Genomic DNA, 106,656 nt, shown 5'->3' with positions numbered 1-106,656 from the left:
AAACAAACTTCAAAAAAATTCTTTTAAATAGAACTTAAGTGTTTTCTTAACAAGAACCACATATTGATGCCACTTGATGCTAACAAAGCCAGATTCTTACAATGCATTGTATTCTGACTTTGTGACCCTACTATTTCTTATGCTTAGTACCGACCTAAGCAATGCTAACACCATCCAGCACTCCTGACTGGTTGATGGTATCTAAGTCTCAGGGGCAATCTAATAGCAGGCTCCAATACCCAGGACAAAAGAATACTTCACACTGAATGGCCACCGGCTAATTATTACCTCTATGGTGGAGCGAGCAAGTAGAAGTAGAAACCATAATTATACTATGGGAAATGGGGGCTGGAGAAAAGAAGTGTATCCTGAAAATGAAAACCTAAAGAATAATGGAGCCCAGAAATCACAAGCAAATCCTTTTGTTAGTAAGCTGGAGTTTCTACTCCATGAGCAGTCTAGAAATAATCCTTACAGCTATTTGCTAAGATGGAGGAATCCAGCTAAAATGTCTTCCATACATCTCCGTTGAGGAAGGGAGGACATTGGCTTTCACTGCTATTGTGTGTTAATTTTAAGTCATGGTTGCTCAACATCTGCACTGTTGACATTCGGGACTAGATCATTTGTTGTTGGGGGGGGGCTGTCCTGTGCATCGTAGGATGTTTAGCAGCATTCCTGGTTTCCACCACCCATTAGATGCCAACAGCATCTCCACAACCCCCCCACTCACAGCTCCATATACTACCAAATGTCCACTGGCGGCAAAGTCATCTTCAGTTGAGAACCATTGGTTTTAAGTTCTCCAAACACACCCATCTCTGCAGCCTCTCCTTCTCATCATCCTCCCACCCAACCAAAGCCACACTGATCAACCCGTTTATGAATTTTCTTTCCAATCTGTAAATTGACTTCAAGAAACCATAAGGAGAAGGGGTGACCTGCTTCCGGGAGTGCAAAGGAGAGGCACTCAAGAAATGTGGGTGGGGGGCGCCTGTGTGGCTCAGTCGGTTGAGTGTCTGCCTTCGGCTCAGGTCATGATCCCGGGATCCTGGGATCGAGCCCCATGTCCTCATCTGGCTCCCTGCTCAGTGGGGAGTCTGCTTCTCCCTTTCCCTCTGCCCCTCCCCCTGCTCGTGTTCCCTCCCTCCTTCTCTCTCTCTCTCTAATAAATAAATAAAATCTTAAAAAAAAGAATATGTAATGGAAGTCAGAATTTAAAAAAAAAAAAGAAATGTGGGTGGGTTCCCACTTTTTCTTTCTGCTGAAGAAGTCACAGCTCCTCAAGCAGATACCTGTCTCTTCCAGGAATCTGATTTTGAAGGTAAATGCACATATTTTGAATATGGCAATTACGTTCAAAATACTAGAACTGAAGATCGTGATTTCTTCTATCTTTTCTTTCTGTAGGAGGAATGCAAGTCTTTAATTTTTTAGGAAGAAGCCAGGAACCAAATAAATACTTAGCACTTTAAAGGAAATGCTTTATACACTTCAGTGAATTCTTGCCAGGAGGCATGGTCTTAAAAACACAGCACTTTGAACAGAGATGTCTGACAATAACAGCCTACAGTACTTACAGCCTCCCACCCATGTTTCTATGGTGATACTTGAACTCAAATGGTTTGAATTCAAACTACCGAGTAATCTAAAAGAAAAGCCCTTTCCTCATTCCATAAAGCATATTTTCTCATTTGCTGGGGGGGTGGGGAGGGAGGACAGATTCATACTTCATACTTTTTAGTAATAAATTTTTTGTTCAAAATTAAGAAATTAAAAATGTGCACATGAGCCCTTCTCAAATCTTCACGCGAACAGAGGATAGAAATCCCGGACTGATTTTCTGAGACTCTATCATTTTACAGTCAAGAAATACTAGGCATTGTTCAAGGAGAGGCAGAGCTTAAGCATGCCACAGAGTTGAAAACTCATCAGCAAAATATTAATCACAGCTGAAACCTGACATACACTCTCCCGAGTTCCTTAGGTACAATACATTCCAGTGATTAAAAATACATTCCATTTCCTCTAAGTGCACATTCAATCTGTCAAACTGGATGACAACAGCATAAAGCTGCTGAAATTCTGAAACCCAACCTGCTACACATCCTGAACAGCCCCTTCTACAAAGGAAAGTTACGAGAAATGTATGCAGACTTCTCAGATATGGACACGTCTTAAAATTCCCTGAGAAGGACGTCAAAATGACTCCCTCGCAAACTGCTGAACAGGAACAGCATTTCGGACTCTCCATCTAATTCTCAATTTCCATGTTTGTTGCAAAGGGTACTCAAATGAAATTTCTCCTTGGGCTCCTAAGGATCGGAAGGGGTTTAAGATCCCTCCAGCAGACACAGGCGTAAGCCCTTGAAAACCGTGGGTTGTATCTTTAAAAGGTGTCAAAGGAAAAGCAGATGAAATGCTGTAATCCCCGCCCACTGTCACTTAAGAGCTAACAGCCCACGCACTCTGCACGCCCAGCCAGCATCCTGCATCCACCCTTTCTTTCAAACCCACTGCATTAGACCATGGAAACTCAGGATGTGTGGCCACAGCGGCCCCTGCTCTGGCTCCAGCTGGCCCACCACGCAGCGTGGCCGTGACCTTAGTCACACTTCCCCCTGACATCCTGTGAGTGGGCTCAAGCTGGAGCCAGACCTTCCCACCGTGCTGCCCGCCCTGCTCCTGGAAATTACAACCCCCCCCCCCTAAAACATTCCATTCTCCTCTCACACCAACAGAGCTTCCTGCCCCCCCCCCCCCGCCCCTCCTGAACAACAGGTCTTTGAATACCATTCACCACCCTGGTGACACCTTTAACCATTTAGCTAAAGGGGAGGTACGTGGATTTTCATGGAAGCTGGCTCTCTCATTCTAACGAAACTCTTTTAAAGTCTTGTCCCAATAATCCCTCCTCCAGGAATTATAAGCACATACAACCTGTAGAATCTTTTTTTTTTAATTTTAAAGATTTTATTTATTTATTTGACAGAGAGAGACACAGCAATAGAGGGAATACAAGCAGGGGGAGTGGGAGAGGGAGAAGCAGGCTTCCCGCAGAGCAGGGAGCCCGATGCGGGGCTCGATCCCAGGACCCTGAGATCATGACCTCAGCTGAAGGCAGACACTTAACGACTGAGCCACCCAGGCGCCCCCAACCTGTAGAATCTAACACAGGGTACGGAAAAATGTGCACAACAAAGCTGTCGTCGTTGAAGAAATACTTCTTCCCTTACTAGAGAGGGTGCCTGTTGGGATTCAGATTTCCATAAGCCTTCTCTTCACGGTCCTTTTCTAGTTGGACCAGAAGGGTTTCAGAAATCTTTTGAGTTGCATGTATTAACGCTTGTCTTTGAAAAAGATCTTTCATTTAAATAAATAGGGTCATGAGAAAAATACTCCCCATTTACTTTTAGTCGTAGAGTCAAGAAAGAAGCAATTTTTTTGTTTCATCAGATGACTGGCAGTATTGATCCTGCCTTCCTCCTAAAAGATGCATGGGGGGTCCTAAGGATGGTTTCTCAAGCAAAGATGTCAAGCTGGGTAGAGTGACATTAAGAAGGCAGTTAATGCAGGCGCCTGGGTGGCTCAATCCGATAAGCGTCTGCCTTCGGCTCAGGTCATGGTCCCAGGGTCCTGGGATCGAGCCCCGCATCGGGCTCCCTGCTCAGCAGGGCGTCTGCATCTGCTTCTTCCTCTCCCTCTGCCTCTCCCCACCGTAGTGCAAATAAACAAAATCTTTTTTAAAAAGGCAGTTAATGTATTCATTGTTTAGACTCATACTATTCTACACATTCAAAAATGGACATAGAGGTTCAGGTTCTACATAAAATAGAGTGAGCACCCTCCACCCTGTTTTTCCCAGTGAACAAGATTATAAAACCTGGAGAGACTGCACAGAGCAGCGATTTGAGGATTCTGAAAAGTAAATAGTAGCAGGCAGATTAGGAAAGACAGGAATTCAAAATACCACCAACCTGCCAGTGAGTCTACCATGACTTTCTCCTCCAATATGCCCCAAGCCTGAGAGAGCTGACAGAGAGCAAGCCTGGAGATGCCCTGTAGCTCTGGCTCAGGGAGCAGGAAAGAACTCATGATGCTCAGAGAGTGGGGGAAATCCCCCACTTCTTTTCCTTTGCTCTGTTCTCTCGGGTCACAACCCCCAAGTGGCAATGGCAGCCTGCAGCAGCGGGAGCCTTGCAGGACCCAGAACTCTGAGGGACAAGAGCCTTCCTCTGGGTTCAGCGGAGCAGTGGCTACAAGAAGATGGGGTAAAACCATGCCAGTTTTTATTCTCTGTCCTCCTGTCACTTGAGGCCAGGGACACTTCCACAGCCGTGGAAGTACGTGGCAGAGTAATGAAATCCCATGCTAAATGACCAAAGGAAGCCCCATGGAACTGGAAAGTACTGAAAAAATTATATAGAGGGAGAAGCTCAGGAAAGGCACCATATAAATTGTTTATAAACTCCCGGGCTCACCCACAAGCTTGGCATGCATGGATCTCACCCTCAACAGCCTACCTGAGACTCTGAGAACATTCTAGAATGGCCTATGCCCCAGACGGGTCACTGCGGGGCGTACCCACCCGACACATCCAAATGGCGCTGACAAGGCATAGCCAACTGAAATGACATTGGGACCACAGCTCACAGAAGGTTGGGTTAGAACTCGATCTCTGAACATAACCAAATCGACTGCCTGCGACAACAAAAATATCAAATTCTCCATGGGATTTAAACAAGATCCAGAGCCTCATAACATAACATTCAAAATGGCCTGGATACAATCCAGAATTACTCAGCATGGGAAAAGACAATCAACAGATGCCAATGCTGAGATGACACAGATGCTTGAACTATCTGACAAAGACTTTAAAGCAACTATTACAGAACTGTTCCAGCAACCAATCATAAGCCATCGTGAAAGCAATGGAAAAACAGAAGTCTGAGCAGAGATACAGAAGCTATAAAGAACTGCTGGAAATTCTAGAACTGAAAAAATAACTGAAATAAAATCTTCCTGGATGGGCTCAACACAGCATGGAGCGAAGAGTCCGCGAACTTGAAGACAGAGCCATAGAAATTAGCCAATGTGAACAACAAAGAGAAAAAAAGATTTAAAACAAAACAACAGAACCCCCGGGGGTTTGGGGGACAATAACAGAAGGTCTGCCATTTGTGTCACGGAAGTCCCAAAAAGAGAGCAAGAGTGCATTGCAGAAACAAAATGTAACAAACTAGTGGCTGAAGACTTGCTAAATTTCCCAAGAGACACAAATCTACAAATTCAAAAAGCAGTGACCCTCCCCCTAGGATAAACCCAAAGAAAAATGTGCTGAAAACTAGACACAAAACAATCCTGAAAGCAGGGAGAGAAAAAATGACATATTACCTCTAAGCACAAAAACTCAAATGGCCATGGATTCCTTACTAGAAACCATGGAAGAGAGAGAGAAGTGGCCTGATATATTTTAAGCCCTCCTCAGGAAAGAACTGCCAACACAGAATTCTATATCCAGCGAACAGATCTTTCAGGAATGAAGGCAAAATACTGACATTCTCAGATGAAGGAAAACTAAGATCACTTACTAGCAGCTGACTTCCTCTAAGATAATAGCTAAAGAAAGCTCTTTAGACAAAAGGGAAATGATACCACAAGGAAACACGGAACATCAGGAATTAAGAAAGAGCAGCAGAAATGGGAAACATCTGGGTAAATATAAAACACTATACTTCTCCTCTTGAGCTCTTTGTTGAAAGCAAAAATTAGAACACTGTCTATGGGGTTTTCAGTGTATGTCACTGTAACCATAAGATAAATGTAACAAACAACAGTGGTAAGGTCTCCACAGTTCACTTAAAGTGGTAAAATGCTGATTCCAAATCCCCTGTAAAGTATGTACGTTGTAATCCTTACAGCAGGCACACATACACAATAAAAGATACAAGGAGACACACAGATCAATTAAAAATCAAACACTAGGAAATATTCACATAATTCAAAAGGCAGAACACAGAAAACAGGAATGAAAATCACTAATAAAATGGTAGGCATAAATCCAAGCATATCAATAATTATAGTCAACTAAAATGGTCTAAACAGGACAGAGACTGTGAGAATGAATAAAAAAATAGGAACCAACTAGATCTTAACAAAAACTCACTTGAGGGGCGCCTGGGTGGCTCAGTCAGTTAAGCATCTGCCTTCTGTTCAGGTCATCGGGCTCCTTGCTCAGCAGGGAGTCTGCTTCTCCCTCTCCCTCTCCCCCTCCCCCCTGCTTGCGCTCTCGAGCTCTCTCCCTCAAATAAATAAAATCTTTGAAAAAAACTCACTTGAAATATAGTATTAGTAGGTAGGTTAAAAGTAAAAGAAGGGGAAAGGTATAACATGCAAACAACCATTCCAAAGAAAGCTGGAGTTGGGGTGGGGGGGGAGGCCACCTGGCTGGTTCAGTCAGTGGGGCGTGCAACTTGGGGTTGTGGGTTTGAGCCCCAGGCTGGGTGTAGAGATTACTTAAAAAACATAAAAATCTCCTGGGGGGCCTGGGGGGCTCAGTCGTTAAGCGTCTGCCTTCGGCTCAGGTCATGATCCCAGGGTCCTGGGATCGAGCCCCGCATCGGGCTCCCTGCTCTGCGGGAAGCCTGCTTTCTCCCTCTCCCACTCCCCTGCTTGTGTTCCCTCTCTCGCTGTGTCTCTCTGTGTCAAATAAATAAGTAAAATATTTTTAAAAAACATAAAAATCTTATATATATATATATATATATATATATATATATATATATATAATAATATAAAATAAAATTGACTTCAAAACAAAGACAATTGCATTGCCAGGGACAAAGATATTACATAATGATAAAAGGGTCAATTTGATAAGACATGACAATCCTAAATACATTTGTACCCAGCAACAAACCTTCAAAATAAAGGAAGCCAAAACTGACAGAATTCAAAGGAGAAAGAGAGAAATCTAAAGTCATAGTTGAAAGCTTTGACATTCCGCTCTCAGTAATATATAGCAATAACAAACAGAAAATACCACCAACCAATTAAATCGAGTATTTACAAAACAGTAACAAAAACAGAATATGTATTCTTTTAAAGTACTCATAAAACATTCACCAAGACTAACCGCACCCTGAAGTATAAAACTTAAACAAATTTAAAAGAATTGAAATAATACGAAGTATGTCTTCTGATCATAATGAAATTAAGCTAGAAATCAAAAGAGAACAAAAAGAGAAACAAAAAACAGAGAAAAGGGAAATTTCTAAATACTTGGAAATTATACAACATACTTCTAAATAACGTATGCGTCAAAAAAAGTCTCAAGTGAAAAAAGATTTTTGTATTGAACAAAATAAAAATGCAACATAACAAAATGTGTGTGATGCGGTTAAAAATGGTGCTTCGAGGGAAACATATATTAAATGTTTATATTAGAAAAAAGAAGGGTCTCTAATCAATAATCTAAGTTTCCATCTGCATAAACTAGAAAATAAGCAGCAAAATACACCCAAAGCAAGAAGGTAGGGGAAATATTAAGGATAAGGGCAGAAATAAATGAAATTGAAAGTTAAAAAACAATAGGAAAAAAAAATCAATGAAAACAAAAGCTGGTTCTCTAACAATATCAAAATTATTAAGTCTCTAGCAAGACTGACAAAGAAAAAACTCATTTCTTAACTAATGAAAGAGGGGGTCCCACTGACATTAAAAGGATAGGGAAATAGAACAACTCTACACACATAAATTCAACAACTAATATTGCTTCCATCCTTTGAAGAATTTTTTTGGTCCATGTTCATGAGGATATTGGTCTGTGGGTTTGTCACTGTTGTAATTTGCTTTTTACCATCTTTGGTATCATTAATGCTGGCCTTGTGAAATAAACTGGCAAGTTTACCCTCTTGTTCTGAAAGACATGGTCTAAAACTGGTGTTATGTCTTCCTTAAATGCTTGTTAGAATTTACCGGCGAAACCTACTGGGACTGGAAATGTCTTTTCCAGAATTTTCTTTCTTAACCATGAATCCGGTTTTATTAATGATTATAGGACTACTGAGGTTATGGATTTCAACTCAGGTGGGTTTGGATAGGTTGCAGTTTTTTCAGGAATGGGTACAAGAGAGTCTTGTTGGATTGTCTGACTCTTCCTGGATCAGAGAAAAGACAATTTGATCCAGGATCTTTCAGACTGTCGCAGAGAGGTTTCCAATCTTCTTGGCAGTAATCAGATAGCAGTAGGGGGAGGTTATAGGGAGGCTCAGGGAAGGGTGCTGAGGGGCTAAATTGCAGACTCCTTGTTTCTGAGACTGGCCTGTCCCACACCGCCAGGCCAGTACAGTTAACTGCAGTCACCCAAATGCCTATCACCTGGCCAGGCTGGAATGTTGTTCCATGACGAGAGCTGGGAACCACAGGGGTAGAGGTGATACTGAGGGGTGGCAGGTAGGTATGGGAGGTGGGGTCAGGTCTAAGTGTAAAGCTGGCCAGGGAAGGCCACGGGGTCTCCCCACCCTCTGCACCAGAACAAGTACTCTCTGAACCACCTTCTGAGATTCTTCCCTCTGACATACAGCATATGCCCAGGGACAGGTTAAGCGCCAACATGGCTTCTACCCCACATATAATGCGCAGTCTTTTTAATTCTTTTATTATTATGAAGGGAAGGCAGCTGCTACAGAAAAAGTTTGGAAAACTCTGCCCTCAGATGTCCCAAAGGAGGTGACTCGGGTTCTGGCACGGGCTTCTTGAGAAGGCAGTGGGCCAGCCATTCCCAGCCCAAGGCAGGGCACTTCCATGGACTCAGCCTGGGTATGGAAACAAAGTCGTGGCATTCAACTGACTGGCTTCAATTCTTCCTCCATTTAGTCAGACACAAACCGAGACTCATAAAGCTGAGGGCGACCTCATGAATCTCCCTGCCCATGGCCTGATTTCACAAGATGAGGAGACTCTGTTCTAGACATGGGAAGTGACTGGCTCAAGGTCGTAGACTTGTTGAGGCAAAAATGGGACTGGAGGCCACGTTCCAAGGGTCCCAGCTCAGTGCTCTTTACACTACACATAAAAACAAGTGTTGACTGGACAGCTACTGTATTGTGAGGCAATATGATGACAGTTCCCGTTAGCATAGAATCTGACCTTCAGTAGGGAATATAGACATTAAACAATTACCCAGATAAACAGAAATGAGTGTGAAGTTACTAAGGAGAAATGCAGGGAGTGAGTGTAAATACATGGCCTTCAAAAGGCTTCTCAAGACACAACCCACCACCTCCAGCACTCGAGTCATAGTGGTCCCAGTGGAAAAATGTCACCTTGGTAAACTGAGGAATGATTATATGTGATCTTTTGGTGGTGAAATAAAATTTCCTGTTGGTGAAGTCTACAACCTAGGAAGTGCTTTAGTCCTATGACTATAACTGAGAAGCACGATCTCAGATAGGCACATGGAGAACGCCATATTAGTAGTAGACTAAGGAGTTAAGACAAAAAGGCAGACATTGAAAGAAATAATGATTCTAGCCCTGGGCATTTTGTTGAACCAAGATGAAGGAGCCATTGTGTGGTGACTCAAGCCAAGCATGACCCAGATACTGCAGGGGAAACAGCCCTGGAGCCACGAAGGCCCTGGAACAGGCTCCAGCAACCAGCATGACACACTCCAGAGAGCAGGAGTTCCCTGCTGAGTAAACCAGGTAGTTCTGCAGAGTAGGGACTGAATCTAGGATTCCGTGTTTCAAGACCCGACAGTGAAGAAAGGACAGAAAGAAACATGCACAGACAGACCTTCTAGCTTATCTCAGAACTTGATAAATATTAACACTTTTAATGGGAAACTTCTATAAACATTTGATCAAGTTATTCTTTTGGGAGAGGTTTCCCCTACAACTGGCCCTCTCCTGATGGAAGCATTTAAAGGGTCTCTAATTTCCCCCTATACTTTCAAGGCATAAATGCAATCACAAAGCCAGAGACCTGAGGTGAAAGTAGCTTTACAGATGTTAAATTCCCATGTGGGAGAGCTTGATAAAACAGACTGGAGTCTGATAATTCAATTGTAACAGGAGGTCAGGCTCTTTTCACCACAGCAATCAACAGAAGAACAAAAAAAGTAGGCATGTAATTCTATATGAAGCATAGAATGTTCTGGAAGAAAAAACAAAAGTCAAGTCACCTATGAGGTGGCTGAGATAACTACGAGAAGAGATGTTCCTAGAAGCTTCTAAACCACATTGCAAAGTTGGGCTAACTGACCACAAAGTTTGGGACAGAAAAACAGGAGTAACGTCAGAGACTGTCACCACAGTTCGTAGGAGGATTCAGACCACACCAGCACCAAACAGGTGTCTGACCACCTGCCGGGGCTCTCTTGTCAACTCAAAACCTCTGAAGGTGGTTATTTTGGTCAAAGGCATAGAATTTAAGGTTTTAAAACGTATTCAGAATGCACATTTATACCAGCCAACTCTGATGGGGCAGAAATCATTTATCATGATCACAGCAGGCTGTCTGAGTCTAAAGCAACAGCTATCTTAAAAGCTTAATGGAATCTCCCTCCTTAAAAATTATTAATAAGAGAATGATTTAGCTTGCATTTCCCCCAGACCCTCAGGAGCTGGCTAAGTAACCTCAAGAAGTACCCAATTAGTTCAGTAATTCTGTTGAGTCAATGGGAAATGACAACAATTAATCTTGGGCTCTTTGTTTCTACACCTTGAGAGTCAAGAAAGAACATGATGACGTATGCACAGATAAAGCTTCTAGTTTTATCTCAGGACTTGGTAAGAATACTACTTATTTTTCTATACATTCCCTGCTGTATCCGGAGCACCTAGCACAGAGCCTGACATACAGTGCAACTTCAAAAAAACTGTTTTTTAAATAAGCACACAGTTTAATTATCAGTTAAAAACTCTGCAAAACCAGAAATATATGCCTTGAAAGATTACTATCTTATCATTCACACTGATATACAAGTAAGAAAGGGAATATCAAACCAAACATTTATTTCGTTATTTTTCTTAGAATGGTTTGGTGAAAACAGACAAACAGAACTAACAAATACCCTCTACAGTTTGCTAACTGTGTGATCTTGGGCATGTGACTTGAACGCCTCTCTTAAGTATCTATGACCTCGTATCTAAATAAGGCCAATAATCTCCTCCTCACAGTGTCGCACTACAGACTTAAATATGGTCAGACTTTTTAGAGCCTGGCATACAACAGATGTTCAGCAAATGAAGACCCGTGAGAGTGTAGGGGGAAAAACTCCCATATTCTCCTTTGACCTCAAACATGGATTCCAACTGGAAGATTGTATTATCCATGTCACTTTCTGAGCTTCTTCCCAAAGAAAGGAGTCCTTTGCTCATTACAACAAGAATTCTCTCACCTGGTGGCAGATCAGAACCCCAGGGGAGCTTCCCAGGCAGGTGTCGTGCTCACTGTGACTCTCCAGTGGTGTGTGGGAGGAGGACAGGGCTGCCTGGTGGAGTCCTCCACCTGGCCCTGAGCCCCTGGGCCCTCCAGGAGCCCAGGTACATGGGGACAGAGGGACAGCAAAAAGGAAGCCATCAGGACACAGGGAGCGTGAGGCTTCAGAGGCAGGTGGAAGGGAGGCAAAGCACAGGGAGGCCCAGGGAAGGCTGGCCAGCCGATTAGGAGCACACGACCTCTTCCTCAGAGAAACATCTTTTTTTTAATTTTTTTTTTTTTAAAGTAATCTCTACACCCAGCGTGGGGCCCGAACTCACGACCCCGAGATCAAGAGTCGTGCGCTCCTCTGACTGAGCCAGCCAGGCGCCCTGAGGAGCATCCTTAATTTAACCAGTAAATGAAAGGCCGTTTGGAAATAGCTTCTACAAGCTGTGATTTGACAGAAACTTCGAGTGGATATACATCTAAGCTTTCCAAAAAAACAGATCTGAAATTGGCTGGTTAATCTGGCCTAAACCATAACATATGGATAGATCTAAATGCTACCGAAAGCCTCCATTTTAAAAGCAACATATGTATTTTTTCAATGTAAGTTTAACATATTTTTAAAAATCACAAGTGATGTAATCAGAAGGGCAAGACTCACCAAGCTGAGCAAAAGCATTTCTCTTCAAGAGGGTGCCAATCAAGTAGAAGCCGTTCTCATCTTTACCTTCTAGATGAGCCATATGCTACTTCAGTTCTCTGTGTAACTTCAAGGATGTCACGACCTTTCAGGACTCAGTTTCTCCACCTGTTTAAAAAAAGGAGGGATGGATCTAGCAAACTCTAAAACACTATGCCTCGCTTCTATAAGCAGCAATCGTTTCTGTCTATGCCAAGTATTTAATTACTAAACATGCCTATCTTTTAATATGTGGCTCCTGAGAAGGGGAAAAGGGACCAGGGTTTTAAAAAATGACACAAATGAGTAAATGCAGGCTTAAAGGAAAACTTCCTAGACACCTGGTTCACCCCAAAACAGGACAGACCACATCCCTCCCTCCCCTTTCTTTGAATCAAACTTCCCTAACTCTGTTCCCCAGATGCCATAAACCTCTCTCCTATTAGCCAAGGCCTGTCTTAAGACAGAATACATCTTCTTACAGGCTGGAAACTCTTTTTGCCAAGTATGGAGTTGTTACAGACTCATAAAATGAGCACAGTATCAAGTCAATAGCTTACCAAGCACCCAGGGCTGCATGCTAATCTCAACACCCTCGCTTAGCCCACAGCTAGGAGTGCGAGGTGTTGACAAAAGAAAATCCAAGGTTTAAAGAGTGCTCTGATTTAGTATTGATGATGAAAGAACAGCATATCCTTCTGTGATACATACAAATGACAATCAAGTGAACATACCAGCAAAGGCCTCATTTTGTAACCCTGTCAAATAATAATGAAGGAAAAGTCATGAAAACAAATGCAGCCCAAACCAGGCCTATTTTAAAAGCATACAGGATTTAGGGGCGCCTGGGTGGCTCAGTCGTTAAGCGTCTGCCTTCGGCTCAGGTCGTGATCCCAGAGTCCTGAGATCGAGCCCCGCATCAGGCTCCCTGCTCCGCGGGAAGCCTGCTTCTCCCTCTCCCACTCCCCCTGCTTGTGTTTCCTCTCTCACTGTGTCTCTCTCTGTCGATTAAATAAATAAAACCTATAAAAACATACAGCATTTAGAGTACATGAAGAAAAATGTATTTTTAATAAATTCCTATACAGAGAAAACCTGAGCATTCATTAAACACTGTACAGACTCTTTCATAGGCCTTCGACTTGGTATTACACGCTCTGCGAACCCAGTGTAGCTATAGAATATCCAACACTGATTATGTACTAAGAACTGTACAGAAACAGAGAGACCACTCACCCACAGAATATAAGGACTCAAGCATATAACAGTGACCAACCTAGGGGACAGCGTAACAGCCTGTTTGTTACAACAGCCTTATTCTATAACTGCTTGAAGTATTCTTGATTTGCAGTGATAAAAGTCCATTTTTAAAAACCGAATAACTATTACTGTAGTCAAAAGTTAACAAAGCACCTACATTGGGAGTCAGTTAAAGAAAATTCATTCGGAATAAGTGGGTTTATACTAACTACTGTACAAAGTGTCTGCCAAGTGACACTTGATCTCTCAATATTTCTAAGGGGAGCATGAACCCTCCTTCGTCACTCCAACTAGCTTCCTCGGACCTTAACGCTATGCATAAAATGTCTGACTTCCAGCATTTTAGGAAGTTCTCCTTAAAAAGCACAAAGAGGGGCGCCTGGGTGGCCTAGTCGGTAAAGCGTCCGACTCTTGATTTCAGACCAGACCCTGATCTCAGGGTCGTGAGTTCAAGCCACGCACAGGGCTCCAGCGTGGAGCCTACTTAAAAAAAAAAAAAGTACAAAGAAATGTTTACTTATTAACAACTGCAAGAAGAACCAATACAATTTTTCACACTGACTCTAAGAGAAAAAAATATGGAAAGGGAACCAAAATGTTATTAAAAATGCTTAATGACGGGGTGCCTGGCTGGCTCAGTCGATAGAGCACGTGACCCTTGATCTTGGGGTCGTGAGTTTAAGCCCCACATTGGGGCACAGAGCTTACTTAAGAAAATAAAAATAAAAACCGTGTGCACTTTAAGGAAAATGCTTAATGATAAACTCAAGCTGTCAAAATAAAATATGGAGGTACATGAAAAATAATCATAATCTTGCTAAACATTAACACAAAAATTATTTTTAATGTAAAAATTATTTAAGGCTCCAGTCTAGAATGAACATATAGATCTACAAATTTCTAGAAGCACGCAGCCAAATAGGCAAGTTCTTGATCTCTCCCATATCCTTCAGAATGTGGACACGTGGCTCTTAAGTTCAGTTCACAAGACAGAATACAACCGATCTAGTACGCTGTGTAAACGGCTTCATTCGGAAAAGCCTTCTTTCATTCACAGGCCTGACAAATGCTTGCTTCCTGTGTTCCAGAGGAAACCATATTTATAATAAGTAGTTTTTGTAAGATTTACTTTGCGTGCTTCTCATGTGATTAGACACTGGCAGGGCTGGCCCCCGTGTGGGTAGCAACCGAGGAACAGCAAAATGCTCACTTGCTCGAATGTTTGCAATCCTAAAATGGCAAGTCCTTGGCCTCAGTTATTACCTCTTCAAGGCTTTGGTTAAGTTTCAACTACTTTATCTGAAAGGAGTAATAGCTAACAGCTACATATATGAATAAATACTGCACACTAATTTATTTCTGTCAGCCAAGAGGTCACCAGGTGAGAAGAAACTGAAAGTGCCTCCCACCCCCACCCCCGTTGGGTTGCCTGGGGTCAAGGAAATGAGAGGAGGGTTCCTAATGGTAGGTAAGAAACCTGAAACACTGATTTCTCTGCTTCTCTAGGTTGCCTTAACAGCAGGCAATTCTGTTTTGTGTTTAACTCTCAAATAACTTGACCTGTGCACATACGGAAAGACAGGAATTAAAATGTACTGAGCAAGAAAACGTAGAAGGTCCAGTTACACAGTTCATGGAAAAACAACACCTTTGTCTTTCCCAGTCTAGTGAAGCATTCTGGGAAAGCAGACACTCTGGCTTCCCAAAGTCCCACAGCCTCTGCAAGCTTGACCGCTTTATGGGCAGACCACAGCTCAGAAGACCATTGGCGTCTTGGAATAACCCATCCTTCACTCATGCCAACATCAACCTGATGATGAGTTTTCTGAATAAGCTAGTCTTCTGTTGGCCAAGGGAGGCCTTCCATTCCTCTTGTTTAGAAGGCAGTTTCATTTCAAATGGCACCTCTACACCAGAGTTGATCTGAGAAAGGTGGGTGTGGGGCAGCACTAAAGGAAAATGTTATATCCTCTGTGGAAATTCTAGGCCTTTCCACTGCTTTCAGGTACACCAGAATTCACTGTGGTCATTAGATTCAGGGGATACTCACGCAGTGCAAAAGGCAGTATTCTGGGTAATGAAGCCACAAACCAATAAAATAAGCTTCACACTGTGTCCCTCAACTTGTCATTCTCATCTTTCCTACACAGCATCTTCTAACTTAATCATGATTCCTCAAACCATTATATTAATTTGAGAGCAAAATAACTGATGTTTAAGGACCAAAAAAAAAAAAATCACTTATATTTTTAAACTAACTTGTAATACAAGTATTTGTTTCTATATACAAAACAGCAAAAAGTTACTTTAAAACTCTTGAAATTGATAGTTCAAGTTATTGCTTCAAAAAACAAGATATATATGAGACAAATATTTTGAGAGCATTTGAAAGCACTGAAGATACCAACTTTTGAGGAATAAAACATTTGATTTATTCAACAGTATAAAATTTTAGAAGAGTTGTCTTTCATTTTAAATTTGTTACTGTCATAATAAAAAATGTTGGTGAAATGAGGTTTACTTTTCAATTGCTGTGTAATCTGTCATCCTTTTTTGTACCTTCCAATGTGCATGAAACTGCTGTTCAAGTGAAGGCAAAATATAAAACTCCCCTATGGCACCATTTTCTTTTAAGTAAAATGAGAAAATTGTCAAAGATTCGCTCCTGCCTCTCACTAATTTTCAGAACAAGTAAAACTTTCTAAAGCACTTGGCAAATATAAAAAGGGATTTTAAAAGATTTGGAGGGGTCTTTTTTAAAAAAAAAGAAAAAGGATGCCTGGCTGGCTCAGCTGGTACAGCATGCGACTTTTTTTTTTAAGATTTTTTTTATTTATTTATTTGACAGAGAGAGACAGCAAGAGAGGGAACACAAGCGGGGGAGTGGGAGAGGGAGAAGCAGGCTTCCCACCGAGCAGACAGCCGGATGCAGGGCTCGATCCCAGGACCCTGGGATCATGACCTGAGCCGAAGGCAGACGCTTAACGACTGAGCCACCCAGGCACCCCAGCATGCGACTCTTGATCTCAGGGTTGTGAGTTTGAGCCCCAGATTGGATGTAGAGATTACTTTAAAAATAAAATCTTTTTTTTTTTAACTTTTTTTTTTTTTTAATTTTCATTTATTTATTTGACAGAGAGAGACACAGTGAGAGAAGGAACACAAGCAGGAGAGGGAGAGGGAGAAGCAGGTTCCCCGCTGAGCAGGGAGCCCGATGCGGGGCTCGACCCAGGACCCTGGGATCATGACCTGAGCTGAAGGCAGACGCTTAACGACTGAGCCACCCAGGCGCCCCTTAAAAATAAAATCTTTAAAAAAAAAGATTGGGGGGAGTGAAATGCCCCTTCCCCTGCTCATGCTCTCTCTCAAATAAATAAAATCTTAAAAAATAACACTCTTTGAGAAAGAAAATCAATTGTTATAGGTTTTATGAAGAACCTGAATCTTCTAAGTGTTTAATGGAAAACACGCCACTAGTGAAATGGTTCCACTAGATGGCGCCCTATTTTTTTCAGTGACCAGAGACACCTCTTACCTACCCTCCATCATCACCTGATAGCAATTTTTCTTGAGCTTATTTTAAAGTGTCAGTGGGCACCATCTTTGTACAATGGATTCTATGACTTGACTCTCACTACATAAAACAATGTTTGCTTTATTTTCTTAAAATGTCTTCTTTCAGGATTCAAGCTTCATTAGCATTCCAGAATTTTAAGATCATGAATTCGGTCATTCAACACATTTCTTCAGCCCTTACTTTGTGCCACATGCTCTCTACAGTCTGAAGCAACCCATGCTCTTTAGTGGTGACCAATATTAAAGACTTCCCATCCTTGGGGCGCCTAGGTGGCTTAGTCAATTAAGCGTCCTGATTTCGACTGAGGTCATGATCTCAGGGATGTGAGATCGAGCCCTGCATAGGGCTCATGTGCTAGGTGGGGAGCCAGCTTGGGGTTCGCTCTCTCCTTCTCCCTCTGCCCCTTCCCCACTTTTTCTCTTAAAAAAACACATACACACACACACAAACTTCCCATCCTCCTGCAAATAACTAGGAGTCTACCAGTTCCAGTATGGTTTGGCTTTTGCACTTCAATCTTATTTATCTGCAGCATTTCCTGGCCCATTCAATAACTTCCTTGCAAAACATTTCTGTCACCTGTGTTCCTTGCCACTGCTCTCTGCAGAGAAGCAGAGTTCCATTCCATTCTGAAGTTTGACTTTAGGAAAGATATTTCAAGCATCGCTAATGTGAATTTTTTTAAAAAGGATTAAACCCCTTTGGGGGTGCTTATATGTCAAAATGAAAACGAGTCATGCTGTTCACTAACTTATTTCCAAAGTTCTGAACTTAGATAAGATTGGAAAGCATTCGATCTCAGAATGTTACAGAATAAACATTTATAGTACTTCAGAACGAACTGGAAATGGTGATTCTTCATAAAAGAGACAATACTTTTTAACACCTAGCCCCAGCCCAAACCAGAGGACATAAAAACAGGAGATGCTCTCAGTTTAGATTAAAGTGGCATGCAAAAGCCTGAGGCAACTCTTCAATCAAATGTCCATATAAATCCCTCTCTCTATTCGTTTCTCATTCTCATATAACCAACAAAATCTATAAAGGATAGAATACGATAACCAAATTGGATCTTACAAACTATTTCCTTGTAGAAACAATTCGTTCTAATTGTGAAAGCAAAATTTTTACATGAAATTTTCCTTAAAGACAAAACCAAGCTCTATAGTAGGTTTCTTCTGGTGCTCTAAAACTTCATATAAATTAACTACCGCTTTGGAGGGAATGGTACTTCGTGAGTCTGCTCTCAGCACCTCTAACTGAAAAATAAGCCTGCTAAATTTAAGACAAAATTACTTAAATTATCTCCAGCTTTACATGCAAGGATATGCTTTTTCATGTTGAAGAAATTAAACTGAGAGAAACTCATATGCTTTAATAAGAATTTCAATTCATTATTTCTAAACCATTAGATTTCTTTAAAAAAGCAAAACTGCTCATGAACTTGCCTATGGACTTGAATTTATTTAAATAAATAGCCCGTTCGATAAATTCTCAAAGACCTTCAGATAATACCTTCACCAAGGAAACTTGAAGTTTTGTCTTCCCTATTCATGCTGTTCAAATTCATGCGTTTTGAGATAATTTTCTTACTTATTTATCATACTAAAAGAGGAAAATACTTATCCATATATAATTTATAATATGTTTATATGTTATATATTATAATTTAAAATATATCTTATAAATTGTATATTATCTATATATACACATCTAAAATTTATGAGTGACCTAAGTGCCTGGAAGTCCCAAATACTGAAACAAAACAGAACAGAAAGAACAATGGAAGGGGCACCTGGTGGGTTGGCTCAGTTAGTAGAGCATGAGACTCTTCATCTCCAGGTCATGAGTTCAAGCCCCACACTGGGTGTAGAGATTACTAATGATAAATAATTAAACTTTTTTAAAAAAGAAAAAACAATGGGAAAATAAACTCATTTAAAGATTTTAGCTAAAAATTGAATATGCAGTCATGTCCTAGGTTTAGGGGAGTTTGAGATCTTTTTCAAGAAAAAATCCTATACAACATCATAATCCCCGAGACACTACCTAGATAAATCCATTTTTAATGTTATGATTCATGATTTTATTTCTTTGATCAACTAATAAGTGCCTACTACTATGTGCTAGGCACTGCGTTAGGTGGGTGTTGGTATTGTAATAATAACCCACATGGTCGCCTTGGCCTCAGGGATTTTAAGTCTAATGGGGACAAGAGACCAGTCAATAATCAGTATCAATAAAAATAAGACGGGGGGGGAGGGGGGGCACGCCTGGGTGGTTCAGTCACATTTGCCTTGGGCTCAGGTCATGATCCCAGAGTGAGTCCCTGTTCAGCGGGGAGCCTGCTTCTCCCTCTCCCTCTGCCTCTGCCTCTGCCCCTCCCCCTGCTCGTGCTCTCTCCTCTCTCACTCACTCTCTCTCTCAAATAAATAAATAAAATCTTTAAAAAAAAATAAAAAATAATAAAAATACAACCTATCACATACCTGCGTGACAGGAAATGACAGCCAGTCCCCTTATCTGTCTCAGGGTCAAGTGGAATTAGGAAAAAGGAGTTTCAAGGAAAATGAACATTTAAAAACATTTTCAACAAGGATGAAAAAAAAAAACCCCATTTTCTGGTTAACACTCTGGTAACTGGAAATCCCACAATGGACTTTCCCATCTTCGCACCTTTCAGTCAGTTGTATTGCTGCTCTATTTACATGCTATAATTTTCAACTTTAGAAATTGCGATTTTAAAAAATGTATAGTTATGAAAAGGATGGGTTGGTCAGTTCTTATATTTTTATACCACGATTAGAAACGGGAACTGAGAACATAAATTCCAGCAAACCTCTTGTTTCTAGTTCACAGGCACCACCAACAACCACCTTTTTTAATCAATTGGTTGTTCTTGCTTCTCAATGGACACCTCCAGCATTTCTTCAACGCAAAACCACAAGCAAGCTCATGTCCCCAGAATTCCCCCCCAGGAAGCCAAGTGGGAAAGGAGCCATACTTCGAAGAACCGGTATATAACTTCCTCAAGATGACTCGAGATAAAGGACAGACAGAACTTTGTAGGGGTGAACCGAATGAACTACTTCCAAATTTCCCAAAGGGAATCCTTAACTTGTGGGACCAACTCAGCTCTCTTTGGTATTAAAGTAACCTTTAAATAGCTCTCCTTCTACTTATATCCCTTCTAAATTCACTATTGTTACTCATTATGAGTCCACTGGTATTAGTCAGCACAAGCAATTAGTCACTGTATTTCCGAAATCACCAACTACCCCCCCTCCCCTTTTCTGGTTTTCCTATCCCTTCAGGGTTTTTTTTTTTTGCAACATTTAAGGAGATGAGTAACTATACTCAAGAAACGCTGCTGGGCCTTTTTGGTTGGTTTGTGGTTTCAACAGTGACCAGAGCCCCATTAATAAAAGGAGCACGACTCTACCGTCTTCTCGTGAAAACAGGACACTTACTTCAAAACCTTCAGATTGAAACTTTATGCCACGTAGGTTGCTGGGATCATCGTGTCTCATAACCTTATTTGGAAACAGCTCACACAAATTCTTTATTTATTCAAACAATCAATAGGGAAATGGATAATCATTCTTGACCAAAGGGGAAAAAAAAAAAGCCCTAGTACAGTATGATTTCTGTTACCCCAAGTGAGAAATGGGAACTAATCCAGGGAACTATAAACTGTCCTGGCCTCTTAAAATGATCTGTCAATTACGGCCCGACATAATCGTGACAATTTACCTTTTCAACATTATCTGTCAAGACTGCCTCAAACCTGCCATCAGTTCTATGGGATTGAAGGAAAAAGCATGCCTGCTCTGAGCGTTCCACAGGGACCCTGAAAGCCCTCTCCCCTTCTTCTCTCCATCCACACGGAACCACGTCAAAGCAGGTGCTCCTCCAGAACCCTTCGCTAACCACCACCTGCCAGTGAACTCCTACTACACACTGACTATCCTGATCCTTCATGACCCATCACATACCTACATCTTCTCTCCCCAAGTAAACCGAACAGTCTACTGGGACCTCATAGAATGGCTACACCGAATGGAGGGAGAGTTTTTGTCTGTTGTGAACTGTGTGGACAACAGTTTCTCCTTGAATTTCTTAAGAAAAGGAAAGGTGGAAGTGGTTGCCAACAGGCAAATGGCAAAAGCCAGAAGTCACTTCTTAGCTAGCCCTTCACCTTTGGACCTAAAAAAACATAATCTGCACCAATCAACTGCTTTACTTTCTTCTCTGTCCAATGTGTGTGGCGGGGGAAGGGAGGGTGGGAGGGGAAAAGAACTTAAAGAAGGACCAGGGGCGGTAAAGGAACAAACTTCATGTTACAGTGAACTTAATCTTTAGGATATGCTCCTCATATGCTCTCATTCCCAACTACTTTCAAAACTGTACTTCTTGGGGCGCCTGGGTGGCAAAGGCGGTTAAGGGTCTGACTCTTGGTTTGACTCTTGGTTTAGGCTCAGATCATGATCTCAGGGTTGTGGGATTGAGCCCCGCGTCAGGCTCTGTGCTCAGTGGGGAGTCTGCTTGAGATTCTCTCCCTCCACTCGTGTGTGTGCGTGTGTCTGTACGCGTGTGCGTGCATTCTTTTTCTCTCTAGAATGAATAAATCTTTAAAAAAAAAAAACTGCATGGGGACACCTGGGTGGCCCAGTCAGTTAAGTGTCTGCCTTTGGCTTAGGTCATGGTCATGGGGTCCTGGGATCGAGCCCCACGTCGGGCTCCCTGCTCAGTACGGAGCCTGCTTCTCCCTCTCCCTCTGCCTGCCACCCCCCTGCTTGTGCTCTGTCAATAAGTAAATAAAATCTATAAAAAACCTGTACTTCTTAAATAATTTCTAGAAATTCTGTGACTAGAACCAGAAGGTTAGTTCTATAAAATAGGACAAAATGACAGAAAACACTGCACTCTACACTTATGATTTGTGCATTTCATTGTATGCAAATTTTATCTAAAAAACAGTTAAAAACAAATACTGAACTTATAATGCAGAAGCATTTAGGGGTAAATATTTTTTTTTTTTTTAAAGATTTATTTATTTATTTGAGAGAGCGAGAGAGTACACGAGAAGGGATAGGGTTAGAGGGAGAAGCAGGCTCCTCGCGAGCAGGGAGCCCGATGCAGGACTCGATCCAGGGACTCCAGGATCATGACCTGAGCTGAAGGCAGTCGCTTAACCAACTGAGCCACCCAGGCGCCCAGGGGTAAATATTTTTTTTAGCACATCAGGAAATACGATGGGCTAATGGATGGCTAGATGAACAAGTAGATGGTTAGATATTTGATTGAGCAAGTATCTTAATCCAGGTGGTGCGCATATGTGTGTTCATGACAAAATTCTTTCAACTTTGTGGCAGACCTGGGAGATTTTCATAAAAAAATGTGAGGAGACGGAATCAACAGTGTAAACTTATTTTCACAGGCCATACGCTCGACTCGCTCAAACTCTTACTAAAATATTTCTTCACGTCTCCAAATTGTCATCCACAAAACAAAGTCCTTGACTTCCAGCTGCCTCTTAAAGAGATCCCTCACCGTGGGGGACAGATCCGTCAGGGCCTTCACCTGACTCACACCTGAAAATCCATCAGCTGACTGCCCTGCGTGTATACCTCCCTCCTCAGCATTCCACCTCCGGAGGCAGGCCAGAGCCGCCTGTCACTGCTACAGAGCTGCATGCCTGGCCCTTAGTCCTCCCTGTTCCCCGCCCCCCCATACCTGGCCGCCATGGCTGGCGTGCCCAAGGGGGTCTCCAGGGAGCCACATTCCAAGCACACAAGCATTTCTCCCAGACACCTCAGGTCTCTCCTTAAAGCTGCCGGGCATTTCCAGAAGCTTTTCTCCTGCTCTCACCTACCCAACAGCACCCTGCTGGGCATTCCTAGGAGGAGGGCAAAGAAGTTCCAGAGACAGGCAAGGCGCTCCCAGTCCCCTTAGTGTGGGCGGGGGCGGGGATGCATTTTCGGGGACGGAATGGAGAGCACTGGCTGTGAGTGTGTGGCTGGCAACCTGCAGGGAAAAGGAAAAGAGGGGCTCCCACCCTCTGTTGCTCCTCGGCCTTATCCAAGAATAATAAAGGGACAAGGAGTGGGGAAAGGCTCAGCCTCACAGCTCGTACCTGCCTAAGACAGGAAATTACTGCCGCTACAGCATCTGTGAGGACAGGGAGCCCAGCCACTACCCAAATCAGGCCTCCCCATCTGCCTCCTCCTTTTGCTCAGAGGAAGAACCAAAGTCAAGAAAAAGTGAAAGTAACACGACATGATTCAGTCTCCCGAACCATGTGTTCGCTCTTTCAAGTCAAACCTTTGTCTTCTGTGCTCTGGCAACATTTAGACTAAACCCAGACGGCAGAGCAGATTGCTTGTGTGGTTTCGCTCTAGCCAGAGCTGCTCCAGTTTTGAGTCGGGGCTGGAATCCACAGAGAAGCTGATGTGTGAGAAAGATCCAGAGTCCAGTGAGAGAGCCCATTACTAACCCTAATGAGCTCATAGGTCATCCATCCTTTCAGGGCTACAACAGCTGCTTTCCCACCCCGCCCCTTTCCCCTTATCTCTTTCCTCTAGAGGGTCAGTGAAGCACAACTTGAGGAGAAAATGCCACCGCTTATCACCCTCTCCTGGGGCCAGCCCTCGAGCACATGCTTCAGTCTGTGCAGGCGGGACCCCGGCTCTAGGGGCTCCCTCCCAGGCACATCATTCCCTAAGGCCAGTCTGAGGGCCTCTAATTCTAAGAGGGCGGTGTGTGGGGATCGGAAGGACGGGGGGTGGGGGCGGGGTGAACCTAAACCCCTTATACTAGAATTTCGGTTGAGGAAATTCCAAGTTTTGCCAGTATAAAAGTCTGGTATGAAGTATCACAGAAGTTCTATTACTCAGCATGAGGGACTCAGATTGGATTTTTCGATGTTCTCTGTGGTTCGGTAGCTTTAACTCCCAAGAAAAGCTTCAGTAAGAACCCCTTATGAAAGGACACACCACCTTCACAGACGAACAGATAAATAAAATGTGGTATACGCATGCAATGGAATATTATTCAGCCTTAGAAAAAGAAGGAAATCCTGTCACAGGCTACAACACGGGTGAACCGTGAGGGCCTCAGGCTAAGTGAGATAAGCCAGTCACAAAGAGGCAAATACTGCCTGGTTGCATTTATACAAGGTATCTAAAGTAGCCAGAATCCTAGAAACAGAAAGCTGAACGGTGGTTGCCAGGGGCTGGGGTGGGGAGGGGGAAGGAGGGGCTGGGGGTGGGGAGGGGGAGGGGGAGAGGGAGAGGGGAGACGTTGTTTAATGGGTACAGACTTACAGTTTTACAAGATGGAAAAGTTCTATAAGATGGAAAAGTTCTACAGGTCTGTGGCACAACCATGTGAATACAGTTAACACTACTGTACCGTGGACCCTTAAAAATGGCTGAAATGGCAAATTCTTTGTTATGCGGTGTTTTGTTTTTACCACAATAAAAAAAAACACACACACACACTGCCTTCGCTCTACGTTTTGGATATTCTGCATTTCCAATTCAATAATTTTGATGCTAGAAAACAAAACAAGTAATTCAATGGGTTTTCTTACTGAAAATGAAAACCCTTCCAATGAACTCGCTTGGAAGATTCAAGAAGAATTAAAAAGTACTGGCAGCCATGGCTTGTGACAAACTTTGTCATTTTAAGCATGCATGACATTTTCACAGCAGGCAGGATCCCCACATTCTTCTCGAATGGTATGCGTGGTATGCTGAATTGGCTTCGAAATCAAATGAGGCTGCTGCTGATCTGTAGCCTTTTAGCAAAAGAAGGATATATCACAAGACAGCCTTAGAGCCCGAACACTGTGGCTATTATCACGACGGCAGCAAAATGAATAATTCACGCGGAGCCGGAGGGTCCAAGTGTTTGTTCCGAACAACTGTGACTTCGTGAAAGGTTCCTGCACCGGCTCCCTCTCTTCCAAAACTCTCTTTACTTTCTCAGTACTCGAAAACCCCAATCCGGCATGCATTCCCCCCGAAACGGAAAAGTTACTCTACGGAGACAACACTTGTGAGAAGAACAATAACTCTTAAGTTGCCAGAGCAAAAAGGCAGGGCGAACTTTTATTGGGCCAGCCTTCCTTTCAGAAAGGGCTAACCTCGAAGGAAACTGCCCATTTTCGAAAGCTCCAGATTTCCACGTTCTGCTGGTTAGAAAGCAGACAGAAGGGAATGGACTCGGACATCCAGGGCTATTTCTCCTGTAAAGAAATGTAATGAACGGTTCTGTATCTTGGCCCTAGGCATTAAGAAGCAGGTACTAAGTGACCGCATTTCCCAGTCACTCAGGACCCAACTGGCTGTTGGGACCTAGGATTCCGAACACAGCCTCCTTTGAATTTCACCGCAGGCATTATTCAGGCACATGAAATCACAAACGAGATGAGAAAGATATTTGCACCGCTTCTAGGTGATTTGCATGCTCCTCCACAAAACTGCAGTCTATTTCGTAAAAAAGGGAAAGCTCGTTTTGGAAACCCATTTGGGCACCGCAGTTTTTCTTCCACCCGCCCCATCTCAGCGACTTCACTGCCACCAACCTGGAGCGCTGGCCCAGAGGTACAGATCAGAAAGCGGGGCGACCCGATCTGTGAGGCTTTACCCTGGGCGAGCCCTCAGCATACTGGGCTAGGAAAGGCCAGAAGTAGGCGCGTACATCCTGGTGAGGGTCTGAGGAACAAAGCAGAGACGCCACAGTGCAAAGAGTCACAGGGCAAGCGATCATCTGTGGCCCCGAGCTGAAATCGGCAAACCCTACCAAGTCCCCCAACTCACGTGCTGTGGAGAAGCCAAGGGGAGGCTTTTTTTTTTTTTTTTTTTTTTTTTTTTTTTTAAAGATTTTATTTCTTTATTTGAGAGAGAGAGCACATGAGAGGGGGGAGGGTCAGAGGGAGAAGCAGACTCCCCGCTGAGCAGGGAGCCCGATGCGGGACTCGATCCTGGGACTCCAGGATCATGACCTGAGCCGAAGGCAGTCGCTTAACCAACTGAGCCACCCAGGCGCCCTCAAGGGGAGGCTTAAACTGTGATGTAGGCAAGGCCTGATCCTGTCTTTCTCATCCCTCAACAGCCATCATGCCCAAATCTAGCCAAAGGAAATGCTAATTAATGACTCTCTGTACACGGTATGCATTCAAGGGAGTTTGTTAAGTTCTCTTCCTCTCAAAGAGGTTCATGTTTTAATAGGAAGCACTCAAGATCTTGGAGATACCAAAAAGAAAGCCCTAATGAGAGCACTGGGGACTCCCAGAAGCGAGAGAGGACATCTCCCAATGGCCAAAGCCTGTCTCTTCCCTTCGTGTGGGCAGCACCAGGCTCCCAACATCAACCCCAACACACCACGTATGAATTGCTTCTCTCTAATACAGCACAGAGGCCCCACGTGAGCATCATCCACCTCTCAAATCAGGCAGGGTGGGCTGCATGCAAGGTCATGAGAATGGGCATCTGGGATCCTCAGCCCAGGGTTCAAGCTCAGTACAAAAGTAGACAGCAGGGCCTCCTCAAACCAGCCCTCCCCCGTCCCTATCTAAAGAAAGAAACACAAGAGACACATTTAACAACTCTTAGAACTAGCTGGCCCCTCTGGCTTTCTAGTGACCCAACATCAACACGGGGCATCCCTATAAACAGTTCCAGAATTAGAACCAGCATCTGTACCTAGAAGCTGCAAAGAGAGAACAGAAGCTTTGATTGAGTGCCCTGTGGGATATTATTTCAATCTACGTGGTCTGAAAGAGGCACACGTGCACATGAAACCAACTGGGAGATTTAGGGACAATTCTTACCATTAATGGGCCACATTCCCTATGTTGTGGGGGGGAGTCGTGAGTCAAAAACAATTGTCCCTTATTGCATAAATAACACAAGTAACCTCAGGCTTTAGTTTTCTCGCTTGTAATTTGGAGAATTCACAGGTGATCTAGAGGGATGACCTAAGCTTCTCATGTGGGTGACTCACAGCTTACAGATCCAACCCCCAGGCCTAATTCTGAATTGTGGTAACCCACCACATCTATCTTCTCTTCCCTCCCCACCTACCCAAAAGAGAGCCAAATCCTACAGTGAAACAAAGGGAAAAGAAGCAGAGACAAAAGAAGGCCAAGGAGGATCGTGGTCAAGCTCAAGCCACACATGGGGAGTACAGATATTTTAAAGACGAATACATAGGGGAAAAGAGAAAGAAAGGAGGGAATAAAAGAACAGGAAGAAGGCCCACTATGGCAGAGACTTCACAAAGCACAGAGGATAGACATGGGCACACAAGGGGCCTTCTCATCAACCCAAAAGAAAAGAAGAGCTGCACTGTTTTATGGCCAACCCAGGTACCATCTACCCTTTCTCATCTTCTGCCGTGTGCAAAAGTGCTTTGTAAATTTAACCAAGGTCTACATGACCTGACTTTGACTTTTACTATGTCTCTCAGTCCTCAGTGTCAACTACCCTAAGAATATGTCTGAGGCTGATTAAAAGTCCTAAAAGGATATGCTACATAATCACTCATGTATGTATCTCCAACTCCCTTTCCGCCCTCTATCTTACTTGCTTGGCAAAATCCAATTCTTCCTTCAATCCAGTTCTTTGCCTACACCATGCCTGTGCCCACTCAGTCAACAGCAGTAACGAAAAACACACCCACACCAACTATTCATTTCCATCATGGCCACCAACCTCAAGTGGGCCCTGAGTGCTGCCTGATTGATAATCTGATACATTTTGCTGGTCCGATTACTCGAAGATCCTCCCTCATGACTATTTCATCCCCTTTGCTCTCTCCTCAAATCTCCAACGCCTCCCCCCCATCCTCACTCTCAGCTTGATGGCTTACTGTCCTCCTTCACTGCAACACCAGATACGATCATAACAGACTTTCCACATGCCCCCACCATCACGTACGTCCTCCTATCTACATCTGTGCCTACGTCACTCAGGACAGGCTAAGCTTATGCTCTAAGAACAACTACTTAAAACAACAGAGGACACTAATGTCCGTCATGGTCAGCTAGGGGCTCTGCTCTATGTTGTCCCTACTCAGGGATGTAGGTTGATGAGCAACCAGTTTTTGGAACATTGCTGGTGGCCACGGCACAGGGGAAAATAACTTCTGAGGATGTTTGCGCTGACAATCAAATGCTAAAGCAAAGAAATGACGGGTGTCGCTTAAAACAACTCACCGGTCACAAGCGGTTCCATGACCCCACCATGTCATAAGAGGCGGGCAAGCACAATCCTACCATGTGTCCAGAAGGTAGAGACTGGACCATATTTGACATTGGTGCTAATGACTTCCAACATGCCTACATACTCTACCTTCTCTCCCATGAATACACTAAACTCCTCTAAGTAAGGCCAACCCCCTCGTGTACTAGATCCTTCTTGCCTCATCCAAGACAACAGTTCTGTAACTGTCCCCAGTTTCTCTTGTTTCATAACTGTTTTTCCCTTTACTGGATCATCCTTATCAGCATATGAACATTACAATTACTTGGGTTCTCCCAACTCAGAAACAAAAATAAAAACCTTGACCTCATGCTCCCTCCCTTTCAGTGACAGCCCCACTTCTCTGTTCTCAAACTTGCTAATTCCCCTCCCCCCCTTAAAGTGTGTCCCCTCCATGCCATCCCTTCACCAAAAGGGTGCCTATCGAGATCCACCATGACCTCACATCGCTACAGCCAATGGTAAACTTTCTGTCCTTACCTTACCTAAACTAGCTGTTGCATTTAACACAACCCTCTTCTTGAAACACTTTTCTCATTTGACTCTCAAGACACTCCGTTTTCTTGGTTCTCCTCCTACTTGCCGGGCCACAGCTGTTTGATCTTTATTGGTTCCTTCTTTGTGCCTTTACCAGCAATAGTAGGACGTCCCAGGACTCAGTGCTCAGCTGGCCCCTCTTCTCTTCTACAGCTCCCTCCCTTGGTGGCCTCATGTGAGCTCATAATTTTGAATGCCATTTATAACTGATGGCTCCCAAATGTCTAGCTTCTGCCTGGATGCTTCTAAACTCAGAGATACTCAGCTATCCAAGTGAGTATGCAATACTGTTACGCAGATGCTCTCTTAGTCCATTCAGGCTGCTGTAACACAAACACCATAAACTGCATGGCTTATAAACACAGTCATTTATTTCTCACAGATCTGGAGGCTAAGAAGTCCAAGGTCATGGTACTGGCAGATTCGGTGTCTGGTGTGGGCCTGCTTCCTGACAGCCCTCTTTTTGCTGCAACCTCACATGGTGGAAGGCGGGCAATGGATCTCTCTGGAGTCTCTCCCATTCATGAGGGCACAGCCTTCATAACCTAATCACCTCCCAAAGGTTCCACCTCCTAATAGCATCACTTCAGGGGTTAGGATTTTAACATACGGGGGCGCCTGGCTGGCTCAGTCAGTAGAGCATGTGACTCTTGATCTTGAGGTTGTGAGTTTGAGCCCCATGTTGGGTATGGAGATTGCTTAAAAATAAAATCTTTTTTAAAAAAAGGATTTTAACATATGAATTTGGGGGGGGGGGTGAAAAAAGCATTCAGTCTATAGCAGATGCCTAATTTTAAGGATTTTGTTAAGAAATGGATAGCCCAAGTATAAACATCATCTAACCTGTCATTCTGGATGTGAAGACCCCAAGGCTCCCAGAAATAAACTAAGTCCCCAACGGTCAGAAAGAGGAAAGAACTCTGGTCACCTGATGCTTTTCTAGCCACCATTCCACCTCCGCTAAAGGAATACTATCGGATGGGCATCATAATGGTAAAGATAAAGAGGAGGGAAGGATAACAAACAATAAATCAAAACAGCAACCAAAAAATAAAACAGTAACAAGCTTAAGCAAGTTTCTAGTAAGGACAAAAATGGAAAACAACTAGAGTAACAAAGGAGCAATCCCCAAAACCTTAACAGACTCTTAACTTGACCCACCGGTTTGTGGAGATCTCAGGTAACTCTAAGATGGAGTCAACTTCACTCTCAAAAGACATTCCATCCACAGCCTGAATACCAGGAAAGGGTGTTGACAGAACAGGTGTTTTGGTCTCCGGAGCTGGCCAATTGGTAAGAAGGCTTGAGAGAGAATGCTTGCAGCTTTCCTAGGAGGAGGGCTGCCAAATGATCACCTCCCTCCTGAGATGGGTGGTTTCGCTTTGGCTTCACCGGTTTCACCTCCCCGCAACATGACAAGGTTAGTTTCATGGCAAGAAGCGCATCTCTTAGACCTCTACATACGCATTTCATTGTGCCAAATGTAACTGTATCTGAACAAATTAAGTCATAACTTCAAATTCAATGTACTAGTGATGCCTGGGTGGCTCAGTCGGTTAAGCAACCATCTTCAGCTCAGGTCATGATCCCGGGGTCCTGGGATTGAGTCCTGTATCGGGCTCCCCGCACAGCAGGGAGTCTGCTTCTCCCTCTCCCTCTGCCCCTCCCCTGTGCTCTCTCTCTCTCTCCCTCAAATAAATAAAATCTTTTAAAAAATAAATAAATTCAACGTACTTAACTGTTCTTGTTGTGTTTCCTTGTATGAAAACTGCAGTCATTGGACCAGATCATTTTTAATAACTTCCTCCCTGATAATTCTTATGCAGGAGGAACATAAGCCATATTGAAAAGCAATGGCTCACACAGTGCCTAGGATGCTCTTCTAATGGTCTAGGGTTGTAAAGAGTTTAAAGAGGAGGCAAATCACAGGAAGCCAACCCTGACCAGAACAAATATTAAACTAGGGGTATGACAAGTTACTGGTCCTCCAAGATTACCATTAATATGTATTACCTCGATGTATAAAGAATGCACATAAAACCTAAGGAATAAAGGCTAAAAAGCAAACCAATCCTAAAAATTGTATCAACTTTTACTGGACCAGATAATCACGGCCAATATACCCACTGAAGGTAACAGCTGAGCAAAGTAGAAGAAAATACCTTAACAGGTACCAAAGAGCTGTTAAAACTGTGAGAAACCAAAAAAAAAAAAAAAAAAACAAACTGTGAGAAACCACTGAGTACCAAGTCTCAAGGTGGGTGGGAGGACATAGATGGGGCTGTTTTGCTCAGATACAGTTACATTTGGGTTGGCACGATGAAATGCTACAGTATTGTAACTTGTGTGGACATGGGGACTTGCCCCTTAAAAAAATGATCCTTGGGGCGCCTGGGTGGCTCAGTCGTTAAGCGTCTGCCTTCAGCTCAGGTCAGGATCCCAGGGTCCTGGGATCGAGCCCCGCATCGGGCTCCCTGCTCAGCAAAAAGCCTGCTTCTCCCTCTCCCACTCCCCCTGCTTGTGCTCTCTCTCTCACTGTCTGTCAAAAAAATAAATAAAATCTTTAAAAAAAATGATCTGAGTTATGTGTGATAGCACTCCAGGTGACCTTTGCTGAGGCCTGTTAACCGAGCTTTTACTTTTCTGTCACCATGGGCTTCCAAATTCTTAATAAGTTGTCCGTTTGGATTTGAAAGAGATGCGCTTTCTTGCCTTGAAACTAACCTTGTCATGTTGCTGGGAAGTAAAAAAGATGAAACAAAAGTGAAAACATGGCTGTATCTGCTGATACCCTAGGAAAATGAGAGGATGAAGGTTATTTCTGATGGCCTCTGGGGGAGAAAAAAACAGAAGTTGGGGCCCGATGAGAGTAGACCACCTCATTTGGGGATTAAAACAAAACAAAAAAAGGACAGTGAACAGAAAGTCACCAACCCTCGTATGGACTTACAGCCAGGCTTCAAGTCATCTGGGTGGCTCAGATGACTCAGATTAATAAGAGGATTCCAGAAAGCGAGTACCTTCGGGCATCTGACAGCAGAAAACAAAAACATTCTCTAGAGGCGTAAGGCATCTTAGCTTTTCAAGCACAATATCCAAACACAATCAAACACAACCATTTATGCATGAAAAAAAGCAATCATGAGCAAGAAAAAGCAGAAATGAGACACAACAGAAAAAAAACAAAAACAAACAAACAAGACTCCAAATACTAAAACTGTCTGAATTGGGACTATAAAATACCTATGCTTAACATATTCAAGGGGCTAAAAGCCAAACTTAAAAATGTCAGTAGGGTTGGGATGCCTGGCTGGCTCAGTCGGAAGAGCATGCGACTCCTGATTCAGGATTGTGAGTTCAAGCCGCACGCGGGGTATAGAGAGTACTTAAAAATAAAATCTTTAAAAAAAAAATTCAGTAGGGAACTGGAAACTTTTTTTTTTTTAATGACATGGGTTTGAAAAAGAAGAAAATACTAGTTCTCCATGTGAAAACAATCTTTTTTAAATTAGAAACTCAACAGATGAAGGAAGCTGAAAGGTTAAGTTGGGGGGGGGAGTATTCAAAATAAATTACAGAGAGGCATAAGGATGGGCAAAACTGCAGGGATAAGAGGTATGGTAGCTAGTTTCTAAAGACAGGGCAGAGTGAACCATGCTTCCCAGTATTCATGAACTTGTGTCATCCCCTCCCACATTAAATCTGAGTTAGCTCTCAAGTTTTGGTTAGTTTTAACTAAAGGAATGGCGTCAAAGTGATACGGTACCAGTTCTGGGCTTATGTCTTAAGAAAGCCTGACCACTTCCATTTTTCTAGAAGCCCTTTTAGGAGCCCAGAGTCACCATGTAAGACGCCTAACTGTCCTGACACTAGGATTTCCTGTCATCCTTGTCAAGATCAGCCTTCCAGCTGTCCCCATCAAGGGCACCAGACATGTCTGTGAAGGCATTTTCAAGGTTTAAGCCCCAGATGCCTTCTGTCTGCAGTCTCATGACAGATCCTAAGCAAGAGCAGAAGAATCATCCAACTGAGCCCAGTCTACCCACAGAATCTTAAACAATGAAATGGCTGCTGTTCCAAGCCACTAATTATTAGTGACTTACGTGCAACAACAGATAACTGAAACAGAAGGACATACGGAGAACACACTAAAATAAGTAACACATATTTCATTGGAGATGGAGGAATGAGAAAATGGGCTAGAAACAATATAGAAAGATAACAACTGAGAATTTTCCAAAATGCACTAAAGATTCCACTCTCAGATTCAAGAAACCCTAATAAACCCAGAAAGGGTAAATGAAATCTATGCTTTTGGCACAATATAGTAAAAATGCAGAAAATTAAAGATGCAGATAAAATTTTAAAAGGAGCCAGAGAAAAGAGGAAGATTACATTCAAAGCAGCAATAATTAGGGGTGGGCGCCTGGCTGGCTTAGCCAGGGGAGCATGTAACTTTTGATCTCGGGGTTGTGAGTTCGAGCTGCACATTGGATGTAGAGCATAAAATCTTTAGGGGCTCCTGGGTGGCTCAGTCGGTGAAGTGTCTGCTTCTGCTCAGGTCATAATCTCGGGGGTCCTGGGATTGAACCCTGTGTGGGGCTCCCTGCTCAGCAGAGAGTCTGCTGATCTCCCTCTCCCTCTGCCCCTCCCCCCTGCTCGTGCTCGCTCCGACAAATAAATAAAATCTTTAAAAAAAAAGAGAATGAAGGTAAGGAAAAAAAAGAGTAACAAAAACTGAAAAAAATCATCACTAGCAGAACTACACTAAAGGAAATAGAAATGATGTTTTGTCAAACAGAACTAAATCAACCCCAATTTATTTGAAAATTAAATAACATCTAAGTAACTTTTAGGTCAAAGAAAAAAACAGTAAAAACTAGAAAATATTTTAAACTGTATAACAAATTTACTACATTTTAAAACTTGTGCGATGAAGCCAAAACTACTTAAAACAAGAAATATATATGTTAGAGGGGTACCTTGCTGGCTCAGTTGGTAGAGCATGTAACACTCTTGATCTCGGGGTCATGATTTCAAGCCCCACGTTGGGCATACAGGTTACTTAAAAAAAGAAATATATATGTTAGAAAATAAGAGCAGCTAAAAATTACAAAGCTAAGTATGCATCTCCAGACCAAAATAAAGCCAAAGAAAGCGCACAGAAGGAAATACTAATAAGAGCAGAAATTCAATAGAAAACAAGCATAAAATAGTGACAATCAGCAAAGGTGTGAGCTAGCCATTGGAGAATATTAATAAGCATGCCAAACCTTTGAATGAAGACTGAGGAACAGAACAGAGAAAAAAGACATTAGTTGCAGATAGTGAAGATAGTTAAAGAGCATATTTCAATCACCTTTATCCCAAAAAGTTTAACATTTTGGACAACTTGTGGGGCGCCTGGGTGGCTCAGTTGGTTAAGCAACTGCCTTCGGCTCAGGTCATGATCCTGGAGTCCCAGGATCAAGTCCCGCATCGGACTCGCTGCTCAGCAGGGAGTCTGCTTCTCCCTCTGATCCTCCCCCTCTCATGCTCTCTGTCTCCCATTCTCTCTCTCAGATAAATAAATAAAAAATCTTTAAAAAAAAAACAAAACATTTTGGACAACTTGGAAAAATTGTCAAAAAATCCAACCTACCAAAACAGTCCCAAGAAATGTAAAACCCGAACAGTCCTTTAAGAAGCTGAATGAGTAATTAAAAACCTTCCCACAGAAAAAAATAATAATAATAAACTGCAGACCTAGATGGCTTCACCATCACGTTCTACCAAAAAATTTAAGGAAGCAGTAACACTTAACACAAGATTTAAAGCTAAATTATACAAATCCTTCCGGAGAACAGGAGCAAGGGGCACTTTCCACAGCCTGGAGTTTAGATTGAGCCAAGTACAAAAACACAATTAGAGCTGTACAAGAGCTGAAAACTATAGGCCAGTCTCATTCCCGATCGCAGATTCAAAAATCTTAAAGAAAATATTAGGCACATCAAATCTGCATTATTTCAAAAGGATCATAACACCCTGATCGAACTGAATTTAAATCTGGACTCCACCCTTATTTTTTTTTTTTTAAAGCCGGTCAATATACAAAAACTAATGATGTACTATATGGTGGCTAATTGAATTTAAATTAAAAAAATAAAATAAAAGTCAATATAATTGACCATATTAACAGATTAAGAGAAAAAAAATCATATTCTCAGTGACATCTATTGATTAAAAAAATAACTTGAGCAACAGAAGGGAAATTCCTACTCTAAAAGAAGATACATGTCAAAAACCTATAATAAACATAATACTAACTGGTAAAATATCAAAAGCACTCCCAAAAAGGGAATGAGACAGGATGTCTACCACCATTTCTTCTACTCACCATTGTACTAGAGGTCTTGGCCATGATAATAAGGCAAGAAAAAGATATGAGTTAAAAAAGAAGGTAAAGGGGGTATTATTTACAGATGAGAAGACTATGTTCATAGAAAAAAAAAGGCCTCACTATTATTACAATTTAATTTTTTTTTAAAGATTTTATTTATTTATTTTTGGGGGGGGGAGAGCATGAGCAGGGGGGCGGGGCAGGGGCAAAGGGAGAAGCAGACTCCCTGCCGAGCAGGGAGCCCGATGCGGGACTCGATCCCAGGACCCCAGTACCATGACCCAAGCCGAAGGCACACGCCCAACCGACTGAGCCACCCAGGCGCCCCTATTATTACAATTTTAAAGGATTTTTATTACCAACATTGCTGACCATAACATCAAAGCTCAAAAAAATTAATTATTAATTTTATAAGAGCAATTGTTAAAAATAAAATTTTGACAAATATGCCATTTTGATCACATAAAAATATAACAAGTACATGGAAATAAGTCTAACAAAATATGTGCACGATCCTTATGCAGAAAATGGTATTACGGAATCTGCTGAGCAAGTAAAGCCAGATGCAAAAGTATCTACTTTATTAATCTATTCACATAAAGTTCAGAAACAGGCAAAACTACGTAATTTAGAGATAAATATCTAAGTAGTAAAATTAAAAAGCAAAACAAGGAAGAGATTTTCATGAAGTCAGGGTATCTCTGGAAGAAAGGGATAATGACTGGAGGAGGAAGAACAGGGCTTCCAGGTTCCATTTCTTGGCCTTGGTGGTGGTTAGATGGGTGCTTGTTTACAGTATCTCTTTCAGCCGCACACTGTTTCCAACACATTTCTGCACGTATATTGTATTTCATACACATGCATACATACATAAGAGGTTGTGAAAAATCCCCAAAGAACAAGCTACCAAACGGGGAAAGGGGAGATCCATATGGTAAACGGCTCTTTGAGACATAAGGATAAACTAATTTGGAACAATCACTTTGAAGAAACACTTTCAGTGAAATGTCTTTATTTAAAAAAAACAAAAAAACAAAAAAAAGAGGACTAACAGGAAGGAAGAGTCTCCCTACCAGGACAGCTCTTAAGCAAGGTTTTAGAGTCAGAAAAGTTAAGTTTCAATCTTAGCTCTACTACCTACTAGCACTGCAGTCTTGGGTTTTTTTTTAGCAAAGTCTAGTTTTCTGTACTGCAAAATAAGAATTCCACTTAACTCATGAGGATTAGAGAGAATACATCTGCAGTGTCTTGTCACGTAACAGAAGGTCAGTAAATGAAAATTGTTTTTGTAATTATCTTTGCTATAACTAGAAGGTGGGTACTTCCCCATTAATAAGTTTACACTCTTGACCTGACACGTAAAGTTCTGAGCAAAGGCATTACCAGTCATTCACTTAATAAAAATCGATCATCAGGAACTACCTCACATTATTAGATGACAAGTTTTACAGAACTCTCAATAAATTACATTTAATACATTCAATAAATATGGTTTTAGTAGGCTACTCCAACCGTTCTTCTCTGAAAAGGACTGTAAGAACCCCTTTTACATATATATGTTAGACGACCACAGTAGAACTTATACATAAAAACAATAAAAGAGTCTTCACAGTCTGCAAGCATTAAGGACATACATGTCACCCATCACTAATGAGCATTTGTTCACATTAGTCCAAACGCGTTCAAATACACGGGTATTCGCCATGGCAGCAAGGGCCGCTCACAAGCACTCAGTCCATCTTATTTCTACGCGCACCATAGCACAAGCAACCGAGGCCATGGAAGATCCACTCGACCTGTGAGAAACAGCGTGATAACGGGAAAAAGCATGTGTCCAAGAGACAAACCAATCCACTCGCAAATCCTAGCTCTGCCACCTCCTAATGAGATACTCTCTTTAAGCCTCAGTGTCCTGAGTTGTCCCAGTGAAATAAAACCAATCTCACAGGACTGTTTTACAGAAATCTCTCACTGCAGAATTGGGGGACCATCACTCTGAGTGAAGCCACCTCTTAAGTCAGGTATCCCACCCCACCAGATTGGGCCTTTTTCACAAAGGGGTTTCCTTACTAAGGGTCTCAAGTAAGTTGGCTAATAATTAGACATCACCTACAGGACATGGGACTAAAATTCCAGAAATTCAGAGCTGCAGGAGACTCCCAGACACTCTAGACATAACCTGGTGCCATCTACCTAAGCTTACAGTTTTTACGCCATTTTACAGATTATCAGTACAATGTAGTTAATTGTTAAGGATTTGTTAAGGGTCTAAAACAGTAATTCTCAGCCCTGGCCAAACATTAGAGCCACACGGGTAGTTTAAACACATACACATACGCGCGTGGGCGCGCACACACACATGCCCGTGTTCCATCTTGAATCAGAATTGAACCAGAAATTTGAGGTAGAACCCAGGTATCTATATTTTGTAAAACTTTCTCCTGGTGATTCTAATGAGCAGCAAGGGTTGAGACCACCACAGCAGAAGAAAAGACAGCAAAGAAACCTAATTGTCAATACTTCATAGTAAAAAAATTTGCTTTGATAATGGTGTGGCCCTTTTTCTATCCTACTAAAAATGAAAGAGTCAGATAAAGGGCAACCCAAGAGATCCAGCCTGTATTTAAAACATTTCATGATCAGGGCACCTGGGTAACACAGCCAGTTAAGCATTGACTCTTGGTTTCGGCTCAGGTCGCGATCTCAGGATTGTGAGATCGAGCCCCTCATCAGGCTCTGTGCTCAGCGCAGAGTCTGCTTGGGATTCTCTCTCCATTTCCCTCTGCCCCTCCTGCTCGTGTTCTCTCAGTCTTTTTCTCTCAAATAAATAAATCAATCTTAAAAAGAATTTCATGATCAAGAGTTATTTGATATAATGGAATTAAAGGAGACATACAATTAGCTTCTCTAGAACTCTGTATTTCATACGACAAGCGTATTTTGGTATTGTGTCATGCTAAAAAAAAAGAAAATGGAACACTATCCCTTTCTCTTGTGATTTTATCCATGCTCAACAGGGCATGAGAAAGTCACTGAAAACATAATGTTTTCAATTAGCCCATATCAAAAAGAAAAGTATTCTTTTTTTTAAATTTCTGATTTGATCTTTATTTCCTTCCTTCTGCTAACATTAGGATTAGTTCACTCTTCAAAGAACTAGAAAAAGAAGAAAATTGTTCATTTGAGGTCGTTCTTGTTTCTTTTTTATTTTTTTATTATGCTTTTGATACATTGCTGAAATTTTTATTTGAGGCCACTGAATTATATATTTTTTATATTTTTAAAATTTTTTTATTCTTAACGGAAGTGGAAGCCTGACTTTTGCTTTTCTGTACTGTCCATTTTGTGCAACATGCATTTCTACCCATGTTCCAGGGATTCTAGGTTTATTTTCCAAATTTCTCCTATAGAAATGAGTCGTTACTATAGTAATATTTACCCACCTTGATATCAGTTCCCATTTGCTTATTCTAGGGCTTTTGCACATAGCAACCACACAAATCTCTGCTGCAAGCTGCTCATAGCACTCGGATCCTTGGCAACACTCAGAAACGAATATAGCTTTAAACTATGGGAACACTTAGCTGAATACCATAGTTTCAAATGTCTCTAAAGTGTTATTTGCACTGAATCCACCCCAGATCTGTCAATTCTTGTAACGTCTCTCTCTTTATCTTCATGCAGGTGGACGAGTGAAAAGCTACAGCAGAATAAGCTGGCTCATATGTTTGCTCATTATTAATGTAGTTTGGAGTTGAAGACATTAACACCCGGCGTGTATAGCTAAACAACTGATTATTTAGGACACATGTATTTTTCTCCCCTGACAATAGTTGCAAATAAATGGTATCTTTATACAGATTTCAAAAACTGGTCCTACTCTTTAGATAAGAACTTACCAGTTACTATGGTAGCTATTTGAATTGATGGAATATTAGTGGACTACTATGCTTTGTCAACATATTTTCCCTAGAAATAACTTAAGTGGAAAGAAAATGGATGTGATTCTTTGCATAAAGGTTCTCCTGTTTGTGGACTCATAAATGAGTGATGGATTAACACCTACTTGAGTAAAATTTTCACAGGAGGGAGTCCAGATACCAAAAGGGCCCGTACAGGGTACAATCACAGCCTCTTCTCTTAACTTTCGGTAACAAGGCTTACCAGTAATGAGAATTAGTTATACATATACATGTACACACACTCAAAATACATGGAGATATAAACAGATTGATAGATATAAATGTGTGTGTATATATATAATTTTAAAATATTTAATTTTAAAATATATACACATAACCATACAGAACAAAGTAAAGTGTGAATAATACTGAATTAGCTAAAATCAAGATTGAATCCCCAAAAGACACTAATGAGTAACGTCCTTCTTCTTTTGTTAATGTTTACTCTAAGCCCATTTATAGTAAGAGGGGAAAGGGTTGAAAGATCACAATAGGGGAGTTTTTCCAAATCGTATCCACCAGCAGGTTGTCTCAGTCTAATGACTCATGATCTCTGAGGTGTATGATGGGGTTTGTTACTCTGAGCTGAGTTTGCAATGAGTCACACACTGGCTGACTCACTTTCCTCCATGACTAACCAGTGCGGGAGTTTGTCAGTGAGGGACCCACAACCCACCACAAAGCGGCACCCCAGGGAAGGAAGAGCCAAAGGTTACCGGGTTCCAAGAGAAAAAGATTCTTTGGGCTGCATGAGGGAAGTGGCAGATAGCCACGAAACATATAATATACAGCTCGCTGATGAACTATTGCATCTGTGTAGTCAAGTCAGCAGCTGATAACAGCATTATCTCCAGTACTTTGCGAAGGACTGGTTGAAAGACTTAAAAAAAGAAACAGGTCCAAAAGGTGGCAAAGTGAATTTAACCTGTGGTCAGGGCCCTAATATTAACATAATTTGGGGGTGCCTGGATGGTTCAGTCATTAAGCGTCTGCCTTCAGCTCAGGTCATGATCTCAGGGTCCTGGGATCGAGCCCCGCATCGGGCTCCCTGCTCGGTGGGAAGCCTGCTTCTCCCTCTCCCACTCACCCTGCTTGTGTTCCCTCTCTCGCTGTGTCTCTCTCTGTCAAATAAATAAATAAAATCTTTAAAAAAAAAAAACATACAATTTGGAAGAAGAAAAAGAAAAACCTATTAAATGTTAGGCTGACTCCTTTTTTTTCTATTTAAAAAGAAAAAAACAATCAAGAATCTTCAGACACAAGAATTTCACACACATACAAAAAGCTATCCTTCATTAATTGATACCAGAGGTCAACAAACTTTCTGCAGAGGGCCAGATAGTAAATCGTTTATAGGCTTTGTAGGCCATACGTGGTCTCTGTCACTCTGTCGTTGTATCCTGAGATCAGCCATAGATGATGAAGTAAATTAATGGGTATGGCTGTGTTCCAATAAAGCTTTATTTATAAACACAGGTACAGATATGGCCCCACAGGCTGTGGTTTGCCCTAAAACTAGGTGAACACCTTACACTGGTTGGGCATCTGAGAGTTTGTAAAGGACTTTTAAACAAACACCACTTCATTCAGTGTCTGCACCCTCCCTCCAGTGAGTTAGGTCCTTGGACATACAATCTACACCTAACAAAATTCAAGAACAAGATTACTATCAAATAACGGGGCCAGATAACAAAAGATTCTTTAATTTAAGAATTACCATTTTCTTCCAAAGACTCTAAACATTACTTGTTAGATTATTTCTAATACTGTTGGGAGTTTGATCCCTTAAAATCTAAGATTTCTAAAATTCAAATAAGCCAAACAAAACGTCATGGGCCAAAAGCTCGTAATCAAAATTAAACCTTCTAGGTAATAATAAATGTTTTTCTTAGAAGTTGGAAAAGAGAAAAACAATTCTAAATTCTTACTGTTCTAACTACGCCCATTTTAAATACTAGATACCCTAAAAGAAGGCTTTTAAAAAATCTTACCTAAATATTTTTGATTGTATTCACTATGATCAAACTGAAAGGCAAATAATAATTCAAAAAACTTGTTTTTCTTACTTTCTTCTTTTTTTTTTTTTAGAGAGGGAGGGGAGGAGGGGAAGAGGGAGATAGAGAATCTTAAGCAGGCTCCATGCCCAGCTTGGAGCCTAACACGGGGCTGGATCCCACAACCCTGAGACCATGACCTGAGCCAAAATCCAGAGTCAGATGCTTAACCACCTGAGCCACCCCAAGAAAATTTTTCTTTTAAAACAGCATTTCTGGGGCACCTGGGTGGGTCAGTCGTTAAGCATCTGCCTTCGGCCCAGGTCAGGATCCCATGGTCCCGGGATCGAGCCCCGCATCAGGCTCCCTGCTCCACGGGAAGCCTGCTTCTCCCTCTCCCACTCCCCCAGCTTGTGTTCCCTCTCTAGCTGTGTCTCTCTCTGTCAAATAAATAAATAAAATCTTAAAAAAAAAAAAAAAAAAGAGCCGGGGCGCCTGGGTGGCTCAGTCGTTGGGCATCTGCCTTAGGCTCAGGTCATGATCCCGGGGTCCTGGGATCGAGTCCCACATCGGGCTCCCTGCTCGGCGGGAGGCCTGCTTCTCCCTCTCCCACTCCCCCTGCTTGTGTTCCTGCTCTCGCTGTCTCTGTCTCTGTCAGATGAATAAATAAAATCTTTAAAAAAAAAAAAAAGAGCCATAAAGCTTTAAAAAAATAAATAAATAAAACAGCATTTCTGGGGCTCGGAGCCTGCTTAAGATTCTCTCCCTCTCCCTCTGCCCCTCCCCCCCATCCCTAGAACAGCATTTCTAAGGACAATCTATAGATCAGCGCTGTTCAGATTTTAATGTAAATATGAATCCCCTGGGGATGTTGTTGGAATACAGAATCCAATTCAGTTAAGTCAGAGGTGGGGCCCAAGATGGCAATTCTAACAAGCTCCTACCTTGGAAATGTTGATTTTGGCTGCTTGGGAAATGGGGTCAGGAATTTGACATTAGCTCCCCGGTGGTTGTGCACTTTTTAAAGGGACTTAAGGAGAATTATCCAGAAATTAGGCCCATCTTTTCTTTAATGACTAGAAAATCCACAGCACTGTGTGTATTTGAGTTAAAACCCAAGAAAGTCAAGTTCCATCCAAACAGACGCTAAAATAGCACATCCAGTCCCGTGGCAAAATTACACCGTCAAAGGGAACTCGTATTTGCTGGCAGCCTTTCACCTGTCAGGCGAGCACAGCATGCTTTGGAGACATCATTTCTTTTCATTTTTCCACATCACAGAGGAGGCGCCTGAAGACAGAGCCTCTGCTCAAGGTCGGAATCACAATCCACCTGCCTGTCTCTATCTGCTACTTTTATTTATTTCTATTTTTATGTTCTACTCTAATCATCTCATTCCCCTCCAGGTGGTAGATGGGATTGCTATTCCCAACTAGTTCTTCTTCTGTATAACAGGATTACTCATCCTTTTGATCATCATGGGGGAGAAGTACATGGCCCCCACTTACTTGACTTTGGGTTTGGCCCTAGGACACACACTGACTAATGGAAATGTGAGCAGATACGGCGCCGACCACCTCCAAGCCGAGGTTTTAACTGCGTTGCGTGGTTTGGATTGGGCTCCTGCTCTCCAGAGAACAGCATGTCCCAGCTGGAAACTGTTCCTTCAGCATTCCTTGTAACAATAAAAATTTGGACACCACCTATTGTCTATTAAAGATAATAATTATAAAGACACAGGATATGGAAGAATAGACCATGTAAAATTTAAAAAAAAAAAAAAACTAGGATTGCAGCTTTGGGAAACTGCAACATACATAAGCACGGGGCTGGGGGGAGGACAAAAGGGAAATATACCAAAATATAATCCAGATTTTGTTGGACTCCTGGTTAACTTTTAATCAACTTTCAGATTTCAAGGCAAAACTTTGTACAATATACCATCAGACTGGAGAAGCCAGGAGCATGCCTTGCAAAAGTGAGGATGCCACACCTCAGAATTTTTTCTTTTTATGTGCACTAAAAACTCAGGGTCGCCAAGTTACTAGCAATGTGACCTTGTGTAAGTTAACCACCCTGCCTGTGTCCTCATCCATAAATGGATTTAATAATATCAACTTCTTGGGTTATTTAGCACATTAAATAGGGTAATATATATATATAAAGCACCTGACTTATACATGCATTCAATGAAATACCTTTCTTTCACTACAGCTAGTAACACAGAAAACGGATGTTAATTAGATCTGTTATAGAAAGGAATTTATCAGTGAAGCATTAACCAAAGATAATATTCAAGGCAATTTAAGACCCTCAGCAGTCCAGGAACTTATTAGCTACAAGCTGATTCTACAGCACACACCCCTTTTAGGGACCCTTGATTACACTGAGCCCACCCAGGTAATCCAGGATAATCTTTTCTTTTCTTTTTTTTTTTTTTAGTAGGTTCCACACCCAACATGGGGCTCGAACTCACGAGCTCACGGCCCTAAGATCACATGCTCTACAGACTGAGCCAGCCAGGCGCCCCCAGGATAATCTATTTTAAAGTCACCTGAGTAGCAACCTAATTCCATGGGCAACTTTAATTCCCCTTTCCTACTGAACATGTTCACAGGTTCCAGGGATTAGGACATGGACATCTTTGGAGGACCATTATTTTACCCAGCACACTGTGGGATTTCACGTATAATAACTCAATATTTAACCAACTGGCTGATATCATAGATTCCCACAACAGAGCACAAGGTGAACCACTCTCTTCTGATCTTATACTCTGATGTTCCCTGTGGTTGATCAACATTCAGTCTCTTAAATCAGAAAAGCACATTTCTGTAAGAAGTGTCCTTGAATGAATGAATGCTCTGCATCTATTCAGCCCTGCCAAAGGGCCTAGTGTGAGGGCCAAGTCTGATGGAGAATCAGCCACAGTCCCTGCCCATGAAGCACTCACCAACTCGGGGGAGAGGGGAGACGAAGTGAAATCCCAGCAACACTGAAATCAGACTTCTGAAGTTCTGTGGAGCAGAAGCTAAGGTTGTGGGTGAAGGCTTTACTGAAAAAGGCATTTGGGTTAAATGTGTATGGAAGAAAAGAGAAGCAAGGGGCTGAAGGCATGGAGGCTCAGCATGGTGTGCCAAGGGTGTAAGGAAACAGCCCCCCTTGGCTGGTGAGCACAGAAAGGGGCAGAGCGGGCAGGTGCCTATGAGCTGCTTCTGATGGGCAGTGCAGAAGTGCGCCATTTACAAAATCAGGAGAGGATTGTTCCCAGGAGAAACCAGAAAATGCATTGCAACAAATGGGGGACAAGGAGGAGCAGAGGATAAGACAGAGGCAGGGGAAAGAGGCAGAGAACTTTTCTGGCCACCACCAAGTGCCAGTCACTGCATTTGTGCAAGACTATAGAAGGAATGCATGGAAAAACCATAAGGACCAAGAATGACGGTGGTTGCCAGGGGCTGGGAGCAGGGGGCTGTGGGAAGTCCGTGCTTCACGGGGACAGAGCTCCAGTTTGGAAGCCGAAAAGGGTCCTGGAGAGGATGGTGGTGATGGGTGCCCAACAACGTGAGGGTACTTAGTACTAATGAATTACATACATAAAAATGGTTAACACGGTAAATTTTACATTATGGGCGTGTCACCACAATTTTTTTTAAATTGAAGAAAAAGAATAGGAATGGATGGAACTTGAGAAAGGAGTGACTCTGCTTACCAATTTCTCCTTCTAGTAGCCAAATATTGAAAAGTGGTGTTGTAAGATAAAGTAAAAAAAAAAAAAAAAAAAAATCCTACAAGAAGCTTGGGCACCTTCGTAGGCCAAGGAGAAGAACCAACAGTAAGGGAAAGAAAGATAATATGGGACAGAGACAGTATAATTTTTAGAATAAATAAATGCCAGAAGAGGCAAGCGGAGTCAGAATCCAGAGAACACGTGGGTGGGGGGAGCAGCTTTGGGTAAGGGGTGGGGGACTCTCTTCTCCGGAGTGGGGTGAGTGGGGTGAGGTACCACAACCAGAAAGGGTTAGAAAGGGAGGGCTGGCTGTGAGACAGGAGAGAAGTCAAGGATGTCAGAAGGTTAGGGAGAAGAGAAATGGAGAACCCCAAAGTTTAAAAGCGAAAGAAATCTCTTTATCTGGGTCCCTGACCAAAATAGTAGAAGTCATTGCACAAGTCAAGGTTTAAACAGAGAATGGTTCGTCTTAGTTGCGGTTTTACCTCGAAGCGGCTCTGTTACCTTCGCTAAGTCAGTTCAACTTCTTAAAACGGCATCTTTCAAAGAAGGGGATTTGCTAAAATAATCCCACTGTCCCTTCCAGCTCTACATTTTAATGGTTTCAAGCAGAGAGTTTATCCTTCACAGTGTCAGCTTACCTACCCCAGCCCCCAGAAAAAAAACCAAAAAAAAACAAAAACGAAGTGGGAACAAAAGTCAAGGTGTATATCATTTAAATACCCTTGGGCTGATTTCACATCTCTCTTTTAATAGTGACAGCCACAACAAACAGATGGTTACTGCTGACAAGGGATGTGTCATTACAGTCCTAATGATAACTGATGTTTTTACAGCTCTTGACTGTTCATAGAGCACCTTCACGTATGAATCATTTGCGTTCTTCGGTGAAACTGGCGTGGCTATAGTCTTCTTCTATCCATTTTCCAGTTGAGGAAACTCAGCCTTACAGGTTGGTGAAATGCCCAGGGCCCCAGAGCAGATAAGTGACAAACCCAGGACTCGAATCCAGGGACTCAGGACTCAAGACACACGATTTAAAAAAACAAAAATTGTTTCTTAGGGGCGCCTGGGTGGCTCAGATGGTTAGGCGTCTGCCTTCGGCTCAGGTCATGATTCCAGGGTCCTGGGATCGAGCCCCGCATCGGGCTTTCTGCTCAGCAGGGAGCCTGCTTCTCCCTCTCCCTCTGTCTCCCCCCTGCTCATGCTCTCTCTCTCTCTCCGTATCTCTGTGTCTGAAATGAATAAATAAAATCTTTTAAAAAAAAATTGTTTCTTAGATGCTGAGACACAGGATCTAAGATTTCCCACTTGGTGTCACAAGCACAGAGAATGCAAGGGTCGAAAGAAATTTGCAGGGATTCATTCTTTCAATTGAGCCTGGCAAATAGTTCATTGAAATGCAAGTACAACCTTAATTTCCACATGATAAATGACAGGAATCCAAAGGGCAGAGATGGTCAAGGATTAGAATTCAGCTGTTCCAATGTCCTAACATTCTCAGGATGAGAACACGGAGGCCTCCCCTGGGACAAACGGCTTGCGGGAGGCCAAGCCAATACTAGAACTCAGAGCTCCCACCAGGCCTAGGGCTCTTGGCACTGGCCAGGTCTTACGCAGCTTCTAAGAAAAGTTAACAACAGAACTGCTCCTTAACACTGAAATGGTTCCAATTTAAATAATATGAGGGGCTCATTCTCTCCTTTTTACACGTGCAAACCATATGGATGCTGCCTATTAATGTCCTAGATTTCTCTGGAGCAAATTCTCCTCACAAATGGGAGGGTTTGTAATGAGTCATGCCTCCTTTTAGTACAAAAGAGAAGTAAATGTGTCCAGTAAGGAACCCATCTGAGAGAACTTTAAATCAACTGAAAGTGCCTCCATTACCATCTTCTACCTAAAAAGTGTTTTCTAGACAAATTAAAATTGAAAAACTAAAAAAAAATGAAATGCAAATATTTTGAAGAGGACCATATTGTCTAAGTAGTCCCATTTTCCTCCTTTGGCAATATTGTAATGAGTCAGCAGGTGCTTCACTACCAAAATTACTTTTATCATGAAGCTGAAATATACTGAATGTTTCAACAGAAGACTCCACGAGGAGAATAGATGAGGACATGAAAATGATGTATATTATGAAACTGCAGATCCCACCTTATACGTTTTATGCAGAAAAAAATAGTATGAGGCTTCCGTTAGACTATAAAGGATTCAAGGACAAGTATGTCAAAGGAAGGGGAGCCTGTCTGAGGTGAGCAGAAATCTCTGATTTTCTTCCTTCAGGGCCCTTGGGAGCATCATGGTAAGACATGCCAAGAGAAAGGATTTCTGAGGAAAATAAGTGAGCAAAACTTTTTGGTGAACACGCTAATGGAGGCTAATGTGACAAATGGGCAATACCCACATTTGTCCAGTTCTAGAGCTGTAAGAGGAAGACTGAGATATTAGGCCAAAGGCTATTAAAAGGCAGAGTGAGGTCTCCAGTTTCACAATGTTTCAGGGATGAAGTTTTTACTAAAGGAGGAGTGCTCCCCCAAATACATAGCCAGGTTTCTCCTCAAAACGGTCGCACGAATTTAAAATCAAGGGGACAGGAAGCTGAGGTCAAGACCCCCAAAGGGCAAAGTTTAATCTCCCACAGTGTTTCAGGGCCAAAAAGACAAAAGATCCTTTAGGGTTTCAATCAAAAGCCTGGAAGAACCAGGCCTGAGGAGCACAGGCAGCCATAGCTGGACTGAGTCTTCCTAAAACTGCAACCTGGCCTTGACTTAGCTCAACTCCCGATGGCGCGAAGGTGATCAGCTCCTCACTATATTTACCTAACAGAGGAAAAGGAGGAAATCCTCTCTGGAGGAAGATGTGGTGTAGAACTAGTAAGATTCTTTCACACAAAATTGCTTGTTATAAAATTAAATATTATGATAATATTATGGCATGAGAAAAATTGCAGGAAAATGTAACCAATATTCAAGAGAAAACAAAGACAACAGATGCAGACTCACAGATGATCCAGATAATGGGATTCAGTAGACAAAACCTTTGAAAGAATTAATTGGTCAAAGGAAATGAGAGGAAAAAAAGAGGAAACGGATGGAAAGGTGGAGAATTTCAAAAAGGAACTAGAATCTATGCAAAAAAATCAAATGGACATCATAGAAAAATAAAATACCTTAATTTAAGAAAAATATAATGTCTGAAATAACTCAGATGGGTCAATTAGCAGGGTTGGGTTTTATAGCAGACTAGACATAGTAAACTTGGAATATAAGTTAATGGAAAACACCCCTAGTAAAGCCCAAATAGAAAAGGGGAGGGGCACCTGGTTGGCTCAGTCCATAGAGCGGACTCCATCTCGGGGTTGTGAGTTTGAGCCCCATGCTGGCTGTAGAGATTACTTAAAAATAAATAAAAAATTAAAATTTTTTTAAAAAATAGAAAAGGGGAAAGAAAGGAAAAAAAAAAAAACATATCATAAGGAACATGAAGAAGTCTCCTGCCCATGTAATTGGAGAGCCAGAAGAAATTAGAGAGAGAACAGGGCAGTAGCAGTGTTTGAAGAGACAATGGCTCGGAATTTTTAAAAAAGATTTACTTATTTTTAGAGAGAGAGAGCATGCAAGTGGGGAGAGGGGCAGAGGGAAAGGGAGAATCTCCAGCAGACTCCCCACTGAGTGTGGAGCCTGACTTAGGGCTCAGTCTCAGGACCCTCAGATCATCACCTGAGCCGAAATCAAGAGTCCGATGCTTAACCGACTGAGCCACCCAGGTGCCCCGAGAATTTTCCAATACTGATGAAAGACATCAACCCTGGGTGGTTCAGTCAGTTAAGTGTCTGCCTTCGGCTCAGGTCATGATCTCAGGGTCCTGGGATGCAACCTGGCATGCGGTTCCCTGCTCAGCAGGGAGTCTGAATCTCCCTCTCCCTCTGTTCCTCCCCCTTGTTTGTGCTCTCTCTCTAAAATAAATAAAATCTTTTAAAAAAATGTTTTTAATACCAGTAATAGTTTTATGGTGGAGTTTACTGAAATCAGGGGGAAAAGCCACAATCTTGGCATTAAGACTGATGGAGTAGCAGAATAAGATGGGACTCTAGAGGTGAACAGTCCAACCCTCATGTTAGAGAGGCCAAAACTAAAGCCCAGAGCATTAAGAACGATGTGCCCTTGGGACGCCTGGGTGGCTCAGTCGGTTAAGAACGATGTGCCCAGCACCCACAGCTATTTAGAAGCTGACTAGAAACCTGAACAGCATCCTTCTAACTTCTAGTCCAGCCCTGTGATGCTCGCACCAGGCCGGTCCAAGGTCAAATCTAATAAAATGTGAAAACTCTCTGTGTAATGCTTTGATTTTAATGAATATATATTTTCACTGATAGTGATGGAAAATCACTGCTAGTGATGCAAAATACCACACACCAGGTGCTCATTCACTGACTACGTAGATATGGAGACCCAACATCATCACTGGGAAGAGCTCCTACACACACACACACACACACACACACACACACACACACACACACTGACCCTGGTCACTCTGTGAACCTGATGTTCACAGGCAGAGCAGAAAAACATGTCAGAGAGGTAGAGAAAGGTATGGCCAAGGGCTATCACTTAAACCCCAGCAGTCAGGCTATTTCTGTGTGTCTCAAGGCCTTTCTCCGTAACATGGGTAAGAACACGCATGGTGAACAAAGGAAAATATCCCACAGTGCCCTCCCTAGAGGTAAAGAAAAGACAACGGCTGACCCTCTGCATAGATTCTTTATCACCAAAGCACATGGTGTCCCCTCAGAACACGTGGCCTTTTAATTTCCCACAGATGTTTTGGGGGAAAATATCACCCGTCAAATCTGAGGCATTGTGATTAGCTAAAACAGCCATACCTCTTCCTCTTTAGGAAATTCATTAAGACTACATTGTTTTCCTCCATTACCTTTTCCTGGTCAAATACATGTCATGTTTTTGTTTACTTTCATTGTCAAAACACAGTCCAAGACCCTCCCCCCCCACACATACAGCTGGGCTGCCAGACAGGCAAAGCTGACCTCTGTGGTCCCAGATCCCAATCTCTGTACACAAGCCGCCCTTCAGAACACCCAAAATATTGACAGTGAGCATAACAACAAGAAAATTTTGCTATCATTAATCGGGAACAAAAATATAGTTATTTACAAAACCAGCAAATCAGTTCAAATATTTTCCAATGTGGGGATTAGTATTCAAAGGACAAGGGGGCCCCTAACACCATTCAGTGGGGCATCTGAGGCTCCTGCTAAACCTATCACCTTGAATTTGTTAGTCATTTTCCTATCATAACCTTCTTCAATGTAAATACTTCTTTACTAATAATCCCTGGTAAAACCCAAGTCACTGTTCTGTGTGGTTGTTCCAATAACTCAGCTCTATGCTTATTCATGATTTCCGTACAGCTCTTGCTAGTATTTTAACCTTATGCGGAGGATGTGTGTTCTCGCTCTCCCTCTGTCTCTCTCCCTCTCCCTCCCTCGCTCCTTCCCCAGAAATTATAGTACGTATAGGCTATGTATTTATACATCAGTACATATAACTTGGGAAGGAGAATTCACATTATGCAACATGTCAGGAATAGAGTATATAAAACTTTTTTTTTAAAGATTTTATTTATTTATTTGACAGAGAGAGACACAGCGAGAGAGGGAACACCAGCAGGGGGAGTGAGAGAGGGAGAAGTAGGATTCCCGCTGAGCAGGGAGCCCGATGCGGGGCTCAATCCCAGGACCCTGAGATCATGACCTGAGCTGAAGGCAGACGCTTAACGACTGAGCCACCCAGGCGCCCCTAGTATATAAAACATTTTACACTACTGTCTAGGCTATCAAACTAGCTCTTGGAAAAACAAAACCTGAATACCTGCCAATATCATCTCAATTAGTATCCTCTTTCAATCTGTTAAAATGCCTTGATTTGCTCAACTGGGAATAGTTAAAAATATTGATTTTTCTTTCTTTTAATTTAATTTTATTATATGTTAGTCACCATACCAAAATATTGATTTCTCTAACTCAAACTAGTCATGGCCTTCTAAAAATACTCAACTACGGCCATTTGAATTTACGTTATTTTAAGCCAGCAGCAAAGACAATACAGAGATTCAGTAAGAAACTGATCTATAAATAGAGTACAGTGAGATATGATCTACATCGTTCGTTCTCTACAAAATAAAAGGAAAAGCATGCCATAAGAAAAAATGCTAAGAAGATATTTGTTAACGTAAGTGAAAGTTCTCTTTTCACCCATAAATAGTAACACATCTGTTATTTTGACAGAGGATTAGTCGGCTTGTGGATGTTTCATGCCTCTAACTTGTATCAGTGGCCAATCTAGGAACGGCACAAGGCAGGAGGCAAACATGTGAGAGGGATAAGGGGTCTTTAGGCCCTTCAAGTGCCTCCTATTTTATGCGTTTTGGTCCCTTCACAGTTCACCTGTATTTCTAGGATCAGTAGAAATGGGCTTGAAGGAGGAAAAATTTAGATCTGTGTTCTTTACTTCTAACAGCTCTAGTAACACATACAAATTTGTACTAAAACAAAGTTCTGGAGAAACTCAAACGGACCCAAGGTTACTCTACTACCTCTGGAAGTCAGGGTCACTTCATGTATGTTTTTCTAAGAATATTTACCAGTATACACTTCATGTATATTTCAACCAAGCTCCTGCACATATATTGTAACCAAACTTCCTCTTAACGTACACTAGTCCTTAAAAAGAATCCTTGAATAGGTAGTACATCAGAAATATTTAAATTCAGGGGCGCCTGGGTGGCTCAGTTGGTTGAGCATCTGCCTTCGGCTCAGGTCATGATCCCGGGGTCCTGGGATCGAGCCCCGCATCAGGCTCCCTGCTCAGTGGGGAGCCTGCTTCTCCCTCTGCCTGCCGCTCCCCCTGCTTGTGCTCTCTCTGTCAAATAAATAAATAAAATCTTTAAAAAATAACCCAATACTTAAATTCAGGTTTCCACTCTGAATAGTTTGTAACAGCTGCAAAAGCGCACACACATTAAGATTGGGTAAACTACTACTGCTTCTCAGTACAAGATCTTCAATTTTCACCCATGGTGAGGAAGAACACAGATGAACAACCCCCATCAATCAGATCTCTCTTTTTTTTTTTAATCAGATCTCTTTTCATTTCCTGACATTCTCCTTCCCCCAAAATGCCTTTTAAATTGGGATGCTAGGGACAAATCAATGGCAAATACTAAAGCGTGTGTCATAACAGAAGGTCCCCAATGCTCAAGGGTATCCACGGCAGTTTCCAGAATGAGGAGGAAAGAGAGGTTTCCCCGTTCTCCAGCACATTACAGCAGCTTCCCCATCCTACAGCATCAATGGTATCTCATCAAGGCCAAAAAGAAACTGGGGCTGTCTTAAATATGCTTTGGATAAAAGGATAAGGACAGAGGACTCGGCAGGAGAATCAAAGGAGGATGCTAGGAGACATGGGACCATCTTAGCTGGACTCATCTTAGATGCAATTAGATGCACCTGGGGTCAAAACTGTCCTCCCTGCTGGTGACCCAAGTCATTAATCACATATCCCTGCTCCCAGGCAAATGCAGTATATTGCTTAAAAAAAAATGGCTGCAATTATCCTCCTCTATCTCTGCTCCTTCCAACATGACACAGCTCCTCCCTTCAAGAGATGGAAATCTATTTCGCCACCTCCTGGATCAGGGCTGGCTTTGTGACTTGTTTGGGCTAACAGAATTCAGAGGAAGTAACCTTGTGGCAGTTGCAAGCCAAGGCCTCAGGAGGCTTTGTGTGCGCCCCGCACTCTTAGGACCCTGCCACCCACGGTGTGAAGAACCCCGGGCAAGCCTGGTTAAAGAGTAAAAAAAAAAAAAAGTTGGGGCACCTGGCTGGCTCAGTCGGTAGAGCATGTGACTTTTGGATCTCAGGGTTGTCAGTCTGAGCCCCACGTTGGGCATAGAGATTACTTTAAAAAGGAAAATTTTTAAAAAACTATATGTAAAGAACTGAGGCCATCCTAGAAGAGCCAGCGCCCTCCCCCCCCAACTCACCCAGCAGACAACCTGCCCAGATCTAAAGAATTGCCCGGCTGAGTGCTGTCCAAATTGCCAACTCACAGAATCAAGAGCTAAACTAAATGCTGGTTGTTTTAAACCACTGACTGGGGCGCCTGCGTGGCACCTGCCTTCAGTTCAGGTCATGATCCCGGGGTCCTGCTTGGCAGGGAGTCCGCTTCTCCCTCTCCCTCTGTCCCTCCCCCCTGCTCGTGCTCTCTCTCAAATAACTAAATAATAAATAAAAATAAACCACTGATAAAATGATATTGTGGTGTTTTGTTAAGCAGCAAAAAGCTAACTGCTACAGTAAGGAATGGATTCACTCAGTGAACATGTAGTAAATGCCTTCATATGTGAAGTAGTACTCTCAATAATTACTGGGGGCACAAAGATTAATAATGCAATCATGCCGACACTTAGGCATCTCCTCCGATGACGTTAAAAGAAGGGTGAATAACAAGATCTACTCAGAGGATAGGAAGGCTCACTCAAAGAGGTCACTTTGGAGTTGGTTTTTAGAGAAAAAAAATAGGAAGTCACCAGTAGACAGGAATGGACATCAGAAGTAGACAAGAAACAGCCATGTGCAAAAGCACAGATGCAGGGAAGAACTCAAGGAATGTTCTAGGAATGGCAAATAGTTTAGGACAGATGGAGTGTGGGGAGGACATGGCAGATGACGGAACAGGAAAAGCAGGTTGAAGGCAAATAATGAAGGGTGTCACACTGTAAATCATGCTAAGGAATCTGAATGCCTCTTGTAGGCTATAGAGAGCTACAAATCACTTTTGAGTAGGAAATGACATGATTAAATCTGTGTTTTAGGAAAGGCAAGCTGATGACAAGTGAGGGATTAGAGGCAAGGGCAAGACTCAGGGAGATCGGTTGGAAGTCTATTACTACAAATCCCAAAGGGGACCTGAACCAAACTAAATATAGCTTCTGAGCGGGACAGGGGCCGTGTGGGAGGATGGAGACAGTGCCAAGATTTCTACTTCGGGATCCTGGATTAATGGTAAATACATTAATTAAGGCAGGAAAGCAGAGGAGCGGACTGAAAAGGAACAACACGTGTGTTTTATAAAGGCGCCTATGGGATATCCAGTGGGCGATGTCCAGGAGGCAGGTAAGGATACAGATCTAGACCTTCTGTTGAAGGACAGGTGGTGAGAGCAGGAGATAAAGACCTGGGGAGCCTTTTGAACACAGGGCAGAGGGAGAGGGACAACTCAAGACCTAAGAGTGAACATGAACGCAGGGCACCGAGGGGAAAAAATATAGGTGGAGAAGAGAAAAGGATAACAAATGGCAGAATACCAAGAGGCATTGATATTTCAGAGGCAAAGGAAAGAAGGAGCATCGACCAGTGGCAACCCTCCTTGGGAATGGAAGAGCGGAAGGATCATTCAGCAAGCATGGATTACGAATTAAGGAAAAATGGATACTCATCCATTTTGCCACATTCCTTCCTCTAGCCAAGTCATCACCAGGCTCTTCCCTAGGGTTCTTCCCACTCCAGAGGGGCCCTGAGGACATAATCAGTGTTAGGGGGAGACCAAAACAGGGGCCACTTTGAGTAACAGCACCTGTGTCCATGTATCTTATTGAAAAACACGCTTCTTCAAACCCCTTCTCTGGCACCTGCTGCAGCGAAGAACATTCCCAACTTTCATTCTTAGGGCACTTATTTGAAATGAGCTTATAATTAATATACCGCATTTTCCAAACAGATTGCCTTTACATATTTTCAATAACTAAAAGAGAGATTTTAAAAAAATAACCCCGAAGTAGGCAAAAGCTTTATAAACAGAACACAAAAAGCAAGAGCCATAAAAGAAAAGGAAAATCCACCATTGGACTTCATTAAAAATCATCAAAAGATTGCACGAAGATAGTGAAAAGGCAAGCCACACACTGGGAGAAAATATTTGTAATAATACGTGTATCTGACAAAGGACTCCTCTACAGAATAGAAAAGAACTCAAACAGAAAAAAAAAAAGCCAACTCAAAATCGGACAAAACATTTTAACAAAAATTTCACAAAAAGATATCAAAATGCCAGTAGGTATATGAAATGGCATTTAACATTAGTCACTAGGAAACATAAATTAAAACCATAAGGACCACCTCACACCCATTAGGATGACTACTATCAAAAGGGAGCAGAGAGGAGGACACAGAAAAGGAAAGAAAAGAGAAAAAAAGAAAAAACAGAACAGGGGCACCCGGGTGGCTCAATTGGTTGAGTGTCTGACTCGATTTCAGCCTAGGTCGTGATCTCAGGGTTGTGGGATTGAGCCCCGACTCTGTGCTGGATTTGGGGTGCAGGCTGCCTGGGGCCTAGGGTTCTCTCTTTCTCTCTCCCCCTCTCCCTCCCCAACTCACTCACGTGCATGTCTCTCTTAAAAAAAAAAAAGGAAGAAAAGAACAAGTGTTGGCAAGGATGTGGAAAAACCAGAACCCCCTCCACACTTTTGAGAATGAAACATGGTGCCATAGCTATGGAAAAGAGTATGGTGGTTTCTCAAGAAATTTAAATAGAATTACCATATGACCCAGCAGTTCCACTTCCAGGTATGTGCCCCAGAAAACTGAAAGCAGGGTCTCGAAATATCTGTACACCCCTGTTCAGAGCAGCACTATTCACAATAGGCAAAAGGTGGCAGCAACCTAAGTGTCCGACAGAAGGATAAGCAAAATTTGGTATATGCATACAGTGTAATATCATTCAGCCTGAAAAAAAATTCTGACACGTAACACAACACGAGTGAATCTTAAGGACATTGTGCTAAGTACAATAAGCTGATTACAAAAGAACAAGTACTCTGGGATTCTACCCATATGAGGTACTTCAAGTGGTCAAATTCAGAGACGGGGGCACCCGGGTGGCTCAGTGGTAAGCGTCTGCCTTCGGCTCAGGTCCTGATCCCAGGGTCCTGGGATCGAGCCCCACATCGGGCTCCCTGCTCAGCAGGAAGCCTGCTTCTCCCTCTCCCACTCCCCCTGCTTGTGTTCCCTCTCTCACTGTGTCTCTCTCTGTCAAATAAATAAATAAAATCTTTAAAAAAAAAATTCAGAGACAGAAAATAGAATGGTGGTTGCCAGGGGCTGGGGAAAGAGAGACCAGGGACTTATTGTTTCATGGGCACAGTTTCAGTTCTGCAAGATGAAAACCGTTCTGGAGATGGATGGTGCTGATGGTGGTTACCCAGCACAGTGAATGTGCTTAATGCCACGACCGTACATGCAAAAGTGATCACCGTGGTAAATCTTACGTTATGTGTATTTTACCACAACTAAATTTTTTTGAAATTTTAAAACCCACAGGGAGATACCCATTTGCCCCCCCCACCAAAAACGGCTGAAGCTAAAAAGACCCCCAAAACCAAGTGTTAGCGCAAGTACGGATCAAATGGAACTCCTTACACCACTGTGGAATTTAAATTGGTACAATCACCTTGGCAGGCTATTTGGCAATTATCTACTAAAGCTAAATAGAAGCCTCCTCTACTACCCTGCAACTCCATTCCTAGGTTATGTGCTCAAGAGAAATGAGTGGGCATGTGCACCAAAAAACGTAAGCAAGAATGTTCATAGCAAGAATGTTCGTAGCAAGAATGTTCAGGGTCACCTGCATGGCTCAGGTGGTTGAGCCTCCGACTCTTGGTTTCAGCTCAGGTCTGATCTCGGGGTCATGAGATCAAGCCCCGCGTCGTCCTCTTCTTCTTCAGCCTCCTAGTCGGCTGGAGATTCCTTCCCCTTCCTTCTCCCCTCCCTCTGCTCCTCTCCCCCACCCCCGCATGCTCTCTCTCTCTCTCTAATAAATAAAATCTTTAAAAATAAAAAAGAATGTTCATAGCTGCTTTATTCATATTAGCCACACACTGAAAACAACCAAAACTCCAACAGAATGGATAAACAAATGTACTATGTCCATATACTAAAACTGCAAATCAACAATAAACTAGAATGAATTACTACTACACACAATAACATGGGTGAATCTCCTAGATATTATGTTAATGTGAAAGACATACACAAGGATCCCTTCTGTAACATACTATTTATATATGGAGCTTAACAGGAGACAAAACTAATGGATGGAATTTTTTAAAATCACAATGTGAAAAAAAAAAATCGTAATATGGCTACCTTCATTCAGGTTAGAAGCAGGGTAAAAACTAACCAGAAGGGGAAAGAGGAGAAAATCGGGGGTGGTGGATGTGTTCTCTATCTTGACATGGGTGTGCGCACGTGTCAAAATTCACTGAGCAGGACACGTTGGAATAATGCATTTTACACTTTATTGTATGGATGCCATACCTCATAAAACAAAATATCTCTACAGCACCTCATGTCTCTACAATGAGATTGGTAGGATTCAAAAACAGAATAAAACCTCAACTTGTTGCTCTCTTCCTTTCTGCCCTAGAAGATTAGACCCTATTCCTATTAGAAGCGTTAGAGAGATGATTAGTTACTTCCCAGGCTCCGGAGTCAGATAAGGAATCTAAGTCCCACGCAGTGCAAACTTACGTGCTCCTAAATGTCCACGAGCTTTCCTGAAGCCACTCCCTATCCCTGGGGTCTTTACAGTAAGAACCTCTCAGTCCTTAGTGTAGCCTATACTTTCTGAGTCAGAGCTCCCAATTTGCCTTCTACTGGTTAAGTGTCCAATTTGGCCTTTTTAAGCTTCGGGAACAGCATCTGACTTTGTTTTACATCCTCACTGGCAGGGGCTAATTAAATCCCTCTTCGGCCGTAAAGGCAGAATGTCAAAAATCACAAGATATCACCACATTCCGGCATTATGATGAATGCATACACCCCTAGGAAAGAGAAGGCTTCATTCTCTTTAACAGCCATTTTGATGCCTGTCCCTTAACAGCCAATATAGTAATAACTTTAGCTTCCTTCTGAGAGCATCATGAGCCATGGCCCACCATTCTAAGAAGATAAAAATCCACAGAGATGGAACCCCCCTTCTTCTACCATTCATAACACTGTGCTACCCAGCTATTGGAAAAGGGCCTTAATAGGCAAAACTTTGTATTTCAATGATCCTCAAAGGCAAATTCTTTTAAACTGCGTCAAAATGAAAAATGGTCTCAATTTGACTGCCTTTGATCCCATATGAAACCTGCCATTAATTTAGTGAAATGGGTGAATTATGAAGGTACGTCGCGTATGTTCAGCTTGGTAGAAGAAAACGGAAAGATGGTTAAAAAAAAAAAAAAAAAGGCTGGTTTAAAAGCAGCAGCCTAATGCATCCATATTCTGATAAGTGGTATGCCAAGTCAACAGTGAGAGGTAGTTTTTGTCAAAAGCAGATGCGGTTATGTCGGCTCAACAGGGTGACTTGTTAAAAGTGTCCCAAATGAAATTATTCCCCCAAATTGGCCGTTTTATACAGTTTCGTTAAGTGTTTTTCAAAGCAAGTATCAAACAACAACTGGTTAAATGTTAAATGCAAAGCCACACGGTCACAACAGAAAAGCAATGCTTCTTTTAGGAGAGTAAAAAGTAATGCAATAGAACGACACGCAGGATTTTATTTAAATACATTGTCTAGAATAGAATAAGCCATTTTCTCCTTGCAGAATACCTCAAAATAGGTTTCACTTCATAAGAGTCTATATAAATGTCAAGATATTGGAATGCAATAATTATAAAGCCGCCTAGGTGTATTAATTGTTCTACATACCTGTGGTTTTTCTGATTCCTGTACTAGCTTACTCATGTATATTCACTCTTATTTTTCAGAAGCCACTTTGGAAAGCTCCCGTTTTTGGCTTCCACACTGCCACCTGTAGACATAAAAAAGAAATAAGCCTTATGTATTATTCATCAACCACGCATCTTTTCTAGGCAACTAACAGGGACAATTGGGAAACAAGTAGCAAAATATTTGCTCCAAGAGATAAAAGTGTTCTTTCTCCTCTGTGGAAAATTTCTAAGGAGTCCCTCTTCCCCAATGGTTTGGTAAATTACTCAGATATCGAAACATGCATTAAGTCTCAGATCAACACCACTCTCTCTGATCAGTTCATTAAAGAACGAGATGGAGTCACAGAACTCATCCACATGCCAACCTACAACCATTTCAAGATCTGCCATTTCAAATCAGAAGACAACCACTCTGTTAATTGGGTAATTAAGAATTCCATAAATTACCACAAAGAAGAAAAAAGAGGGAGAGATCCAGGCAAAGGGTACTTTCTCACACGGTCATAAAATGTAAAATGTCTCTTTAGAATAATAATATCAATTCTAAAATGAACTGGTGCTTTCTCCGTTCTAAACAGCAGTTAGGTGGGGTTATTTTCATCATAATGCCCTACTCCCATTTTGAATGTGAATGTAGAGTGCTGAAAGGTCTTTCAGACACCCCACAGATTTCAATACAGGTAGGTCTTTTTTTCTTTAAAAAAAAAAAAAGTCAGATGAATCAAAATCTATGAGCAGAACAAGCAATAAATAAAAATCCACAAACTATCAGTTAGTCAAAGGAGCCATGAGATGTGAGGGATATGTGTGTGCCCGCGCGTGTGATGAGAGTCAGAGACAGACACACAGATTCTAGAGTTAATTGAGAATAACAGACCAAACCAGGGTGTGTTTTGTGTAAGAGAGAGAGAACAGAGAGACAAAGATTATCTCGGGTTAATTGAGACTAACAGACCAAACCTGTGTGTGTGTGTGTGTGTATGTGTGTAAGAGAGAGAGACAGAGAGAGATACAGATTCTAGAGTTAATTGAGAATAACACACCGCGCCGCGTGTGTGTGTGTGTGTGTGTGTGTGTAAGAGAGAGAGACAGAGAGCGATACAGATTCTAGAGTTAATTGAGAATAACACACCGCGCCGCGCAGCTCTTTACCTCCTCGGAGTCCCACAGTCCACCGAGAACAAGTGCCCCAGCTCCAGCACCTTAAGCCAAAGACGCAAGCACCACCCCCACCCCCACCCCCAGCTCCACCCCCACCCGCTAGGCGAGCTAGCGCCAGGAGCCACCCAGCCAGCATGCCCGCCGAACCCGCAAATCCTGCGGACTTCTTTTTTTTTTGGCCCCATCAGAGATCCGTTCCCCACTTACCTGCAATTTACTTTAACGCCCCGAAAGTCTGGCTTGCTTGAAAGAATTGCAGCCAATCCAAGAAAATCAAGTCTCCTGGAGCCACTCTCCTCCTTCTCCCTAGGACGGACATTCACACACACTCACACTCCCTTCCTTCCCGACCCCGAACACGCGCTGGGCCATCCCAAGAGGCTCGTTGGGGGCCCGCCAGCGACCAATCCTGCTCCCACGTGCCTCCATTAAACCCTCGTCCAAACGTGCACAAGGCGCCAAGTGCATGTGCACCGTCCGCCTTCGGAGATAAGTTCGGCAAACCCCATCCCACCCTCCCCCCCACCCCACTCCGGCCCCCGAAAGCGCGAGCGAGCGCGCGGGCTCAGGCACCCGCCCGGCAGACAATACTCCAGCAACTCCTGCCTTCCCCGCACACGCCCCGGCTGGTCCTGCCACCACTCTCTCGTTTCCCCAGGTTTCTACAGTCCCGAGGGCCCCGAGCAGGGGGCCTCCGGATGGTTGCTGGGTGTAGACTGCGAAGAGAGGAGCGACCTGCGCGCACCACCGAGATGGGGGGGGGCGGTCGCAGTCCTCCGAAGCCACTCCGGGGCTCGGCTCTCGAGGAGGGGGTGGAGGTGGGGACTGTGAGACCCGAGGGGGAGAATCCCCAGGGAGGCAGCTTCTCCGCACCTCTTCCCCACCTAGCACAGCGCGCGCGCACAAGCGGGCACACCAAGGGGCCGTGCACCTTCCCGCTGCCCCCGGACCTGCCCGGTCCTCGTCCCCGAGCTTGGTGGCCTGGACGCCAAGGCGTCCGGCCTGCGGCGGCCCTGGAGGGGGCAAGAGCGCCGCGCTCAGGGGTGCCCACCTGCGCGCAGGGTAGCCGAGGCGGCCGGTGAGCCGCCCGCTGCGCCGTGTCCGCTGCAGGAGGAGGTGTAGGCGGCCTGAGCCCCGGACTCCAAACGTCTCCTCGCTGCCCAGCCGTGCGGTCCTCGCTTCCTTTCCTCCCTGAGGGTGAGCCTCCCACCTTAGCCCGCAGGTTCTGCCACCGTCCCTCTGCCCGCGGGAGCCTGAGCTGTCCTCCCCGCCCCTTTCCCGCCGCCCCGCGCAGCGCCGCGCTCCGCCCCCCGCCCGCCCCTCCCCGCCCGGGCCCAGCCGGGGGCTGCGGGCCCCGGGCCTCGTGTCGCAGCTTCCCACACCCGGGCGGTGGGGGGTGGAGGGGTTCCGCCTAGACCCCGCGCTCCTGACCCGCTCCCCTCTCCCGCGCCAGCGGCGGCCACCCGCGCTCACCCCGCGGTCAAGGGTGTGGGCACCGCGCGCGCTCTGCCCTCGCTCTTCCGGCGTCTCCACTCCCCGCAAGGCACCTTCCACGGGCCCGAAGGGTGCCTCGTTTCTTGGGGGGGAAGGGGGTTGGTGAAGCGGGGTGGAGTGAGCAAAAGAGAGAAGGCAAAGAAATTAGCATGTCAGCTGCCAGGGGATACAAGTTGCTGCCTGTGCCTTGTTTCTGTTACATTAAATACCTGGATGTGCTGCTTTCCTTGTTACGACCGCAGCAATATTCAGAGGAGGCATGAATATCAGATTTCCAAGCTAATTGGTTGTAGGGGCTTTTTAAAAATTTAATGATGCAGAAGACAACCGATTCACTCTTTTTAAAAAGTTACTTAATATATGTGGCCACATTTCTAATTTTAAGTAATAGCAAAATATAAATAACAGAACAGCTGTGTTTTACAGAAACAGATCCAGTTTGTATGTGTTATTTAAGCCCTCTGTAATTATATTAATTGGGTTCGTTTTAAAGTGTATTTTAGGTATTTCTTAAGAAAATGAGCTCAGAATTTAGGGATTAGGAATCCATAATTTATAATTTGGCTTTTTGCCATTATTCTAAAATGCCAATTTCATGGAAATTATTAAATGTGGTTATGTAGAAAAATGGATCCTTTTTCTCCCGAGTTGGCAACATTCTTAGATTTGGCAAAGGACGGATTTTTTTTTTTTAAACGAAGAAATAATAAAATTCTCATTCATTTTCTAGGGATGGGATATCTGGTTTAGCAGCTTTTTCTTTAGTGTTTCTCTCTTTGAGGCAAAGTTCCTTTCTGCTTCCTCTTATATTTGTTTTGTTCAAAATTTTCCCCCTAAATATAAATAAAGCTATAGATACCATGATTTTTGAGCCTTTGTTTTCCTGAAGGGATAGGGAAATGAATTATAATCAATTATCAAAGTCAACTCCAGGCTCCTGATACTAAGTTTCACACTGATTAACCCTGTTTTTCGACTGCTTTTAGTAATTTAACCTAACACTTGAGAACCAAGAGTGGTTTTTTTTTTTTAAATTCCATCCCTAGAAGAATGAAATGCACACTTTTTAATTAACATTTTGAACGAAAATTAAATTGACTAATGAAAAGCATATTCGTAGTGCATTTGTTGCTGGGTAAATGAGGACAACGTGGATGATAAACAGCATTCTGAAGAAGAGGCTCTGAAGCAAAGAAAACAGTCTTTAGAAAAACTGATGATCCCCTTTTCAAGGCAAGGATAACAAATACCAGTAATTATGCAAAGAAGGACTGCTGCCTCTCTTCTCTCTGCTTTGGTTTTGTGGCTGGGCCTGCATTTATCTCTTTTGATCATCATAATAAAAGTAAAGTAATTCAGCATTCCGGTGACATTGCTTAGTAAATTAGCAATTTGAAAATGCTTTTATTACCTAATTAATCCAAGTAAATGCCTCCGATAAATCCGATTTTACTCTTACATCTTTTTTTTTTTGGTGCCTCGGGAGAAACACTTTGTGTGAAATAAAAACAGCTAAGGCTAGCTCAAGAACAATGGCCAGCCAGACTCTTTTGGTGCATGTGTGTTGCAATAGAGTTGATATTACGTGACCTTTGGGTCTTCAATGATATATCAGATATTGGTTATGAATTGCTCATCGGCTACTTGTTTAATGAGTTCCAGTGTGTTTGCTCTGCCTTGCCCATTCCCCAGAAGCATATTTTATTTCTTTGTGTCTGCCTTACTGAATCTACCTTGGCCTAAACTATGTTCATTGAACTTCCACCAAAGAATCAGATCCTAATCCATAGCTCACTTGACAAGCATCTTTGTCCTTCAAGTGAAGTTTCCCTTGAGGTCTTCGGTAAAAATCCAGCATGATTAACCATCCAAAATTGGAAAGAATACTTCGTCAAGCACGGTTCTGACTAAGAGATAACAATCAGATTTCTCAAAACCAGGAGGGTGTGTCCCATTTGAATAAAAAGAAGAAACAAAACTGGCAAATCCGTTTTGTTCAGGTCAAAAACTAAGCCAACAAAATCACAATCCGGATCCTTTCTAAGCCTGAATTATGCTAAGAGATATATAAAAAGCACAATCCAAATAACTTCATCTGTATTTTCTTTCACCACTGCAAATCCCTTGCTCCACTGACCAAATACCATTACATTTCACGTTTCCCTTTTAGTTCCCGTGCTATTGAGAATTTTTCACTAATCTTTAAATAAGAAAGTTTAACCAGACACTCCTGCTGTCTCCAAGGCATCCTGTGTCACCCTCCATTTGTTTTCAAAAGTTTTTTTTGAAATGTCCATGCCATTGGTAGGGACAGATCTGAACATCCCATGTGGACCCATGGAGAGAGAGTTCTGATGACCAGTCCAAATTCAAAACAGTGAGCTTGAAACAAAACACGAGTTTGTTGTAACAGCTTAATCCTTTCTGATCCTTACCCCGGCACAGAGTTCTGGAACACACCAGCTTACCCCTCTTGAGCAATTTTCTCCTGATAATTATTTTAACAAATTTTTTGGTCATTTACTCTTTGGGCTGTGTTATAACTAACTCACAGGGAGCCGAACATATTATGCATAGTCTTCTCTCCTTTCTTTTCTGTGATAACTGAGGATTGGAGATCATTTATGGGGGTAAGGGTAGATGATAGGATAGCCGTTTTGCCAGAGTCTCCTTTTCTGGCTCTAAAAAAAGCATGAACTGAGTTTCTCCACCTTGGTTGATTGGGATTAGTGAGCAGCATCATTGATTCAAATTTGCAGAATACCAGACTATAATTGGTCTCCTGGTGCTAGGAAACTATGTCACCAATTATCACACAAGACAATGACAGAGACAATAGTACCCATATAATGCTCAGATTGAAATGTTGATGCTCTAAGCTAAGTTACTTAAAATGTGTGTGTGTGGGGGGGGTGTATATGTATAATTCAAAGCTAAATATAAACCTGAATACTTACAATAGATCCTTCAGTTATGAAACTCTTGGTAAGCTCTCTTATGGTTTTTGGGTATGTGATAAACTAAGGAGTACTTCAATATTTCCCTTACTCACAGGAAAATACCTTTTTTTGAAATTTTATTAATTTATTTTAAGTAATCTCTGCACCCAACATGGGGCTTAAAGTCATAACCCTGAGATCAAGAGTCCCATGTACTTCTGACTGAGCCAACCAGGTGCCCCCGAGAGTAACTTTTTCTGATCCAGATCTTCCCATAAATTTCCCAGCACTAAATATTTAACCATATCATTCCATGATGGATGGAAGGAAGGAAGGAAGGAAGGAAGGAAGGGTTAAGCCAGTGTGATAGATCTGGTAAATACATGTATGACTCAGTAGCACAACTGATAGGCACACCAGATTAGTCAGATCATAGTTTCCTCCTCCGAGGACCATTTTGTTTTGGTCTGTTTCATGGCTGCCGATCAAAACCTTATTCCTCGACATAGACAAACATTGTTGGCCACTAGATGTTGTGGGTGGAATTGTGTCCCCAAAAAAGATATGTTGAAGTCCTAACCCATGATACCTGTGAATGTGACCTTATTTTAAAATAAGGTCTTTACAGATGTATTTAAGATGTAAATTGAGATGAAGTCATACTGAAGTAGGGTGCGCCCTTATTCCGATATGACTGGTGTTTTTGCTGGAAGAGACACAGACACAGAGAGAAGTCAGCCATGTGAAGATGAAGGCAGAGGTGGGACGGAGTGAGGTTGTCACAAGCCGAGCAACACCTGGGACTACCCAAAATGGAAAGAGACAGAGAAAGGATCCTTCCTCAGAGGCCCAGCCGATGCTTTGATTGTGGACTTTTAGCCCCCAGGACCATGAAACAATAAATTTCGGTTGTTTCAGCCATCCATTGTGTGGTACTTTGTTACCACAGCCCTAGGAAACCAATATACCAGGGAATCATCAACTCCTGGTGATGCCAGCCCATAATCTCTCATATCCAGCACAGAGTAAATGTTTACTTGTAGAATGTTTAAGAATGATAGGCAGAGGGGCTCCTGGGTGGCTCAGTCAATGAAGCATCGGCCTTTGGCTCAGGTCATGATCTCAGGGTCCTGGGATCAGCCCCGCATCGGGCTCCCTGCTCGGCGGGAAGCCTGCTTCTCCCTCTGCCCCTCCCCCTGCTTGTGTTCCCTCTCTGGCTGTGTCTCTCTCTCTGTCAAATAAATAAATAAAATCTTTTAAAAAAAATGATAGGCGGAGTCATCTCTGTACATGAAAGACAACAGCGGGGTGGAATCATCCAGGAATTGGAAGGAATCTTGAGCATTTATCTAATCTCATGGTTCCCCCAAGATGGGACTTGGCCACAACTAAGAATCATAGTCACAGAATCTTAACGTGTCTAAAGACGGTTGGAGATTTTTCTCTTCCTCTGAGATTACGTGATACCTAGGTGGCATGACTTAAAAATGTGCAGGATGGGGTCCTCTGCACACATTGCACTCCCAACACCCCACAGGCCCCACTGATTCAATCCTACCTCCAGTTGTTGGGTTATAATAGCTTCCTCCCTTTGTGTTACAGCGTTTGGTCTTCAGTAATCCCAAATTAAAATGTAAATGAGTCTGGAAGACTTCCCAGCCTGAACTCATGTCGGTTCCCAACTTGTGTGTTTATCAGTTCATCATTCTATCCCCCCCACTTTGCCTAGTAGAATGCTGAGCTCATAGAGTATCCTCCATAAATATTTGCCAAGCTGAAGTGAGAAGCAGAGATTAGCAGGAGCTCGGTGAAGGTTAAAGCGGAGAAGAGGAGGCAAAGGAAAGCCCAAGGCAAACTTAATCTCAGAGCTCTATATAGAAGTCCTAGACTTGACTCCGATCGTGACACGGGACTGGAACATAGGAGTGACAGGTCAGCTAGGAGCTTTATTCTCTTTGCTCCTCCCAGACCGGGAAGCATTTGTGACCCTAAAGGGTAGTGTGGAGGCAGGGCGGGAGGCTTTGAGCCTCTCTAACACCCTCCACCAGCTCTCAACCCCTCTCCAGCCATTTCCCCTAAAATACCTAAACTGAAGAAAAATAATGTATTTGCAATGCAAATGAAACCTCGAGCAGGCCCCAGCAGGACTCCCTATGCCCGCCCCCACCTCCAAATTCCAATTAGATGCAGGCCCCTGTGTCCTTCCTTAATGGAAATGCTGGAGCTGCCCCTGCCTAGAGAGGAACTCATTTTGCAATGTATGCCGGGGACAGACCCCGAGATAGACCCATAGTCACCATCAGAAATCCTCCCACTTCATATACCATCGGTAAAAGAGAAACAAATACTTTTGAGAGAAGTCCGCACCAACTTGAACATAAATAGAGCGGTGCTTTAGCCAGAAGTGCCAGGAGAAATAAAAAGGAAAGCATCGTCATGGGGCGCCTGGGTGGCTCAGCCGTTAAGCGTCTGCCTTTGGCTCAGGTCATGATCCCAGGGTCCTGGGATCGGGCCCCGCATCGGGCTCCCTGCTAGTGGGAAGCCTGCTTCTCCCACTCCCACTCGCCCTGCTTGTGTTCCCTCTCTCACTCTGTCTCTCTCTGTCAAATAAATAAATAAAATATAAAAAAAAAAAAAAAAAAAGGAAAGCGTCGATTCTCTGAAGAAAGGAAAACTGGAATAATTCTCCCTGTGTGTCTGTTGTTGGATCTCGATACCTAGACTCTAAAAACTTCTGAAAATGTGTGAAGCAGTCAGGAGTTGCTTTGAGACCTCACTGGATGTATTCCCTCATGAAAATATGCGGGCGGAGCTCAACGGTAGCCCACAGATTGAATCAAAGCGTTACAGTAGAATGCAAACCAATTTTATATCCGATCTTTTTTTTTTTTTTTTTAATCTGAAATCGGGCCCCTGAAGAAAAGTCGACAACCCAAAATGTTAGTGGTCTACTCATGGTATTTTTGTTAGGATATTCGCAGTAAAGCGTCGCTCTTCTTTACAAGGCACATGAACTCCATCAACTGCTAGACCTACTCGATGGTCTCATTAGGGTGGGCTGATTTCGTGTCTGGAGATGCTACCCAGCAGGTGGGTCCCAGGGCACTAAACCTTCTGGGGCGCGGGGCTGGGGGGGGGTGGGTAGCAGGGTAACAGTAGCCAATCCCAGCCAAAAGTGAGGACAAAACTTCCCCACTGCCCAAGGCCAAAGTGATCATCTAAATATTCCCTGAATCCCCAACCCCCACGGACCTCCAACCTCCAGCAGCTCCATTTCCTGCTTTCTATTTCTCTGTAGCATCTGTTCCCATCAACATCCTTTATATTTTACTCATTTATTTTTATTGTCCAACTCTCCCCACTAGAATAACATGTTCCCTGAGGGCTGGGATTTTTTTTTTTTTTTGTCTATTCTGTTAACTGCTGAGGCCCAGGCCTCTGCAACAGTATCTGCCACATTGTAGGTGCTCGATAAATATGTGTTAAAACTTCATATATTTCCGGAACAGGACTGAAGAATGTTCAACGTGCTCACCTATTGAAGAGGATAAGCCAGTTCATTTTTTTTGGTCTAATTTTATTTTGTTGTAGCAAAGACTTGATAATAATGAGATAGTGTACAAAGTAAACAAGATTCACGATGAGCACTTTGTGTCCCTCCTCTTCATCAGCTCAATTTTTATTTCTGAATGTATTAACATAGATCTACCTGACAATTTTTGAACCATAGGATTTGTCCATTCAAGACCATTCTTTTGCATAATTTGGTCTCGCCTTGCTTTCTGTGCAGAAGTCCAAGTGTTCCAACCACAGAGATGACGAAGGGTGTCTCTGACTCAAAGAACACAAGATTCAGGTTCGGTCCCCCTCCAGAGAGCGAGGACAATAAAGAAAGGCACTCAGGGCTTTGGGTTTTCTGCCTTCTTTTCTCTCTAGTCTCTGTCCTGCCAAGGGTCAGGTCACTCCTTCTGGTGCCGAGGGGTCCGAGATTTCTAGCAGGAGAAGACTCGCAAAGTCTCTCACAGGGTTTCAAGACCTCTCCGCCTGTTCATTTCCAAAGCAGTGGACCAGGAGAAAGGCATCGCCCATCCTTGTTTGTCTCACCCTAGGTTCTCGGGCTGGATGTAGGAGATGTGGTAGACGCTTCTCACAAGGCTCACACCGCTTGGCCCCTAGCAAGTCTCCATTGAGACAGGGTAGGTGGGCGGGGTCAGGAGCCTCGGGAAGGGCCCAGCACAGCAGCCCCGGGGCGGGGCAACCGCCAGTCTTTTTGAGAGGCTTTGGCTCCGGGTTCTTTCATCAGCACAGAGTCCACTGTTTGCTGGCAAGCTGATCCAAGGCTTCTTTATTAGTGCACTTTATTCAGTGCTTCCTACACTGAAACCGCCTGGGAAGCTTTTAAAAAGATGCTAATGCCCGGACCCAGGGCTTGCTATATAATTTGCAGGGCCCCTCGTTCAAAAATTACTTAAGAGTTTTCAAGACGGCGGCAGAGCATTAAACCCCAGGCAGGGCCCTCGTCCGTGTAGGGCCCCGTGAAACTGCCACACATCGGGGGCCCATGAAGCCCACCGCCCGGACTCCACTCCCAAAATCCAGATTTCATTCTTGAGTGGGGTGTAAGCACTGGGGCATTTAAAAGCTCCCTAAGGGGTGCCTGGGTGTCTCAGTCGTTAAGCGTAAATGTTTACTTGTAGAATGTTTAAGAATGATAGGCAGAGGGGCGCCTGGGTGGCTCAGTCGGTGAAGCGTCTGCCTTTGGCTCAGGTCATGGTCCCAGGGTCCTGGGATTGAGCCCCTCATCGGGCTCCCTGCTCAGCAGGGAGCCTGCTTCTCCCTCTCCCTCTGTCTGCTGCTCCCTCTGCTTGTGTTTCCTCTCTCGCTGTGTCTCTCTCTGTCAAATAAATAAATAAAATCTTCAAAAAAAAAAAAGCTCCCTAAATATTTTTTATATGCACTTAGGATTATAAACCCTCATTCTAGCTCCGGGAACCGTTAAAGCCAAAAGATTCTTACCATTGCGATTGACACCTGCATACAAACTTATCTGTAATTCAATAACTCAAAACCCTCACTCAAACATTTTCAGCTTATCCTGGATGAAATCATCATGGCAACATTCTTTAGAAAATTTTTTGACTCATACATAAGTTAAAAGCTGGAGTCATGAATCACCTTTTGATTTCCCCTTTTCAAAAACAAAAATGTCACGAAAATGGCATATTTTCCTCATATAGAAAATTGATATAATTTGAAGTGTTATTACTCATCATCATTCACATTAGATTTGAACTGAAGCTAAACAAGAATACTGCTAAATGGAAATTTATTATCACATCAATAGAACTCAACAGTGACACACACAAAATTCAAATGCGTGTCAAACATCTTCCCCCCATGCCCTTCTCCCTGGAGAATAGGGAGCATGAAAGCACTATTGTGGGAATTTTATCCGGGAGAAACCTCCCAGGAAAGGTCCCTGGAGAGTTTCTGATCCTGAGCTAGCCCCACTCCTGTGATGCTCTCTGGAGAATTGCACCCTCTCCTATTCTGGGGAATGAGAGTCTTCCTCAGACATGCATCTTGAGAAGGGCACTCCCTGTGTCTGTCCTGGGTCATAAAAGCCATTGCTGTACCTGAAAGGCAGTCCGAAGTTGAAGCCCTCCCCCATCCTCTGCTGCAGCCCCCAGGCCCCTTGTTGAGACTCAGTTTCTTTCCAGATTTCCAGACTCTACATGCAGCTCTGGAGGGACACGTGGGTGCCTTGGACTCACCTCATGATCCCAGGGTCCTGGGATCAATAGAGCCCCGCATGGGCTCCCTGCTGAGCAGGGAGTCTGCTTCTCCCTCTGCCTGCATGTCCCCCTGCTTGTATTCTCTCTTGTTCACTCTCTTTTTCAAATAAATAAAATCTTTAAAAATAAATAAAATAAATGCAGCTCTGGAAACCACCAAGTGCTACATCAGGGGAGGTTCACTCACGGCTGGCTCTGCTTGGGTTAGATCTTCCGTAACACCACCAGAGAGGTCTTCCTTGAGTAGCATTTCAGATATAGGTAGGGTGACCCACCATCCTAGGTTACATCGGACTGTCTGGGTGTTAGCACTGAAAAATCCAGCATCCTGGGATACTGTTGGGCACCTTAGGTACAAGATATCACTCGTAATCTCTTCCAGAGTCTCCAGAACCTAAACATATGCATATGAGGAAAGTCGCGTTTGTTTGTTTTTCCCTTCCAGTTTGCTTCACTGTGTGTTAACCAGTTGCAGATGTGTCTCTGGAAAGGCTGTGTAGCAGATAATGCTGGTACTCTGGTCAGATCCCCTAGACCCTCCCTTATGGGTTCTGTGTATCCATCCCCTAGCTTCTGTGTGCTCTGCTTTGCTCCTAACTGCTCACGCCTGCAACTGTCTTCAGCGACCTACCCTTGGGCTACTGGATCCAGTTTGCTGGACCCGCTGGCAGGTTCATGTTCCTCCCGCCTCATCCTCCTACCCTGGGCAGCCCATAAGCCATAACTAACTGGTTCAGGCATATGAAAGATCCCCCTTCCCTTGTCACAAGGGCAACAAACTCTGAGGCGCAATTTACACTCCTGAGCTCCCGTTGGGACATCACCTGAACTCACACTCTTGGCTTTTTTCTCCTCCCCTGTCTTGCTTGCCCCACCCCCCTTACTGGTTTCTCCTGGGAGCACTTCCTTCAGAAATAGCTTCTACCTGAATCTTCCTCCCAGTCTCTGCTCTGGGGAACCTGGCCCAAGATAGACTTGATTCGGGAAGGTCTTATATGAAAAAGATATAACAAACACCAATAAGCAAGCTGAGTCTTTGCTTAGATGTCTGCCAAGGAGAGAGGGAGGTCTCTGTCTTTACAAAGTCAAGGGAAGATAATAGATCATCAATCCAGCAGTGATTCCTTCTTCGTGTTGCCAATGCAGAATTTTACTGAAAAGGCCAAGGGAACTTGGGTAAATCTTCCATTTGCCCATTATATTTAGCAGCACTATGGCAATTCCTTTGTGGTGTTATAATACTGTGTGTCAGTCTTGTCATCTTGGCGGACCAGAAGCCACTAAAAGGTAGGAACAAAGCATTTTCTTCCTGTATCACAAGTTACACGGAAAGGTGAGTTATAGCACAGAATACATGCTTACAGGGGCGCCTGGGTGGCTCAGTCCTTAAGCGGCAGCCTTCGGCTCAGGTCATGATCCTGGGGTCCTGGGATCGAGCCCCGCATCGGGCTCCCTGCTCCGCGGGGAGCCTGCTTCTCCCTCTCCCTCTGCCTGCCACTCTCCCTGCTTGTGCACTCGCTCTTTCTTTCTCTCTGTCAAATAAATAAATAAAATCTAAAAAAAAAAAATACAGGCTTACATAACAGATAGCAATGCCATTCAGAAATGTTTCGAATTTTTGCCAACTATAGTGAATATCCATTTCACTGACTCTTACTTTGTTAGAGTTTCAGCAACAGGAAAGAGAAAGCACATCCGAATGTAATAAGGGGAATATTTACGAAGATGAAGGCAGGGAAATGAGAACCAGCAAGGAATGGTGAAGCACCTTGAAGCTAGTAAGGGTGGGAAGCTATTATTATCCTTAGTAGCTCCTGTTCTAAGTCTTTGCTCCAGAATACTCTCCATTTACTATTTTCCACCATTTCTTTTTCTTTTATTTTTAAAAAAGATTTATTTATTTATTTATTTGAGAGAGAGAGAGAGAGAGAGAGAGAAAGAGAGAGAGTGTGAGCAAGAGGAGAGGTTGAGGGAGAGGGAGAGAGAATCTCAAGCAGACTCCCTGCTGAGTGGAGAGCCTGACTCGGGCGTGATCCTAGGACCCTGAGATCATGACCTGAGCTGAGATCAAGAGCCGGCCCCTCAACCGACTAAGCCACCCAGGCGCCCCTTTTCCACCCGTTTCTATTTCTTTCTATCTCTCTGTTTCTTAGGTTCCTAGCTCTGTACTTAAACCCGCTTCTAGCTCTGACATTTGGGACACCCTTTGGATTTTTCTAGTTTTGTAGATTTTAGCTTTCTCATAGATTCTTGGCTTTCTGTTAAAGACTCCCATTTCTGCATCTCCTGAAGTTTCCAGTGAGAAACATCAGCCCAGGGGAACCTTGCTGGGCATAGCCATTGCCTGACTCGTTGAAAATTCAGTGTTCAGGGGCGCCTGGGTGGCTCAGTCATTAAGCGTCTGCCTTCGGCTCAGGGCATGGTCCCGGGGTCCTGGGATCCAGCCCCACATGGGGCTCTCTGCTCCACGGGAAGCCTGCTTCTCCCTCTCCCACTCTCCCTGCTTGTGTTCCCTCTCTCGCTGTGTCTCTCTCTCTGTCAAATAAATAAATAAAATATTTTTTAAAAAAGTTAAAAAAAAAAGAAAAGAAAATCTATGAAATACCTACAGCTAAGATCATGCTTAATGATCCTCCTAAGATCTGCAAGAAGGGAAAGATATCTGCTCTCATCACTTTGATTCAACACTGTTGAAAGATTCCTAGCCAGTGAAATAAGGCAAGAAAAAGAAATAAAAGGCATTGGGGCACCTGGGTGGCTCAGTTGGTTGGGCGACTACCTTAGGCTCAGGTCATGATCCTAGAGTCCAGGGACTGAGTCCCACATCGGGCTCCCTGCTCAGCAGGGAGTCTGCTTCTCCCTCTGACCCTCCCCCCTCTCATGCTCTCTCTATCTCATTCTCTCTCTAAAATAAATAAACAAAATCTTAAAAAAAAAGAAATAAAAGGCATAAAAATTGGAAAGGAAAAATAAGACTCATTATTTACAGATGAGATGAGTGTTCACATAGGAAACAATAAGGTATCTACAAAACAAACCTAGTAGAATAAGTGGGTATAGCAAGATTGCATGGTACAAGGTCACTATACAAAAATAAATCATACTTCTCTATATTTACAATAGACAATTAGAAAATAAAATTTGAAAACAATATTACTACAATAGCCTTGGGTACCACTGTATGTGTAAGAATAAATCTAAGTCTATGGATGCCTATAGTACCTTGCAATTTATGATGCTATAAATTTTGACAATTTCACTAATAGAATAGCTGCTCCAACCCAGTAATTTCCCATCTACTCTGTGCTTCCAGTCGCACTTTGCTATCTACTAAATGCCTTCAATTAACCACAAAATTTGCATCTTTTTTGTGCAAAGTAGAATGAAATTTGTTCAGTAAGAACATATTTTATTTTGTTGAACATTTTAAAACTACATTTTGTCATTTAAAATAATTATTTTTAAATTGTGGCAACAGGGGAAATAGAATTTATTAAATCCTCACACAACCAAAACATGGGCAATGTCAACTTTTCATGGCTTCTGCTAATTTTGATGGCTAAGTTAACTCAAGTGAAGCTAAAGAATAGATAAATGGTATTAAAATGAATTTTATATGTCCAGATAAGTATGGAATAAAGGAAATAATATATTAAGGGTTTGAGCTGAAAGTAGGGATGCTGGGGTACCTGGCTGGTTCAGTCAGTAGTACGGGCATCTCTTGATCTTGGGGTTGTAAGTTCAAGCCCCATGCTGGGCATAGAGATTCTTAAAAATAGAATCTTGAGGGACACCTAGGTGGCTCAGTAGGTTAAGTGTCTGCCTTCAGGTCAGGTCATGATCCCAGTATGGATCATGGTATGAAGCCATGGTATGGAGCTCCTGGTATGGAGCCCCATGGCTGGCTCCTTGCTCAGTGGGGAGTCTGCTTCTCCCTCTTCCTCTGCCTGCCACTCCCCCTGCTTGTGCTCTCTTTCTCTCTCTCTGTCTGTCAAATAAAAAAATAAAATCTTTTAAAAAAAAGGAAGTAGGGATGCTATAATAAATTAGAAATGAGGCACTGTTTTCCTGGAAGGTGATAGTTAGATCTGCTACTCAAAAGCTTGGACAAGCATGATGTACCATGAAGTGTATTTTTCCAAAGTCCAGAAAAAAATAAATTTTATAGAGATCTGCCTAAAGTGAAAATTGCATCACTAAATAAAAGCGGCAGTCTCCTAATTTTTGTGCAGATAGAACAAAGATCCAAGTCCAGTTTAGGACCATCTGGGATCACACTTTCAGAAAAATCTAGAAAGACTTAATCAGACCTTCCTTTTAGTCTTGAATTCAGAAGTCCTCTCCTCTCCCTTCTCCCTGACCCAGGATTTACAGGAACAAAAGGAATTTAGGATGAAATATGTATATGTGAAATAGGAAAGGGAGGACTTTTCCACCCTCAGAAGCTACCAGTATAAAAAGCACACAACACCTATAGGTTTGACCTGATTATAAAAATGTGTTCTGGGGCACCTGGCTGGCTCAGTTGGTAGAACGTGGGACTCTTGATCTCTGGGTTGTGAGTTCGAGCCCCATGTTGGGTGTAGAGATTACTTAAAAATAAAATCTTAAAAAAAAAAAGTGTTCTAACCGAAATGTCCTTTGAAAGACATTTTGAATTTTCAGTGGAAATGGGTATTTAAAAACTGTTCAAATCATTGACAGTTGTATTGTGGTTATGTAAGAGAATGTCCTTCTTTTTGGAAATATGCTCTGAAAAACTGAGGAACAAAGGGACCTGATTATCATCAACTCGTTCTTAAATGGCTCAGAAAAAAATACACACACAGACATGCACAATGACGATAAAGCAAATGGCGCCGAAGGTAAACCATTAGTGAATCTGGGTGAACGTCATATGAGAGATTCTCAGGTTTGAAATTATATCAAAATAAAAAATTTCCAAAAGTCTTCTGAATCATGTACCTTTCATCGTCACTGATGTGAGCTACCTGTAAAAATCACATTTTAGTGGTGCCCAACCTGAATTGGAACTCTATAGATGGGGCTGCAAGTGATTGTTCGAATATAGAACCACCATCTAATATGTCTTCAGAAAGAACCCATTAATACTCACTGAGGCTCCCAGCAAAGTTCATCTCTTTAAATAAGCAAAGCTGAACTAACATTTTATCAGAAATAGTTTTGGAGCTGCCTGTAGATGTGGCCAAGCGTCCCCAAGAAAAAAATGATTGCTTCCCTGAGCTAGAAAGGAATTGGGTGGAGAAGAGCATTTTTGTTTAAATAAGTGCTGTTAGAGGATGAATATTTAATTTGATCAATATTTGAAAGGTGATAAAGTAGAGGAGGGAGGTCTAAGAAGGGTCACAGGAAAGACTGGGAGGTGAGAACATACGAAAATAGTAGGAATTACTGGTGCAGTAAAAATCATCATTGCTGGTGCCAGCCCCGAGTTCCAGACCGGAGAGTAGAGACTGTTTTTCTCCCTTTGGTGCAGCAAATAAAGGAAGTGGCATTCGGAATAATTCCTGTTACATAAAAATGGCAAAACACAGGGTGAAAAATGGAATCTGGCCAAACCTGGTGAGAAAATGAGCCCAAAGACTGGTACAATGCCTTTTAAAGAAAAAAAAAAAAAAAAAAGCAGAGGGAAATTGCCCATAATTTGTTTGAATTGGAATCTTACAAAGTGTGGCTTAATTTCTTTCTTTGATGAAATGTGTTTATTCTTTCTGGTATTTTCTTTAAGAGATGTGATCATTTATCAAATTTTAGTTTCACAGAGTGAAAAAGAACATTAAGAGTAGTCATGTTTCTCACTGGGAACTGCATGGCTTTCTGTGACCTGGCCCCAAATGTCATATGGTGGCATTTCTGCATTGTAGTGGTCAAAGCAGACCCAAAGGGAACCCGGGTTCAAGGGTAGGGGGACATAGGCTCTACCTCTCCAGGGGAGGTCTGTCAAAGAATGAGTGATAATTTTTTTTACAATTGCCCCACTGCCTGACCAATGCTTGTGCCTCAGTGCTTCCTTCTAGCCCATTCAGATTTCTACAAAGGTAAGGTCACTGTCATTTCCCACGAACGTTCCTCCATCAGCCACAGTATTCGAGTCTGCGGCAGTGGCCTAAAAGAATACAGACTTACTCGACTGCAATTCTGGAAGTCAGAAGTGCAAAATGGGTCTTACAGAGCTAAAATCAAGGTATCCATTGCCAGAGCTGCTTTCCTTCTGGAGTCTTCCAGGGGAGAATATATTTCCTTGTGTTTTCCCGTTTCTAGTGGTCGGGGCTATTCCTCCATTTGTGACCCCTTCCATCATCTTCAAAATTAGCTGCGTTTCCTCTTCAAACCTCTCTCCCCAGCCCCCTCTCTGACCTTGGCTTCTGTCCTTCTGTCCTCACAGCTCCTAATTCGGACCCTCCTCCCTCTCTCTTGTAAGAACCTTTGTGATTACAGTGAGCCCACCTGGATAATCCGGGATAATCTCCCCACCTCAGGATCCTTAATTTATTTGCATCTACAAAGTACCTTTTGCCTTGTAAAAGAATACATTCAAAGGTTCTGGGGATTAGAAGGTGGACACCTTTAGGGGGTCATTATTTTGCCAGCCATAGCCAGGTTGCCGGAAGCAAGTGGTGGATGCTTGCCTTTAGAACACCCGTGGTTACTCTGTAAAATGTGGATTTTATGATATGTTGGCCAAAGTAAAACTCTTTTTTGGGGGGAGGGGCAACGTAAAACTCTTAAAGAAACCAGATGCGGTATCTGTTTCTTTTACCTTCTGAAACGGTTATGAAAAGTTGGATGTTATCATCCATCCCATGACTATCAGCTTAATCTTGCCTTTACAGTAGCATGGTACAGCTTCTAATTGTCAGGCTTTTGTGAAAGATTCCCGATCTGATTTTCTAATTCTTCACTGCAAAATTCTATGACAATTCTTTCCAGACTTTAGCCCACGGCCAGTCACAGAGTAAATTTTCAAATAATGTGTGCCTAATGAATTGAATCTTTGCATTGCTGATAAAAATATAGGGTATGAATTCGCTCTTTATCAGGTGGTGCCTTCAAATTGTAAATAATAATCCATAAAACGTTTTCTTGAGAGAGTGTTTTTTTTCTGAGCACAATCATTTGCTTAGTGAAGCTGCTGGATGATGTTTGTTATGCTGGCAAGTGTTAAAATAAAAGAGATTTCTGGACAACTGGAGCAAGCTGACATTGACCTCCTTCTGAAGTAAGACTTTCTACACTTCTGTATCACACATGATAAAACTCGCCACATACAAAGGGACTTTTCCCAATAATGTGTTTATTAAAGGAAAAGAGATGTAAATATCTCGGCTAATTAGTTACAGCAGAGTTCTGATGTTTACCTTCAATTTCTTCTCACTATAACCCTTGGCCAGGTCTGGCTAGAGTAAACGCCCGTATTTTGATTTTGTCAGTATCTTCATCTTCTGTCTACTAATTGGCCAGGGTGACCAATTGTCATCTCAACCCATGCTGACCCACATTGCAGTACTCACTGTTTTATATTAGGACTGATACCTGGATTGGGCAGGGAATTTTTCTGTTACTTTACTTTAATTTTTTTAAAGTTTTTAATTTATTCATTTGAGAGAGAGCGAGAGAGTGAGAGAGAGAGGGAGCAGGGGGAGGGTCAGAGGGAGAGGGAGAAGCAGACTCCCCACTGAGCAGGGAGCCTGACGCGGGGCTCAATCCCAGGACCCCGGGATCATGACCTGAGCCGAAGGCAGACACTTAACCGACTGAGCCACCCAGGCGATCCTTAATTTAATTTTTAATTAAGGTTTTAATTTTAATTCCAGTATAGTTAACATACAGTGTTCTATTAGCTTCAGGTGTACAATGAAGTGATTCCACAGTTCTATACATGACTCAGTGCTCATCACGACCAGTGCCCTTCTGAATCCCCATCACCTACTTCACCCACCTCCTCATCCCTCTCCCCTCTGGAAGCCATTAGTTTGTTCTCTATAGTTAAGAGTCTGTTTCTTGGTTTTGTTTTCTGTCTGCCAGTACTCAGAGTTAAGAATTCACGTCACAATGTCTACATCACCAATTCCATAGCTATTTCCACTTGCTAATGGAGAGATACGTGGAAAAATGGAAACTTAAGGAGGATGGCTCCACGTTACTTTTCCTTTTGGAAAAGGTATGCCCGTTCCCTGCCTGTGCAGAAAGGTGTCACACATCAACCTCAGGTTTAGCAGAAACAAATAACTTTCAGGCTGAGTTATTTCTGGTAAATGATCCTCCCAAAGCTAGGAATCTTTAAAACGTGTGCACATACCCCGTGTCAAAGTCACCATCTTATGTTGGTCTCTAAGTGGCCATAAAAGCTACGTTTCCTTGAACACTGAATTTTCTTTTTTTTTTAAAGATTTTATTTTATTTTATTTTATTTTGACAGAGAGAGACCCAGCGAGAGAGGGAGCACAAGCAGGGGGAGTGGGAGAAACAGGCTTCCCGCGGAGCAAGGAATGTGTTAGGTGGAGGGTTTTCTAAGCAAGCTAAGAATAGGAAAAAAATCTTTTTCAATGTGATTATGAAAATCTAGGGGCACCTGGCCAACTCAGTCGATAGAGCATGCAACTCTTAACCTTGCGGTTGTGAGTTTGAGCCCCATGTTGGGTGTAGAGATCACTTAAAAATAAAATCTTATGGGGCGCCTGTGTGGCTCAGTCGTTGAGCATCTGCCTTCAGCTCAGGTCATGATCCCAGGGTCCTGGGATCAAGCCCCGCATTGGGCTCTCTGCTCCACGGGAAGCCTGCTTCTCCCTCTCCCACTCTCCCTGCTTGTGTTCCCTCTCTCGCTGTGTCTCTCTCTGTCAAATAAATAAATAAAATATTTTTTAAAAAACTTAAAAAAAAAGAAAAGAAAATCTATGAAATACCTACAGCTAAGATCATGCTTAATGATCCTCCTAAGATCTGCAAGAAGGGAAAAATTTGGAGGATGTGAAGTTGCTATATCTCTACCTTTTACCTTTGAGTCTCATGCAAATGCTTCCTATCCTCTGAACCTTGTCCTGGTACCCTCAGTCCTTTGGAACTAAAGACATCTCCTAAGCAGAAGGTAATCCCCGGTCCTAAATGTGCCTCCGTGCAAAAAGGTCCCATATACTCTGTTAAAATCCCAGAAAAATACCACCCTCAATCTAGTGCAGGAAAAGAGAATGGGAAAAACAAAAGGAGAGAGTTCTCTTGACTCCTCTGCTCCCAGGTGCCTCTGTGGGTAAGGTTCTTTTAAGGAAGTCTGAAGGGCACTAAGAATGGGTAGTGAGGATGCAAGCTGAAAGAGTCTGGACTGACAGTAAGAAGACTTGGGTTCTGTTCTGTGCTCCATTCCTTTCTAGCCATTTGACCTTGGAGAAGGCTCCCCTGGCAACTTCCCTGGCCTCAGTGTCCTCATCTCTAAAAGGCATGCATTGAACCAACATATGAACTCCAAGTGCCCTCTGATATTCTGGACCACTTGATTCTAGATTAGAACAACTGAACATACAGAAAGACTGATGGTTACAAAATGACGAATCTGCTAGATAACAAATGCAAATACTCTGCGCAACTGTTTACTAGATTACTGGAGCCACATTCACCGCAAGGTTATCAACCTGGGTTGTGACCTTAGATATCGATTATTCTGCTCCACAGTTGTCTCCTCAGCTGGATCCCAGCTTCCTAAGCCAGTTAAGAATTTTATGAGGTAAGGCTTACTAATTTCTCACACAGGAAACAGGAAATGTCCCCCTTCAGCCGTGACAGGAAAGTAGGTAGAAAATCTCAAGGTATATCACTGCCTAGGAAGGGGTGAGGAAACAAAATAGAAGCTATCAGCTGAAAGGTCCCCTCACTCTAACGGTGGAAAAGCAAAGGTGACCCACCCACATTAATGGGAGTGCTTAATTTAAAGACTTTCCTGGAGATCCAAGATGTCCGATGGGTACAAAATAAAGTTAGTTGGGCACCAGAGTATTACAGTTCAAAGTCCCAAATCACCAGTTTCAAGTTCCATCATTGTTCTACTGAAGCCAACTTGGTCTTGGCTTTCTTGGGACCGTGCAGATGTTATGCAATTCAATAAAAGTCATGAGTGAATGACTATCTGTGGTGATATTGGAACATGGCCGCAAGTTCTTCTGATACTTCCATCGACAGGTGGGGATCTACATCCCCTATCTCCCTCTTTGAATCTTGCCAAGCTTGTGACTGCTTTAACCAATAGAGTCCACTAAAAGTGGTACTTTGTGACTTCTGAGGCTAGATCAAAAAAGGTGATGCAAGCTTCTACCTCGTTTGCTAGAACATTCTTTCTTGGAGCCCTGAGCTACCATGTGAAATGTCAGACTATTTTGAGATGCCAGGATGTGAGGAAGCCCAAGTCAAACGGAGGGACCATGTATAGGTGCTCCAGTTATCAGTTTTGGCCTTCAAGTCATTCCAGACCAAATGCCGGACATAGGAGTAAAGAAGCCTCTACCTGATTCCAGTCCTTGGCAGCCATTCAAGCCACTCACAGCCATCTGAACCTTCACCGTTGAGGCCTCAGACATTATGGAAGAAAAATAAGCCACACTTGCTGTCCCCTGCCTGAATTCTGGACCCGCAGAATTTGAGAGCATAATGGAAGAGCTGTTGCTCCCTGCTACTAAGTTTGGGTGATTGGTTACACAGCAATAGATAACCAGAATAATAGTGAACACATGTCATTTAATCATTATACCATATGCTTTTTATATTCAAAAATTTAAAAACTAAATCTTTACTCAGAGAATATCTCCTAATTTTTCAGTAGGGAAGTAGGATCACTGTTATCAATATATTTTTTTAAGATTTTATTTATTTATTTGAAAAAGAGAGTGAGAGAGCACAAGAGGGGGGAGGGTCAGAGGGAGAAGCACATTCCCCTGCTGAGCAGGGAGCCTGGTGCAGGACTCGATTGATCCTGGGACTCCGGGATCATGACCTGAGCCGAAGGCAGTCCGCCCAACCAACCGAGCCACCCAGGCACCCACTGCTATCTAGTATTCATCATGTGTTCCGTGCCCCCAAATGAAAACCTGTTGGAGGATTCAATGAATATATTATAGCTGATAATTACTCAGCACCCACTAAATACAGAATTCAGAGTAAGTTTAAAAATATTAATATGGGAGGGGGTACCTGAGTGCCTCAGTCAGTTAAGTGCCCAACTCTTGATTGCGGCTCAGGTCATGAATCGAGCCCCACGTTGGGCTCTGCACTGGGTATGGAGCCTGCCCAAAATTCTCTGTCTCCCTCTCCCTCTGCCCACCCCTCCTTCTCCCTCTTGAAGAAGAAGAAGAAGGAGGAGGAGGAGGAGGAGGAGGAGGAGGAGGAGGAGAAGAAGAATTAGAAGAAGAAGAAGAAGAAGAAGAAGAAGAAGAAGAAGAAGAAGGAGAAGGAGAAGGAGAAGGAGAAGGAGAAGGAGAAGGAGAAGGAGAAGGAGAAGGAGAAGGAGGAGAAGGAGAAGGAGAAGAAGAAAGATAAGACACATTCTGTCCTTTAGGAATTTGTATGTGAATTAGATGGTTGGGTCAAAATACAGGGCAAGAGCAAATTTGCTTATAGAAGGAGCAATGCATATAAAGCATTAGAATGGTGCCTGGCACATAGTTGGTTCTCAATAAATGTTAGGTGTCAACATTGGAAGAATATTGAGAGGACGCTTAAGACATAGCCCACACAGAGGAATGCAGCCTAAAGCTAAGCTCCACTAAAAAGTCACTTAAATAATCCAGGGGCTAATGGCTCAGGTGTGCCCCACAAACGTCGGGCTTCATGCTGGAATCAGAGTGCAAATCCTGCTTCGGTCTTTTTCTTCGCCCCAGTCGCTGATTTCCTCTGGTCTACCCTTCTCACCTGGCTGTGGGTATGATGACAGGGCTTGAATTTCCGAGTCAGACAGATGCCAAGTCCTAACCCTGCCACTTACTATTATAACCTTGGGCAAATCAGCCAGCATTCCTCAGTTTCCCCAACTGTACACTGGAGAAGACAATACTTAGATTCAAGAGGTGTGAGGACAAAAATGATAAAGCAGCCAGTGCATACTAGGAACTTAGTAATAATTCCTTTCATAATGGGGCAGGGGGAGGAGGTTAGGAAAGATACCCCAACCACATTTTTATGAATGTCTGTTTACACCCAATTCTGATTACACTGCCCTAGAACAGCCTTCTAAAGCAGCTACCTTGTGACAGGTAGGATTTCTTACGTCCTAAACGCACGGTGCTGCTGGCCTTTAGTGTGCGGGGTCCCGTAAATATGTCTTACCTTATCAGGGCAAACAGAATCTAGACATTCAAGCTTTGAGGCATAAAACCTTCTTACAGGTCAGGAAAAGAAAAAAAAAAGTTTTCTGGTTTTGTTTTATAAAACTTGAGGGCATTTAAAAGTTACCCTGGAGGGGCACCTGGGTGGCTCAGTTGGTTAAGCGGCCAGCTCTTGATTTCGACTCAGGTCATGATCTCAGGGTCGTGAGATCGAGTCCTGCATCGGGCTCCTCGCTCAGCAGGGAGTCTGCTTGGGGTTCTCTCTCCCTCTGCCCCTCCCCTTCCCGTGCTCCCTCTCTCTCAAAGAAATAAATAAATCTCAGGGAAAAAAAAGTTATGCTGGAGCAGCAATAAAAAAGGACAACACATGACTAACACAGACATAATGTTGAGTGAGGAAAAAAAAGACACAAAGAGAGTACACACTATATTTCTATGAGATTTAGGGAAAGGCAAGATGACTCTATGGGACTGAGGGCAGAATTGTGATTCCCTTTGTTGGGGTGCTGCCTGGGTGAAAGAATGGGGAAGGCTTTAGGGGTTCTGGAAACGTTCTACACCTTGATCTGGGCCATAATGCGAGTGAGTACCTATCTAAAAATTCTATCAAGCTGTATGCTTAAGATTCATGCACTTTACTGCTCGTGTGTGAGACCTCATTAAAAAATGTCCTGGGAAGGGGCTGGCATTACTACTGCCCTTGAATTTCCCAGCGGTGGGGACAAGGAAGAGGAGGGTAGTGTGGGGGCTCTTACGTATGTCTTTGGCTGGAGACCAAAGCCTTCATTTTGATAATTACTTTTAATTTAGCAGGAAAGGCCTGATGCCGAACCAACAGTGTGATTCAGCTCCCTGCTTTCCCACAGCACTCTGCGAAATGAAGGCACGGCAGGGGGGATATATGTATTTCTTTTCTTCATATATAAAGGGCTTATAAATAGTAATACCAACTTCAGTGCCAGGCATTTCCTGGGGAATTAATAGCCAGCTGGGGTTAACGGTCCTTGGTTTGACTTTGGGCCATCAACCCTTCTTGCTTCTCATTAATTCCCAGAAAGTACCCTGTGCCTTGATGGTTATTGCTTAAATACATTAAAATCAAGTTAAGGGTCTGACTTTATGTTGAGCTGTGATAATGTAAAACACAAGGAAGTACTCCCAGTGGACACATTCACTGTTGTGTGTTTTTATTTAACTCATTTTCTTTTATATTTTTGAGTAGCACAATGGAATGATGCACATGGACGTTTTTGCAGATGTTGTTGCTGGTGCGTGTGCGCGTGTGCATGTGTGCGTTCGTGTGTGTGTGTGTGCATATGTGTGTGTGTGTGTGTTCAATGCTCATAACTCATCAAACAAGACCTGCACGGAAACCTCACTCCAAAGCTTTACATTTCTACTTCAACATTTCAGGGAAATTTTTCTACTTGGCTCCAAGTGTTTTATGAGAAAATACTTTAGGAAAATATGGGTAAGTAAATTATCTGTTCTACATGAGTTTGTAGTTGGGGTGAGCCCAAGGGAGGCCTGAACCATGGGGAGGAGCCCTTTAAAACAATATTTTCCGCGTGCCTCTTTGGAGGGTGGGAAGAACCCTTCCTAAGGCTTTCTGCTCACTGCTACCCAGGAAATAATTATCTTAAGGCAATTCTGAGCAGTTCTTGGAAGAGGAAAGCATATGCATTTTTTATTTTTAAAATCCTGTCCATTTAAGTCAATCAAATGAGTATTTGTCGCAAACCTCTTATGTGCAAGGCGGGACAGCGGGGAGGCTGTTAACAGTGAAGCCTTTGCCTTTGGTAGCTCACTGTCAAGTGAGAGAAAGAGGCAGACCCACACCAGAACACAGGGTACAATACGTTCATCTCTATAATCAAGGTGCTTCAAGAAAACAGAATGTTCACTGTAAACAGAGAGTGATTCACAAGGATCACCCACCTTATGAGAATTCCAAGCATTTGGACTCTCAATTTGTTCTATGAATCAGCTTCTGAAGAAAGGGTACATGGAGATGTGCAAGATGTACTTTGTTGGAAGACGTTCTGAGGGCTACTTGAGTCTCTTGATCCCATTTAATTGAATTCTTGGGGTTGGGGGGTTGTCAAAAATTCAAATTCACTGACCCTACTGAGAAATTGAGTTGTAGTATCTGAGTGTGGGGCCCAGGCATCTCATTTTTTAAAACAGATTCTATTTTTAAGTAACCTCTACACCCAATGTGGGGCTCAAACACACAACCCTGAGATCAAGAGTCACATGCTCCACCAATTGAGCCAGACAGGCACCGCCCCCCCAAGCATCTCACTTTAAACAAGTTCCCCTGGGGAATTTTTAGTGCATTGAAGTTCAAAATGACTGAATTAGGGTCTTTCAAAACTATAAAAATTGGGGCACCTGGGTGGCTCAGTCTTTAAGCGACTGCCTTCAGCTCAGGTCATGATCTCAGGGTCCTGGGATTGAGCCCTGCATTGGGCTCCCTGCTCAGCGGAGAGCCTGCTTCTCCCTCTCCCCCACCCCTGCTCATGCTCTCTCTCTCTCTCTCTCTCTCAAGTAAATAAATAAATAAATATATAAATAAAATCTTTAAAAAGAGAGAGAAAATAACGTGTAACACCTATATCAGCAAAATTAAGAAAACTTGTCTGTGGCAGTTAAGAAGGATACAACTGGGGTTTATGTTAAACTGAAATTTAAGTGTTTACATGGTTCATTAAAAATATAATCCTATTATTGATTCATTCTCTCCTTCTCTTTCTCTCTCTGTATCCATCCATCCATCCATCCATCCATCCATCTATCCATCCATCCTCCACCCATCTGTAAGCAAGGGGTAATAATTACATATGCTTTTCCTACCTCCCAAAGTTGGGGAGCACATATGCAAAATTTATAAATTGTATAGTGCTATATAAATACCAATTAATTATTATCACTTCTACTTTCTATCGGTAAATATTTCTGTGGTAAATATTTCATTTGAGGTGGGTCTTCCCCACCACGGCACACTTCAAGGAGCCTGTACGCCTTACCACCAGACTGAGATGTGCCCCTTGGGCAACATAAAATGATTTTAATAGTTGTTTAAGAAAAACGCAGCAGGAAGATACATGTTCAGTGAAACAGAAGTCTCAAAATATTATCCTCTTTTGGATCATTTATGCACCTCATTTTTTTAAATAATCAGGAATTAACTGCCAACACACACTATGTTCAATGTATCATGATAATTTCGAGAGATTTTTACCCAAAAACAAAGTGCCATTTAACTGATACACTTGACTCTTCCCCATTGCCCAAGTGGGTTCTTTTTTCCAGCTAGCCAAGTTATTTTCATCATATTCCTTTTTATCTTAAGTTCACATAACCCCTAGAACCTGAATCTAGGGCAAAAGAAAAGAGCAGACCTAACACTATCGATTCATTGATGTGGCACCGTTGGTTTTGATTTTAGAAGGTCAGTGCCCTATGGGCCAAATTTGTTCAAAGGATAAACACACGATAATGATACAGTGCTTCCTCTTTTTAAAAATCCAACCACCACTGTTTAAAATACAGCTAAGTATCAGTGGGAAAATGTAATGTATACTTTTAAAAGTAAGTCTCTGTGTGGTTTAGAGTCATTCCATAATTACGTTTCAAATAAATGATGACCTTTTAAAATATATAATAATGATATTGTTGATATTTCAGCTAAATGGTTCCTGTTTCATTTTTAATATGTCATTAACTTACCATTACTAAAAATTTAGCCACGCTTTAAAGAATTTCCAGATGGAAATGAGATTATATTAGTAATTTACAATAGAGCAATACATTTCTATTATGCTTATTTAAGAGTGCATTTATATCATGCAAATTCTTTTGAATATAAAATTGTCATCTGGTTCTCCTGGGCAGTAGGTAGAAAATGAGAAAAAAAAATCCAAATAGGAGATTTGGGGAAAGATAAGAAATATGCAACGCGGTTTTTTTCTTTTTTTTTTTTTAAGATTTTATTTATTTATTTGACAGAGAGAGACACAGCGAGAGAGGGAACACAAGTGAGGGAGAGGGAGAAGCAGGCTTCCCGCTGAGCAGGGAGCCCGATGTGGGGCTCGATCCCAGGACCCCGGGATCATGACCTGAGCTGAAGGCAGACGCTTAAAGACTGAGCCACCCAGGCGCCCCAGTTTTTTTCCCCGTACACAGGACAGTACCTCAAGGAAGAAATTTTAAAATATATTTTGGAACGAACAGGGACTAAATGAAGTGTGTGTGTGTGTGTTTAAAATAAAAATAACTCCCACTAGCCTAAAATTATTCTTCAATGTTCAGAGTACTCATTTATAAAAAGAATTACTCGAGGCTATTACGTTACTGACCAGTTAAATTCACTTTAACGTCACTCCTTACAAGTATATACTGCTTTAGGGCCCTATAGTATAGAGAGGGTGCCATACACAGCTACCACCGATGACAGCTGCAGGTGCAGCAAACAGATGTCATCGGGTAGATGATGCTGTGTCCCTGTTTTCAGCATTGGCTAGCTAACAACCAACTGTAGGAGTGTGTGGACGTCTGAAATTGTTCTGGGTCTCATCCGCTCTCCAAAGCCCACCGCCTGCTGTATGACTTAGCGCCATCTTTTGACATCCATGCTGATTACCTACTTGTCAACTTCCTTCGCTGAAGTTGTTTCTGTCTCCTTAAGGTGATTCCTTGCAACCATTTTATCACTTGATTTATAACGAGAAGTGGACCACAAGTGCACCTATTCTAGAAGCTCTTAACCTGGGAAGCTTCAGGCATCATCAACTCCCGGAAGTTGTACGCTCAATTTGCACATCTGTGCTCTATCCCAGGGAGAGGGCTCCTAGCTTTTGTCAGAGGCTTAGGAGATGAGAAAAATGAGAGGTTTTCAGATCCATTGCAAGATGGGGCCAATGACAGGCCCAAAGGCAGAGTGAGGAAAGGGGACAAAGCGTGAGGTGCAAAAAAGTAGGAGGAACAAGGGAAAGAAGAGAAAGGAATGGTAGAAGGGAGGAGAAGAAGAGAGGACAAGGGGTTAAGAACAAAAGAAAATAAATGCAAGTCAGAGAACAGGAAGGGAAGAGGGGAAGAAAGAAAAGAAGGACAAGAAGGCTCATCCCACAACCTTTCCTGAGACTTGGGGCACCAGGAAATTTCTCCCTTCCGTCCAGCTTTCATCCAGCTGTGTCACATAGCCCTTACTCTTTCCTATTGCACCCCATGATGGTTGACTCAAGCACAGGTTTATACTCAGGCAAAGGTCCCATAACAGGGAACTGAACAATGATTCCAGAAGTGCATCAGAAGGATGAGGATTGCTCTGCTTCACATTTGGGTGCAGTCAAATAGGCTAGGCTACATGAACAGTCTTGAGTAGCAACTTGGGCTCTAATGGACCCTGGACAATCCTACTGACACAGACCTACTAAGGAAAGAAATCAGCTGTCTAGAGTGAAAAACGCATAGGTAAATGCAGGTTCTTCAGGTTTTCAAGTAAAAATAAACTTTTCTTTTCAAAATCAAGTTCGTTTATTTTAAAAATTAAGTTTGGGGGCACCTGGGTGGGTCAGTCGGTGAAGCATCTGCCTTCAGGTTGGGTCGTGATCTCGGGGGCCTGGGATCCAGACCGGAGTGGGGCTCCCTGCTCAGCGGGGAGTCTGCTTCTCCCTCTCCCTCTGCCCCTCCCCCTGCTTGTGCTCCCTCTCTCTTGCTCTCTCTCTCTCAAATAAATAAATAAAATCGTTAAAAAATAAAAAATAAAAAAATTAAGTTTGAAGGATAGATGTCCCAAGTTTACATTAAAATAATGTTAAAAAAACTTCGGGTTCTAGGAATAGATCTTTGGAGCAAAATTTGAAAGTTCCTGAGATTGGAATATTTAATATCAAATATATAGAAATTTCCAGTAGTCCTTGAAATGGCATGGTGGAGACTACTCCAAAAAGGACCTCCTTTTCAGATGTTTACCTTGGAGCCCAGAAACATCTATGCTGGAATTCGAATCTGGTCTCAGAAAAGCACAGAGGAGCACGGTGGAAACCTTTACCATTTACCCATGAGACTAAATTAACATTAATCTGTTCCAAATGGCCCCTATTTATAGGGTGAACACATGATTTATCATCTCTACTGGGATGCTTTTGAGAATGAAAAAAGGGGTCATTAACAAATTAAGTCAAGGCGATCGTCATAAATGGAGACTGTCCCAGGCAAATTGGGACATATGAACACCTTATCTCTACAGAACTTCTCACAGCTTGGCCATGAGATAAAACGAAACAGACAAATAAAGAAACAAAACCAAAGTAACAACCAGGAATGATTATTAAAACCGTAATGAAATCTGTTTCCAAATGGAACCCAAAGGAATTCAGGAATTTTAATGACCAAAACTCATCATGCTTGTGGCTATCAGTTGGCCTGTGTTTGTGTAAAGGAGGTGTAAAATAAGGCATAAGGCATCTGGATACTGTCTCAACATAAATGGAAGATTCCAACTAATATGTCATTTAAGCATTGACAGGCAGGAACTTCCTGGTGAATGATGGTGGTCATTTTCCAGCAACAGCTGCAGGTTGAAGGAGGAGAGGTGGAAGCTAGGGGGAAAGAGGACCAAGGGGTGGTATATCAGGAAATCAGGCCCAATTGGGGGGAAAACTTTTTATTAAAAACTTGTAATATTGCGGACGCCTGGGTGGCTCAGTCGGTTAAGCGTCTGCCTTCAGCTCAGGTGATGAGCCCAGGGTCCTGGGATCGAGCCCCGCGTCGGGCTCCCTGCTCAGTGGGGAGCCTGCTTTTCCCTCTGCCTGCCACTTACCCTGCTTGTGCTCTCTCTTTCTCTAACAAATAAATAAAATCTTTAAAAAAAAAAAAAACCTGTGGGGCGCCTGGGTGGCTCAGATGGTTGGGCGTCTGCCTTCGGCTCGGGTCGTGATCCCAGGGTCCTGGGATCAAGCCCCGCATCGGGCTCCTGCTCGGCGGGGGGCCTGCTTCTCCCCCTCCCTCTGCTTCTCCCCCTGCTCATGTTCTCTCTCTCTCTCTCTGTATCTCTGTGTCTCGAATGAATAAATTAAAAAAAATCTTTAAAAAAAGACCTTGTAATATTGAATACACAAGAGTGAGCTGTACTGTATTAGATGATGCTCATCTTTTTCTAAGCCCATTCTTTCTCCCACTCTTCTGGGGAGTCTAAAAAGTCATGGGTTCTGCCCTAATTTACAAGGTTTTCCAGGGATCAGAAGGCACAGGAGCAGAAATAAAGGCTTTTCGTTAGTCTTCTGGACCATTGCAACATTACTGTTAATACATACATACAGATATACATACATACATACATACAAAATAACATCTCATCATTCTCCTTTATTCCTGAACTGCAGAAGCGTGGGACAGACATTCTGGTTGGTGGGTGGGGGGTGGAGAGTCCTCCCAGAATAGCTCTTAGAAAGTGGGTACCACTCACTATAGGGATAATCTGAGTGATATGCTTAACTTAACGGCAGCTTGACCGGGCCATGGGGTGCCCAGACATTTGATCAAATATTATTCTGGGTGTGTCTCTGGATGAGGTTAACATTTGTTTTGTTTTGTTTTAAAGATTTTATTTATTTATTTGACAGAGAGAGACACAGTGAGAGAGGGAACACAAGCAGGGGGAGTGGGAGAGGGAGAAGCAGGCTTCCCGCGGAGGAGAGAGCCCGATGTGGGGCTCGATCCCAGGACCCTGGGATCATGACCTGAGCCGAAGGCAGATGCTTAATGACTGAGCCACCCAGGCACCCCTGAGGTTAACATTTGAATCTGCAGACTGAGTACAAAAGATTGCCCTCCCTAACGTGAGTGGACCTCATTCAATCAGTTGAAGACCTGAATTGAACAAAAATGCCCAGTGAGAGGAAAGTCCGCCTGCCTGACCCCTGAGCTGGGACATCAGTCTTCTCTTGCTCTCAGGGTGGAACTCAGACCATCAGCTCTCCTGGGTCTCTAGCTTACCAACTGCGGATCGTAGGACTTCTCAGCTTTTATGAGCATGTGAGCCAATTCCTTATAATAAATCTCTCAAGATATTTATGTATTCTATCATTCTCTATAGAAAGATATATACAAGAAATAGATATACAAAGATATAGATCTTTCGATAGAGAAAGAGATCTAGAGATCTAGATATCTATATAGAGAGATATAGACCTATAGATATCTATATAGAAATAGAAATATACAGACAGGGGCTCCTGGGTGGCTCAGTCGTTAAGCGTCTGCCTTCGGCTCAGGTCATGATCTCAGGGTCCTGGGATCGAGCCCCACTCGAGCTCTCTGCTCAGCGGGAAGCCTGCTTCTCCCTCTCCCACTCCCCCTGCTTGTGTTCCCTCTCTCACTGTCTCTCTCTCTGTCAAATAAATAAATCTTTAAAAATAAAAAAAAAAGAAATACAAATTCTTTATAAAAAAAAGAAATATACAGACATATAGACATAGATATAGATCTTCTATTGATTCTGTTACTCTGGAGAACCCTGACTAATGCACTTACTTTAGAGCAATCTGGGTTCAACAGTGCCTTAAGATACAGCAAAGAACAGGCGTGTGACCCACTGGAAGTCAAGAAAATGTCTCGCAGTGCACAGCCCATAAAGGATAATCGTAAGGGACACTGACCTGCTCTGGCCCCAATCATAGCTATAACCACAAAGCAGGCTAGGCCCAAACCCATGCATGGGTCCCCTGACTTTCAAGTCACTGCTCTGCTTTGGAAGTTGGAAGGGCCCCCCCTGGTCCCCATGAACCCTGAAACATCCTGTTGGCTATTTGGTACTCTTCCTGTTTGGAGTCCAACCCTCAGGAACAAATCCGGAATTGACGATTGTGAGGATTCTGAGGCTCTCTGCTTGGCGGAAGCCACAGAAATGGTCAAGGGGCCGAGCGGAAAAGTTCACCAGATACACCATCTAACTAAGCACTTCAGAGAAAAAGCCACAAGCCATGAAACAAAGAAAGAATGTATGTGGTTGGGAGCTAACCTAGTGAAAAGATCAGGGCCTTAAATGGAAAGCAAGAGATGGAGGGAAGACAAAATCCTCCAATATTGCTACTCCTGCCCATATGATCCTTGGGCCCAGTTATTTTTGTTTCTGTTGGGACCAGGCAGGTTGGTCCTCAAAGTACCTGGGCCTTGCTGGATACCTCAGGGGGCATTAGACTCACAATTGTACTTCATAGGTATTCTATCCCCATGATTTTTGTCTCATTCTCACCTTTAGATGCATCGATGAGATTTTATATCAGTTGGACAAATCCTCCCTGTTTCCAGTCAAGGCCCATATTTCTTAGCCTCTTATTTTTAAGGATGAAAGCATTTTTCCCCATCTACATCCTCGTTCATTTCTGAGGTGAAAAAGGCATCTGTAAATTTTGTCTGATAAATTTTCCATTCATTCTCCTCCTCTCCTTCAATATGCCAATCAAGCTGTCAGCTTGCTTTCTCTGCAGATTCATAACACTTCACCTCAGCCTCATTAACTGATTTGCCTTTTGTTTCACATGAAGAAAACTCATCTCAACACTTAAAACCCTGGGAGTTACAATTCAGAACTTTTTCAGCTGTCTTTCGGATTTTTAGCTCCCACTGCTTGTTCTTTATTTTCTGCCTTTCAGAGAGAAAATTTTCCTTTTTCTTGCCACCACCTTTCGTTGACCTCATCTTGAAACATGGAGTATGATTTTCACTCATATTTTAGCTTTTGTATGTGTCAACTTTTATAAATTTCAAAACGCAGTCAAACTTCACTCATTTGGACTCCATTTGGATTTCCGTGAGGATTAGGATGAAACCTAGCCCTTCTCCATTAAGGTAACAAATACACCCTAATAATGTTTTATTTATCTTTTTAAAAGATTTTATTTATTGATTTGGGAGAGAGAGCGAGAGAGAGAGAGAACATGAGCAGGGTGAGGGGCAGAGGAAGAAGCAGACTCCTCCCTGAGCAGGGAGCCCGATGCGGGGCTCGATCCTGGGACTCCAGGATCATGACCTGAGCCGAAGGCAGAAGCTTAACCGACTGAGCCACCAGGGCGCCCCTCTAATAATGTTTTATACACAAGCAATTGAAGATGTAATCCGTATCTTGAAGTTCTGCCTGAGCCCAGATTGCCCTAAAGTAGGACTGGCCTTAGAAGTAAACAGAATGAGGGCAAATCATTCTGAGAGCATTCATGCCTGCACATGACCTTTGTTGATGGTACTTGGTGAGCTCAGTTTAAGTTAATGTAGCCCCCTGATGGCTGTTTCTAAAACATAAAACTTTAGGTTGTAGCTAAGGATGCAGTTTTAGAGTCAGGCTGTCTAATTTGGAATCCTGGCTTCACCATGAACTTGCTCTATGATCTAAGCCCAGTTACTTCTCGGGACCTCAATTTCTTATCTGTAAGACATGGGAAAATACAATAAATACATCTTAAAGTTGTCTGAAGATTAAGTGAGATACGGCATGTCAAAGACTCAGCACGTTGCCAGGAAGATGGCGCTCCCTTATAGGCAGCCGACTGAGGTTGTGTTCTCCTTGAAGTTGATCCTGGGACGAGGATTTGAGTGCAAGTAGTTTATCCGGGAGATGAGCCCAGGAAACACTGGCAAAGCAGTGTGGAAGTGAGATAAGGAAGGGAAGGGAAGGGAGCCAGTAAAGAGTGTAGTATCAAGTGGGTTATCACTATGGACAGCTGGGCTTCAGCCCCACTGGAGAACTCTGAAAGACTGTTGAGTACACATCTCAGACCTATGTCCATAGCCCCTGCCAAGGGGGTGGGGAAGCTGGGGTCTTTATAGGTGAATTCTTTTTTTTTTTTTTAAGATTTTATTTATTTATTTGAGAGAGAGAAAGCATGAGAGGGGGGAGGATCAGAGGGAGAAGCAGACTCCCTGCCGAGCAGGGAGCCCGATACGGGACTCGATCCTGGGACTCCAGGATCATGACCTGTGCTGAAGGCAGTCGCTTAACCAACTGAGCCACCCAGGCGCCCTTTATAGGTGAATTCTTGATGACTGTGCCAAGAGTACTGCTTCGTTCAAGGGAGACATTTTGCTCTGCCATTGTAGATCTTACATTTTTAGTGCGACTATGCTTTTAACAAAATTATCTGGGTCTTACGAGTGAGGCTGTGGTCAATCAAGGGACAGTCATATGCCAGTGGATGCGATGTCAAGGTAGGAGGGCTTGACACTTGCATAGAGAATTGGAGCTGCTCAGAACAGCCTGGTTTGTGGCCAGAAGATCAATAGGACATGTCAAATCTATGGGGCAGGGCTAGGTCAAAGGTGGGAAAATGGGGAGGACAGGCGGAGCATCAGAGAGCGAACCAAGGCAGGTAGATGAGGGCAGGTCTCTGCACCGAGAGAAGGGCTGGGTGACACCCCAAATGAGGTCCAGAGCAGACCAATGTGGCTTAAAAATCTGTGCTTCATAAAAATAATAAAAAATCCATAAAATTTAGAGACATTTTCTCTTAGTCTGGAAAAGGAAGAGGGGAAATAATCATTTTCTATGTAAATGTCATAAAGCTTCCAAATATGGGGGACATGCCAGGGCTTTGGGCAACCCCACTGGCATTTCATTCACAGTTCAGCTCAAATGTCACTCCCTCAAGATAGCCTTTCCCAAATACCCCCACCCCTTTACACACTGTCATGCCACTGTGTGAGTCTCTTTCGCGGCACTTACTTCGATATCTTGATTATAACTAAATGATCAGCTGCGTCATTAGCCATTTGATGGCCACCTTCCCGAGAGGTCTGTCACTTGCACCAGCTCATGTCAGGGCCTTGCATAGTGCAGGCCAGAGTTGACACTCAGTAATTACTCATTGAATGAAAGAGTAAGTTTGGGGCGCCTGGGTGGCTCAGTCCGTTAAGCGGCTGCCTTCGGCTCAGGTCATGATCCTGGGGTCTTGGGATCAAGCCCCACATCCGGCTCCCTGCTCAGGGGAGAGCCTGTTTCTCCCTCTCCATCTGCCTGCCACTCTGCCTACTTGTGCTCTCTCTATCTCTGTCAAATAAATAAATAAAATCTTTTTTTAAAAAAAAAGAAAGAAAGAAAGTTTTTCTGTGTGAGGTTTATAAAATACAGAAGTTAGTAAATAGTAGCCAAAGAAACCCAAAACAGGCCATCCTGTATGATTTTTCCACCCTTTCTCTCAGCAGCATCTCCCTGCAGCTCTGTACTTGGAGTAGTCCCAGATCCTTCTGTTGCCTGGCAGTGCAGAGTTCCTTTCTCAGCAACATCCTTATTAGGCAGCTGCTCAGGAAGGCCCCTCAGTCAGTGAATGTAATGCTCTGAGGCTCTTTCAAGAAAAGATGTAACTTTTTTTTAAGATTTTGTTTATTTATTAGAGAGGGAGAGAGAGCGTGAGCATGTGCCCGTGCAAGCTGGCAGGAATGAGGGGCAGGGGCAGAGGGAGAGGGAGAAGCAGACTCCCCGCCTGCAGCCTGTTGCGGGGCTCCATCCCAGGACCGTGAGACCATGACCTGAGCTGAAGGCAGACGCTTAACCGACTGAGCCACGCAGGCGCCCCAAGAAAAGATGTAAATTTGAGCCAGTGGCTGAGCCCTACTTGTTTTCTCATGTGTCTTCTGTAGGTCAGAGGTGCCACCAGATTCTTGCCTAATGTGAGCCCTCAGACTTCCACTGCAATGCTTTCAAGAGCAGGCTTTGAGCCTGGCATTTTCCTCTTCCTTAGAAGTGTTCAGTCCCAGGTATCTAAGAGCCTTGGTCATAACCCCAAGCCATCTTCCCTCCTCCAAGGGGTGGAGGGTCACTTGTGTACGAGTTCTAGGGACTTCTTGGGTCATCCCATAATTGCCAAGTTACCTGTGCAAATTAAACTCTGATACTAACCCTGGAGAAACACTCATTTACTCAGAGTTGGGAGAGAAAGTCTACAGGATCCCAAGGTTTTGTTATATAGGCAGTCCTTGTTTTGCATGGTTTTGATATGAAAATATTTCAGATACCACAGTTTAGTTAATAACACCAGTCCCCCAACAATGTGACTGCATAAAGTACAAACTTTGCTGCTAGCTCTTTTGTCCACAAATCGCTACATAACTAACAGATGCCTAGCCCAATCAGTGACAAATCACATCACGTCTTTCAAAGCCTGTCTCTGATTGGTCACTGCCGATCTGTTATTCAGTTCCAACAAGGACAACAGAGCATGTGCTTTGTGTGGCCTACTTGGTGTCCAATGATGAATCCATGTGACATTTTACAAAGATGGGTAATCAAAAGAGAAAGTTGGCCAACGAAGATGAAAGTGCCACAAAGAAACGCAAAGTAGTAATATTGGAAGTTAAATTTGAATTGAACATAAACGGAGTTGTAGAAGAAATAAGGGACTGTGAGAATGTTGACCATGCCTCTGTCCTCAAGAAATTCTAGATATGCAGTCAGAAGAACTTAGTGAAGGGGAACCAATCAAACGCGTAAATGAGGAACGTGGTTGTGACGAAAAGCATCATGTACCAGAGGAAATGACATTGGCAAAAATTTCACATTAAAGAAACTCTCAGAGATGTTTTACATTAAAAGTACAAAGGACAAGAGCACCTGGGTGGTTCAGTTGGTTGAGCATTGACTCTTGATTTCGGTTCACATCATGATCTCAGGGTCATGAGATTGAGCCCTGCATTGAGCTCCATACTCAGCATGGGGCCTTCTTGGGACTCTTTGTCTCTGCCCCTTCCTGCCTCACCCACAACTGTGTGCTCTCTCTCTTTCCCTCTCTCAAAAAGAAGTGCAAAGGACAAAATGTTGGACGCTGATTCATACTTAGAAAGGAGTATGACAATTAATTTGCCAATGCATAGAAGAAGTTTGCGCCCTATCCAAAATTATATGATGGGAAAGAGGCAAGCGCTGCTCAAACTACTCTTGATAAGTTTTTTTTTCTTTTTTACAAAAAAAAAAAAAACACTTTAGGGGGGCCTGGCTGGCTCAGTCGGTAGGGCATGTGATCTCGGGGTTGTGAGTTTGAGTCCCACGTTGGGGGTAGAGATGACTCAAAAATAAAATCTTAAAAAAAAAAAACAGAAAAAAGAAAAACCCTTTACTCCTCAATGTGTCTAATGTTTTCAATTGCAGTGTACTAAATATTAATTTTATTATTTTTTCATTTTCTTATACATTTCTAGCCAACCATAAGAGAAATTTTAATGTTTTTGACAATTTTTAAAGGTCACAGAACACTTGTAATTTTTCCTGTTGGTGAAGATTGCTTTGCCTGGTTTGCAAAACAAGGACTACCTATAATCTGTTGCAGTGGAATATGTCCAGCTGTTTTGACAAGCCCATCAATATTATGACAGCATATTGGCCAACTAAAAATTATGTGAAGGCAAGTATTCATATTCTGATAGTAGGACAAAATATTAAAATTGGAAGCTCTTTTGGAAAAATAAAATTACTGAAAAATGATAGCAGAATATCAGGTATCTGGAGCAAGAGATTATAACACTGCTCCATTATCTCAGTTTTTAATGCCACCAAACCCAGCTACCCCCAGGACCCCTGTTTTTCTATTTGGTGCAGTCTAAATATTAGTAGAGAAGAAGCTTAAATTCCATCCCTTGACCCACTATTGAATAAAAGGGAGACTTGACCACATTTCCTTATCTTCAAATACTTCAGAACTTCCAACTGTGCAATTAAACATACTTAGATATGTTGCAAGGATTAACAATAAAATATTTTTTAAAAATATTTTTAAAGTAATTTTTACACCCAACATGGGGCTCGAACTCACAACCCTGAGATCAAGAGTCGCATGCTCTTCCGATTGAGCCAGCCAGGCACCCCAATAATAAAATATTTTTAGATAGCTCTGCATGGCATATGATGCTAATAAACTGGGTATTAAACTATATTTTATAGGAGGCACTTGCAGATCTTATGGTCAGGAGCATTGTCCCTATTGGAATAGTCTCCTCCACCTTGCAACAATCCTCTTTAATAAAGTCTCTTTACCAAGTCTGAACAAAATATGTATTTTATGTATTCTTATTACATAATGATCCTTATGTGTACATACACACTGGGAGCTGAAATCCCTAGCTCTAGCTTGAGTTGGCCAATGCTTGCCAAACAAAGGAAAACTTGGCCAATGCGAGCCAAATCTGGTCTACAAAGTTACTGGAATTTCTTTTTCTCTCCAATCCAGCATTTCCAATACAGCCCATGGGGCAATCTGTGGTCTTCTCAGAGCCATGGCTTGGGCTCTTCCCCCTTGGCTTGATTCGGAACCCAAAGAAGCAGGGATAACACCCCCAGAAAGGATGTGAGTTTGCCTAAGAAAACAGTAGTTTCCTGTTTTGAGTGTAGTCATTGCTCAATAAATATTTGTGAATTGACCAACGAGTATGATTTGATGCCTTGTGGGGGCAGAGTTGTAGGGCTCTGAGGAAAGAAGGGACAGAGAAGGTCAAACAGTAGCCCTTAGCTCCTGGCCATGATGAGCCTACAGAAGGTGGGTTGTTAACTAGGTTTACATATTGCTTGAAATAATCACAACTTTATTTCTTCTGTGATATTGGCGACTAGTGGTCATTAGGAAGCCAATGAACCCACCAGGTGGCTGGTTGTGAACAGAGTGGTATGGAAGACACAGCAGAAGCTGGAGAACAGGAAAGATAGCTCCGGAAATGGATACATCGGTGTGCCCTTTGGGGGTATTTCATACGGTATTCGCCTTTTAACCCCACTCCCAGCTATTTTTTTATGTTGATTGTTGGAAATTTCTAAGTAGAGAAAAGTGCCCTCTCAAAATATAACTACTGTTCTAACAGTACTCCTTGACATAACCTCCATTTTGACTTGCCTTCTTCCAGTCTTCTTTATTTTTCGTATTTGTTTGTTCAAAAATTGTGCTGAAAGACATAGAACACAAAATGTACCTTCTTATCAGTTTTTAAGTGTACGGTTCAGTAGTGTTAAGTGCATTCCCATTGCTGTGCAGCCAATCTCCAGAACTCTTTTCATCTTTCAAAAATGAAAGTCTCTATGACACAGCTCCCTGCTCTCCCCTCCCCCCATCCCCTGGCAACCATCCTCCCAACCATTCTTTTTCCTCCAGTGTGAAATAGGGACAATACTCTGAAAAGATCGTTATGAGAATTAAATGAGATAATGTATGCAAATTGCTTGCTGTTGAGCTTGATACATAGTTGAGTGCCCAACAAACATTAGATATTATTATCATTTATGATTTTTTTTTTAAAAAAACGCCACAAATCGACTTTGGTGAAATTGGTTTACATAAACACGAATGCAGCCTGTAATTAGAGAAAGATGAGCAGAAAGAATGTAGGCAACAAGAGACCATGTGTGGAAGAGGAAAGAAGAGGGTAGATACCCGGATCTTGGAGATAGGGATTTGGGATGGGGGTCCTGATCCACCTTGATTTAACTGGCAGCTGTATGTAAGTCTCGATTTCCTTTTGGCATTGTGGGCAAACAGCTCACAAGAACTTAGCTATTTTCCATTTGTTCTTTTTTGAAGATTTTATTTTTTTAAAGTAATCTCTACACCCAATGTGGGGTTCGAACTTACAACCCCGAGATCAAGAGTCACATGTTCAACCAACTGGGCCAACAGGCGTCCCTCCATTTGTTCTAATGCAGAGGTAGCACATAGCAGTGGGCTTTTGTTTAGCTTAATGTAAGATGTGTTATTAAGAAGGTAAATTGGTTCTCAACATTTATTAATGAGAATATTTTTTAAAAAGATTTATTTATTTATTTGAGAGAGAGAGGGAGACAGAGAGAGTACAAACAGGGGGGAGAGGCAGAGGGAAAGGGAGAAGCAGACTCCCCGCTGAGCTGGGAGCCCCACGTGGGGCTCGATCCCAGGACCTGGAGATCATGACCTGAGCCGAAGGCAGATGCTTAACCACCTAAGCTACCCAGGCGCCCCCTAATCAGAATATTTCTGATAAAAATCCATATCTAAGGCTTCCTTCACTTGGCAGAAGTGAACACTAGAAAGCGTTCCTCATTCTGTTGGGGCAACAATTGGCAGGAGCCGTGTAAGTGGCTCCAACTCAGCCCACATCACCCAATTATGTTACCTGCCTAATCTTTGAGGAAGGTGGTCTGTGAAGTTAATGGGGCAACCTATTTTTCTCATATCATCAGACAAAAGCATACCCCCAGTATAAGATCACCACCACAAGGGCGCCTGGGTGGCTCAGTCGGTTAGGCGTCTGCCTTCAGCTCAGGTCATGATCCCAGGGTCCTGGGATCGAGCCCAACATCAGGCTCCCTGCTCAGTGGGGAGCCTGCTTCTCCCCCTCCCTCTGCCTGCCGCTCCCCCTGCTTGTTGTCTCTCTCTCTCTGTCAAATAAATAAATAAAACCTTTTTAAAAAAAAAAGATCACCACCACTCCCACGACACATAATGTGGATCCTACCTTTGCCAGGAAATTTGATATCCCTGGCTATAAATATGTCCGTAAATTGTGTTCTCCCAAGTTAACACTGGGAGCTGAGAAAGGTTTGAGATTTTACTCTACTTGTAAGCTACCAACTTAGCTTAGCAGTTTCATGGATGCTGACCAAGGACATAAGATTCGTAGGTCAGAGACAAAGAACAGTTCCTTCTTCATAAGCAATAGTTGTAGCCAGAATACCACCAGCATTTGTGCTGGTTTCCTTTTTTTTTTTTTTAAGATTTTATTTGTTTATTTGACAGAGAGCGAGACAGCTAGAGAGGGAACACAAGCAGGGGGAGTGGGAGAGGGAGAAGCAGGCTCCCTGTTGAGCAGGGAGCCCGATGCGGGGCTCGATCCCAGGACCCCAGGATCACGACCTGAGCCGAAGGCAGACGTTTAACTACTGAGCCCCCCAGGCGCCCGTTGCGCTGGTTTCCTAAGTCTCGGTTCTCACAGGGAAGCACCAAGAGGACCAAGTGACCCTACACGTGTGTGGGTTACATTATAGGAAAGGAGCCTGAGCTTAGGGAACTTGAATCTTTTCTAGCGGTCAGTAAGCATGACTGACCTTTGCTCTAGAGGGAGACACACTCTTGATGTTATTACCGGACGGTAAACAAACCTGCCCTTTGGTCCACACTATCTCTATCTAACTCTAAGGCTGTTTGCTATACAAACATTTGAAAACAATTAGTCTGGAACAAAGGCAGTCAGAGTCTCTGCTTGTAAGATGTGCAGAAACCCAAAGACTTCTGGAGAATGGTCTCCGAACGTGCACCCAGCATCATTGGCGCTATTAACCTTGCCTTCACTTTCGAGCAAGTTCTCACTCCCCCAAACAGGGGGCATTACATATGGGGTACACTGGATTTCATTCATTCATTAAGCAAATATTTATTGCACACTTATAATGAAAAGAGGTATTGGACCCTGGAAACACAAACTGGAAAACGACCCATTCTTTCCCCTCGAGGCACTGCGAGTCAGGCAAGTAACTCACTAATTACAATGCAATGTAACACGTGCTACCTGTGGACCCAGGAGGGGTAGCCAGCCTGCGGTGTTGGGGCAGAGAGGGATGGCTCCCAGGAGGACCTTGAAAGAGGAATTTGGGGTAAAGGAGAATAAGAAGTGGGGAGGACCAACCCAGGACGTCAGACAGACAGATGGGGAGTGAGAAAAATGATTGAAGAGGAGAAGGGGATGAAGTCATGGATTAGTGGATCACGAGGAGACATTGGGATGCACATACTCGAGGGCCATGTTGGAACAACCTCAGGGGCACAGAGACCAGGTAAGAGGCTTTTGCAAGAGTCTAGGCAGGAGATGGTGCTGGCTTGAAATAAGAACATGGCAGTGGATATGGAGGAAAGAGGACACAGCTGAGTGATATTAGGGAGGTAGACCTGGTCAGACTTGGGGACGAACTAGATGAGGCAGTGAGGGGACAGAGAGGAATCTAAGCTTGTGCCCAGTTTTTGGCTCCGGCAACTGGGTGATGGGTGGTGGCATCAAGTGAGATAGAGAACAGAGAAGCAGAAAAAAGTTCTGGGTGAATATAAAGAGTTCAGAGTTTGGACACTCTTGAGTTCAAGGTACCCAGAATCCAAGTGGAGATATCCAGTAGGCAGATAGACCTATATGGCATATAAATCTAAAATATTACGTTTTAATTTGCTGGTATTACGTTAGTGCCCTTTATAATTTAAAAATGAATGATTTCATGAGATTAAATTAATTGCAAATCAATAATTATCAGACAAATATTATATAACAGGAGGCATATAATGATTCGTAAGTAATGGAGGAAAGCACAGCAAAAAATATTGTGCCATACATTCAGCAGGCCTGAATACAAACCCAGGGTATGTAACAGTGTGTTCTCTCCATACTCAAATAAATCTCTGAAGGAAAGGAAATAACACCTCACTTTAAGTCAAGGTGTCTTTTTCAGTATAATTGCAACTGATATATTGCTAATGCACCTTTGACAATTTGCAATAAAAAAACACAACCACCCAGCATTTCACTAAACCACAGTTCATGATTACTAGAGCTTTCTTTGTGCGCTTTAGTACACTTTTTAAAAGCTTACATTCAAAACCAAAGGCAATGATGAAATAGCTCATTTTGCCTGTGATGTTGTCATTACATTATTGCCAAAACAAAATACAATTCCAAATTGTTAACGAACTGAGTGAATTTTGATTTCTACGGGGACCTTGTAAAAATAAAACATTCCCCATTAAATATTGCATATTTAATGATCTAAACAAATGAACAGCTTTCTACCAAATCCTGCCATATATATTTGTCGCAATCAGTGAAAACAGAAATGAACAGGACCAGGCATAATTGGGTACAGTTTGTCCCTTCATCCATCACTAATGCTTCCAATCTGTTAAAGTCATATTTGCCTTTTTCTGGGCCATGCCATGGTTAATATTTCCCATAGACTCATCCTGGAAGCATTAGCCAATAGTGAGCTTCTACTCACTGCTCTTCTGTCCCACCTTAGTTACAGGACCTCAGTTACGGGGGGGTTGGGGGGGGGCTTTTATGGCTTTTCCATCCTCTAAATTTCAGCTGTGGTAGGACATGTCTGTCTGCATTATTTCCACTACAAGCTTTTTTTTTTTTTAAAGATTTTATTTATTTATTTGAGAGAGAGAGAGAGAATGAGAGATAGAGAGCACGAGAGGGAAGAGGGTCAGAAGGAGAAGCAGACTCCCTGCTGAGCAGGGAGCCCGATGTGGGACTCGATCCCGAGACTTGAGGATCATGACCTGAGCCGAAGGCAGTCGCTTAACCAACTGAGCCACCCAGGTGCCCATCACTACAAGCTTTTTGATAGCCACCACTATAGGAATATTTTGGGATGTTAAATACTTGTTTCCAGGCTGACATTAGAGATGGCCGATTTTCTCCTCCTGACAGTTGTTTACCTGTCAGCTATATTTCTTTATATTCTCTCCTGTCCATTTTCCCTGGAAACATAAAGAAAGGTTGAACGTCTCCTGGTAAATCAGCATGGTCCTTGGAATGCAGTATGATTGACAATAAAGGGAAGGAAATGGTCCATTTTCTTGTGCATGTTACTGAATGATCAAAGATCATTGGGTGAAACTGGTTTTCATTTCAGAACCAAGCGACCACTGCATTCTTTGACTTTGCTACATCTCCTCAGCGAAGTTGAACAATTCCATGAAGATGAGCATTGGGATACCCGATCTGTTGTTTCCATAGAAGCCGGCAATAATTCTGGGGAATCATTCCATACAGAACTAGGGTCGGGGTAAAATTTCCACATCAAAACCACTGTTGTCCCTTTTATGCTTGGAGAAATTGGCTCCTGACAGGCCCCCAGATTCCAAAGGCTTAGCTGTGATTATTGTTCTGGTTTCATTTGAGAGCAGCTTAAGTCGGGGGTGCCCCGGGATCTTCATGGCTTGAGTTTAATAGGTATGGGTTATTGGAACAGATTCCAAGAACACAGCGTAAAAACAGAAAAGAAATGGGGACCAGCAGAGCAGAATTTAGAGGAAATATCATCCTGCGGTCTTGAGACTCAGTGCAGAATGCTAAAGTGTACTTCCTAATACTTTTTTTTTTTTTAGATTTTATTTATTTGACAGAGAGAGAGACAGCGAGAGAGGGAACACAAGCAGGGGGAGTGGGAGAGGGAGAAGCAGGCTTCCCGCGGAGCAGGGAGCCCCATGCGGGGCTCGGGGCTTGATCCCAGGACCCGGGGATCATGACCTGAGCCGAAGGCAGACGCTTAACGACTGAGCCACCCAGGCGCCCTAAAGTGTACTTCCAAGAGAGAATAAGTCAGGTGTAGTTTAAGGTATTTTCTTCTTCCTGGCAGGATGATATATGGCTGCGTGGATGGGGGAGGGGATAAGCAGTTTCAGATTTCCCTCTGCTCTCTACTCATCCATTGCTGGGGATTCTGTACCCCTGTGGTACCTTCATCTCCATGAGGCGTGCTGCTTCCCTCACCTGGTTTCTGTCTCCTGGCACCAACTAGGTTATAGCCAAGAGCCCCCCGTTCCCTGCTGGGTGACTTGTACAGAAAGTAAGTGCTGTGGGAGTTCAGAGGGTGATGATTTTTTTGAGTATCCTCTACCCGCAACGTGGGGCCTGAACTCGCAACCCCGAGATCGAGAGTAGCGCGCTCCACCCACTGAGCCTGCCCGGCACCCCCAGAGGGTGATGATTTTTGAGGAGAACCGGATTGATCTAGAAAAGCTGGAAGCTTGGAAGCCAATACTAGTTGGACTTTTGAAGCCAGACTCCCTGGGTTTGAATCTTCACTTTGCTACTTCCTAACTATGACGTGTAGAGCAAGTTATTGACCTCTTTACATGATCTGATCAGTCCTGGGATCGAACCCCCAGGGTGGGGCTCCACACTTAGCCGGGAGTCTGCTTGAAGATTCTCTCCCTCTGCCCCTCCCCCCACTTGTGTGCGTGCACGTGCCTGATCGCTCTCTCTCTAAAATAAATACATCTTAAAAAAGAAAAATAAAACGTTATTGACCTCTTTACACCTCAGTTCCCTCATCTGTTAAACGGGGCTGATAAGAATATCTACCTATTAGGATTCTTATGAATATTAAATCGGTTTGTATTGATAAAGTATTTAGTGCCTGACAGAGTAAGTGCTATCCTAGTGTTAGTTCAATAATAAATCTCCTTGAGTGCAATTTTTTGAATTTTGTTTGTGAATTTTTGAATTCACTTTGTTGAATTCCCAGGATGAAACTCTTGATGGGTTAGTTCAATAATAAATCTCCTTGAGTGCAATTTTTTGAGTTTTGTTTGTGAATTTTTGAATTCACTTTGTTGAATTCCCAGGATGAAACTCTTGATGGGTGATACAGTTGTACACAGAATGGTTACATTTTTTATGCTAGTTTCAAGTCTCACATTAGCTGTCGTCATCATTTTACCTTGTTAGGGAAACGTGAAGAAGCCCACAGAGAAGATAGCGCAAGGATGTAACCAGAAAAGAAAGCCATAATAGAGGTAAATAAGTGAGGCTACCATATGTTCTAGAATCTACAAGGACTAGCATGGTAGCCACTAGCCACATGTGGTCATAGAAGTTTAAATTAACGAAATAAAATAAAACAAAAATTTGGTTCCTTAGTTGCTCTGGCCACATTTCCAGCACCGGATAACCACACGTGGCTAGTGACTACCACATTGGACATGACAGATCTAGAACATTTCAATCGTTACAGAAAGTTCTATTGGATAGCACAGATTTCGATTTTTTAAGATAAACCCATTTCGTGTGATTCAATTTTTATTTCAGTTTAAGGCAGCTTCTAAATTGGTGATTGGTCAGACTGTCTACATAGAGAGGCTCACAAATTGAAAAACACTCTTTTGTAAGGCTGCACATCCTGGTTTGGGCTCCGCAAGTGACGAGCTCAAAGGGGCAGGGAAAACTGAAGTCCAGCCAATAAAGTAGGTGCCTCGGGGCGCCTGGGTGGCTCAGTTGGTTAAGCGACTGCCTTCGGCTCAGGTCATGATCCTGGAGTCCCGGGATCGAGTCCCGCATCGGGCTCCCTGCTCGGCAGGGAGTCTGCTTCTCCCTCTGATCCTCCCCCCTCTCATGTGCTCTCTCTCTCTCTCTCTCAAATAAACAAATAAAATCTTTAAAAAAAAATAAAATAAAATAAAGTAGGTGCCTGACATCAGCCACTGTTCTGAGCCGGTGGGGGGTATGCAGTGATTAAGCTGGAAGGGTAACTGTCTGGGGAATGGTTATAGGTGTCCCTGGGAAAATCCCAGTATGTATATTTGGCTGGGGCCCTCTGGGCCAGTGAACAATGAAGAAATTTTCTGTTGGATGAAGGAGGTGAGAATGGAGGTATATCGCTTAACTTTCCTTCGATATCTGTCTTGCTCTTGATTGTTACAATTGAAGTAGATATAATTAAGAAATCTAAATAGGAATCAAGTACCAACTGGACAATTTGTGACATGAGCTGGTTTGGTTTTGCCAGCAACTTCCTGATGCTTATCTGCAGACACCGTATCTACCAGCCTGTCTCTAGTGAGTTTTTGTAAGACTCAGATACTTCTTTCTCAACTAACTCTTTTGTTGAATTCATAAAGTTCAGAGCTAAATAAACCCTCCAGGAGTTGTGACACTTACCTGGACTGGGTTGATCTCCTTCTACTGTTGCACTCATGATTTTGGTGCTCACACTTGGAAAAATCCAATAAACAGCCCCCTCCACCGCCAGAATGTCATCTTAGTAAGACTGGTTTCTGTCTAGAACATGTTATAGCATAAAAGGAGTGGCAACAGGAAGGCCACAACCTATCATCGTGCCTGGAATTGTACCATGATTGATTAAATGTTGGAGTTATATCATACCTTATATTTGCATATATTGCTTTTACACACATCATTTTACTTAATCCTCACAACAATCTTATGATGAAGATAATTAGCTACATTTTTACAGATGAGGAGATTGAGGGTTAGCAAGGGAGAGAGTTTAAGTCACTTGCCTGATGTCACCGATGAGGGTAGCAAATTTAAGGGTAGACTTTCTAATTCCAAGGCCAGTTCTTTTTCTATCACCCAAAAGCCATCTCTTGGCTTCATATTTGGTGTCCACTTTTAAAAGTACAAGTGTCCTTAGGAGAGCCAACACATCTAACTTTCATAAGCCATTCACACCTTAGTATAAATTAGAGAATCACCTTGATGTTCTAAGTGACAAGAAATTTAGAAACAAAAAAAATCTCAGGGTGGAATTTTAAAGGCCATTTCTGTCAATGTGGGGCCCTCAAGGAATGGGAATGTTGTTTTTCGT

At 42.9% G+C, this 106,656-nt stretch overlaps 1 long non-coding RNA gene across 2 annotated transcripts; it reads right to left on the bottom strand.

Annotated features, from left to right (window-relative positions):
• Nucleotides 1-8,681: 8,681 nt before the first annotated feature.
• Nucleotides 8,682-61,007, bottom strand: LOC118541308 (uncharacterized). 2 transcript variants are annotated; one of them, XR_013444845.1, is made up of 6 exons: nt 60,835-61,007; nt 59,991-60,089; nt 58,600-58,702; nt 33,739-33,820; nt 12,095-12,241; nt 8,682-8,816 (listed from the first exon to the last, which is right to left on the bottom strand). It is a non-coding gene; the product is annotated as an uncharacterized LOC118541308 (long non-coding RNA). The 2 variants fall into 2 exon arrangements; XR_013444844.1 differs by lacking the exon at nt 8,682-8,816 and having other exon boundaries at nt 11,352-12,241.
• Nucleotides 61,008-106,656: the final 45,649 nt, after the last annotated feature.

This window comes from Halichoerus grypus, chromosome X, assembly GCF_964656455.1.
Source record: "Halichoerus grypus chromosome X, mHalGry1.hap1.1, whole genome shotgun sequence".
NCBI lineage: Eukaryota > Metazoa > Chordata > Mammalia > Carnivora > Phocidae > Halichoerus > Halichoerus grypus.
The sequence above is the reverse complement of the archived record's forward strand: the minus strand, read 5'-3'. Positions and strand labels throughout refer to the sequence as shown.